The 144,179-nt window shown below is 38.5% G+C and overlaps 2 protein-coding genes and 1 pseudogene across 13 annotated transcripts; 1 reads left to right on the top strand and 2 right to left on the bottom strand.

The window, feature by feature from the left end:
* Positions 1–44,682: 44,682 nt before the first annotated feature.
* Positions 44,683–74,315, top strand: METAP2 (methionyl aminopeptidase 2). 3 transcript variants are annotated; one of them, XM_025881273.2, is made up of 11 exons: positions 44,683–44,916; positions 46,678–46,785; positions 54,340–54,405; positions 57,880–57,982; positions 66,866–67,027; positions 67,767–67,948; positions 68,769–68,863; positions 69,125–69,221; positions 72,079–72,182; positions 72,826–72,941; positions 73,621–74,315. In XM_025881273.2, the coding sequence occupies exons 1-11, from the start codon at positions 44,766–44,768 to the stop codon at positions 73,871–73,873; spliced, it is 1,437 nt and encodes a 478-aa protein (XP_025737058.1). In that variant the 5' UTR covers positions 44,683–44,765; the 3' UTR covers positions 73,874–74,315. The 3 variants fall into 3 exon arrangements, with proteins under 3 accessions (XP_025737058.1, XP_025737060.1, XP_025737059.1); XM_025881274.2 differs by having other exon boundaries at positions 44,684–44,916; positions 46,681–46,785; XM_025881275.2 differs by lacking the exon at positions 46,678–46,785.
* Positions 74,316–78,045: 3,730 nt separating this feature from the next.
* Positions 78,046–131,734, bottom strand: USP44 (ubiquitin specific peptidase 44). Of its 10 annotated transcripts, none has more exons than XM_073900490.1 (10): positions 131,629–131,734; positions 130,423–130,520; positions 122,912–123,119; positions 121,384–121,483; positions 119,277–119,445; positions 93,902–95,396; positions 90,418–90,613; positions 88,266–88,374; positions 79,197–79,402; positions 78,046–78,249 (listed from the first exon to the last, which is right to left on the bottom strand). In XM_073900490.1, the coding sequence occupies exons 6-10, from the start codon at positions 95,324–95,326 to the stop codon at positions 78,050–78,052; spliced, it is 2,136 nt and encodes a 711-aa protein (XP_073756591.1). In that variant the 5' UTR covers positions 95,327–95,396; positions 119,277–119,445; positions 121,384–121,483; positions 122,912–123,119; positions 130,423–130,520; positions 131,629–131,734; the 3' UTR covers positions 78,046–78,049. The 10 variants fall into 10 exon arrangements, with proteins under 10 accessions (XP_073756591.1, XP_073756597.1, XP_073756590.1 ...); XM_073900496.1 differs by lacking the exon at positions 122,912–123,119 and having other exon boundaries at positions 93,902–94,063; positions 95,114–95,396; XM_073900489.1 differs by lacking the exon at positions 122,912–123,119.
* Positions 131,735–132,708: 974 nt separating this feature from the next.
* On the bottom strand, positions 132,709–134,590 carry LOC112831066 (heterogeneous nuclear ribonucleoprotein A1-like; annotated as a pseudogene).
* Positions 134,591–144,179: the final 9,589 nt, after the last annotated feature.

Raw genomic sequence — 144,179 nt, 5'->3', positions numbered from 1 at the left:
TCAACTTTCTTTTTTTTTAAAGATTTTATTTATTTGACAGCGAGAGACATAGGGAGAGAGGGAACACAAGCAGGGGGAGTGGGAGAGGGAGGAGCAGGCCTCCCACGGAGCAGGGAGCCCGAAGCGGGGCTCGATCCCAGGACCCTGGGATCATGACCTGAGCCAAAGGCAGACGCTTAATGACTGAGCCACCCAGGAGCCCCTGTTTCAACTTTCTGCATTTATTTCCCTTTTTAGTTTTTTTTTTAAGGTTTTATTTATTTATTTGACAGAGAGAGACAGATAGCAAGAGAGAGCACAAGCAGAGAAGAGAAGGAGAAGCAGGTTCCCTGTGAGCAGGGAGCCCGATGTGGGGCTCGATCTTGGGACCCTGAGATCATGACCTGAGCCGAAGGCAGATGCTCAACCGACGGAGTCATCCAGGCACCCCTATTTCCCTTTCTAAATACTGCCTTTCAGTTTTCCTGTAACATCACCTGACAAACAGGAACTTTATATTACTCTCTATTCTGAGAGTCTGACGTGTGTTAGATGTTCAATAAATATTTAGTAAAGGAATGAAGGAAAGGAGAAATACATAAATGAATTAATGAGACATATGGTAACAATGGTGTGGCTTACAGCAGTGTGAGGCAGTAAAATAACCTCACCCCCTCTTCTTTGATCCCTCTTCCATCTCCTCACCCCTACTCCCAGGATGACTCATCCAGATTGTTAGCTAAGTGTTTGAAAATGCAAATGTTAGCTGGTTGGGCATATAGCTATAAAGAGCTTAACTTCTCTTTCATAAGAAAATGGAAAGATTTGAAGGGTGGGGAATGAAAAGGGGAAAGGGGCTCCTAAAATAGAAAGGAAAAGAAAAAAAGAGGACCTTGGAGAGGAAAATGAAAAATTGGACAACATGTAGGATGGATGAAGCACTTTTAAGAACACAGTCCTACAATTTTGCCTATGTTGTTTCATTAAATCTTCAAAATCCTTAGGGTGGGAATTAATATTCTCATTTTGTAGATAAGGAAACCAAAGTTTTAAGGGGTTGAATAGTATTTTTCAGGATCACAAAGCAAATGAAGAAAAGATTTAAATCCAGATATCTGGCTTTAAATTCTAGACCTTTCCTTGTTATTATACATGTTTGCTTTATCTTGTCACCCCTTTAGATGGAAACAATAAACATAACATTGTCTGGTTGGAAAAAAAAAAAAGAACACATTCCTACACAGGTGCCTGGGTGGCTCAGTCAGTTAAGCATCTGACTCTTGATTTCAGCTCAGGTCATGATTTCAAGGTCGTGAGATGGAGCCCCATATCAGGCTCCGCGCTCAGTTCAGTGCAGAGTCTACTTGTCCCTCTCTCTCTGCTCTCCCCTCACTCATGTGCTCTCTCTCTCAAATAAATAAATAAAATCCTTATTTTAAAAAAGAACATTCCTACATTTTACACTTCATTTGAGTTCATTGATGCACTATGCAATAAGCTTCCTATGACCCAAATCACCAACAAATTCAGCCATCCTCATAGAGGCCTCCAGTGAGTGGTTTTCATGTGAAGAAAAAAAAAGGAGCAATTTGTAATTGGTTCAAACAAAAGAGAGCCAAAATAAACCCACAGTTATAAGACAGAGTGGAGAACAAGATTCAGAAGAGGCAGAGTATCAAAGTCAGAGAAGAACACAAGATCATAACCCCTAAGAATTTGGCAGCTATCCTGAAGAGGATGTGAGGCTTTCTAAGGGTATGGGATGGCATGCTGCCAGTGTGATCTCGTTCTTCAGGGAGCAGGGAGGCCCAGCAGACACCGGGCTCACCTAAACAACAGTCTTCCTGTTTCACTTCCCAGCAATTTGTATTCTTTGAGCTTTTACTTCCTATAGGGCCATCTGCTCTTGAGAGCCACGGCCTCACCACGTGGATGGCACAACTGGATGCTGGGAGACCTATGGTCCTCTGGCCTGTTGCAACTAGCCAGTCTGTACCTGGAGCTGCCGTGACCACATGCATATGTTTCATTTTCCTTCCCTGCTTTCCCAGTTAGATTGACCATGTAAAAGACTACTTTCCTGTTCTTCCTTCTGTTGGGATTTAGCTCTTGCTCCACTCCTCAGCTTACCCACAAGTTCTATTGTCTGGCATCTCACATACCTATTAGGAAAAGAAATGCTACCACATCCAAAAGGTGTGAAGGTTCCAAGGATAACTTGATTTGGCAAGTCACTGAATATGTTGGTGTACATGCCACCCCCAGGGAGGGCAGAATAGCTTTGGCAGACAGCTAGACGGCCAGAAGGATAGATAAAATCCAGGTTAAGGAACGGATACTGATAAAAAAAAAAACGATGGTAATAATTATTCTTATAATTATTCTTATTTGGAATAATGTTAACTCACATCCAATTTAATTTTTTTGATTAGCTCTTTACAGATAAGCTAACAGAACTCCAGAGAGGGTGACTCACTTTCCCATAGTCACTGAGGATAATAATGGTAGTGCCAGGCCAGCAACTGGCTTACCTGACTCCCACTTGCATGTTCTTCCCATACATCCACATTATGTGCACCCTCATTTTATTTATTTATTTATTAGTTCAGGTGTAGAATTTAGTAATTCAACACTTATATACAACACCCAATGCTCATCACAAGTGCCCTCCTTAATCCCCATCACCTATTTAACCCCCTCACCCACCCAGTCACACCTACCTCCCCTCTGATAACCATCAGTTCTTGGCACCCTCATTTTAGCCCCAAATTCTTTGAAACCAATCTTATGAATCATAACAGGGAAGTCTGGTCCGACTGGTCCTATTAGTGGAAGAGTGACTGGAAACCAAAGTTGCCCATTGCTACCCAGTATGGCCCTACAGTATGCAGCAGGAGGATTGTGTCTCCCTGCCAACATCTACAGACAGATGAGGGCAAAGGAGGGCTGAGGCATAACTAAGGATATGTGAGCAAGTTCACAAAACCTAGCTGTACCAACCTCTTGAGGTCTTTTTCATTTTGGATTTGTAGGAAGCCTCTTTTCTCTCTAAGGTAGATCCTCTTGATGCTAAATCCCCATGTGGTTCTCTCTACTAATCAGGAAAATGAAGGAGAACTCATTTGCTCAGAACCATGTGAGCCCTTAGGTGCTTAACAGAAATATCAGCTATAACCAGAGGTTCCAAAATAGAAGTAAGGCTTGCAAACTGGAGAATTTGCCCCAACCTCTTTCTTGATTTGACTTCTCTTGTCCCCAGCATGAAGGAATGTGGACCCTGGGAGCAAAAGATTGAATAAACACAAGGCACCAGACTTCCTTTTCCAATGTGATTTTCTGCTGAAACAGAAACGTCCTACCTATCAGTCCCTTCCATCATGCCTGGCTTCCTCCATCCTCCTTTCCCCTTGGGATTTCAAAAGGATATTAGGTCAGAGAAAAACCATCTACCAGTGCATAATGGAACTTCTTCATCTCTGGGTCAATCTCTATGACCATTGGCATCTCAGTCTTCCTCTTCAGCAGCTCCAGCCAGAAACATTGAGAAACCTGGGGACTGCTGCTCACCTTCACCACGCATTTAGGATCATTATAGTGGAGCAACATAAGTTGTTTGTTGAATCCCTCTTTAAGCTTTGCTTCTTCTGCTTTTCTGTTCAAAAGAAAAAAATTAAATTGGTGCCTGTGTGGCTCAGTTGGCTGAGTGTCCGACTCTTGATTTCAGCTCAGGTCAGGATCTCAGGGTCCTGAGATCGAGCCCCGTGGCCGGCTCCATGCTCAGCAGGGAGTCTGCTTCTTTTTCTCTCTCCCCTCCACCTCTCCCCCAGCTCAAGCTCTCTCTCTCTAAAATAAATAAGTGAATCTTAAAAAAAAACAAGCAAAAGAAAAAATTGAAGAACTAGTTATTTCTTGATCTTATCAAGGGCTAGAGGGTGGGTAATGGCTGTTCCAGCTTCCGTGATTTTATCGCTAATCTAGTAGGTTTCCTTAGATCTGGACAGCTGGATTTGGAAATCCTTAGCCAAATGTTTATTGAGTGCCTACCATTTTTATTTATTTTTAAAGATTTTATTTATTTATTCATGAGAGACAGAGAGAGAGAGAGAGAGAAGCAGAGGGAGAAGCAGGCTCCCAAGGAGCAGGGAGCCTGATGTGGGACTCGACCCCAGGACCCTGGGATCATGACCTGAGCTGAAGGCAGACGCTTAACCATCTGAGCCATCCAGGTGCCCTGAGTGCCTACCATTTTAAACAGTTATTGAGCACCTGCTGTGTGTGAAGCATTGTACTAGAGGCTGCAGCAAATGCAGGACTAGTAAGTAGCACCTGTCCCCACAGGAGTGGCATGATGCAGAACAAGCCTGGGCAAGAATTGAGGGGAACACTGGTGCTACCTCTTGGGACTGTAAAAAGTACACAACATACTAAACTCCTCTGAGTCTTGTTTTTTTTTTTTCCATCTGTAAAATGGGGATAACAATACCTCACAGAAATGTAGGGAATCTCTGGTTAATTAATGCACACAGACCTCTAGGCACAGACCCCAGGATTTAGCGTGCCTTCTAAATATACTAGGTGTTTTTGTTACAATTTAGTGAGGAACATACACATACATGTTCATTAATAATAAGGTGGTAGAGGGAAAGCGAAGGTGAATATGAAACTACCTATGCTCCACATTTCAGATAGAGACCAGACCCTGAAATTAAGGTAGCCCCCTTGGAACATTCATTGAACCATTCATAAATATTCACTAGGTATCTTCCACAGGCAAAATTCATACATTCCTATGACATAGGTGCTATTTATCCCCATTCTAAAGAGTGTCTGACTTTTTTTTTTAAGATTTTATTTATTTATTTGAGAGAGAGAGAATGAGAGACAGAGAGCATGAGAGGGAAGAGGGTCAGAGGGAGAAGCAGACCCCCCGCTGAGCAGGAGCCCAATGTGGGACTCGATCCCGGGACTCCAAGATCATGACCTGAGCCGAAGGCAGTCGCTCAACCAATTGAGCCACCCAGGTACCCGAGTGTCTGACTTTTTTATGTACATGGTAAAGCCAGGATGCAATGCCATGCATATCAACTCCAAACTCTCTACTCTCTTCACTTCATGAGACTTCTCCCCATATTCCTAGTGTCAGGCGTTACAGGAGCTGTGGGCATAGGATAAAATGCAGACTCACCAGGGATCTGCAACTGAGGGTCAGCCAATGAAGCCGACCTTCCTACTTCTTGCCCAGCTTCCTGCCCCAACACACATGCACACACAGGTATGCAAACACATATATACTCACATGCTCATACAAACACACACATGGAGACACACATGTGCACATACACTCATGCACCCAAGCGTGCCAAGTAGGAGCTGTTGGCAACATGGCATTAGAACAGGGCTCCAGAATCAGGCTGGGAAAGCAGAGGTCATATACTAAAGACAATCTTGGCTGTCTTGGAGTCCAATACCACCTGTTTAACATCCACATGAACTGGCTGGCTTTGCCTCTATTCCATGGTCCCAGCTACTAAAGGTGGGCTGCAGGGCTTCTGGGTTCTTAAGACAGAATGTGGGGATGGAATTGGGCAGATCCATGACCAACACTTGATAATAATCAGAAATGTCAGGACTCAAACTAGGGGAACTGGGAGCTACCTTCTCAGAGAAGAGTTAGCACTATGGGCATTTCCAACATGGGTATAGAGTAGAACACAAAACACATAAACAAACAAACCTCAGAAACAGCATAAAAGAATATCTAAGGTTGCCCTCAGCAAGTCTCTTCAGATTCAGAGCATATTCAAACAGGAATCCTCAATGGTTTTCATTTTAAGGTTCACTTGAAAATTCCTAAAATTGAGCTGGCATATCTCAGTAAGGGTCTTGGAGTGTTTGGTGAAGAATTGGTCCTGTGTATGTGTGTGTGTGTACACATACATGTGCATTTATTGGTTGAGTGTGGGATTTGGGATATGAGAAGAGCTATGCTCAAAGGAAACTTTTTAAAGGATTAAAAATAAGTAATTGAATCGGGCACCTGGCTGGCTCAGTCAGTGGAGCATACAACTCTTGATCTCAGGGTCATGAATTCAAGTCCGATGATGGGCATAGAGTTTACTTAAAAAAGTAAGTAATTGGACAAAACTGGAGGCATCACAATTCCAGATTACAAGTTATATTACACAATACCTCGACCCTTTTCACAGAGCTGGAACAAATAATCCTAAAATCTGTATGGAACCAGAAAAGACCCTGAGTAGAAAGAGGAATGTTGAAAACGAAAACCAAAGCTGGTGGCATCACAATGCTGGACCTCAAGCTCTATTACAAAGCTGTAATCATCAAAACAGTATGGTACTAGCACAAAAACAGACACATAGATCAATGGAACAGAATAGAGAGCCCAGAAATGGACCCTCAACTCTATGATCAGTTTCCAAAGCAGGAAAGAATGTCCAATGGAAAAAGGCAGTCTCTTCAACAAATGGTGCTGGGAAAATGGGACAGCCACATGCAGAAGAAGGAAACTGGATCATTTTCTTACACCACACCCAAAAATAGACTCAAAATGGATGAAAGACCTAACTGTGAGACAGGAATCCATCAAAATCCTAGAGGAAAACATAGGCAGCAATCTCTTCGACCTCGGCTGTAGCAACTTCTTGCTAGACACGTCTCCAAAGGCAAGGGAAACAAAAGCAAAAATAAACTATTGGGACTTCATCAAGCCAAAAAGCTTCTGCACAGCAAAGGAAATTGTCAACAAAACTAAAAGGCAACCTACGGAATGGGAGAAGATGTTTGCAAATGACATATCAGATAAAGGGCTAGTATCCAAGATCTATAAAGAACTTATCAGACTCAACACCCAAAGAACAAATAATCCAGTCAAGAAATGGGCAGGAGACATGAACAGACCTTTCTCCAAAGAAGACATCCAGATGGCCAACAGACACATGAAAAGATGCTCAACATCACTTGGCATCAGGGAAATACAAATCAAAACCACAATGAGATACCACCTCACACCGGTCTGAATGGCTAAAATTAACAAGTCAGGAAACAACAAGTGTTGGCGAGGATGTGAAGAAAGGAAAACCCTCTTACACTGCTGGTGGGAATGCAAGTTGGTACAGCCACTCTGGAAAATAGTATGGAGGTTCCTCAAGAAGTTAAAAATAGAACTACCCTACAACCCAGCAATTGCACTACTGGGTATTTACCCCAAAGATACAAATATAATGATCCAAAGGGGCACCTGCACCCAAATGTTTATAGCAGCAATGTCCACAATAGCTAAACTATGGAAAGAGCTGAGATGTCCATTGGCAGATAAATGGATAAAGAAGATGTGATATATATATCACAAACTGGTGTAGTTACTGTGGAAAACAGTATGGAGGTTCCTCAAAAAATTAAAACTAGAGGGCACCTGGGTGGCTCAGTTGGTTGAGCGACTGCCTTTAGCTCAGGTCATGATCCTGGAGTCCCAGGATCAAGTCCCGCATTGGGCTCCCTGCTCGGCAGGGAGTCTGCTTCTCCCTCTGACCTTCCCCCCTCTCCTGCTCTCTCTCTCTCATTCTCTCTCTCTCAAATAAATAAAATAAAATCTTAAAAAAAATTAAAACTAGAATCACCCTATGATCCAGGAACCGAACTACTGGGTATTTACCCAAAAAATTAAAAAAAAAACACTAATTCAAAGAAATACATGCACCACTATGTTTATTGCAGCATTATCTACAATAGCCAAATTATGGAAGCAGCCCAAGTGTCCAATGATAGATGAATGAATAAAGAATATGTGGTATATACACAATGGAATATTATTCAGCCATAAAAAAGAATGAAATCTGTTTTGTAACAACATGGATAGAGCTAGAGAGAATAATGCTAAGCAAAATAAATCAGTCAGAGAGACAGATGCCATATGATTTCATTCATATGTGGAATTTAAGAAACAAAACAAATGATCAAAGGGAAAAAAGAGAGAGAGAGAGAGAGAGAAACCAAAAAACAGACTCTTAACTATAAAGAACAAACTGACGGTTACCAGAGGGGAGATGGGGGGGGGGGTTGGGTGAAATGGGGGATGGGAGGATTAAAGAGTACACTTATGATGATGAAAAAAAGTAACTGAAAAATAATATAGCTGATTAATGAAAGGAGGGAGAGGTATAATAGCCACAGTGCTGTTGGCATGAGAATGCTGGGGATGGGAGTCCCTAACAATCAACAAGGCTCACGGGCCCCTCTCAGAGAAGCAGGAGGGGGGCACTTCTCAGCAAGTCCTGTGGGAAAGGAACTAGAGTCAGGAGGGTGGGCAAGGCCCAGCTCTGCCACGCAAAAATGGAAATGCTTGATTAAAACAACTGGTTTCTTTTGCCATATGCTTCTTCTTTTGTTTTCCTCCTCCTTCCTTTCTTTGTCACATTCTCGTGAAAATGTATCCCACTGTCAAAAGTGGGCTGAATTTTTGAACAATGTGACAAAAGAAAGGAGCACTTAAAATTGCCACTCTTCCCCACACCAGAACACATATATGCCACTCCATTTATTAGCATCAAAGCCTAACAACACACATTTATAGACCAGTTGGAAACCTGAGTCTGATGACCATTCACCAGGCCCACATCTTGGCCCTTTCATTCAATGACTAGACATGATTCTATTTTTCTGTGACTCTCTACAAATGGACCTTCTGGATTATTCTGAAGAAAGGTAAGTATGCCTCTAAAGTATAATCACTGGGAGGGAAAAAAAAGGCATGCTCCCCCTCCTTACCTGCAGGGCCAAAAATCAAGATACAAAAGCTGTAGTGCAAAAAACCCCAATGCAAAATCTCCTACCTTATATGAATGCCACATTACTCAAATACTCAGAGTGGGCAACTATAATTCAGGGAAGTTCCTCATAACTCCTTTAAAAGTAGTGAGTGCTTCCTTTTCTAACCCCTTTAACAAATCCCGAGACAGAGCCTTGGTCATTGTGTAAAGACTAACCAGCCTCTCTGCCGACAAAAGGCTGCCCTTCTCTGCCTTCTCTCAAGAAACTGGCAGTGGCCGTGGTTTTGCTGTCTTCTTGCCTGAGGACCAGAAGTTGACCTCTGGATTCTCTGACAGGTGATAATTATCACCAAATTGGTTAGTTCAACAAAGGAGCCCTAATACTTGCATAAAAGGTTTCTTGGAAGTTTTGGGTGACTGGTCATTCCCAGGAAAAGTCATTGTTGGGGCTTACAAAAGAATCCTTCTCTAAGTCAGAAGTTACCCAATTATCCCAGCCCTCTGCCATCTGGACCACTTTCAGAGAGAGGCTGGAATAGAAAGGGAACTACATCTCAAATCATCTCAAATCAAAACTGCCGAAGAATCTAAGCTAAATTCAATGTAGTGGGGGCATTCACTAAATGTAAGAACTGAAGGATGCTTGGACAATATCCAATTCATTTTACAGATGAGGAAGCCAAAGTACAGAAAATGGAATTGATAAATGCTAAATAATAGTTACTGTTTATCAAGCATTCATTATATTCTACAGATTGTGCTGTTATTTAATGGTATGATTTCATTTAATGCTTTCACTAACCCTATGAGGTACATTCTAGTAGGACCTCCATTTTATATGAGGAAAGTAAGGCTTTGAGAAGAAGAATAAGTACCCCAAACTACACGGCTGGCAAATGGGAGCACGAGACTTGTGTGAACTCCAAAGCTTGAGCTCTGCACCTTTACAGACATTGCCTCTTATACCTCAGGTCACACAACTGAGAAATGGCAGGGACAGGGTTGGGATCAGCCTGGGATTCCCAGGCTAATGCTTTTGTACCACCATGTCCTAATAGTAAATATAAATAAAATCAGAAGACTAGACCTTCACCAGTTACAGCCCAGAGACCTGATTCAGGCACAGTCAACAGGTCTAGGTAAACCCAGTGTGGAGGATGTGCCCTGCTGTAAGGAGTGCCTTGGGATCGATCTGGTCTGGGATGGGAGGGCTCACTATGTTTGTCAGACTAGACTTCCTGTGATAAGAAAAGAGAGTCTATTCAGTGTGCACCTGCCAATGGAGTTAGAGAAACTCTAGATACTAAATTTACCAATATACTAACTTCTCTAATTTCCCTGGGTCTGACTTGATATTAAACTTCTATAATCTGTGTTGAGCAAATGTGATAGAAATTTGGTAGGGTACAAAAGCCAATAGTTCTGATTTGCCTAAAATTGCATTTCATCCAGCAAGCATTTTTTTCAATCTACATGCTATCTCTCACCCTGGGAACCAAGGGATGTTAAGGTTTGGCTGATTTGCTTGCAGAGATGCTTTGTAATGCACACATTGTAAAATTACATCTGTTCTTTTTAAAGCTTGGATTCTGTATATGATAAATCCCTTGTGAATGAATTCTACCAACTTTAGCAATTCTCACTGTTAAAAAACCACTCCCTTGACATAGTTTATTACTGTGGGTCATGTATAACAGCATCGTACTCATCCTTGGTGCTATGTGCCAGCTAAATTCACCTCCTCCAACTACTCTGCCACTTCATCTCTTCTTGGTTCTAACCCAGCTTGTTTCAGGAAACCACTTCTGACAGTACTGGGTTATTATTAAAAAATGCTTTTTGCTTGCTTAGTGCTTTAGTGTCTACAAAGTACGTTTATATATACTGAGTCACAAGAACCTGCTGTGGTAAGCAGAAGACATGTTATTATCCCTAAATGACTAAAGGAGCAGAGGTTTGGGGAGTTCAAGTGACTTACACAAGATCCCACGCCACTGCCTAATGAACCTAGATATTCTGACTCTAAGTTTTTTTCTTTCAATTTTTGCTTTATTTTTTAGAGCAGTTTTAGTTTCACAACAAATTTGAGTGGAAAGTACAGAGAGTTCTCATAGACTCCCTTCAAGGTTTTTGTTTTTGTTTTCCATTAAAATACACTGCCTGCTCCATATCACTTGAGGTCTTTTTAAACTTGAAAAACTAACTCTAAGTTTACCCAGAATAATAAATTTGTGAAATTGTTTAAGCTGTTTTTGATGTAGAAAGAGTAACCAGAGGAGGTTTGCTGTACCAGATATTATTAAGATGTGATAGCTAATATTTATTGAATGCCTAGTTGTGCTAGTAAGCTTTACAACTACCCTAAAAGGTAGCTACTATGATTACCCTCATTTTACAAATGAGGAAAATAAGGCAAAGGGAAATTAAGTGACTTTCCCAAGATCACATGCATGGATGGAGCTGGTGATTGTAGACCAGTCAGTTTGGTTGGCTTCAAGCCCTCTTTCTTAACACTCTACTCTTTTCTCTCATATTATATAATCTGAATTATTGAAATAGATGAAAACTCAACTAGGCAGACCAATGAAATAGAATAGATAGCTCAGAAGCAGACTTTAATGTATATAAGACTGAATATATGATTAACTTGAGAACTCAAATCAGTGGATAACATAGAATATGTTCAATACATGGCTCCAGAGTGATTATAGAGCATAGGCTTTGGTATCAGACAAATCTGTGAGTATATAGCACTAGCTTTCTGACCTTGGCATAAAAGCAGTGACTTATTCATGGAGGCATGTAAATTGCTTCATGTAGTACCTTGCACAAAACAAGCACTCAATAAACATTAGCTATTATAATTAGCACTCAACAAATACTAGCTATCATTATTACTGGCATGGGAGAAATAAAGCAAGAATCTTCATACCACACACAACAAAATTTCCGACTAAATGGAGAAAAAAGAAATTAAAAATAGAGTAGGTTTATCTAATTTTAGCATGAGGAAAGATTTTTCCAGTCATAAAAACAAGGGAGAGAGGGTGCCTGGGTGGCTCAGTTGGTTAAGCGACTGCCTTCGGCTCAGGTCATGATCCTGGAGTCCTGGGATCGAGTCCCACATCGGGCTTCCTGCTCAGCAGGGAGTCTGCTTCTCCCTCTGACCCTCTTCCCTCTCGTGCTCTCTCTCTCTCATTCTCTCTCTCTCAAATAAATAAATAAAATCTTTAAAAAAAAAACAAGGGAGAGAGATCTTAAAACAAAACATTGATAATTATGTAATAATAAAAGTTAATTTAAACACTATGTGTAGGGTTTTTTTGTTTGTTTGTTTGTTTCTGGTTTTTTTGGGTTTTTTTGTTTTTTTTTTTGAGGGAGAGAGAGAGAGCGAGAGAGCACCCAGGAGTGGGGAGAGGCAGAGGAAGAGAGAATTTTAAGCAGGCTCTACGCCCTGTACAGAGCTCGATGTGGGGCTTGATCTCATGACCCTGAGTTCATGACCTGAGCCAAAATCAAGAGTGGGATGCTCAACCGACGGAGCCATCCAGGTGCCCCTAAGCATTATAATATGATGTGAGTTTAGATACTAAATTTACCAATATACTAAATTTACTAAATTAAATTTAAAAATTCCTGGTGATTCATCCAGTAAAGAGTAATTTCTAGTGAAAGTAAGTATAAAATTTTACATACTAATTTCAATTTTTAAAAAATTTCACTAGAAATTATTCTTTGTTGATTAGATCACCAGGACTTCTCAGCACAAGATCTAACATCTTAACCAAGGCCTGGGCTCTGGGCTTGCTCTGCCTTTCCCAGTCCTTAAAGGCCTTACAGAGAGAGACACAATTAAAGAGACCGAGTCAGATGATTGAAGGCCCTTCTTTCCCAGTCCTTGCACAAGCTGCTCAATTCTCATGCAGAGCAGGAAAGGCCAGCATTTTAGAAAAAGCTAATAAAGAATTTCACATTACATTGTAAGATCTCTCTTAACAATTTAGATTTATCAACAGTATTAAAATGTATTTGCTTCTGATTTAAGCATTTCTCATTTTACAATTTACTTGTTTTGTGTGTATGTAATTTTGTTTTATTTTATGTATTTTTTAAAGTTTATTATTATTATTTTTAAAAAAAATCTGTACACCGAACATGGGGCTCGAACCCATGACCCCAAGTTCAAGAGTCACACCCTCTTCTGAATGAGCCAGCCAGGTGCCCCTGTGTGTATGCAGTTTTAAATAAGTTGTTTTTTTTTTTTAAGATTTTATCTATTTATGAGAGAGAGAGCAAGAGCACCAGAGGGGGAAGGGACAGAGGCAGAGGGAGAAGCAGGACCCCCACAGAGCAGGGAGCCTGACATAGGGCTCCATCCCAGGACCCTGGGATCATGACCTGAGCTGAAAGCAGACACAACCACTTAACCCACTGAGCCACGCAAGCGCCCCTTAAATAAGTATTTTAGATACTAAGTATCTATCACATTTGAAAGGCACTCCACAAAGCAATAAGTGGTTATTTTCACACCAAAGTCCAGGTGGAAAAGTGGAGTGAAAACAAAGCATGGTTGAAAGTGGGTGCTTCTGAGTTTCACCCCGGCTCTGCCTTTTTCTAGCTGTATGACTCAACAAATTGCCACACTTGATGGCACATTTATTTCCTTATCTGTAAATGGAGATGATAATTGCCTTTCTCTCAGAGTGTCGTTCTAAGTAGTATAGATAACAAATGTAAAGCACCAGCTGCACTGTCCGGCCACAAAGTAGATATTTCGTCAATGCTTGCTCTGGTTCTTATCACTTCCTAATTGTTTGATTTGTCCTCCTTGATTGCTGGTTAACTTGCCGAGATGGTTAGTTTCCCATTTTAGGTGGCAAGTGCCTGGAACACAGGGACTAGTCTCATATTTCCTTCGAACAGAGCCTTCCCTACTACTGGTGCTTCTTGCCCTGACTTCCTTTCTTCTCTCCCTCTTCTTCGCTGCTTCCACACAGGGTCCTGTACGGGTCACCTGACAAGGCTGACTGATAAAGTTGCGTACTGCAGGGTGACTTATTTCATGAGTTACTCGGAAAAGAAGGGTTTGTGTGTGCATGTGTGTATGTATTTTTTTCGTATTACAGAGATAAGACGAAGTGATAGAGTGACTTGCCCAGGGTCCCACAGGCTCTGCATCTCTTCTTGCCTATCTCCCCATCATAGGCCTCATAAAAATACATGATTCTAAAGATTGCAGGGGCGCCTGGGTGGCTCAGTTGGTTAAGCACCCAACTCTTGGTTTTGGCTCGGATTGTGAGATCTGGCCCTGAGTGGGCTCCAGACTCAGCACGGAGTCTGCTTGGGATTCTCTCCCTCTCCCTCTACCCTTCCCCCTGGGTGAGCATGTATGCTTTCTCTCTCTTATTCTATCTCTAAAATAAACAAATAAATCTTTAAAAAATAAAGATTGCAGAGGGCTCCCTACATTTGAATGATGGCTTCTTGTAGTCTCTTCACAGCAGTACTGAGGATTGTCTTCCATTTCAGAATTTCCAATTTTGAGTGAGGATGTTGAAAGATCCAACCTTGAAACAACAACACACATACTAACTCAAAAGGGATATTTAAAAATTTACCCCAAGTCAGTACTCACTATGTAAATCCTGCTCAGCCATCAGTCTACCCAGGACTACTTGAAAAAGGAACCAAAATCCAGGGGCGCCTGGGTGGCTCAGTTGGTTGAGCGACCGGCTCTTGGTTTCAGCTCAGGTCATGATCTCAGGGTCGTGGGGTCAAGCCCTAGGTCCAGCTCCATGCTCAGTGGGGAATCTGTTTGAGATTCTCTCTCTCCCTCTCCCTCTGCCCCCCATCCCCTGCCTCATGCTCTAGAGTGCAGGCACTCTCTCTCTCAAATAAATACAATAAAACCTTAAAAAAAAAAAAAGAAAAAAGAACCAAAATCCATTCATATTAAAGTATAAGTAATTACTTTAAGAATTACCTCTCCTCAGGAGATTTGCACTAAAATGGCATCAAAGCTTTAACCCCAAGGAATTAAATCCTTATGATGACTTCTGAAGTATTAGAATCCCTACACACCCTGTGGACCTACAGATCAGACTCTTCAGCAACCCCCAGTCTCGAGATCCCATCTCTCAAGAGAGAACATTTTACCGGTAATCAGTTGACTTGGGATCTGTTCCTGAGTCTCCTTCATGGACACTGGAGGAAAAGAAGAACTTTCTTTTTAGGCATGGGGCATATGAATCTAGGGCTGGCAGTGACTATATCCTTCACTGTGTAAAGCAAGCCTAACTGTAGAATTCAGCCAAGCAGAGATGGACAGAGAAGAGTCTCTGCAAGTGTTGAGTCCCACATCCTGCCTTGGACCTTTGCTTCTGCAGTTCTTCCTTTAATCTTATGAGCTCTCCTCAGTACACTAGCAAAGAATTCTCTTGTTGCTTAAGCTAGTGTGAGTTGTGCTCTTGTCACCTACAACTTAGATTCCTGATTAACATAGTCACATTCAGGTTCATCATCACTGGATCATGAGAACCATCCTAACTCTAGATTAGAAGGATTGAACAAACTCCATCCCAGTTTCCTTAAGGTTAGATAATATAATCCCAGCCTCTCACTTTGGGATTTCAATGCTGCCCCTTAATGACCAAGGCCTTGCTCCTTGCTCACAGACTATTTGCTTGCCATTCAATTGCCTGCCGAGAGATTTCCTGTCACTGACTCTACCCACCTATTTGGCTTCCTTTACATTTTCATGATGAACCCTCTGGATACCTTATGATTTACTTCATTCCTATTTGCTGTTTTGCCATACTTACTGGGCTTGTTCTTAGCATATGCATATTTCCTCAATATCTACCCCAGTCCAGTGAGACAGTTCCAGTCATAAATTTTGATTCCTTAATACATCAGATTCAGAAACATATGTAGGGCATGGGGAGGTGTGGGAGGGACACCTGACTCCTAAAAGCACATTCTCTAAAAGCAGAAACTTTCAAAGTTCTTAGGTTATGGTGAAAGTTCTTTAAGTTCTTAGGTTATGATGAAAAGATTATGAAAAGCAAATCCATGAGGCCCAGGGCAGCCAGCCCCAACTCCTACTCACTCCCTGTTTGTATTTTAAGGGATGACAAGGTTCCCTTTTCCCAGCAACCCATATCCTATCCCTTTTACAACCTCATTCAGGGATAGACTGTATGTATTCTTTCTAGATTTGTGTAACCATAATCTTCCTTGAGAAGTCTCCTTTATAATATTTAAACAATTTAAGAACAAATCTTTGTCTTTTAACACAGAACCTTTGGTTTCTAGTCCAGGTTGGTATGTTTTTGTGATGGAAGGCCCTGGGTGTTTTGGGGGGGGGGGGGGGGGACAGACAACTTAAGAACTAATTTTTGTCTTTTAACACAGAAGCTTTGGTTTCTAGTCCAGGTTGGTATGTTTTTGTGATGGAAGGCCCTAGGTGCTCTTCTGGGGGGACAGGTAAGTCATTGTTGCCAAAGCTGGTTTCTCAGAACCATGAAGAAAAAACTCCTAGGGCACAAGAGTAGAGAAATCAAGGAAGACTTGTTTAGAGGGGATGCATTTGAAAATTTTGACCTGGAATCCAGGAACTTAAAAGCCTGGCTTTGATTGAGGTTATACTAAGAGGATGACTAGGAGAAAGTTTCCAAATTCAGGGAATGCAAGTGATTCTCACTCTGGTTGCTCATCAGAGTTGAACGTAATTTGGGTGGGTAAAGGCATCTTACCATTTTCTAAACAGATCTGGGATAACAGTGAGAAGTGGATGACAACAGGTAAATTGCTATCCGGGGTTACGTGGGAATATTGGTTTTGGTTGACATGAGCTAGGAAAAAAGGAAGGAGAAGGAAGATGAGGGGGGAGAGGGGAAAGAGAAGAGAAAGTGAGTATTTTGCTAGATCATCATCAACACAAAAATTAGCTGTCAACATTTTAATATTCTTACCAGGGCATTAGCAAAATTTTCCATAAGACCCCATAATGACCCATGAAATATGTTCATTTGCTCTGGAAATGAAACAGCTTTTTAAATTGAAAATTCATTCCTCTGTATATCAAGATTGTATTAATGCTTTTGTTCTAAGAACAATAACCACAACTAATATTTATTGAGCACTTACTATATGCCAGCCACTATGCTATGCACATTACATGCATTATATAATTTATTTCTCTCAACAAAGTTATACCATTAATCATTCTCATTTTACAGGTGAGGAATTCAAATAGGTCTAGAATAAGACCTAGAAAATTTGCTAGGACTTGTTCTAACAAGTTCCCAGTGATGTTGATGCACTGGTTCAGGGACCACACTTTGAGAGCCACTGCTACAAGAGCCTTTCAGTCCCTTGATTAACAGCAGTCACTTGTTCTTAAAAAGTAAAAATTGTATTGCTAGAATTATCTTGTTAAAGCAAATGTATTGGGCTTCACGAACCATCAGGAGCCTATAATAATACCTATATACCGAAGGGTTACTCAGGATCACATGAGAGAATGGAGATAATAATAATAATAATAATAATAATAATAATAATAATAATATAACAAGCACATAACTAGTGTCTACCACTGGGTGATGAATGGAAGTGCTGAATCACTATATTGTATGCCTGAAACTAATAATGACAATGTACCTTACTTGGAATTTAAATAAAAACTTAAAAAAATAAGTAGTTTCTACTATACTTAGATACTTTTCCAAGTGCTTTAGTGTTAACTTATTTAGTATTCAGAACCACCCTGGAAGGAGGTACAATTTGCAGTACCATGTCACAGACAACGAAACTGTGGCAAAGAGGGGTTATAAAATGTGTTCAAAGTTACAAATAGTAAGTGCAATAGCCAGGATTTGGACCCAGGAATCCTAAGAGCAAAGGCTTAATCACTACAGTAGGTTACTTCTCTATCTCAGAGGGGTCTTGTAGAGATAGCTGCCACTACTATTTATTCTCACTGTCAAAATCATTATCACTATTACGATAGCAGAATGATATTGGGAGTTAAAAGACCAGGGCTGGGGTCATGGCTCTATCAGAAACTATATGACTTTGGGCAAGTTATTTGACCCTTTGGCATCTCAGTTTTCTCCTTAGCAAAACAGAAATCCTATTAATTACCCCACAGGGATATCTGGACAATTAAATTAGATAATGGCTAGAAAGATCCCTATGATCTGTAAAATATTATAAACTCATATGATTTTAATATTTAAAATATCAGTTCTTTTGCTATATTGAATCTTGCTTGTATATTTTCAACACAATAGGAGCCAAAGTGAGAAATCTTAAAGTTCTGAAAATAAAGCTACACTCTGGGGATAAAAGTGGGATCTACCAGTACTCTCCACAATGTAGCACTAAGCTCTGCTGAGGTTCCTAATCCTTTTTTAATTACATGTCTGTGCCAGTCACCCATATTTCCCTACCAAGTTTTCTGAAATTATTATCAGCAAAAAATTCAGACCCCTAAGGCTTTATTATTATTCTTAGCATTCTTGCGTTTGGTACTTGCAAATGTTCCCACTCACCACCTTTTTTTCTTTTTTTTTTTGTATTGTGGTAAAATATACATAACACAAAATTTACCACTTAACCATTAAAATATATTTTTTAAATATTTTATTTATTTATTTGAGAGAGAGAGAGACAGATAGTGACAGAGATAGTGAGAGAGAGCACAAGCGGGGAGGAGAGGGAGAAGCAGGCTTCCCTACTGAGCAGGCAGCCTGATGCGGGGTTCCATCCCAGGACCCTGGGATCATGACCTGAGCCGAAGGCAGAACGCTTAACGACTGAGCCACCCAGGTGCCCCTAAAATATATTTTTTTAAGATTTTATTTATTTGACAGAGAGAGAGACAGTGAGAGCAGGAACACAAGCAGGCGGAGTGGGAGAGGGAGAAGCAGGCTTCTCGCTGAGCAGGGAGCCCGATGTGGGGCTCGATCCCAGGACCCTGGGACCATGACCTGAGCCGAAGGCAGACGCTTAAAGACTGAGCCACCCAGGTGCCCTGCCCCTAAAATATTTTTATTGTGGTTAAATTTGCATAACATTTTATGTTATGCCAATATGTTTTATTGTGGTTAAATTTGCAAACATAAAAATTTACCATTTTAACCATTTTTAAGTGTATAGTTTTGTAGCATTAAGTTCATTCACATTGTTGTGCAACCATCACTACCATCCATCTTCAGAAATTTTTCTTCTTCCTCAACTGAAACTGTACCCATTTGGTAGTAACTCCCTATATCCTTCCCTCCCACCAGCCCCTTGCAACCACCATTCTACTTTCTGTCTCTATGAATTTGGTTACCTTAGGTACCTCATATAAGTTTCACTTAGCATAATGTCTTCCAGTTTCATCCACATTATAACCTGTATCAGAATGTCATTCCTTTTTAAGGCTGAATAATATTGCATTGTATGTACATACCATAATTTGTTTACCCATACACTTGTCCATTGACATTTAGGTTGTTTCCACCTTTTGGCTATTGTGAATAATGATGCTATGAGTATTGGTATACAAACATCTGTTTGAGTCCCTGCTTCCAATCACCTCCAGTTGAAGAAATTTCATCTAGCTCTCAAATTATTTTTAAAAACAGTTTTTCAAATACAGTGTCTGACACAAAATTAAAAATAATCATATTCACAGGGAGTCAAGAGAACACGGATGAGAACCAGCAGAAACAAAAGGAGAACCTAGAAATAAAGTCACATAAATATGCCCATCTGATTTTTGAGAAAGATGCAAAAGCAATTCAATGGCAGAAAGAGCACTTTTTGACAAGTGATGCTGAAGCAACTGGATATCCATAGGCCAAAAAAATGAACCTCAACCTAGGTCTCACATCTTACACAAAACGTACCCCAAATGGGTCGTGGACTTAAATATAAAATGTAAAACTATAAATATTCTAGAAAAAAAATAGGAGAAAACCTTCAGGATTTAGGTGTAGGTAGTGAATTCTTAGACTTGATACCAAAAGCACTATTCATTAAAAACTTTTAATAAATTGGACTTCATCAAAATGTAAAACTTTTTTTCTGCAAAAGACCCTATTAAAAGATGAAAAGACACTGGGAGAAAATATTTAAAAAGTACATATACAACAAAGGATGATTATTTAGAATATATAAAGAACTCTCAAAAGTCAACAATGCAAAAAGCAAATAATCCAATTAGAAAATGAGCAAAGACGTGAAACACATTTCACTGAAGAGGATATACAGATGTCAAATATTCAATATCATTAGCAATTACAGAAATGCAAATTAGGGGTGTCTAGCTGGCTCAATCAGTTGGAGCATGAGACTCTGGATGTCAGAGTTCAAGCCCCATGTTGGGTGTAGAGATTGCTTGAAAATAAAATCTTTTTTTTTTTTAAAGATTTTATTTATTTATTTGAGAGAGAGAGAGAGAATGAGAGATAGAGAGCTTGAGAGGGAAGAGGGTCAGAGGGAGAAGCAAGACTCCCTGCCGAGCAGGGAGTCCGATGTGGGACTCGATCCCGGGACTCCAGGATCATGACCTGAGCCGAAGGCAGTTGCGTAACCAACTGAGCCACCCAGGCGCCCGAAAATAAAATCTTAAAAGAAAAAAAAAAAGGAATGCAAATGAAAACTACAAGGAGATACCACTACATGCCTACAAGAATGACTAAAATAAAAAATGGTAATAATATCCAAATACTGGTGAGAATATGGAGAAATGATATCACTCACACATTGCTGGTGGGAATGTAAAACAGGATAGCCTCTTTGGAAAACAGTTTGAAAGTTTCATATAAAAGTAAACATGCAATTGCCACATAGCCCAGTAATTGTACTTTTGGGCATTTATCAAAGAAAAATCAAAATTTATATTTACACAATTCCTATACATGAGTGCTTTAGCAGCTTTCATAATAGCCAAAAACTGGAAAAAAAAAAAAAAACCCAAATACCCAGATGTCCTTCAAGGAGTGAATGATTAAACAAACTGGTACATTCATATCATGGAATACTACTGGGCAATAAAAAGGAACAAGCTACTAATATATACAACTTGGATGTATCTCCAGAGCATTAAGATGACTGAAAAAAGACAATCACCAAAAGTTACACATCATATGACTCCATTTATATAATATTCTTAAAATGACAAAAATATAGAAATGCAAAACACATTGGTGGTTGCCAGGGTTAAAGAGGGGGTGGAGAAAGAGGGAAGTGGGTATGGCTGCAGAAAGACAACATAAATGATCCTTACCTTGATAGAAATGTTTTGAATCTTGACTGTATCAATGTCAATATTCTGGTTGTAATATTGAACTACGGTTTTGCAAGATGTTGTCATATGGAGAAAATGGGTAAAGGGTATATGGGATCTGTATGTGGGTCTATAATGATCTTAAAATAAAAAGTTAATTTAATGGGGTGCCTGGGTGGCACAGTCGGTTAGGCATCCGACTTGGTTTTGGCTCAGGTCGTGATCTCAGGGTCGTGATTTCAGTGTTGTGAGATTGAGTCCTGCATTAGGCTCTGTGCTGAGCTCAGAGTCTTCTTGGGTTTCTGTCACCCTCTCCCTTTGCCCCTCCCCCACCTCTCTCTCTCAAAAAATCTTTAAAAATGTTAATTAGTTAATTTAAAAAGTATGTATGTGGCTAGCATCATATTTCTGTTGGACCCTGCCACAGTAGAAGAATTTGTAAGATCCCTTGAGGTAGAGAGTTCATATCACATGAAGTATAATCGATGCTTTCAATGAAAGCAATATAAATTTTTGTATCTTTCTCCTGACATTCATTAATACTTATTAAAATTATTAACACAAACCAAATATCACTAATATAATGTTTTGCCAATATCTCACTCACATGCTGTTTTTATTCTTTTTTTTTTAAGATTTTCTTTATTTATTCATGAGAGACAGAGAGAGAGAGAGAGAGGCAGAGGGAGAAGCAGGCTCCTAAGGAGCAGGGAGCCCGATGCCAGACTCGATCCCAGGACCCTGGGATCGTGAGCCGAAGGCAGACACTTAACCATCTGAGCCACCCCGGCGCCCTATTCTTTTTTTCTTAAACCTGGAGGATTATTTATAAAACTAACTAATAACTTCTACTTACCAGACGAAAAATGGGTTTTTTTTTACTTTCACAAGATGATCTTCCTTATGATATTCCTTTCTTGAAAAGCTGCTGATTTGGGTCATGGCATTGGGATCTTTTGGCAAGGTACTGTTTTTCTTCAACATTGAACTTTCGGTTGCACACTTACAAGCACCTTCAATAAGATCATGCCAACTGTAATTCACAAGATTTACAATTCCCTCAGGGTAAATAATGTTATACTCAGCATATTTCTGCAATATCTCCCCAAACTCATGCAGTATTTCAGAAGCAATGAGTTTATATTCTTCAAATAGATCCTTTTGCAGGTATATTTTGGAGAATGGAAGGTTAGGAGAAAACTTGACAACAGTAGGAGTTCGTGAGATGTCAAATGAAGAGAACTCATCTTGCTCCTCAGCTTCGGCTATTGTAGGTAATCTTGTTTCCTTTAGTTCTTTAGATATTATACTCTTTGTATGGCTGTAAAAAACATGTGAGCCATAAAGATATTTTATCTTCTTTACCCTGGTAATTGAACTTCTAGAAATCCATCTTAAAATATAATAAAAAAGATGTATAACATCTGTGAATAAAATTGCTAACTAACATTTTTTGATATTATAAAAAAATTGAAAGAAATCTAACAACTCCTAAGGATATAGCTAAATAAATAATGCCATACTCATACAATGGGTAGCATGAAAAATTGTTTGGAAAATTGCTCCTAATAATTTGGAAAAATGTTTATGTTATAATATATAAGGACTATACATAATTGTATATGTGGGGTGTCCTCAAATGTGTAATGTATATATCATATATCTGGTAGTAGAGAGACTACGCAAATATCCTCCAAAAAAGTAAATTGATTATCAGATTGTGGAAGTCATTTTTTAGTCTTTTTAAATACTTTTCTAACATTTCTTCCTTCCTTCCTTTCTTCCTTTCTTTTTCTTTCTTTCTTTCTTTCTTTTTCTTTCTTTCTTTCTTTCTCCTTCCTTCCTTCCTTCCTTCCTTCCTTCCTTCCTTCCTTCCTTCCTTCCTTCCTTCCTTCCTTCCTTCCTTCCTTCCTTCCTTTCTTTCTTTTTCTTTCTTTCTTTTTCTTTCTTTCTTTCTTTCTTAGTAGGCTCCACGCCTACCTGAACTCACAACCCTGAGAGACTCGCAGACAAGAGTTAGCATGTACTACTGACTAAGCCAGCCAGGCACCCCTCTAACTTTTCTACAATGAATATTTATTATGTTTATACACAGAAGATAAAAACATGCATGTGTGTTGCTTATTCATTACTTTAATTATAAGACAAGACAGAGGCCATTTCTTCCAGAAAGCCTTCCCTGAATTTCTCAGGTTAATCTACAAACATGTGCTATGTTCCCTTAGCCTATCCTACACACTCCATCAGATGTTACTATATTATACTGAAACTCCAAAGCAGCAACAGAAACAGATCCACAGAGGGACTAGGTGTCTCAGATAATGGAATTTTCAGCCACAGTTTATGAAACAACTATGCATAACATATTTAAAATTTACAAGTGGTCTTCCCCTTTTGTAATAGCATCTAGGTAATTCAAAGTAACCCTCTCTTGGAGACAACTACAAAAGCCGGATTAAAAAAAAAAATCTCACAGGCTACAGAGAGCTAACAAGAGAGTGATAACTTACTATCAGTATCTGGAAGAAGATGGAATCCAAATAGATAAACCCCATATTTTCCCCCCTTGTGGGAGGTCAGGGATGGGGAAGGAGAATTTACTAATTCTCTAAGAGGCATCTGAGAGACTGAAAGACTGGTCAGGGCTTTTGATAGCTTTGTAGCGGCTAAGGGTTCAAAATTTGGAGTCTAGGGCCTTTCACAGCAAGGTTATTGGTTGAGATGCAAAGGCTGTGTACTAGGAATAAGGGTTATCCAGAAGTACACCTAGACCAGCTCATTATAACACAACTTCAAATTATCTCATTTCCTGACCTTGAATTAAGGCGACCCCAAATTGTTGCTAACCCCAAGCCTCTGACAGAAACAAATGGAAATCTCCTCCAGTGGAAGCTAACTTCATCCTAGCCCTCAAATTATTTTTAAAAATAATTTTCAAATACAATATGTGATACAAAGTGTTTTAAAAAACAAGATTCACAAGGAGTGAAGAGAACATGAATGAGAGCCAGCAGAAACAGCAATTAATAAAATAGAACCATAGGGAGATACAGAGTTTAAAATAACCCTGCTTACTATGACCAAGGAAATTGAGAATTTCCGCAAAGAACTAAAAACTACATGCACACACACACAGACACACACACATGCATAAATAGAGCATATCTGAAAAAGAACCATATAGAAATTATAAAGCTGAAAAATATAATATATATAATAAATATAATATTAGACACAAAGCTGAAGAGAAAATTAGTTACATGAAAAATAAGTCAGAAGAAAATCTTCACAATGAAATATGGAAAGATAAAACTGGGCAGAAGTAAGATTATAAAATACCATCTATTTAGAGTCATCAAAATTTACTATTAATTTAAAAAATAAAAGGTGATAGGGATGCCTGGGTGGCTCAGTTGGTTGAGCGGCTGACTCTTGATTTCCGCCCAGGTCATGACCTCGGTGTAATGGAATTGAGCCCCATGTTGGGCTCTGCGCTCAGCAGGGAGTCTACTTGGGGTTCCCTCCCTCCCTCTCTCTCTGCTCCTCCTCCTGCTTATGCTCTCTCTCTCTCTCTCTCAAATGAATAAATACATATTAAAAAAAAACTCAAAAGGATAAAATGGAGGAGGATGTTTTTGGTGAATTAAAACATGTGCATTATTTTACCTACCCCCTGGATGTATTTATACACACACACACACACACACACACACACACACACACATACATATACACATATAGATGTTGTATATATATATGTATGTATATATATAATTTCATATACTGATTGGTTCTTAAAAAAGAAATCTTATTTTATTTTTTTAAAGATTTTTATTTATTTTTTTGACAGAGAGAGACACAGCAAGAGAGGGAACACAAGCAGGGGGAGTGGGAGAGGGGGAACAGGCTTCCCGTGGAGCGGGGAGCCCAATGCGGGGCTTGATCCCAGGACCCTGGGATCATGACCTGAGGTGAAGGCAGACTCTTAATGACTGAGCTACCCAGGCGACCCCAGAAATCTTATTTTAATGATCTTTGTTAACTATTATAATAATGACACTAAGTAGTTTCACATATACAACTTTATTCAACTCTTCAAAATAACTCTATTAGATAGGTATTACATTATCTCTACTTCATAGTATTCTATGTATATCAATGTAAAACTATCAACTATTTATTAAATAATAACTGTTATTGATTTAAAATTAATTACACGTGGTTGATATTGGACTAGGAATTTCAACAACCCTAGGGAGGTAAATCTTTTACCGCTCTAATATTACTGAAGAGGAAATGTTATATTTATTTCTAGGATAAGGACTTTTCAACGGAACTAAGTTTAAAAAAATATTTAATATCTTAGAGAGGAGCACTCATCTCGGCCTCTTCAATTTCTTTTGTATTTTCTGGAGTATTAAATATAAAAAATGGACTGGGGTTGTCAAATGAGTCCAGAAAAATGCCAGCCTAAGCAATATTTCTTGTGATAGTGAACAAGTTTCTGGGAAAATCCTAGGTAGCTAGGTAGCTCTAGGCCAGAATTCAGCAGCCAATAGCCATGGGGCAGGATTCAGAGATATATCTTATTTGGTTTGTCTAGTGAAGTGCACACGGCATTTTAAAATTGGATTAGTTGCCAGTATCTGAGGACCAGAAGTATTCTGTGAAAATCGACATTGCAAATTTCTCTTAAAAATGGAAAGAACAGTCCACTCTGGGGCTATATTCCTGATGTAGAGATGAACTGCAGCCGAGTTGCAGCTGCCCAGTAGCATTTAAGTTGGTTCCTCTGCTCATTGTTGTGCTAAGGCTGTGATTAGGCCAATCATATTAAGATTTCTAAAGACATAGAGCTATGCTGTATCTATACTAGCATTTCACACTAATATCTATATTAATGTGGAATTTCTATAACAGGAACAGACAGAGGACCCCATGGCCATTGTTATTCTGAGTGAGAATGTTCGGGCACTCTCTTGTGTTCACCTCTGATAAGACCCTTTGAATTTTTAATGTTTTAACTCTACCATAAAAGAGATTCCAGTTAAGATTTGGCCTGCCATGTGCCTAAACTACCCCAAGAGAGAATGTGCTCTTGATCAAGTGGATTTAAGTCTATCCTTTCCTAAGGGAATTTTTCAAAACAACTAGAAATTAATGAATGACTTGGCACCCCCAGACCCTTCCCAGTCCCACAGACTTTTTTTTTTTTAAGATTTTATTTATTTATTTGAGAGAGAGCCAGCGAGAACACTTGAGCAAGTGGAGGGAAGAGCAGAGGGCGAGGGAGAGGGACAAGCGCACTCAGTGCTAAGCTCAGAGCCCCGCACGGGGCTCGATCCCAGGACCCCAGATCATGACCTGAGCCAAAACCAAGAGTCAGATGCCCAACCGACTGAGCCACCCAGGTGCCCTGTCCCACAGACATTTTTGGTTGATGAGTTCATGTCCCAGGTGCTGATTACCCTTGTCTTTGACCATAGCCATCTCTGGGCCCTTAAAATGCACAGGGTTTGAATCTGGGATGTAGAGACTAAAGGAAAGTAAGGCTTCAGCTGACTCTCCCTTAAAAGGCATTATTAGCAGCCTCCTTTTATAAATTTCTTCAGTGTTTTTCTCCATAAACTTTTAAGAACTGATATACAGGTGAACATGCCCTGCCAACTACTACACCATTTATCTTCCCCTTTTATAGCAAAACCCCTTTTTTATGGTGATAAAATACACATAACATAAAAATTACCATTTTAACCAATTTTAAGTGTATAGTTCTATAGCATTAAGTATACCCACATTGTTGTGCACCCATTACTACCATTTATCTCCAGAACTTTTTCATCTTCCCCCACTGAAACTCTGTACTCATTAAACACTAACTCTCCATTCCCCCTGTGGAGGTTCAGAGCATGCCACCCCAAAATATGCCACTTTGGCATAGTGATTATTTTGAGTTAAAGGCACTTGAAAAACAGCAAACGCAAGAAGTGCATTCTGACCTTCCTTTTTCTTCCTGAAAGCAGCAGCTAAAACTTTCATGTGAAGCATGCCTTCCTTATACCAGGAAGAAGAAACATTCCTATCACCAGAGAGGAAGTTGAGGCCAGGAAAAATCTGTACAGATTTTGTTAAACTAACCCTTACCTTCCAAGTCAGAATTTCTCTAGGATTAACTGCTCTATCCCAACCCCTTTGTCTTGTCACATTTTCACAGTTTATTACTTTGTCCAACCTAGTATATAAGCATTTGGGTCTAATTGTCTGGGTCTTCATTCTTGGGAGGGCTCCTATACATGTATAAATATTGATAGATAAAATTTGTATGTTTATTTCTTACTGATCTGTCTTCTATCCATCTCAGCAGGACACCCTGAGAGGGCAGAGGAGGAATCATAGACCCCATACCTTTATACTCTATTCCCTCACCCCCCAGGCCCTGGTAACCACCATTCTACTTCCTGTCCCTATGATTTTGACTACTCTATGAACTTCACGTAGGAGGGAGCATACAATATTTGTTCATTTGTGACTGTCTTATTTCACTTAGCATAATGTCCTCAAGGTTCAACCATGTTGTAGCATGTGTCAGAATTTCCTTCCTTCTTAAGGCTGAGTAACATTTCATTGTGTGTGTACCATACTCTGTTTATCCACTTACTTGTCAATGGACTTAAGTTGTTTCCACCTTTTGCCTTTACGATAATGCTGCTATGAACATGGGTGTACATTGTGTTGAAGTCCCTGCTTTCACTTCTAGAATTGGAATTGCTGGATCATGGCAATTCTATGTTTAATTTTTTGAGGAAATGCCATATCATTTTCCACAGCAACTGCACCATTTCACAGTCCCATCAGTGTTGCACAGGGGTTCCAATTTCTCCACATCCTTGCCAACACTTGTTACCTTCTTTTTTTTTTAAGATTTATTTATTTATTTGAGAGAGAGAAAGAGAACAGGGGAGAAGCAGAGGGAGAGAGAGAATTTCAAGCAGAGTCCCCACCGAGCACAAAGCCCCACTAGGGGCTCGATCTCATGACCCTGACTGGATCATGACCTGAGCCAGAATCAAGAGTCAGATGCTTAACCAAATGAGCCACCCAGGTGCCCCTGTTTTTGTTCTTTTTTAATAGCCATCCCAGTGGGTGTGAAGTAGTATATAGTAAAAGTTGTTTTGCTTTGAAAAAGCAAAGCTTTGAAAGTTGTTTATATTTGTTCCCATTCTCTCTTCAAACCACTCTACGTATCCCCACTTCTCCACAGATAAGCCTCTTTTAAGGTCACCAAAATCCTTGATCATGCTGAATCCAATGGTCACTATTCAGTCTTCAACTCACACAACCTCCATGCAGCATTTGACATAACTGAACACTCTTGAAACATTTTCTTCATTTGGTTTTCTTTTTTTTTTTTTAAGATTTTATTTATTTATTTGAGAGAGAGAGAGAGAGAGAGCACAAGTTGGGGTGAGGGCAGAGGCAGAGGAAGCAGGCTCCCTGTTGAGCAGGGAGCCCAACATAGGACTCGATCCCAGAACTCTGGGATCATGACCTGAGCCGAAGGCAGATGCTTAACCAACTGAGCCACCCAGGCGTCCTTCATTTGGTTTTCTGAACACCACTGTCTCTTGCTTCTCCTCCCTCACTGGATATTCCTTCTCCAACTCTTTTGCTGGATTCTCATCAACTTCGCCCTCTCATACCTCTCTTCTCTCTACCTATATTCCCCATGTAATCTTACCTAACTGAAAGGCTTTAAAAATCATTTAGACCTAGACAACTCACAAATGTTTATATCCATTCTGACCTCCCACCTGACCTCCAGACTTGGGCACCTGACTTCCTACATAACATTATCTAATAGGCATTTCAAGCTCAACTTAGCCAACATGTTTAAAAATGAATTCCTGGTTTTTCCCACCAAACCTGTTCTTCCCTTAGTTTTTACTTACTTTGATAAATAGCAATTCCATTCTTCCAACTGCTCAGGCCAAAGGTTCTGGAGTTATCTTTGGATACCTTTATCCTCTCCTTCTCTCATTCCATAACAAACCCAGTCATCTCTATGTTAAACTATATCCAGATTGCAACCTCATTTCCCCTCTTTCACAGCTATCTGGATAGTCTCTAGATAGTTGATATAATAAAATCTAGGAGGATAATCAAGCACACATTGTCTGGACACTGTGTTACATAGAATACACAGAGAAGAAGACACAGTCCTGGGACTCCTGGGTGGCTCAGTCGTTGAGCGTCTGCCTTCAGCTCAGGTCATGATCCTGGGGTCCTGGGATTGAGCCCCACATCGGGCTCCCTGCTCAGCAGGAAGCCTGCTTCTCCCTCTCCCACTCCCCCTGCTTGTGTTCCCTCTCTCACTGTGTCTCTCTCTGTCAAATAAATAAATAAAATCTTTAAAAAAAAGAAGACACAGTCCTTCCCTTTTCAGGACCTTAAAATCTGTAATCTGGCTACCATCTTTATTCATTCATTCAACAAATATCTATTGCATAAGAAAACAAAACTGGCTTCACTACATTACCAGACGCATGAACAAAAGTTAACTTTAAATGAGCTGTCCTTTGAAATGTTCTCTAAACCAGTTGCTCAAAGATTTCTAAGACAGCTACCTGAGTTATTACAATTTCAAAGTGTTTTTTTTCCATCAAGTCAATGTGGTAAAACATGTCAACACTCAATGGAATTTCACCTGAATAAAGTTTTTTTTTTTAATGGTAAACAGCACTACAGAGCCACTTGCGTTTTTCTTCTAAATAATAATTCCATTCACATCATTTGAAAAATAACACTAGTTTCCCAACTAAGTATTTAATGTAAAGTAAGAGGGAATGTTTTTTAAGATAAAAAGATATTTTAATTGGCATAAGAATTCTAAATGTAGGGATGCCTGGGTGGCTCAGTAGGTTGAGTGTCTGTCTTTGGCTCAGGTCATGATCTCAGGGTCCTGGGATCGAGTCCCACATGGACTCCCTGCTCCGTGGGAAGCCTGCTTCTCCCTCCCCCACTCCCCCTGCTTGTGTTGTCGCTCTTGATGTGTCTCTCTCTGTCAAATAAATAAATAAAATCTTTAAAAAAAAGTGTGGGTTTTATTCCTGGTGCAGTGGCAGCAGTAGGATAGTCAATGGGGTGTTTCTAAGTAGAGTGAACAGAAGCAGTGCTTAAGACATGCACCAAATGAGAAAGCTGGGCAGCCAATAAGGCCCTAGAGCTCTATGAGAAACAGACCTACTTATTGCCCATATGACAACCTGAGCTCATTTACTGAGTGCCAATTATAAGCCAAGCACTGTGAATACAAAATAACCAAGTTATGTTGAATTGCAGAAAGAGTTGGAAATGAAGAAATGATAGACTTCTGAAGAGAGCACCAACTTGCAGTGGTCTTGAGAAAAGTTATAGCAGGCTCAAAACAAACAAACAAACAAACAAACAAACAAACTCTACCAAATTAGTGTATACCAGGGTTTCTCAACTCTGGTCTTACTGACATTTTGGACTAGATAATTCTCTGTTGTGGGGGCTGTCCTGTGCACTGTAGGATGTTTAGCGGCATCCCTGGTCTCTGCCCCCTAGACAACAACAGCACCACACCCCTAGACATGACAATGCAAAATGCCTTCAGATATGGCCAATATCCCTCACGGGGCAAAATCACTGCTGCTCGAGAACTAATTGGTATAACTGACAGCTTTAAACCCTATACAACCTTGAGATATATGTTCTAAGACAGGTTGGGGTATTTTAATTTCCAAGTGAAGAAACTGTAGTAAGTAGTGGGTAAAAACATTGTGAAATTGCTAGTTCCATTTACCTTTGAGGGCTGACACAATTCCATGGTTATTAAGTTAGAAATCTCTCTTAAGCCCATTCTGTGTGCCAAGCATTGCTTTGGGACTGGATATATAAGTGGTCAAGTAGATGAAAAAATCTTCCCTTGGGGAGCCTGAGTGGCTCAGTTGGTTAAGTGACTGACTCTTGGTTTCAGCTCAGATCATGATCTCAGGGTGGTGACACCAAGCTCCACAACAGCTCTGTGCTCAGCATGGAGTCTGCTTGGGATTCTCTCCCTTTCCCGCTCCCTCCCACTCTGCACCACCTCCCCACCCCATCTGCCCCACCCCGCCCCCGGGCTTGGGGAAGCTCTCTCTCTTCAATAAAAATAAATAAATAAAATCTTAAAAAAAATTTTTTTTTCCCTTATAGACCTGATACTCTCATGAGGAGAGGGAGGGTAAACAAAGAGATAGGAATGACATTTAGAATGTTGGAAAGTGCAAGAGGACAGTTAGGAAGAGGGATAGAGAATGCAAAGTTGGGGACAGGGTAGAAATTTGAAATAGGAAAATCAAGAAAATCTCATCAAAATGGTGATATTTAAGCAAAGACTTAAAAGGAACAGGAAGTAAACAACACAGAAAGCAACATCTAGGACATCTAGGACAAACTCCCTAAAGGGAACATCTAGGACAAACTCCCTAAAGCAAGAGTGGGGCTGGGTTTGTTGTGGAATAACCAAAAAAACAAACCAGGGTGACTGGTCAGATAGGATCAATTATGATGCTTCCATTAACCACTCATCTGGCTAAAATAAAGTTCTCTGATTGGCTTCATGGTCGGCTTTGAAATGGAAAATTCCTTGATATAGTTTGTTGTGGATTGGGGAACAGGGTAGGGAAGCACTGGTCCTTAGCACCTTATAACTCTTTGAAAATGTAAAGTAACCCCAGCAATTGAAGAGTAATCCCAAATATTTTACCTATAATTAGCTCCCAAGGTGTGTCTCAAATAGAGGAAATGGTCTTCACACTCTCTCTTTTCCCATTTTTTTCTTTTTGGTTTCATCTAAAATGAAAGAAAATTTTCTCATTAAAAAACAGAAAAATACTGGTCCAAAGTGAATTATTTTTAGAAAAGTATACTATAGGGGCACCTGGGTGGCTCAGTTGGTTAAGCGGCTGCCTTCAGCTCAGGTCATGATCTCTGGGTCCTGGGATCAAGCCCCACTTTGGGCTTCCTGCTCAGCAGGGAGTCTGCTTCTCTCTCTCTCCCTCTCTCTCTCTCCTGCCCCTCCCCACTGCTCATTCTCTCTCTCTCTCTGAAATAAATAAATACAATCTTTAAAAAGAGAGAGAGAGAAGTAAACTATAATTTGATGAGACTGAGCTATATTATTACCTGATCAAAGAAAGAAGTGGGCCCAATGTCCAACGATTTAGCTTCAGTCAAGTCTCCCATTCTGCCATGAGACCTAAGAAAGAGAAATTAGAACTCTGAAGACAAGTTATCATGTTTGTAGGTGATATTTCAAAGCACTTCATAGTTTTAAAGTTTAAATATTCTATTTTCAATGAAATACAAAAAATTTTGGGGTGGAGGAATGCAACTCTTCCTTTATCTGTAGCTTTACTTCATGGGCTATCAACTTGGCATAGATGCAGTCAGAAGGATCACATGCTGTGGGCAAACAAAGCAATAGCATGTCACTGCCAAGTTTCTCAACCTTGGCATCACTGACATTTTGAACCAGATAATTCTTTGTGGTAAGAAGCTACCTTGTGCGTTGTAGGATGTTTAGCAGCATCTCTGGCCTCTACTTACCAGATACCAGTAGCATACCCTCTTACCCAGTGCTGACAACAAAACATGTCTTCTGACATTGCCAAATACCTCTTGGGGATCAAACCTGCCCCCAGTTGAGAATGACTATGCCAGTGCAATGGCCAAGAACAAAGGTTTGATGTGGAAGGAACTAGTGAAGATAAGTAACACTGTTGATGACAGGGCCATTTACAGCAATGCCACTCAAAATGTGGCCCCCTGGACGAGGGGCCTCAGCATCTCCTGGGACCTTGTTAGAAATGCAAATCCACACTCAGACCCCTACTTTACTGTGTAACAACAAAATCAATTCAAAATGGATCACAGAATGGGAAAAAATATTTGCAAATCATCTATGTAATAAGAGTCTAGTATCCAGAATATATAAAGAACTCTAAAATTCAACAATAAAAAGATAAAAGTTTACTGACTCAATTTAAAAATAGACAAAAGATTTGGATAGACATTTCTCCAAAGAATATATGCAAATGGCCAATAACACATGAAAAGATGCTCAACATCATTAGTAATTAGCTAACTATCAATCAAAACCAAAATGAGATACCACTTTATACCTATTAGGATGGCTATAATTAAAAAAAGACAATAATAAGTGATGGTAAGGATATGGAGAAATTAGAAACCTCATACACTGCAGGTAGGACTGTACAATGGGGCAGTTGCCTTTGAAAACAGTCTGGTAGTTCACTGAAATGTTAAACATAGAATTGTCCCATAAGTCTCAGCAATTGTATTCCTAGATATATATCCAAGAGAAATGAAAACATTTATGTCCACATCAAAACTTGTACAGTTATGTCATAGTAGCATTATTCACAGTAGCCAAAAAATAGAAACAACCCAAATGTTTATCAATTGATACATGAAAAATATTCTACAATTAGATAGTGGTAGAGATTATACAGGTGAAATATACTAAAAACCTCAGAATTGTACCCTTAAAATGGTGAATTTTATGACATGTAAATTACCATTTCTTTAAAAAGGAGTACCCAAGAGCCCCAGCCAGTTCCAGCTTCCACCCATAACAACCTAGAGATGTCAAATTCCAAAGATCAGGTCCTCAAAAATATCCGAGTGCCTTAAAAAGTACCAACCTTTTGTCCAACCAGCTTCTGCAATTTTCAGACCCAAAGAATATTAGAGATCTGCTGGTTCTGACTCCAAAATAACCTTACATGAGAGTTCCATTCAGAACTTCAGGACCAGCTGATTCCATTCATGTCTTTTATCTCATTCATCCTCAGTCACTTGAAATGTAAGCTTGAAATTTCTGGATTAAGACAGCCAACTGAACACCAAGTCCTCTACATTCTGGAATTTATGTAAGTCAGGATTTCTTTATTTTTAATTACCAGAAATTTAACAACACAGAAATATAATATCTTACATATTTGGAGGTAGAGTAACTAGTCTAGGGTTTTCCAATCCAGTAGCTGAATAACATCACCAAGGGCTCAGGATCATCCCATCTTTCTGTTCTGTGTTTTTCAGATTTCATCCTCAAGGATCATTTTCAGACTTGAAAACACCTAAAAGAAGAAAAGGGATTATATTTTCTCTTGTCTTTTTTTGTTTAAAACTTAGGAAACTTTTTCCAGAAGTTTTCAACTGCTTATCTTTTTTTAAATTTTTATTTATTTATTTACTATATAATTATATTAAAAAATTTTTTTGAGTATAGCTGGCACACAATGTTACATTAGTTCTAGGTGTACAGCATAGTGATTCAACATCTCTATATGTTATGCTATGCTTACCACAAGTATAGCTACCATCTGCCACCATGCAATGCTATTACAATATCATTGACTATATTCCCTATGCCGTACTTTTTATTTAAAAAAATGTTTTTTAAGATTTAAACATTAAATAATCTTTACACCCAATGTGGGGCTCGAACATACAACCCCAAAATCAAGATTCGCACGCTCCAGCAATTGAGCCTGCCAGGTGCCCCTGTACCTTTTATACCCATGACTTACTCATTCCATAACTGGAAGCCTGTATCTCCTACTCCTCTTCAACCACTTTGGCCATTCCTTCCACCCTCCTTCCCTCTGGCAACCTTCAGTTTGTTCTCTTTGCTTATTCATTTGTTTTGTTTTTTAGAGTCCACATATGAGTGAAATCATATGGTATTTCTTTTTCTCAGTCTGACTTATTTCACTTAGCATTATATCTTCTAGGTCCATCCATGTTATTGCATATAGTTAGATCTCACATTTTTTATAGTTGCATACCATTCTACTGTGTGCATGTGTGTGTGTGTGTGTATGTGTGTGTGTACATATACATATATGTCATTTAGATTGCTTCTGTATCTTGGCTATTTTAAATAATACTGTAATAAACATAAGGGTGAATATATCTTTTTGAATTAGTATTTTCATTTTCTCTGGGTAAATACCCACTAGTGGAATTATTGGATCATGTGGTATTTCTATTTGTAATTTTTTGAGGAACCTCCATACTGTTTTCCACAGTGGCTGTATCAATTTACATTCCCATTGGCAGTGTAGGAGAGTTCCTTTTTTCTCCACATCCTCATCAACACTTGTTATTTCTTGTGTTTTTTATTTTAGCCATTCTCGTAGGTATAAGGTGATATTTCACGGTGGTCTTGATTTGCATTTGCCTGACGATTAGTCATGTTAAGCATCTTTCTATGTGTCTGTTGGTCATCTGTATGTCTTCTTTGGAAAAATGTCTATGCAGGTCCTCTGCACATTTCTTAATTGGATTGATCTTTGGGAGTTGAATTGTATAAATTCTTTATATATTTTGCATATTAACCCCTTATTGAATATATCATTTGCAAATATCTTCTGCCACTCAATGATTTTTCTTCATGTCTCATTGACCAAAATTGCCAACAAATGTCTTTCCTAAACAAATCACTGGGAATGACTGGAATTGCTGTGTATTAGCCTAGCCCAATCAGGTTGTACCCTTGAGGATACATTCATCTGGTGAGGCACATGGTTAGGCAGAGAAGAGTGGACAACTGAACTAAGGCAGGATTATGTCAGCAAGGAAAAAACTAAAATGAATTCTAAGTAGGCTGCCAACAGCGTCCATTACAGGCATCTAATATCTACTGACTTTTCATCCATTCACATTAAAGCAATACTTCCCAGTGGACAAAGCCCTCCCTACCAACACAGACATCACAGTTCTTCCACTGCATCATTGTAAAATATTAACAGGCAAGCAACACCCATCAGACATTTAAGGAAAAAGTGCAACATGGAAGTGAAAGATCATAAGAATTCTACTTTCAATCATGATAGAGTGACTGATACCGGACACAAGATTTTCCACCATTAACAACTATCAAACTGAGCAAAATAAATAACTGTTTTTAGATATTCATCAGTAGGAAACATAGAACTGTTATCCCTAACCCAAGAGAAATAAATGAAGAAACTTCATGATTCAAATGGCTTTGTGCCCCCCAATGGCTTTTTGCCTGGGGGCACTTTCCACTGGGAAAGGCCAAATAAAGCATAGTGGTGCATCTGAACCATGGAGATAGAGATCAGGTATCAGTGAGAAGGAAGCTGCACAGAGAAAAATGCACAGGAAAAGACTCCACAAGACAAAGAACAACTGTTAGGAAGAGAACAACTACAGAGAAGCTATGGGCTGAACAATGATCACAGGTTGAACAGGGATGGGAGATGTTGGTGTTCCACCTAACCACAGTGGAAAGATTTAATTAACCACCCCAGAAATTTAGCAGATATCCCAGAAAGTCCAGGTTTTATGAACAGGGTTAATCTAGCAATACAGTAGCCCTATTCAAGAGAAAATAATGACACAAATGTTATTTAAAATTTTCTAATAACCTCTTGGGAAAAAAAGTAAAACTAACAGACAACATTAATATTTTTTAAAGATTTTATTTATTTATTTATTTGAGAGAGAGAATGAGGGAGAGAGAGAGCATGAGAGGGGGGAGGGTCAGAGGGAGAAGCAGACTCCCCGCTGAGCAGGGAGCCCGATGTGGAACTCGATCCTGGGACTCCAGGATCATGACCTAGCTGAAGGCGGTCACTTAACCAACTGAGCCGCCCAGGGGCCCGAGACAACATTAATATTAATAAAATATTTTATTTTACCCAAAATATCTAAAAAGTTATCATTTCAACATGTAACCAACATAGGAGATTATTTTTTTCCAACAAAGAAGATTTTTTAAAAGATTTTATTAAGTAATCTCTACACCCAACGTGGGGCTTGAACTCAGAACCCAAGATCAAGAGTCACACTCTCTACCAACTGAGCCAGCCAGGCACTCCAACAACTTGGAAGATTATTAATGAGATAGTTTACAGTCTCTTTTTAAACTAAGTCTTTGAAATTCAGTGTTCATTTTATACTTACAGCACACTTCAATTTGGACTAGTCACATTTCAATTATTAATAGCCATACATGGTTAGTGGATTTCATATTAAAGAGTGGTACTCTAGGGGCACCTGGGTGGCTCAGTTGGTTAAGCGGCTGCCTTCAGCTTGGGCCATGATCCCAGGGTCTTGGGATCGAGTCCCACATCAGGCTCCTTGCTTCCCCCGCTCCCTCTGCCTGCCACTCTTTCTGTCAAATAAATAAATAAATAAAATCTTTAAAAAAAAAAAGAGTGGTACCTTAGAGTAAGCTACTGTAGCTCTGTCTAAAAAAATTTAAAAACAAACCTTGAAAGTATCACATTGAGATGCAAGTAAATTTTTTTTAAAGATTTTATTTATTTGAGAGAGAGACATCTAGAGAGAGAGAAAGAGAATGAGGGGGGTTAGGGGCAGAGGGAGAAGCCTCCCTCCCTGAGCAGGGAGCCTGATGTGGGTCTTGATCCCAGGACCCTGGGATCATGACCTGAGCCCAAGGCAGACATTTAATCGACTGAGCCACCCAGGCACCCCGAGATGCAACTAAATTAACTATTTTAATAATATTCAAAACTCTATTATGAAAGAGAATAAAAGTCACTCAGAGTAGTGTCTGTGGTGGCCAGCATAAGATAACAAATTACTAGACATGAGAAGAATTGGAAAATGTGACTCTTAACCAGGAGAAAAAGTTGTAAACTCAGAAATTAGAGAGATGATGAAAATAGGCGATGAGAACCTTAAGCAGCTATTATGTGTTTAAATATTTAAAGGAATACATAAATGTAATAAGATAACAAATACAAAATCTTTTATTTTTTTTTTAAGATTTTATTTATTTGACAGAGAGAGACACAGCGAGAGAGGGAACACAAGCAGGGGGAGTGGGAGAGGGAGAAGCAGGCTTCCCGCTGAGCAGGGAGCCTGATCCCAGGACCCTGGGATCATGACCTGAGCCGAAGGCAGACGTTTAACGACTGAGCCACCCAGGAGCCCCAACAAATAGAAAATCTTAATAGAGAAATTGACACTATAAAAAAGGGCAAAATGGAAATTCTAGAACTGAAAAATATGGTATCTGAAATGAAAAATTAACTGGATAGTTTTGACAGGAATTAGACACTATAAAAGAAATGATAAGTGGCCTTGAACCATCCAAACTGAAGCAAAAGAGAAAAAATAAAAACAAAAAAACAAAACCAAAGTCAACCAAACCTCAGTAACTATAAGACAATATTAAGTTGTCTGATTCAATGTCTGGTGAGGTCCAGCTTCCTGGTTCATAGATGCCCGAATCGTCATATGTGGAAGGGGCAAGGGATCTCTTTGGAGCCTCTTTTGTAAGAATACTAATCCTAATCATAAGGGCTCTCTTCTCATGACCTAATCATCTCCCTTCAAATACCATCACATTGGGGTTAGTTTTCAACATATGAATTTCATCATATAAACAAAAAATCTGTGGGGTCTTCCATAATTTTTCAAGTGTGAAAGTTTCCTGGGGAGACCAAAAGTTTCAGAACCTGTCGAATCCTTCTCCATATTACAACCTCATTCACAATATATTATGAGTTCAACTCAGCATCTCATTCCCAATTTATTCCCAGTTCAACTCAACCTACTCAACGTTTAACACCAAAAATAACCCTCATCTTATTTTTTTTTAAAGTAGGCTCCATGCAGGGCTTGAACTCATGACCCTGAAATCAAGACCTGAGCTAAGATCAAGAGTCAGATGCTCAACCAACTAAGCCACCTAGGCACCCCAACCCTCATTCTTTAATAAGCAGTGGGGAAACACTATCAGGAGAGATGGGAAGAGGGAGCCTATGAATGGTACTGTCATTTGTCTCAAGTATTTCATGTTGTTCTTATCTTTCTTTTATGAACTCTTAATATTGATTCCTATGTATCCCTGACTAATAAACACTTGAAACTTCCATGTGAGTAATGATACTCCTGACATGTTGGCCATGGGAATATTGCTTGCAACCATATATGTCTTTCCCAAAGTCCAGCCTTAATACATGGATGCTACATAGAGAGTATGGGGAAAGTAAAGAAGTTCTATCATTAAGTATCTAACTATTCTCTAGTTACAAAAAGAAGTAATAATATATTGAAAAATTTAAGGTAACGTAGGATGTTGTTGGACAGAACTAAAGTAGGGAAAGGATTATAGAAAAGCAGTGGCAAAAGAGCCACATTTAGGGGTGCCTGGGTGGCTCAGTCTGTTAAGCATCTGACTCTTGATTTTGGCTCAGGTCATTCAGGATCGTGAGACTGAGACCCACACTGGGCTCTGCAATGGGCATGGAGCTTGCTTAAGATTCTCTCTCTCCCTCTCCTTCTGCCCGTACCCCTGCCTCTCTCTCTCCTCTCTCTCTCCCCCTTTCTTTAAAAAAAAGAAAAAGAGCCACACTTAATTTAAAGAAAGGCTCTCTCCAGGTGAGCAAAAGAGGGCAGCACTGCAAGAGTCATTGATAAAAAAGGTTTGGGATAGTGCATCCCAACCTCTTGTGAGGATCCCTTTTTGGTGCTTCTTTTTTTTTTTTTTTTAAAGAACTTATTTATTTATTCGACAGAGAGAGACGGAACACAAGCAGGGGGAGTGGGAGAGGGAGAAGCTCCCCGCCGAGCAGGGAGCCTGATGTGGGACTCAGTCCTAGGACCCCGGGGTTAATGACCTGAGCCAAAGGCAGACGCTTAACAACTGAGCCACCCAGGCACCCCTTGGTGCTTTCTAACAGAATTACTCTCAGGAAAGTTACCATTAGCCTCCTGACGGCTAAAATCAATGGCTTAGTTTGAGGCTTCATACTACCTGATCTTTCTTCAGCAGATGATAGAACTGACCAAACTTTTGTTCTGTAAAACTTTCTTCTCTCCTTACTTCCATGTGACTATTCTCTAAAGCATTTTCTCCTTCTTGTCCTATTATTCTTCTGTAGTTTTCTTAACAGAATTTCCCACTCTCATTGTAAGCAAACAAAATCCCCAAACGTTAGTGTCCTCCTGGGTTGTGTTGTTTGGGGCCCTTTTCTCTTCTCCCTGAACTACCATATTCACAAGTCACATGTCTATATCTTTGGATCCATATTTCTAACTGACTACTAGATATCTTGCCCGGATGCCCTGCAGGCATCTCAAACTTAAAATGCCCAAAGCTTATCTTCCCCTCAAACTCCTACAAAACCTACTCCTCCTCCTTTATTCCCTATCTCAGGGAGTGGTACCACTATGTACCCAGGAACCGAAGCCAGAAACCTGGGTGCCATCCTCAACTCCTACCTCTCCACATTTAATAGACCATTAAGTTCTCTTAATATGTTAAAAATGTTTCTGCACTCCAACCTCTCCTCTCTAGCCCCCCAACAGCCTTCATATAAGTTCTGATCATTACTGATATCAACAATAACATCTTAGCAAGTCTCCCCTACTATGAGGCTCTGTCATTTCCAATTCTTTCTTTAGAATAGAGGCCATCAGACTTAGGGATTTCAACTGTTCAGAAAAGTTTATAAAATGGTTTTGATATTTGACATAGTATGACTTTTTTTTTTTTAATTTTGGCAGGCCCCATAAACCAACATCATCTACTTTCACTATCATTTCATAATAATAATTTTAAAAGACTTTTTGACTTCAAAAGATAGAAAGTACTATACTCTCATAGAAAACAGTTCTTTAAATATATTTGACATTTTAAATGAAACAGTGTACTGGGGTGGGGGGATGGGTTAGCCTGATGATGGGTATTAAGGAGGGCACGTTCTGCATGGAGCACTGGGTGTTCTACGCAAACAATGAATCATGGAACACTACATCAAAAACTAATGATGTAATGCATGGTGATTAACGTAATAAAAAAAAAATCTTTACTTAAAAAAAACAAGAGAAACAGTGTACTGGATGGGAACCACTGCTCTAGAATTTAGACTGCCATCACAGTAATTTTCAGCTAGCTTGAAAATCTCTGTATTATATAAACATTTAAATTTATCCATATAATCTCCATGCATATCCTTTTACTGGCTTTAATGGCTACATAGTATTCATTATGTTGACATGTTATTGGCATGTCTATTATAGTCTTCTATTTTAGGCATTTTTAAAAATAATAAACTTTAAACATTCCTGTCACATATCACCTCCAGGCCTTATAATAAAACCATCCTCTTTAGGGTAACATAAAAAGCCCTTTATAATCTGGTCTCAATTTACTCCTCAGAAAGTACTTACTCTAAACACATCATATCTTTTCTCGCCTTTATGCCAGTTGTTCTCAACTGGGACTAATTCCTTGCCCCCTTCTACAGGGGACATTTGGCAATGTCTGTATTACTATCTGAATTTTGTTACTCCCAAAATTCACACGTTGAAGCCCTAACGCCTATGTGACTGTGTGTGGAGATTATATATATATATATATATATATATATATATATACATATATATATATATATACACACACACACATACATACATAATATGGCATATACACATCTATACATTTTAAAGAGTTATATAGCATTTTAAAAAAAGATTTTGTTTATCTGAGAGACGGAGAGCACACGGTGGGGAGGAGCAAAGGGAAAGGGACAAGAAGACTCCCTACTGAGCAGGGAGCCAGCCCAGTGCTCAATCCCAGGATCCCAGCATCATGACCTGAACCGAAGGCAGACACTTAACTGACTGGGCCACTCCGGCACCCCATATAGCATTTTTTAAACCATAACGATATGAAAAAAATATCCTTACCCTTAACATTAAGCAATCAAGCTTTCCCAACTTTTTTTCTTAATACATTTCTTGCTAACTCATTGCCAAAGGTCAATAATACATAAGTGTGCCTTAGGATATCTAGGCCATCAAATGATCCACACGAATGTAAAATTTTCAAGAGCATGACTTACTAACAGTAATGTTAGTTAACACAAATAAAGAAACAGAAATTGGGAGAAATTACGTGACTTGTCCAAAGTCATACCACTAGCAAGTACTTCAAAATAAAAAATAAGGCTGGGGCTAAAAATGTTGAGAATCAAGATTTTCTCAGCAAAAAATAAAATTCTGGACATTATAATAAATGTCTTATTATAACAGGGCACCTGATGGCTTAGTCAGTAGAGCATGTGACTCTTGATCTTGGGGTTGTGAGTTCAAGCCCCACATTGGGTATAGAGATTACTTAAAAATAAAATCTTAAAAAATGTTTTATTATAATTCATTGACTTCATATTTGGAAAAGTACTTCCCTAAGGAAAACAATGTCTTTGTCTGCTTATCTAGTTAACCATCTGAGACAAAATTACTTCATGTAGTTTGCTAGAAAAAATATTCTAGCCTACCCTTGTATTTACATTTTTTACTTACTTAGTTCTTTTAGATTCTTAGGTTTTCAACATTTTTCATTCCTTTGTCCTATTCAATTTCCTCTTGTAGAGAAAACCAAATGAAAAATGATGAAAATAAGGAGTGTCATGGGCTATTATTTTAAGTACTTACTTAGTTACCTCAAACTCTGGAGTGTCCTGGAAAATAATCACTCAAACATCCGTTACCATACTGTTAAGATATGTATTGTTTTTATACTACCTTAAAGGTTTTTTTTTTTATAAGATTTTATTTATTTAGTTGAGAGAGAGAGAGAGAGAGAGAGAGACAGTGAGAGAGGGAACGAACACAAGCAGGGGGAGTGGGAGGAGAAGCAGGCTTCCTGCAGAGCAGGGAGCCGGATGCAGGGCTCAGGACCCTGGCAGACTAACGACTGAGCCACCCAGGTGCCCCTAAAGTTTTATCTTCTTGCCTCTTTTCAAGAAAGAAATGGGAAGTAGAGTACAATCTCTTTGCAACAAAGAAACTATTTTTTTATCATTGCATTTTAGTATTTTTTTTACTGAACAAATTTTATTTTGACATTGATAATTCTGTAGATCGACCTGTATCTCCAGCACCCCTCTGTGAAAACTCATTTATCAACCCTACCGTTCTGTTTCTGTCCTCCAGGACCCTGTGTCTCCTGGAAAGGGTATGAAATAGTAGCCACAGTCCAAGTGTTCCCAAAATTCAGAGAGGAACTGGGAAGATTTACAACAAACTTTGAAGGCATTTTCGATGTGGCAGATCTTACTTTTAATATGTTCAAAAACTTCTGGCAGCAACTTTGCAACTTGAAAGTGTGAGAGCTTTGATTTGTTCTGAGTTTGAGAAGCCACATTTTTGCCCCTAGTCTGAAGATCTTTTAGACTCTTAAAATTTCTCAGCTTTGTGCAGACTAGCTTGGAATAGAAAATAATTAATATATGACTTAAGGAATGTATTAGCACCTTATTTTATTCATATTTATTTACAGGTCTATTTCATTGAATGCTAAAGTTTCTTGAGGGTACAGATTTGTGCCATTCATTTTTTTTTATCGTCCATCAAGAAAAATTACTTCGAGTCTACAATCAATAAATATGTACTGATATGAAATTTCAATTGGGAAGGCAGAATACAGAACTATTAAACTTTTGGTCCCTGATGACCTGGGTTTAGGTTCTGCTATTCACTTGCTGTATGATCTGATGCAAGTTCACAAAACTCTAATTTCCTCAGCTCAGAAGTGGGCAAAATGAGATAATAAAGGACTTGGGAGCTTTTGAAGTGCTATATATATAATGAGTATTTCCTGAGCTCAGACTATGCTCTACGGTGCTGGTAACAGAATACAAAATATGCAGGGTTCCTGTCCTTACAGAGCTCAAGGTAGTTGGGGAGATAGACATAAAATAATTTTTCAAATAGATTACATTACTACAAATTGCCATGAAAAAAGGTTAAGAATTCAACAAGAGGTTGTAAAAGCAGAGACGGATTTAGATTGCTGAGTAAGGAGTCTCGGCGGGAGTGGCATTAAGAGGAAATCTGAAGGATGAGGAGATTCTCTATTTCCTCACCTCCTTCTCATTCCTCAACTTTCTTGAGTCCGGCTTCCATCTCTCTACCTAAGTAACTCTTGATAAAGTCACCAAGTGCTTCCATGTTACTATATACAACTGACATTTTTCAGTCCTTTACTTGACCTCCTAGCAGCACTCTGCAGTTGATCACTCCCTCCGTCTTGAGACGCGGTCTTCCCTTGCCTTCTCTACTAAGCCCGTGCCGACTGCCTCTTCAGTCTCTTTTGCAGGTTCATCTCCTTAAGTGCCTGGGCAGCCTCGCCGTGAACTGTAATTGTGAAAAACAACGCAGTCCTTTCGAGTCATAAAAAAGGAGTGGGTACAAGCGAACACATTTTTGGGGCCCTCTCCTCGCTTCCGGTACGCTTCATATTACTGCGAATATAAAACTTTTCGGTTCCACCAGAGACGCCCCTCTCTGTGGCAGGCTGGGCCTGGCCACAGGGCAAGAACTGGCATTCAACTTGACCCAACGCCGGCATATTTGCCCGGAAAACGCCCAAGGCGCGGGACAAATAAGGAGTTCACTCCAGCCCCGGCCGCGCTTCAAACTCTACAGCCTTGCGCTCCTCCCGACCGCAGCCCAAGGCCCTTTCGCGCGCGACCCGCGCAGACGAGTCCTCCGACATCCCAGCATTCCTTGCGCCCGTACCATCGAGAGCAGCTTCCGGCGTCGCTGGTGTAGGTGGGTGAAGAAGGAGCGGGCCCTCGCCGCTCTGTCTTACTCTCGCGCGCGCTCTCTCGGGCAACATGGCGGGCGTGGAGGAGGCAGCGTCCTCCGGGAGCCACCTGAATGGCGACCTGGATCCAGACGACAGAGAAGAGGGAGCTGCCTCTACAGCTGAGGAAGCAGCCAAGAAAAAAAGACGGAAGAAGAAGAAGAGTAAAGGGGCTGCCACAGGTAAAGGAGTTTTATGTGTTCCCAGTCCCCGCCGGGGATGGTCGAACGGCTGGGCCCAGGCCCGGCGGGGGTGACAGAAACTGGGGACTCGAACACTGCACCGGACTGATTCCCAGGACAGTGTGTGTCAAAACCAGGCTACAGATTTCCAGTCTCGGGAAGAGGCGGCTTTTCTTTCTGTGGGACTAGGGAGCTGTTGGGGGTGGGGTGGGGTGGGGTGAAAAGGGTGCCTCAGCTTGTCGTGAGGTAGTTCTGGGGTTGCTGGGCCTGAGCCCTTAGACGAGCCAGAACTCAGCTCCCACACAGATCGTGCAGCGGACTCGAAGCCGTGCACAGGGCTCAACCCTGCCACCCTCCTCGCGGTTTGCCCTCCTCAAAAATCTGGTTCTGACCCACACTGTCACCGCTTTGCTGGAGGTACCTGGAACGTATTTTCAAGGATGGGGGTGGAGTGGGCAAGTCTCAGTGCCTTGACCGCACCTCCCCCCACCTTCCCGGTTTGCAGAGGGATTTTTGTTGCCGGCTGCACTTTTGAGGTGTGTGTGTATGTGTGTATGCCCACGCGGTCATGTCACCGAGTAGTAATTGCAGAATACGTGGTAGTGCTGCGAATTTTCACCTGCCTAAAGCCATAGCATCGTCGAGCCTCAGGGCTTTTACGCCTGAATTATGATGCCATTTGCAGGCAGTTCGGATAGAATATTCTGTGGGTTGGAACAGAACTTCTCTAAATCCACTGGTAAGGCTGAAAGTTTACACTTGGATTACATTATGAGTTAGGAACTTAAATTTTTGAGAAGTCAGTGTTTTTTGTTGTACGTGGTATTTTAGGAAAACAATGTTTGTACCTGTTTTTAAAATCAACCACACAAAGATTGAGAGACAAATGGAGAGGCCATAAGTGATGATGGTGAAGTTGAGAGAGGTTGGAAAGGGTTAATATCTTTCTGAAATTTTGATTAAATGGGAGTTGAAAAGGGAAAGTTGTGGGTACTGGGACACTTACAGAGAAAATTTAATCCCAGGACATAGGCTGGGGGCTGTTCCTAGCTTTCAGACTCTTCAGTTTGTCCATTCAGTTGCTGCTAATACATTTTTAACAGTTGTATCTCTCAATATGAATCCTCTACAGTAGCCAGAATATCACTTCAATATGTGCTAACTGGTAATACTATTTCTTTCTACACACACCTATTGCTACTACAGCTACATTGCATTCACTTGGGTGGAGGGGGAAGCTGGTATTTTGCTTAGCTGTTCAAGAATTTTGTTTTTTAGTAATGGAATTATCTTTTCCTATTTATTTTGATTTTACCCAGCCTAGCTTGATGACTTATTTCTCATGAAGACTTGAAGTTCCCAGTGTCCCATTGAAATCCTCCTCTTACTAAGACCTTCAGCATTTATTATCTATCTTAAGTACCTGTTTGTTTAATAAAGTGTTTGTTGTAGTAGTCTAATTGTTACATACTTTAAAAAGTGAGACAACTTATGGATACGGACCAACTCACATTTTTGTTTTTCCTTTAGTTGCTAGCACAGAGAAGGTGTAATGGGTATTTTGTTGAAAGAACAGTGCTACTTAGATGTGGGGGATTTTTGTCATTAAATAAATTCTGTTATGTTCATAATAATGTTTCTGTTTTTGTTTCGCAAATAGTTATCAGGCAGGAAAGGACTTGTGTGTTCTCCAGGATCCTTAGAACATATTCTAGTTGGAAAGTATCTTTATTAGATTTGATTTATGTTATATTTGATCAGCAGGGCAACAGGAACCTGATAAAGAAACAGGAGCCTCAGTTGATGAGGTAGCAAGACAATTGGAAAGACAAGCATTGGAAGAGAAAGAAAGAGATGATGATGATGAAGGTAAATAGTAAATTTGATTTTTGTGGTTGGAAAAGGAAGAAGATAAGACATTCTTTAAACAAAATCTACTTATTTGTCCATATAGTTTATGGTTCTCTGGTGTTTTAATTAACATTAAAGCCTCAGTGTCACAGATAAAAAGGAAAAGGTATTTACTAGCAATTCTTAAAAAGTTGGATAGGTTGAATGACTGCTCAAATTACACAGATCTCAACTTCTTAAAAATGTACTTGGTAAAATGCCAAGTAGGGGGTATTAAGATGAAATTGAAGGACTGCTGGGGCACCTGGGTGGCTCAGTTGGTTAAGCATCTGCCTTTGGCTAGGGTCATGATCCCAGGGTCCTGTGATCTAGCCCCACATTGCATCTGCTTCCTGCTCAGTGGAGAGCCTGCTTCCGCTCCCTCTGTCACTCCTCCTGCTTGTGCTCTCTCACTCTCACTCTCTCTCAAATAAATAAATAAAATCGTAAAAAGAAAAAAATTGAAGGACTATTTAACATTTATTGAACAACTAATATGTACAAGGCACTGTCCTAGGATTCTTTCACATGCGTTCTCATTTTACCTTTACAAAACCTAGCAAAATATGTGCTCTTCTCAGGAAATGATAGTTATTATGTCATTTGCCCAATGTGACACAACTAGTATGTGTAGAGTGGAGCCAAAGTTTCGAACCTAGAACCTGATTTCAAGTCTATTCCTTTTACTCTGTACAAAAGCTCCTTCTATTCTCAAGGAGTATATTGGAATCCTTTTATATAACAGAGTCCTACTCTATTCCCTGACCCTAGCTGCTTGTAGTATGTTGGTCCTATAAGATTTCTTAAAGATAGTAAATCTTGAAATTCTAGAAATTGATGCTATCAGTAAGACAGTGGAGGGAATATTTGCTATTCTATAGCCTCTTTTGGTAGAAGGGGTGATGGGGCTTTCCCATTCTCAATTATCTACTATTGCGACCTACTGCTCTTCCTTAACCACTGCCAACTTGGGCTTGTGTCTTCTAGTCCTTAGCAAAAAATACCTGCTGTACTTTGTCATGTTAGGATAATGCAGAGTAGTTGTTTCTCCTTTAGAAACATAAGCTCCCTGCCTTCAAGGAGTTTAGAGTCAAAATTTGGTGGAAAAAGTGCCAAGGTTCAAGAGAATAGTTAGCTTTTCCTTAAGCAAACCTCTTGTCCATTTTACCTTGGTTTGTGCTTCAAATTATGAACATATTTTGAGCTCTTAGCAAGAAAGGGGCTTGTAAACTCAAGCTTATATAATAGATTGCTGTGGACCTACTGTGTAGAGTATCACAATGTTAATCTTGAAGAGCGTTCTTTGTTCCATTGCTCTTCTATGAAGTTGTATGAATCTCTTGACATTGAAGGAGAAAATTTGTCAGGTTGGAAATCAGTGTTTTAAAGATGATTGTAGGACTATTGGTTTTCTCCAATTGAGTTATTTTCCTATTTGCTTCAAAAATCAGTATCAGTACTACTAATCTGTTATGAGAGTTCTTTGAGAAGATGGAAAGTTAGTATTTCAGAATCTTTGTTCTAAAGGAAAACTGGTGGTGGTGTAGAGGGACAAAACAAAGGGAGGAAAAGATATACCAGTACCAGGACGCCTGGGTGGCTCAGTTGTTAAGCATCTGCCTTCGGCTCAGGTCATGATCCCAGGGTCCTGGAATCGAGTCCCACATTGGGCTCCTTGCTCAGTGAGGAGCCTGCCTCTACCTCTCCCTCTGCTGCTCCCCCTGCTTGTGCTTGCTCTCTCTCTCTCTCACAAATAAAAATCTTAAAAAAAAAAAAAAAGATCTACCAGTACCTGCAATAAAGTTTATTGAAATTTGGAGGTGGAATTGCGGGCTGAGTGCTGAAGGAAGACTCTTTGGAAGGAATGGGACTGGAATAAAACCAAACAGAAGAGACCACTTTGGGGCAGGACAATGCTGAGAATGTATTCCAAGTGTAGTGAATAGTGCAGACTGGCCATATGAGATGATTTATTGAAGGAACCTTGGAGCATCTTTAAAAGAAAGTTGTAGGGGTGCCTGGCTAGCTCAGTTGGTAGAGCATATGACTCTTGATCTCGGGGTCAGGAATTCAGTCCCCACATTAGGCATAGAGTTTACTTAAAAAAGAAAATGTTAAAAAGAGAGAAGACTGTTATAAAATATAATTTAGTCCTCATATATATGCAGGGTTGTTAGAAAAGAGGAAACATCCAGGAAAAACTTGGAGATCATTTTGGAGGGCACTTAACAGCCCAAGTATGTGATAATGATTATTTGAATTGGTGAGGGGCACCTGGGTGGCTCGGTTGAGCTTCCAACTCTTGATTTCAGCTCAGGTCATGATCTCAGAGTCCTGAGATTGAGCCCCATGTCAGGCTTTGCTTCCCCTACCCCCCCCCCCATGCATGCCTGTGAGCTCTCTCTCTCAAATAAATTTCTTTAAATAGGTGGGCATAAATGAGAATGCAAGGGAAGGATCCAGTGGAATAGTGGTTGTGGAAGCAGTATTCAAAGGACTTAAAGGACTTTAAATCGGGAGAAGGAAGGAGAGGCATAGGTAGACTCTAGAGATTTGAACTTGGTGACAGAATATTGGTGCTGTTCACTGAAATTGTGAAGCAGAGAGGGAGAGTGGGTTAAGAGACTGGGGGAGGGGGGTGTAGCAAAGAAGAAGGTATTGAGTTAATTTTAGATGTGTTTAATTTGAAACTGGAGTATGAAAAGTTAATCCTGTGGGCATTTAGCATTGTGCTAGAAGTAACAAATTCGATAAAGTTTTAAGTCAAATTTATTAAGGTGTAGATGGCCCAGGACTATATTCACTATTTTCAAAAAATAGACTATGTTTTAGAACAGTTTTACTTAGGTTCACAGCAAAATTAAGCAGAAGGTATAGAGATTTCCCATATACTCCCTACCACCACACATGCATAGCCTCTCCCATAATCAGCATCCCCCACTGGAGTGGTGCATTTATGACAATGGATGAACCTACATTGACACATCATTATTGTGCCAAGTCCATCGTTTATATTAGGTTTACTCATGATATTGTACATTCTATATATTCACCCTTTATAAGTGTATAGTTTGGTGAGTTTTGACGAACGTATGCATTTGTGTAACCACAACCAGGATATAGACCATTTTCATTTAACATTTCCATCTCCACAAAAAAGTTCCCTTTTGTAGTCCATTCTCTTGCTCCATACCCTGATCCCACACAACCATTGATACATTTTCTGTTATGTAGCTTTTTCTACAATATCGTATAAATGGAATTATTATAGTGTGCAGCTTTTTTTGGCTTATTTGCCTTAGCGTGATACTTTTGAGAGTCATCCAGCTGCATATGTATCATTACATTTTATTGCTGAGTAGTATTCCAAATTTGTTTACCTACTTACTAGTTGATGGATATTCGGCTTGTTTCTAGTTTTTGTGTTATGAATAAAGACAACATTTGCATACAAGTCTTTGGGCATAAGTTTTCATTTCTCCTAGGTGAGTACCTAGGAGTAGCGTTGCTGGTCATATGGGAAGTGTATGTTTAATCTTAAAAGAAACTATCACTGTTTTTCAGAGTAGCTGTATCGTTTTGCTTTCCCGTCAGCACTGGTTGAGAGTTCCAGGTTCTTTGTATCTCTTAAGCACTTGGTATTGTTAATTTTTAAATTAGCTTTTCTAACAGGTGTGCAGTGGGATGTCATTGTTTTAATTTGCATTTCCCTAATGACTGATGATGTTGAACATCTTTTCATGTTTTTGCCTTTCATATTTCTTTGGTGAAATGTTTGTTCATATCTTTTGTCCATTTTTCAGTTGGGTTATTTGTTGTCATATTGAGTTGTAGTGGTTCTTTATTCTTGATATAAGTTCTTTATCTGATATATGTTTTACCAATATTTTCTTTCATGCTGGTATTGTTTGCAGCAGAAAAGATTTTAATTTTGATGAAGTTCCATTTATTTTATTTCTTCATGGGTCATGTTTTTTGCGTGTTATCCAAAAAGTTAAATAATTGCTGTCTGTAGGGCCATGAAGATTTTTTTCTTATATTCTCTTCAAGAAGTTTTATGTATCCATTTAGAGTTAATTTTTGTATACAGTGCAAGGTAAGAACAGATTCCTTTTTTTTTTCTTGCATATAGCTGTCCAGTTTTCATTCAGCAAATATTACTTGATTTGGGTATAGGGCTAATACAGAAATAGATACAAACAGCCTCTGCCTGTTAAGAATATTCTGGGATGCTGTGAAAAAAAGACTTATAAAAACATAAATTGTGGCACGGTATAATGCATGGGAGTATAAGCATATATAGTTTGTATTTGGATCCAGGCTTTACTACTATCTTGCACAAGAGTTCAATAAACAGCGGCTATTATCCTATACTGAATACAGACCTTGAACACTGGATGAAGTAACTAGCCTCAGAAGGATGATTGAGTATCAAAGGAAGAGCTTCATCTTCTCTCATTTAAAAGATGAAGAGACCATGGGAGAGAGAGGCTAAATAATTTGCCCAAGGTCACAGAGCTGGCAGGATTTTTAGTATGTATTTGAAACTGGTTAGGGGTGCCTGGATGGATCAGTTGGTTAAGCAACTGCCTTCAGCTCAGGTCATGACTAGGGTCCTGGAGTCAAGTCCGCATCGGGCTCCCTGCTCAATGGGGAGTCTGCTTCTGCTTCTGCCTGTTGCTCTCCCTGCTTGTGTTCTCTCTCTCTCTGACAAATAAATAAATAAAATCTTTAAAAAGTAAGTAAATAAAACTGGTTATACATTCCTTTTAAGATTTTATTTACTTATTTTAGAGAGAGCACTTGTGCTCTTGTGCACAAGGGCAGGGCAGGGGCACAGAGGGAGAGGGAGAAGCAGACTCCCTGCCAAGCAGGGAGACCTATGTGGGCTCAGTCCCAGGACCCTGGGATCATGACCTGAGCTGAAGGCAGACGCTTAACCAACTGAGCCACCCAGGCGCCCCTAAAACTGGTTATACATCCTGAAGCATTTGTTTTAGGTTGGATCTAGTGTATGTAGCAGTATGCTAGGCATTGAAGGTTCTTCCAGAGTAAAGACTATCTTGTTTGCTATTCTGCCCCTATAACCTGGCACTTAAGAACTCAGCAACATTTATTGAATGAATGAAGGTTACTATTAAAATTGTAGTGCAGAGTATGTGAATTAGATTATATGACACATGAGGAAATTGAAAGTTGTGTTTTGGGCTTTTGAATCTGGAAACCAATAATGAGTAAGTCAGTCATATTTGTGTGTTTCCACTGTGTTCCTGTTTCCTGTACCCAATTCATAAGACTGAACATAAATTGCAATTTTGTGGGCATCTGGCTGGCTCAGTTGATAGAGCGTACAACTCTTGATATCAGGGTTGTGAGTTCAAACCCCACATTGGGTGTAGAGATTACTTAAAAATGAAAATCTTAAAAAAAAAAAATGAGGGGTGCCTGGGTAGCACAGTGGGTTGAGTGTCCGACTCTTGATTTTTGGCTCAGGAAATGATCTCAGGGTTGTGAAATCAAGCCCCACGTTGGGCTCTGTGCTGAATGTGGAGCTTGTTTGGGATTCTCTCTCTCCCTCTTCTCTTCTTCCCTCCCTCCTTCCCTCCCTCTCTCCCTCTCTGTCTTTCTCCCTCCCTCTTGCTCTCAAAAAAACAAATTAACAATAATAATAAAAGAAATTGCAATTTCGTAAGTAAAAAATTGTCAAAAATTGGCAGTTTCCTGTCATTCAGTCCATTAAAGCCCTATATCATGTTACCTCCCTCTTTGCTAAACTGCTGTTTCCTGTTTCTTATTTAGGTGAAAAAAAGCAGGATAAAATAAACTAAAAGAACATTCATTTGTTGAATAGAGTGAATATTTATCACATGCTTAGTCCTGTCTCTTAATTTAGGAAATGCTATGTAATCTTTAAGGAGCTCACATACAAGTAGGGGTCATTGTAAGCCCCTAATCATTTTGTAAAAATTTAAGAAAAAAGGTTGCAATTTGGTGTGATAGTTAGAATATAATGGTGAGAAGATCTCTTTTTTGGCTCCTGCTTATCAATCTGGGAGTAAAAAGGGTGGAGGTCTTTGATTAGAAAATGTAAACAGTCATTTGAGATTGTTTTATGGGTATGGATTTCATGATCTAAAATTACTGATGGTAGCCATGAGTTACTGCCACTATGTGAAACATTTAAAAGACTGTATGGTGAACATACTATTAAACTGTCAACTTCTAATTGTCTGCCACAGCTTCGTATTCATTCCTATTTCATATCAGTGTGATTTGGGGGTAGGTTGGTGTACTTCATGATTGTTGAAATTTATTGAGCAGTGTTTTTAGAAATTCAGACCCTTCAGTCTATTTTTGATTCTTTATTTAAAATGTTTTAAGTCACTATTTATTTAGTCTTGGCCATAATAGCATTCTTTATCTTTTCTCCAAGTTCAAGAGTATGGTATGGACTTCATAAAAGATTGTTATAAAAACTGACAGGCAGGGGTGCCATGGTGGCTCAGTCAGGTAAGCATCTGACTTCGGCTCAGGTCATGGTCTCAGGGTCCTGGGATCGATCCGCATGTCTGGCTCCACGCTCAGCGGGGAGTCTACTTATCCTTCACCCTCTACCCCACTCATGCTCTCTCTGTCTCTCGCTCAAATAAATAAATAGAATCTTTAAAAAAAAAAAAAGTGACAGGCAGATACTGGCTATTTTGGGTACTCTTTTTGTCAACTTTGGCTTGAACTCGACCCTGAGATCAAGACCTGAGCTGAGATCAAGAGTTGGACACTTAACCGAATGAGTCAGCCAGGTGCCCCTTGCAAACTATTTTTTGAAACAATTCTTAATCCTCATTTTTGGGCATCGGTTCTTTTGAGCATCTGAGAACTGTGAACCTAGGAAGAGCATATATGCCCTCTGATTTTTGTATATAATTTGATCCAGAAGGAGAACTCTTTTTCTCTAATAATAACTATGCAGGAAAAAATATTTTAAAATATGATACCTCAAATACTCCTCCCTGATTAGTAATCAGGCGACATATTCTTGGTCTGGTTCTGCCATTTACTAGTTGGGATTTTCTTGGGCATGTCCCTTAAACATTGTTTTACCTCATAAAATTGCTTTGAGGATCACATGAGATCATGAAATACAACTGTTGAACCACAAAGCATACGTAAGCAAACTAGTTTATTTTAGGTAAAGTCACACAGTCATTATTATTGGTATTAAACTAACACTAGTTCTTTTTCCTAGCTTTTGAAAGAGTGGTAACACATTTTTTATTCTTAAGAATATCTTATTCAACAATTCTTTTATTAGAGTAAGTCAAAGTAAAGTTTCCTTAGTGCTTTTGATTACACAAGTCAAATTCTGATACATTAGCAATATTCAGAATTCTTTTCTAAGAATATTGGGTCAGTTTTATATCCTATTTAAGATTCTTTGTGTGTGTGTGTGTGTGTACTTGTCTGCTTGTGCTTGCTTTGTTCCTCTGCTTATGAGGTTTAAATAAATATGTACTTGAAATGCCCTTTTCCTAGATGGAGATGGGGATGGAGATGGAGCAACTGGAAAGAAGAAGAAAAAGAAGAAGAAGAAGAGAGGACGTTAGTGTCTTAAGTTGATCTTACTTGACAAAAAGTGTTTATTAAGCAGCAGGTTTGAAGAGTAGGTTTGAAGTTGCGTAAGATCCCATTGTATGTCAAGGAGATAAATTTAGGCTTACTAGAGGTGGAATTTAATGAAACCTACAACTTTTTTCATTTAACAATCTGTTGGTATTTTCTTTACCTATTATTGAGCTAAGGGATGTTAATAATAAGTTGGTTGCATTTTACTGCAATTTTAGGAAAGAATTTATAATTTAAAACTTGAATAATACAAGTAACAGTTCTGTCAGGGATGAGTAAAGTGGTACCACTGTGCGTAATAGGATAAACATAGTTTGCAGTTCACCTGCAAGCTTTGAAATTACGAGATTCTTGGTAAATATTTAATGAGGAGTACGATTATTTAAAATCTGTGCATATGGTTAAATTTTATTAATAACATTGTACTATTTCATATTTACTTAAAATATCCTGCTTGTGTTTTGTTTTTATAAATGGCAAACCAAACCTCTTCAGGGACCTGAAATTCTATTAGGGAGACCAGGGGGAGATTGTATAATAGTGGGGAATAAAGGTTGGGTTGAGAATCAAAGCAAGTTCTGATCTTGGATGCCCTTTGGGCTATAGGGACCACTGAGTATCTGGTTATACCTTCCTTTAAATCTTTCAGGCTAAAATTTTATGAATCGGAATAGTGGAGGCTTCGTTCATTTTTATCTCTATGTTAAGAGAAGTATTCTTAAATATTTTTTAAGAAAGGTTTTGGCTCTATCAGCAATTTTCCTGATGTGTCTTCAGATGAGGATGGGATAGCCTTTTTTTCTATTCAGGCATCTATTTTTAGATCCTTCTAGTCATAGGATGTCAGTTCTATCCCTAGCATAGTCTGTATTTAATGAGCACAGGTTACCTGTGTTCTAGGAATCTTCCAGGGATTGTGATGTCATATTCCTTCCATTCAAAAATTGTTAGAAGTGTCCTCGTGAGACATGGTGTTACCTGAGAACGGCTTGAGAGAGAACTATTTCTCCCAATACTCTTAAATTACTCCCTAATGAAGGTAGGTAAGCAGGGAGGAATGTTAAGGGACTATTTTGTATTTGCCCTTGGTAAAATTCTTCCACTGACAGATGTTTTAGTGTGATGCCATCATCTTTTATTGTGCTTTCTCTGAGGATGTTGTTGAACTTACTGTTCATTATATTTCTTTATGAGTACTCTGAAGAGACAGTCTTTTGTCTGGTCTTGGTATCAAGAATAATTGTGCTTTTCCTGAGTACTTTATGTGCTTATCTCATAAACGTGACCCATGCAAGTAATCTAGCCCCTTTTTTTTTTTTTTTTTAATATTGGCTACTAGAGGGCTTAGAGCCAAAACTGTGGTTTTGTATTGGCAGTATTTCAGGTTCCATTTTATGTTCTTTCCATGTTTTGATTTTTGTTCTCTAATTTACTGTCTCTTATTTGTGTATTTTAGATATCCTTGTAGACTATCATAAATCACTTCTGGAATAAGCCAAATAATGTAATTATGGACTGTTCACTGCCCTCATTTTCCTCATCTATAAAGTGAGAGAATTATAAGTAATAGTTAATGGTAACTGCAGTACAGATTGTTATAATTATGCATAGTTTTAGATAACAACTTGGACATAGTGTATTATAATTTTCAAAGGTTATCCAAGATTTCATCTGGTTCTTCATTTTGTAGATGAGGAAACTGAGGCTTGGCACATCTAGCCATTTGTCCAAGTCACAGTTAATAAGTGGTTAAGGCTAGACTTCAGTTCTCATATTTTAATTACAAAACTTTTCTCTAATGATCTTTTTGAGTCTTTTATTTTGTCTTAAGAATTTATGGACAATATAAAAGGCATCTTTATCAGAATTGTAGATGAGATAAAGCTGAGGGTGACACCATAATACTTTGGTTGATAAAAGTCAAGATTTCAAAAGATCAGGAAAACTGAGAAATAGGCTAGTATTAAGCTGAAATTTAGTAGACATATATAATGTTAATACAGGGTGATAGGATCTAAGGATTTTAAGTGCTAGTATAATGTAAGCCAAAAAGCAAGGAGTCGTAACTATTTAATAGCTTAGGATTTTTAGAATCAGTAGTATAGTCTTAAGCTAATTATACCTTATTTGGACTATTATTACAAGTCAATATACCACCTTAAAAGGAACATTGACAAATTCAAGGTTGGCAAATAGGGGTGAAAATGTTAAGAACTATATCCCTTAAAGTGGTTCCTCATCATAGTGAGGAAGGAATCAGTAGAAATGAAAAGTAAAATATGTGTAAAGCAAAATTAGATGACTTCTTAAGATCTTTTTTGATTTTAAATTCTAATGTTCCCTCTTAGGAAGAACCTAAAGCAGTGTTTCCCAAGTTGATTTGCCCATAGAACACTTTTAAACATTAGGTAAAGACAGAAAAATGTTTGATGCTCATGAGATACTGAGTGTTTGAATTAAAAGAAGGAACCAAAACGTGGTTCCATAGATAAATGATTTGGCTCAATAAACGGTTATACTTTTATTTATATAGGTCTTTTTTTTCCCCCATTGCAAAATAAAGAGAGAAAAATAGGTGTTAAAATTTAAGACACACAAAATCCATAAGACCAGTTATAATCAAAAGGAAACCACATATTTCACCTCAGTAGTTGAAATGCTGCAGATATGCTTTTAATGTCCTATATTGCTGCATAAGTTAATACACTCCACTTCTGGCATTTTTTGGAAACAGTGTTCATTACTAAAGGGCAGTTCTTCATATAATAAGAACTCTATAACCAGTTCTTATATACTTAAAAAAAATTTTAGAAGACAAATCTCCAGATATTTTTAAAAATCATCTTGGAACACTGGTGTCTTTTAGAATATAGTTTGGGAAATAATGTCCTTAAAACGTATGCTAAGGACTATAACTTTTTTTAAGTATCTGGAAATTTGTTATATGGCTACCTAAATTCTTTTAGCACTGGGTGTGTATAACTCTTAACTTTTATACCTAATATACCCTTGAAATAAGTTTTTCACTTATTTTATTAATACATAATAGCTTTATATTTTTACCTCATTGCTATAGGGTTTTTTCCATACTTTCTTGTTGCCTCTTTGATTTTTATTTGTGAAAACCAGCCTCTCTATGCTGTTCCATTTCCGGTATAGTATATAAAGACAAAAATATTAGAAATGTGCTTTCTGCCGAGGCATATACTGTTTAAATACATAATAGAATTCTAAGTAGTTGAGTATTCTATTCCCAAGCAACAGTAAATTGGAGAGGAGGTGGCCAGCATGGTGAAATATCTTCTGTTTTTAACTACAAGGCTGTGATAGCAAGGAGGTTCCTTAAAATTAGGACATATAACAACCATTAGGAACTGAGAAAAACTGTAATGATAACTGCTTAATTTTATTTTTAACTACAGAAGTTAATGCTTTATTTGTATCTCACAGCAAAAGTTCAAACAGACCCTCCCTCAGTTCCAATATGTGACCTGTATCCTAACGGTGTATTTCCCAAAGGACAAGAATGCGAGTACCCACCCACACAAGATGGGTAAGAATCATAAAATAACTTCCAGTTTGACTTTGAAAGTTGTAGCTTAGCAATAAAGATTTGATTTTTCTCAGAACTTTGCTCCACTAACTTAATAAAAGCTTGTGAATTTGTTACAGAAAATACAGTAGAAGCCCTCTTATCCAAAATGATTGGGACCAGTAATAGTTCAGTTAATCAGAAAAGTATGTTAAAGTGGGGATCACAAAACATAAAAATCTTTATTGATAAAAGTTAACTTAAATTTTGTTTTTCATCAGTCTCAGTATTTGAACGTAGATTTGTATTGTACTCCACTTTTTTCTTCCCATAATCTATATCCATAACGCATTGTCTATAAATGTAATCCATTTTGAGCTTCCGTGAAGAATAAAAGCTAAGTAATCTGAGGGCTGATACCTGGATGTTTACATTTTTTTCCTGAAACCATTTGCAGTTCTTATCTACACTTAATTTGACAGAAGTATTTTTTGATGACTTGCCTTTATTGAGACTTTTCTGAGTAGTCAGTTTAGTTTCATTGGAAAATTTTTTTTTATGTACTATATAACTAAATTACATAATTATACTAACAAGTACAGATGACTTACAGTGGTTTGCAGACAAATCACCTGATTGTTGGGAGACAAATCACCTGATTCAGAAAGGATACATTTTAGCTGGTCAACAGACACTCATAGTGGCATTATGCTGACTGGTTAAGAACATGGAAGCTGGGATTCACTTGAATCCCAGCTCTAACACTTATTAGCTTTGTGACTTGGGCAAGTAATTTATCATGTCTTTGCTTTCATTTCTTCATCTATAAAATGAGCACTTTATAGGGTTGTGAGGAATAATAATATATGTAAAGCACTTAGGAGAGTAACAGACACATAGTAAGCATTAAGTGTTAGCTGCTGCTGTTATTATTATTCAGAACAGGAACCTGTCAGCCTGTCATATTCAGCATACAATGGGCATAGGTTAGTATATTTTACAGAGAGAATCAAGAGCATCATTTAATCCAGTGGTTGCAATAGTTGGTTAAGAAAGCTTCTACTGTAGCCGTGTTTCATTGATCTGTAAAGACATCATTGTTTTTCTTTAAACTTTAGGAAAGAACATGATGTTGTTATATTTTAATCCCCCTCCTTCATTCCCAGTACTTTTAGGGAATAAGTATAAAGTTCTGAAATTGTATGTCATGAACATCTTTTCTTTGAATTTGAATTCATCAGTCACTATCCCTCTCTTAAAGTGTCTATTTTTGAAATGTCACAGACATGTAATTTCACATTAATTAACTTACAGTTTCATAGTACATATAATCACATTTATTTTTAAATACAATCTTTATTTATTTGTTTTGCTTGTTCCCTCTTCCTTCCCTTCCTTCCAGACCCATGTAACGACCTAGCAGGTAGCCTTCCATATTTTTATACACTCATATATGTGTACATCTATGTCTGTTTATGTGAAGGGACTCTTTTGGTCTTGTTTTCCAAAATGGAATCCTAGGCACACTTTCCTCATCTTTTCTCTTTCAGGACTATCTCTTGGAAGGCCCTCCAAGTCAGTCAGAATAGCAGTTATTCTTTTGAATGGCTTCATAATATTCCATAGTGTGAATATGCCATACTTTATTCCACCATTTTCTAATTGATGAGCCTTCATTTTGTCTCTGTTTTGTCATATTACAAACCATTCTGTAATGAACATTTCTAAGACTATACATATACATATACATTATTACATATATACACACACACACACGTGTGTGTGTATTATCTCTTTATGTTATGGCAGTTTTATTATGGGATAGTTTTCCAGGAGTTGAGTTGCTGAATCAAAGAATATATTAATACTTTAGCTTATGATTCCCAGACTGCTAATGATTTTGAGCACTTTTTGATTGTTGGCTTTATTCTTTTGCTCTTCCAAAAGTTTTAAAATTTTGTATACAGTGCATGTTTATGTTTTATATTTCTGGGTTCCTAGCAGTCTCTTAGATTTTTTTTCAAACTCTTACTCTGTGTTTTATTACATCTTTAGTTAGTCTGGAATTTTTTTTGTGTAGGACTGGGAGTGCTAATTTTATTTTCTTTCAAATGGATAGCCAGTTGTGCTAGAATTGTTTATTAAATAATTCGTTCTACTGAATTGAATGACCACGTTTGCCATATACTATATTTTCATATAATGGAACTATATTTTCATAATGAACCAATGCCTATTATTCTACTGATCTATTTGTGTATTCCTATGCTAGTACTATTTGGATCTGATTATCAGCAACTTTATAATATATATTGATAGTTTGATAAGGCAAGTCTTTCTCTGCCACACACACCAAGCACAGTTCTTTTTTATATTTAGCTATTCTCATATAGTCTTAACACATATACCCACAGAAAAATGCTTTCTTTAGAATTCTGATCAGAGTTGCATTTATGTATTTGTTTCAGAAAATTGACAGTTGTATCACATTGTCTTACCTATTGTCATAGTATGTTTTCCCACTTAATCTGATTTATTTTCAGGTAGATCCTGTTCCTTTTTTGTTAAATTTATTCTTAAGTATTTTATGGTTTTGTTACTGATGTAAACAAGATGTTTTTATACCTGTTTCCATTTCTATATGTTTATTGCTAAAGTGGAAGAAAGGCATTGATTTCCTATACTTATTAATAGATTGTTAATATTTTTAACCATGTGAATGTGGTGGAACACTTGAAGTAATGTTTAATACAAGAAAAATTGAGATTTTAGAAATGTTAAAGACTACCTTTCCCTCCTTACTGTCATTTTCTATTGCAAATTAAACATTACGGAGGTAGAATAACTTTTGCTTTTGAAACAATAGAGGAAGATATTAATTATATAATATTTTTGGAGTAATACTTAAATATTGAAAAGCAGTGTTGGGGGCACCTGAGTGGCTCAGTCGTTAAGCGTCTGCCTTCAGCTCAGGTCATGATCCTAGGTCCTGGGATTGAGCCCCACATCGAGCTCCCTGCTCCAAGGGAAGCCTGCTTCTCCCTTTCCTACTCCCCCTGCTTGTGTTCCCTCTCTCGCTGTGTCTCTCTCTGTCAAATAAATAAAATCTTTAAAAAAAAAAGAAAAGCAATGTTGTATGCCATGGAGAGAGAAAAAAAAATTATTGTGATTATGTTTGCTCTTTAGTAAGTTTTGATATTTTTGACATTCATATAATCAGTTTTGATTATTTGCAAATACATCAGAATCAGTATTCTTAATACTTGGTAAAATGTTAAATATAGTTTTGTATCTGCCTTCATTTTTTTTTTTTTTGTTTTCATTTAAATTCCAGTTAGTTAACATACAGTTTCAGGTGTACAACATAGTGCAAGTGCACTCCTTAATCCCCATCACCTGTTTCACCCATCCCCCACACCTCCTCCCGTCTGGTAACCATCAATTTGTTCTCTATAATTAAGAGTCTGTTTCTTGGTTTGCCTCTCTCTCTCTTTTTCCCCTTCCTTTTTTTTTTTTAATAAACTTACTGAACATTACATGAATTATCACAGCTTGCCTCTGTAACAACCACTCAGGTTGAGTACAATATTTTATTTTATTTAACTTTTTATTTTTGAAATAATTCCATATTAAGAGAATAGTACAAAGAGTTCCTACATACCTTTCATTCAGGTTCTCTTTAACATTTGCCTCATTTATCGTTCTCTCTCCCAATGGACTATGACAATTATACATATACTGTATAATAGTAAGATTACATTTTCTCCTTGCAAGATAGAAGGTAAATGTGGAAAATAATATATTGGTGAATCTGTATACATACTACTTTTTCTGAATTATTTGAGAGAAGTTTGTATATTTTTTAAAAGATTTTATTTATTTGAGAGAGCGAGCATGAGCAGGGGCAGGGGCAAAGAGAGAGGGGAAGGGAGAAGCAGACTCCCCACTGAGCACAGGGCCAGCCTGCCTAGATCACAACCTGAGCCAAAATCAGAAGCTTTTAACAACTGAACCACCCAGACACCCCAGTAGTTTGTGTTTTTTGGATGGAATACTAGACAAGTAGATAATTCAAGGTTGTCACATCTGGAGGCACATGATGTCAGATTTTATCACTAAGATAAGTATTATCCAGTTTCTCTAGTTTGTCATTACTGTTTTTCCCTCTTGTAATTAGTAATTTTCCCTTTTAAAAAAATTGACATTCTGTGTGCATTTCCTGTGTCATTAAAAATTTTTTAAACCAATTTTGAATGATTATGCTATTCTGCTTTATACTTAGCATAATTTTATTAGTGATTTCCCTGTTTTTGAATATTTCCCTAGTTTTTTCATATTTTTACCATTAGAAAAAATTCTGTGATGAACATCTTAGTATTAATCAGGTCTGATTTTTCTCTTATTCTGGATCTCTAGAAGTAGAATGAAGAATTACTTTGAAATTCCTGATACCTATTTCTAAATGTACTAGGCAGTTGTTTGGGACAGTTTTTCTATAAGCAGTACATATCCATTATAGAAGAGGTAGGAAATACAGATAAGCAAAAAGAAAAAAAGAAAAATCTTCTAAATTCTGCCAATGAATTTTAAAACCACTATTGACATGCTATTTCTTCCTCTGTTGCCTCTGTATACAGATGTGTATTATAAATACCTGGGAATGTTTTTCAAGATAGAACTATACTAAAAACAGCTTTGTAACCCATTTCTAAATTTGTTTTCATGTTAGTAAAGAAATCAACAGTATTTTTATATGTCTCTGTATATGTATGTGTTTTCTTTTTTTTTTTTGCTAGACCATTTAAAAATGTCTTTTTTTTTAAGTTAAATCTCCAATCCCCACATGGGGCTTGAACTCATGACCCCAAGATCAAGAGTTGCATGTTCTACCAACAGAGCCACCCAGGTGCCCCAAGTCTCTTTTGAGTCCTCACTTCTAAAAACTTCAAGCATCTGGGTTGCCTGGGTAGCTCAGTTGTTAGGTGTCCGACTCTTGATCTCAGCTCAGGTCTTTTTTTTTTTTTTTTTTTAATTAAGATTTATTTAATTATTTCAGAAGGAAGGGTAGGGACATAGGGAGAGGGAGAAGGAAAGAAGCAGACTCCCCTCTGGGAGCTGAGCCTTTCAAGGATGGATCTCACAACCCTGAGATCATGACCTGAGCCAAAATCAAGAGTTGGAAGCTTAACCGACTGAGTTGCCCACGTGCTCCTCAGCTCAAGTCTTGATCTCAGGGTCGTGAGTTTGAGCCCCAAGGTGGGCTCCATGCTGGGCGTGGAGCCTACTTAAGAAAACAAACTTTAAGTATCTCCCAAGAATTAGATATTCTCCAAATTATCACATTTACATAAATTAACAGTAATTTTCCAGTATCATGTAAATACCTACATATTTAGAATTTTATTGTTTTCCTTGTGGTGTCATTTATCTTTTCTCTATTCCTTTATTTTCTATAAACTGGAATTAGTTGTAAAGGAGTACATTAGATTAAGCACTTTGGCAGGAACATATAAGTGATACTATGTTCATATTGTGTCATAGTCTGTTGCATCAGATGTAGTGTCAGGTTTTTCTATTACTAGTTTTACTGTATTTGATCACTTGGTTAATGTGGTAACAGCCAACTGTTTCTTTTTTAAAGGTTCTTTTTTCTTTTTTGCAGTTTCCAAGTAATCTGTGGGGGTAGTTTGGTACCACTGGAATATCCTTTTCTTCAACAACTTTTTACTTAATTATTTTAATATCTATCCATGCATTATCAGTTATTTCATTGGGGACTGCAAAATGGTGAATTTCTAATTCTGTTGTTCCTTCTACATTTATTAGCTGACCTATAAGAAGAATTTTCCTTTATCAGCTGGGTATCAATTAACTTTATCAGTTAACTATAGTTTCTTATAGGCAGAGTTAAAACATGCTTTATTTTTCCCTTTTAAGTACCAGTTTTCAGAGGAAGGAATTGGTGTCATGTCTGTGTGCGTTCTTAATTATTTCTGGGTTAAAGACATGCCTTTTTATTTTTTTATTTTTATTTTTTAAAGACGTGCATTTTTATTTTATTTTTTATTTTTTTATTTTTTTAAAGATTTTATTTATTGACAGAGAGAGACAGAGAAAGAACACAAGCAGGGGGAGTGGGAGAGGGAGAAGCAGGCTTCCCGCCAAGCAGCGAGCCCGATGCGGGGCTCAATCCCAGGACCCTGGGATCATGACCTGAGCCAAAGGTAGACGCTTAACAACTGAGCCACCCAGGCGCCCCTAAAGACATGCATTTTTAAATGTTTTTTTTTTTTATAAATGTGGCATATAGTGCTTTAAAAATATAAATATAACTAGCTTTTAAGTTATCTATGCGATGAGTTCAGAAATGTTTATGACTTTGAAATTAATAATTGGATTCCTTTGTATCTTTTGGTTTTACTTTTATGATTTTAATCTAGTAAAAAAGATGAAAAACTGAAAAGACTCAAATATGAAAGAGGTGTGAATTTACATACTCTGTAAACACTTCTATAAAGATTCTCTTTCAAGCAGTTACTCTGTTTTGTTGCACAGACATAATAAAATTTAAAAGCATTTCTAATCCACCTCTGTCAGTTGGATGAATTAATTGCCCTTTCAGATAATTATTACGAGCTCAGAATGTTTTTTTCATCTTACTAATTTCTCTCTTCTTGCTAAACAGACTGAACATCAAAATATTAAATTTAGGAAGGAGGAGAGGCTCCTTCATAATATTTTTTGTAAATAGTACAAGCTTGGAATTATGATTTTAGATGCTTGAATATTACTCTAATGACTTTCAATTTGAACTTAAGACTTAGACAAATAATTTCTTTAATCCATTTTCTGATTGGTAACTCTACCAATAATGAACATTCAAACCTTTCAAAGAATTCACTGCTTCTAAGAATCAGCTGTGCAGCTTCAGAAGTGTAAGATCATGTGAGGCTTGTTGATTTCAGTATTGGGGATCTTCATTGTACTATATTCTGATTCTAAAATGTAGTCAAATAGCATTTGGAACTTAATTATGCTTAACATTTTAACCTATAAGAAGTGGATTTGAAGAATTGAGAAGAAATGGGAATTGATAATGACCAATTTCATTTTCATGGCTGATATCCATCAGTTATAGTCTGTCATCTTACCATTCTAGAGAAAATGTTTGAGGATATTTTTGCTTTTCACGAAAATGTTTGGCTTTTGAGGCAGGGGTATGCATATAGGTATGGCTGTAGTATATGTGCCAGAGTTATGGCCCATGTAAGAGATGGAGAATTGTGATATGTTTAAAAATTGATCTGAGACCTTACCCAGTACTCTTATGTCTGAAAATGATTTGTCCTTAGAATATTCGGATTCTTGGTTCCCAGGGAAGATTTTTGGATTCATGGGAGAGAAAGGACTGGGGTTACATCTGGAGGTCAGGAGATTGTGGCTTGTCTGTCCCATCATGGAGTAAGCAACTATAAGTGTATTGCAGCTGAAAACAAGGTTGAGCCACATGTTGAGAATATACTTTTAAAGGATCTTATCCTGTTACCTTCTAGTCTGAGGATGTTCATTTGAATACTTTTATTAGAAATTGCCTCTTGAGTCTTCACTGTTCTGATAAAAGTAGTTCGTACACATTTAAATGTTTGTGGAGTTTAAAACTGATAACATCAGTATACAGATCCAAAATACATTTCCAAACAAAATAAGTCAAAGAAGCCTCTGTGATGCTTAAGTATCCCTAAATTGACATAGGGCAGCCCCTTTGCATCTTTGTAGTGAATTAGAGGTGTTAGTTGTTGGCACACAGGTAACTGCTGCAGTAGGAAGTGATCATAATGAACTTGACAGTGACACAGAAAAACTCACAGCATTTGGGGGCATTAACTTAGGGGCATAGTGTAGAGCAGTTGTATAAACTCTTTCTTTAAAGAGCCATATAGTAAATATCTCAGGCCTTGGGTGTTACTCAGATCTGCCTTTGTAGCATGCAAGTAGCTATAGACAGTGTGTAAACAAATGGACATAACTATATTGGGGTAGAATTTTATTTACAAAACAGGTGCTAGGCTGGATTTGCCTTCACTTTGCCTCCCTTTCCTTGAAGGCATCACTTTTATAACTGAATATAATTTATATGTCGGTGATCAGAGTTTGTGAGCTATATATTCAATATTGCTTAGTGTGTGAAAGTTCAACAATGTTTTTGAAAGATTTTCATTTGAAAACAGTTAATTGCTTTTGAAATACGCTGCTTAAAGGGAGTCAGTTGATCTCCTCCTTCCCAGATACTGAATAAAAATGTTTGTTACTCCTGGAAGTTTTAAAATATGAGCCATATTCTTCAAGGAAGATCACTTCATAGATAGATAGATTAGATTAGATAGATATGTAGATATATTTACATACACATACATACAGTTAGAAAAATCCTACAAAAACACATTTATGTTTTGAGGGAGGTGTATGTAGATTTCCAGGTCAAGTTTTTGCATTAGTACTTACCCTGTGTATGAAGTTAAATGCTAATTTTTGGTGTGGTCTTTTGAAGTCTCTTAGACTGTAACCTTGAGTGGAAGGATGACTTTTTTCTCCCACTTCTTGGTTTCTAGGACTCTCTTCTGACTTCTTATTTTTTCTTTTTGTGTTTTTTTTTGTGTGTGGCAGAGTTTTAATCTCTCTAGGAATAAAATCTCGAGGATTATTTTTTGAGTCTTAAGGTTTAACTTGATTTGGCTTGATTGTGTGACTACTTGTATTTCAGAAACTTTGCTGACATTTAATAAAAGAAATTGAATGTGTAACATTTTTATCTAAAATGTCTTATATTAGTATATTTGTATCTCAGCTTTTATGTTTATCTTCTGTTTCTTAAATGACTAATACCATGCTGTACATACTATAAAGGCGAACAGCTGCTTGGAGAACTACGAGTGAAGAAAAGAAAGCGTTAGATCAAGCTAGTGAAGAGATTTGGAATGATTTTCGAGAAGCTGCGGAAGCACATCGACAAGTTAGAAAATATGTTATGAGCTGGATCAAGCCTGGGATGACAATGATAGAAATCTGGTAAAAGGAATATGTTTTTGTAAGAACATGATAAAATTTTTTTTTAGTACTGACTCCAGTTGTAATGTTTGTCTTTCATTACTGCTTTGCTAAAACCTGAAGTGAAGCTTCTAGAATTATCTCTTGAGTTCTTGTACTGTAGAATGTACTGAGGAAATTGTAAGAGGACATTTGTACCTCAACCACCCTATTTTGTGCTCATGTACACTTATATGTGCAAATGGACACATTGCTATGATTCTTACATTCTGTTTGAAAATCTGTTATTTTGCTATCTAACAATTCATATTAAATTAGAATTATTGGTCACGAAACATAGTTACAATGCAGTGAAGAAACCAATAAAAGTAATTTCTCTAGTTTTCCCTTTGAGAAGTAATTAGCTGTAAAAGGCAACAGTTCTCTAATTCAGACAATTTTTAAAATGTGCAACATTGAGCAAATAAAACATAATCAACATTTAAATTGAAGTCAAGAATCTCATTTCCTAGAAAACTAAGTTAAAAGTGGATCATGTGGTTCTGTTTCTTCAGATTTCTAGCAGAATTAAATTCTTTTATCTTTTATAGAGGAGCTACTATTTTCATAGCATCAGAGAACTGTTACTTATTCACATCCAGGAAGTGCTCAGATCACTCCCAGAAAGTAATTTAAGAGTTTTTAGTAAACTCTCTGGACCTGATGACAAGGTATATAATGATAAAAATGTAAAAGTAAACAATTTTTTTTTTTTTAATAGTGAAAAGTTGGAAGACTGTTCACGAAAGCTAATTAAAGAGAATGGATTAAATGCAGGCCTGGCATTTCCTACCGGATGTTCTCTGAATAACTGTGCTGCCCATTATACTCCAAATGCTGGTGACACAACAGTATTACAGTATGATGACATCTGTAAGATAGACTTTGGAACACATATAAGTGGTGAGTTCTTGGAAATAAGCCTTCTCCCACCCCCACAAAAAAACAGTCTTCTCTCTGTTCAATAGGGCTGCAGGTACTTGAATTCCCCAATTTTCTTCTTTATGCCTCACTTTTCAGTAGAGCTGTGTTGAGGCAGATTTTGAGATTTACTTTTAAGCATCCTGCTAAATGGAGTATAATGCAAACTGTGGTAGTTGAGGTTTATTATTATTTGTATCAAAGTGTGAAGAATTTAATCATACATTTCTTCATGTTGTTTCAGACATTTATCTGTTTAACAACAACACACATTTACTTAGATCCTTTAAGTTTATCAACTTTTATATACTTGCTGGCTTTTTTAAATTCTCCCCCAAACCTTCTTAGGTTAGTGCCTTTTTTATCTCACTTCAGGTGAGAAAATAAAGCTCAGATTAAGCACTTACCTGAGGTTTTGCTAAATTGGAGAAGCTGGACTGACGATTAGTGTCTGTGGACCTGTACATTTTCTCTGCCCACGTTGTGCTGCTTTAGTCCCCCCGGGGTTTTTCTCTTTGATTTATTTGTTTATAATTTTGCTTATCCACGTGAGTTAGTACTGAATTGGTACTGCCTTGAAGTAATATATACTAACACTGGAAATAGTCTTTTTATTCTGAAACCTTTATGTAACATATTTTTTTCCACTTTTGATTGTGAATGCTATCTGGGTACTTGGACTGTTGCCTTCATTTGACCCATCATTTTATTTTCCTTTTAACTAGCAAGGTTAATAGAGTAGATGCTGTGAAGTAGACAAATTGACTAGCTGATAAGTCAACTTAAGAATTTTCTCTTTCAGGTAGGATTATTGACTGTGCTTTTACTGTTACTTTTAATCCCAAATATGATACATTATTAAAAGCTGTAAAAGATGCCACTAACACTGGAATAAAGGTAAGTGAACGAGAAGCACAATTTCATTCAACATATTTTGAACATTTTATAGCCTGTTTAAGGTCTTTGGATTATGTAAGACCAGTCTTCTGCCCTTAGGGTTTTAAGTGGGTAATTCCAGTACAATGTACCAAAGACTTTTATAGAGGAAGTTATAATGTGCTAAGCAGTTTACTTAATTGTCCTTTATTTTAAAATACTAATAAATTGCTATAAAATTCTGCACTTTGAGTAACAAAGTATACATCATTTTGTTTTTAGTGTGCTGGAATTGATGTCCGTCTGTGTGATGTTGGTGAGGCCATCCAAGAAGTTATGGAATCCTATGAGGTTGAAATAGATGGGAAGACATATCAAGGTATGTTTTTAAAAAAAATGTATCTTATTTTGAAATGCATGTGACCTCTTGCAGAATTAATTTTGCAAAATAGTGTTGAGTGCTTTCTTTGAGTCAGCTGCTTTATCTTTATCTCCTGGGAATATAAAGAGGGGAAAAAATATAAAGGGGGGGAGGGGACAATGAATGACCTCCTCATATTAGGAAAACTGTGGTCACTAGGTGGGAACTATTGCGAAGCTACTGTGGTACCTGATGGGACACCCAGGGATTTATCCCAGATTGACCAAAATGCAGACTTGGTTTTCTGTGACGATTCAGATTGAGGCTCAGAGATAAACCAGAGGCTTTTCCATTGATGACCAGCCCCCCCCCCACGCCCCGCTTTTTTTGAGTTGAATTCAGAATTTAGAGTCCAGTTAATTTCTGTGTGTCTTTCCTTTAATCTTTATTTTCTTTGCCTCTTAGTCTTTCCTAGCTACCTCCTTAGGTACATAGTTCCAGAGTCACCTGTGCTTTCTGCTGCTTTCCTATCATTCCAGCCTTTCCCAGCTCTCAGGGTCTGACCACTATCTCCCTTCCTAATCTCACTGTTTTCTGTAACTGCTATTTTAATAACTTTCTCACGGAGTATTTCTTATATTTCCTTTAATCAAATCCTGTCTCTTCTTTATATTCCTCTTTGCAGAGACACTCTTCCTTGCCCTCAGTAAATTCACATCATTTAGCATTCTTTGCATAACTTGCTGATAGTGATAGAGTATTATGTTTCTACCAACTACAAAAGGGGTTCTTCCTCTGTGACCTGATGGCGGCTGTCCTTGTTGCTCTCTCTCTCCTGTGAACACCAGCACAAATCACAATACTCTTAAGGCTGCTCACACTTGGATGGGAGGTATTATGGGATAATGAAGAAAATATACTATAGGGTCAGATGGGTCTATCGATAAACCCTGTAAACAGAACCCAAGTTTCTTTGACTATAGTAGGATTAATGATACCATGTTTTTTTTTGTTTTTTGTTTTTTAAGAAAAGTAAATTTTATGACAATGCCTGGAATTTATTAGTATTCAACAAATTTGTCATTTCCTGCCCCCAGAGTTGGGATTGGTGCCACAACAAACAAAGGTTATTCAAGTCCCTCTCAAATCAGCTTTCCCTCCTATCTTTTCCTAATTCTACAGCTTTGGTTGGCTTCTGCTCTGCCTTTCAAGGTATATTAAGTGACAGTTTGACTTAATGTTTAGTCACCACATAACAATGCCAACCTGAAATACTGGAATCAGTATCTGCCTTCTTACTCTTTCCATTAAACCAGTGCAACGTTATAGGTTCTGTTGTTTCAGCACCCATTTTTTGATACCAGTTATTGTGTTGATCAAGGTTCTTAGTGGAGGGTGGCATAATTAATTAATTTTTACTACTTTGAGCAGAAAGGGTATAGACAAATCATGATGTTGGGAAGATGAAAAAAATGACGAAAAGCTGTACTTCCAGCAGCACTTTACACAATCACATAACAGAACTGAGCCATCAAGGGAGTGATTTTATTTACCTTGATCAGGAAGCTGCAGAATGTAAAGTTACCTTTATAGTTACTGGTCCCAGAATTAGCCTGCTGGTGTCACAACCTGTATAATATACAAACAGATACTCCTGTGCCCTGCTTCTTGTATGTAACTTGGTTGTATGTTAGGTTAGTATAGCTAAGCAATCTTTTTATGTAAATATGTTTTTGATTGGCCTGTGGGGTAAGTTTGCCAGGTCTTGGAGAAATAATGATGCTTGCTGAATTTTAAAGTAAATTTAGCTTATCATTTGTATAAGAAGGAGAATTTTTTTGAAGAGCTAATTGAGAGTTTTATTTTCCTGTGCCACCCCCTAAATATAATTGTCATTGTTTCATTGTTGTAGAGTTGAAAAAAAACCTTGCTGCCTAATTCTGCCCTGAGAGAAAGGTAGCTTGTACTGAGACTTCTAGCACTGTAAAGCTAGATTTTTTTTTAAATCTTTTTTTATTGTGGAATTATGTTGTGTGTGAAGAGACACAACATAAAAATTTAATTAAGTGGAATAGAATATTGCCAGCACTCCAAAAGCCCTTCAGTTCTGTATACCCTTTTGAATTACAGCAGTCTTCCTCTAGCAAACCCTGTTTGGAGTGCTAAAGTATTTTCATTTGCTTTTCTTAATGTCTTTACCACCTAATTATGCATCCCTAAATAATAGTATAATTGTGCTTAATTTTGATATGTATAATAAAACAATATGTATATAATTGTGCCTTCATCTGTTCTTTTTTTCTTCAGGTTTTATTTCAGTTGTTCACTGTACTCCCAACTTTTTGTTTTTGTTGTTGTGTGATGTTCTATTGTGTGAATATACCACAATTGGTTCTGTCATTGGTCTGAGGACCTTGGAATTGTTTAGATTTTCCTTATTAACACTTGAGCTGTGCTATAATTATAAAATTTAGTTTTATAATCCTGTCATTTGGACACAGAATCCTCTCATTTTCACATTACTTTTTGGACCATAACTATATTTTTTGTTTGTAATCACAATGTACATGGCATTTTATAACTTTTATTAACAATACCTCCTTAGATGCATCCCCATTATATCCTCATAACATAGTTTGTTCTTTTCCCATCATCTCACCTTCCTCCCTTCTAGTTTTTAATCAGTAACACTGTAGTAAACATCTTTTCATATTCCACTAGTTTTCCAGTTTGTATGTAACTGTGTCAACATGAGGTTATTTAGTAGAGCCATGTCTTATTTTCAAGTCAATGTTTGAACTCTGTGCCAGAAAGCTAAGAGAGATGTTTGTGCTCCTGAAGACCTTGAATAAACTATCTTTTCCTATTATGCCAGTGAAACCAATCCGTAACCTAAATGGACATTCAATCGGGCCATATAGAATACATGCTGGGAAAACAGTGCCCATTGTGAAAGGAGGAGAGGCAACAAGAATGGAGGTATGTGTGCCATTAACAGTGCTTTTTTATGAAGCACTTTTTTTTCCCAAACTAAAGTTGGCGATAGTTGAGTATGTAGTATGTTGAGCAAAATTAACTTGCCGTCTGTACTCTGATAGGAATTGGTCTGTGTGAATGTGCAGATCATGTCTGGTTAGACCATGGCTCAGTTAGCTGTGGAGGTTGGGTATGCCAAGGGATTGTTTTTTCACCACTTATTAAGCATCTCTTAGGTGCCAGTCTCTTTAGTAGTCCCTGAGGATGCATTAGTGAACAAAATAAAATTCCCTGCCCATGTAAAGGCTACATTTTTTTTTAAGTAGGCTCCATGCCCAATGTGGAGCCCAACGCGGAGCTTGAACTCAGCAACCCTGAGATCAAGACCTGAGCAGATATCAAGAGTCGGACACTAAACCAACTGAGCCACCTAGGCACCCCATAAAGGCTACATTCTGATAGGACACAGAAAGACCAAAAAGTGCTAAGGAGATAAAGCAGGGAAGGGTGAATAATGACTGCCAGAGGTTATTTCATGTTGTTTCTTACATGAAGTAAATAATACCTCAGGCTGAAGTTAACAGATGGCAATTTTAATTAGTTCTGGATTTTTCTTCTTTCCCCCTGGCCCTTACATATTCTTTAGGAAGGAGAAGTATATGCCATTGAAACCTTTGGAAGCACAGGAAAAGGCGTTGTTCATGATGATATGGAATGTTCACACTATATGAAAAATTTTGATGTTGGACATGTGCCCATCAGGTGAGAGACCATTGTTTTTATGTTTCTTTTCCCAGTTAGCGTTTTAAAAAAATTTGACAAACATCCACAGTGGTACATTCATAAATGTACAGTTCTATAGCCTACCAGTAAGTTTTGTGGATTTTTATAATACAGCAAAGAAATTGGCCTGTTAAAAATCTTAACTGAGATAAAAATGATATAGGCAAGTATTCTCTTAAGATCCAGTTTCCAGTAATAATTTGAGAGGTGATTATTTTGCTGGCATTTCTAGGTGGTGGTTCTTAATATTTTCCTATTGGTAAACTTCCTATTTTTACCCTTTTTTTCCACCTTAAACTTTTTGGAAAAGATGGTTGAAAGATGGATTTATACCTCCTTTGTGTGCAGGTCTTTCAGCTTGATGCACAAAAAAGGAAAATTCCCACCATAGTACTCTTGATGAGTCTCTACTGGGAATTTAACACACACGTGCATAAACACATAAATATGATAAGATAGCCTTCAGCTGTTCTCCCATTCAGCTGCCATGTATAATTAGGTATGGGCTGTTATACATTCTGACTTTTGAATGTTGAGGCAACAAAAAGGTTTTTGAATTACTGAGTGAAGCCACGTCTACTGTATAAGTTTTCCTTAACGGGGAAAATGAGTGGGTAACTTTTTAGATACCTGTTAATTTTGGATTTTTTCCTCTTAGGCTTCCAAGAACAAAACACTTGTTGAATGTCATCAATGAAAACTTTGGCACCCTTGCCTTCTGCCGCCGATGGCTGGATCGCTTGGGAGAAAGTAAATACTTGATGGCTTTGAAGAATCTGTGTGACTTGGGCATTGTAGATCCATATCCACCGTTATGTGACATTAAAGGATCATATACAGCGCAGTTTGAACATACCATACTGTTGCGTCCAACGTGTAAAGAAGTTGTCAGCAGAGGAGATGACTATTAATCTTAGTCCAAAGCCGCCTCAACATCTTTTATTTTCTAAGCTTTGTTGGAATACATTATACCAGAAGTAATTTGCAACATGTTGTCTGTTTAACAGTGGACCTATGTAATGCTTTTATCCATGTTTAAAAAGGAAGGAATTTGATCAAAGGCAAACCATCTAATGTAATTAGCCAAGGAAAAAGCTTTCAGGACTTTCGAATGTTAACTGTTTTTCCCATCTAGGAAATGCTATAAAGCTCAAATTAGTTAGGAATGACTTACACATTTTTTGTTTTGAACACCTAAGAAATGCTTTTCAGATATTTATATTGCCATATTCTTAATTGAATGCTTTGAATGACTACATCCAATTCTGCACCTATACCCTCTGGTATTGCTTTTTAACCTTCCTGGAATCCATTTTCTAAAAAATAAAGACATTTTCAGATCTGAGAGCTATATTTCAATGTCTGTGGTTATAATTCTGCACAGGAATTAGCTAAACATAAATAGCTAAACATGTAGGGAAATGTAGAGCCTTTTATCTTGATTGTAGACCTCTACACTGAAACTTTTCTTCTGACATAGTGGCTAAAACAAGATCTATACATGCATTAAGTGGGAGAATCTTCATAAATTAATATAGAGCTTTAGGAATAGTTTGCCTTTATTTTCTTTTTAGAACCATATTAATCTTTCATTTTTTCCCCTGACATTAGAAAGATCTATTAATTGAAACATGACCTAGTAGGAATATGTACCAGCTTAAAACCTTGATTTAGTAAAATCTCAACATTTAGATCCTTTGTCCAGTGGTAGCACTTATCAGGAAATGTATTCAGCTTACTCAGTAAACCAAAAGGGCATTTAAAACTACAAATACTACAACAGGGAAACTTCTGTACTTGGACCGTGCTCTAGTTAGAAAAGTTTAATTGACTTACTAGGCTTTTTCATTAGTGAGCCAAATTATTTTAACACCCTGCCCCTTGACTGGCTTGATTTCAAAACTATGGTGGCATTTCAGGGAGTGAGGTTACAGTAACGCTCATTATGGCAGCTAAGGGCATAAGTTAAATGTGAGATGCGGAATACTTGTTTGAACTGAGTCCCACTGACAGATTCTTGAACAGATTGCTTGAATTCTTTGTAACTGATTTGTTGGGAATGTTCCAACATAATTTTAAAATTGTTTATGTACCAAGGTAAAGCCTTAATTTGTATATGCTTTAGCACAATAGGATTCACTGCCTCTGGGATGCTGTTTAGTTTGTATTTTAACATTTTTCTCATAGGAAGAAAAACCAGACTTCTGTACTTAGATCACTTACTATACATTAAAAAGCTGCTCTTTCAGCATTAGAGCTATAAATGAATGTTATCTTGTGGGATAAACAATCTAGTTTTTAGCTATGAGCCATGTTTATTATGGTGCTAATGTTCAAGAGCTACTTTTGGATTATTTTCTCCATTTTCTGTGATGTGCTTAGTGGCAGAGCTCACCAGTTCATGCTTGGACATGCTATAGGTCTTGGGCCCTCCAGCTAGTTCTTTCGGGGTTCTGAGTCCATACCTTTTTGATGTGTTTTGGTGGGAGATAGAAAGTATCTTGATTTCTAAGCTCAAGAGTTCTACAATTGACCTTATGAGTGAAGAATTTTGGACCTTTGTAAGACCGCTTTAGCAGTAGTGATTTCAAACCAGTTATGAGTTCCAAGCTCCCCCGCTCAGATAACTGTTGTGAGCGTAGCATCACTGCATGCCCCTGGAATAGCTGGAAGGAATATGATCTTGTAAATAGGAAAGCTGTCACTTAAAAAAATTGTATTGTTTACCTACTAGCCATGTATCTCTTGAAATCATTTTGTCATGTTTACAATGATGTACCTTATTGGTAACAAATTATTAGTTTGATGTTTAACAAATAGTGCCTTTAGTAAATTATTTTACAACCAAAACATGTTGTTTTTTGTTAGATCAACTTAGCTGAATATAGACGTCTACACTGAGATACACAATAAGAAATCTAAGTTTCTGTTCATTGGCTAGGTTTTAGTTTTGTTGTAAATTTAATAGACTTTAATTTTTTTATATCAGTTTTAGGTTTGCAGCAAAATTGAGCATAAAGTAGAGTTCCCATATACCCCCTTGACCTCATACACACAGCCTTCCCCATACGTTTGGTTTTGAGGGATTAAAGTAAAAGGCTAAATCACTTTCTTTCATATATTTTTATATTGAAGTTAAGTACTGAAACAAGCAATTATACCATTACAAACAGCAAAGCTTCCAGAGTGGTTTTTTGTTTTTTTGGGGTTTTTTAGATTTTATTTATTTGATAGATATACAGCGAGAGAGGGAGAAGCAGGCTTCCTGCTGAGCAGGGAGCCTGATGCGGGGCTCAATCCCAGGACCCTGGGATCATGACCTGAACTGAAGGCAGACGCTTAATGACAGCCATCCAGATGCCCCCAGGGTGGTTTTTAAAATATCTCCCTAAAATTAGGTGCAAAAGTGTATAGCAGTTAACCCAAGTATAAAGTAATCCTTGAAATTAAAAGAGGCCAGACTCTAGTATCTTGACCACTTAAATCTTTAATGAGGTATAATTACGTTAACAGTTGAGGTAACAACTTGCATAGGTATTTAAATGAACGATTTTAAACTTTAGCCATTTAATACTCAAGCTGTATTTTTGGCCTAAATGATTTGTCTGTTCAGAGAAATTCTCATTGCACTTCCTGATCAGCTGTCCCAGTGACTTGCTCTCTGAAATTTAAGTAAAATTTGCTAATAGGGGTCCTTTTCAAGCTTATGCTTAATAGATGACCACTAGCAGAGAACAGCATTCTACAGGATATTATCTTTCATGAAGATTTCAACCTGCAAGAAAACCCACTTAAAGGAAAAAATGATCTTCCAGTGGTTAACACTGAGCTAAGATGTTAAACAGCTGATCTATAGAGGTTAGTGAGTAATTAGCAGCAGTAGGATTTTGAAGAGATCTAGTAAGATTATTAAGGAAGAGCAAAGAGTATTTCACACTATATTTTTTAATAAAAGGTAAGTTTAGATAATTTTTAATTAAAAAAATAAGGGCCCAGTGTTTGAATATCTGAGGTTCCTAGTCCTCACATAATTGGAGCAAAAGTAATCCAACCCTTTAGTTATTTAGAAATAGGAGATGCTGAACATGTTGCCCAGTTGCCAATTTTGAACAATTATCTTCTCTGTCCTATGCAATTTTTTTCTCTTCAAGAAGACATTTTTTTCCTTTAAAAATCTCAAGATACGATATGGTACAAAGCTTTTAAGAGATCTAATGTTAAGCATATAAAATGAACTTATTCAAGTTAAACTGTACTTGTATATCATAATACACTGCTGAATTCAGACTTTTGATAAGACTGCTTACTAGAATCTGGACAAACCTGTTTGCTGCCAAACAAACCATCATAAGTCCCAGCCATCATTGTTTTCATGTCCACAGTACTGAAGTAATTTAAATATACTATTTATAAAGCTGTCATTTTCATTTGTATAAAGCTGGACTATGCCAAATAAAGAACAATTATTAAAACTTAAAATATTTTGGAAAAATGGAAGTTCCATTAACCAAAATAATGTCTATTCTGAGCCCTGTAACAAAGCCTCAGGAATATCAATTAGTGTGATTGATGAGTATTTAGGTGATACCTTGATATTTCATAATGAATGTAGTAGTTTAACTCCAAGGGGCAAAGGTAACTTCAGTATACAAATGGCCTGAAATAATTTTTTTTTTTGGTATGACTATTAGTGAAGAAACTAATTTTCCATCTAAAAAGAATTTGTATAGAAAATGCCTACAAAAGATAAATAAATGTATAAAGTGATGCCACCTGAACTTCAGTAAAAGATTGCACAAATTCATGATCTGAGCCAATTAAGACATCAAAATAAAAAAGAGGTAATGCCAGTCTGAAGTAAACACAAAGTTTAAAACTCCCAAGTACTTGAAAAAAGTTTAGTTACCTGCTGTCATTGATACACATATTCATGCTAATCTTGTCTCTGTGAAAGGAGTTTTGTTGTAGATACAAAATGTATAAACAGTGCACTGATTCCTAAGTAAAAAATTAAAACCATGAAGCTCCAAATTGAAGCCCTTTTAAAAAGTATATAAAACCGCAAGAAGAAAGCCCCACTGTCTGGATCAGCTAAGGATTTCATTAGAAGAGGTATCAGCTTCTTCACTGGGATGTTGGCTACCAGACAGGAGTTCTGGAGGCAAGAGTTTAGAATGTCCATTCTCAGTAACTCGCTGGGTATAAAACAAGATATAAGCTTGGGCCTTGCATACTTCGTCCATAGTGCACATGCTTAGCTTGGAGTCATTGCAGTGTACCCAGAACCCTAGAGTGAAGCACAGAAATACTTTACCTAAAGGTTTATAAAAGAACTTTAGAAGTTTCTAATATAAATTAATATGGATTTAAAGGCATTAGTTTCAGTGAGAGTTACATTTCTTTGAAGGGAAAATAACTAGCCAATTCATTTCTATTGATGAGAAATACAGCTTGGGCAGTATGTTATTCTGGAATCATCTACCTTTATTCTAGAAGTAATCTGAAGTTAAAAAATCTGAGTAGTTCACTTGACACTATCTTTAATTCTAGGTATAATCTGACCAGTTAATGCTTTTGCTGCTAATCATATGTAGAGCAAACAGTGTACAACTCACTCTTGGTAGTTTATTGTTAAATTAATTGCCCTCATGGATTATGTGGGCTTTCTCTCCATACCTCTTTTCTGGGTGAGGTGGAATGGTATGCATGGGGAGGCTCAGTCTTCATTCAGTAGTAGTTAAAGGAAGGGGAAATAAAAAGTGAAACCTAAATCAATTTTGCTACCTATGAAGATTGTCCTTGAGGGTCCATGGAGGCAGTAAGTGAAAGTGAGTTTTATTAAAACCTGAACTCAGAGTTTGTTCTAAATATCTGTGATCCCCAGTTCATTAAATGCTCTGTTCTGTAACAAAATTAACTAGATGAAACCACTAAAGAGAGGACCTGCCCTTAGAAATGTGCTTGTAAGGTAGCAATCTGACTTTTAATTAATGTGACCATCCTTATTATCCTATACCTACAGCCTTTGAAAGTCAAAACTACTACAATCCTGCAGAAAATATCCCATTTTCTGCACAAACCTGTTTTTTATGAACTGTAGAAGTATTCTTAAAAAAAAAAAAAAAGGTCAAGTGGCTTCCCTTAAGATGATTTAGTGGCCAATTTAGAAATTGTAAAGCCTAAATACCAGGTTCCAAGTCTGACCCAAGATAAAATACTTTTCCCCATCTATACCTCCTTCAGAATTATAGCAGTAGGCAGTGTAGTGTCCTGAGCCAAATCCTTTCCCATGGTGCATTACTACAGCAGATAAATCATAGATAAAACATTCTGGTCTGAGGGATTTCAGGGATTCCCTGCAGCAATAAGGCTCCATGTTTAAGATTTCTTCAAAGCCAACATGAACACCAATTTTCTCTCGGTTATTACGTCCTGACCACCTGTGAACAAACCAGGGTAAAATGATCAAAAAAAGTCAAGGGAATATACCACGTACTAGGTTCAGACAGTCATAATAAAAGGCCTCAGTATAGAATACAAAGTATCATATGTAAAATAATGTAAATATAAAATCCTTTCAATGCTGAAGTTGGCTATAAATGGAAAAATTTAGGTTTATTAAACAGGTCTGGTCAGGTTTTAAAATATTTGTCTTCTATAGTTAGATGATTATATAGGAAGCAAATTAACTTTCAGCAAAGGAAATTATGGCCCTATAGTAGTTTCCCCCTTCTAATAGATTAATTCAAGGTACCAAAGGGTTTTTAATTCTCTATTGCCTTGTCACACCATGAGGAATCTAGAATCACACCCCAGAATCTAGAATTTGTTCTTGGGAGACATAATCTAGACCTTTCTTGGCCAGATGTACAGAAAAGTAGGACAAAACAAGGCACCTCTAATTCTTCAGAACACTTTAGAGCTCTTCTAAGAAAAAAATAGGAACTGTAACCCCTGTAAGTCACCACAACACTCATTAGGGACAGAACTCAAGGCCTCCATACTGTCATTTTCTCAGTCTGTCGGTCATGCTTCCTGGTACTGGACCAAAGCTTGGCAAGCAATGTTTTTATCATACACACAGTATGAGCTGATGATAACAGGGGAAAACAATGCCTTGTTCAAGAGAATGTAATGCAGCTTGGTTTATGGTGGTACAGAGACAAAAGACAGACACAGATGAAAAGAGGATAGCATTGACTTTAAATGATAAAATGGACCAAACGGACTTCACAGATATACTCAGAACATTCAATTCCAAAGCAACAGAATACACATTCTTCTCTAGTGCACATGGAACATTCTCCAGAATTGATCACATCCTAGGTCACAAATCAGGTCTCAACCAGTACCAAAAGATAGGGATCATTCCCTGCATATTTTCAGACCACAATGCTTTGAAACTAGAACTCAATCACAAGAGAAAAGTTGGAAAGAACTCAAATACATGGAGGCTAAAGAGCATCCTACTAAAGAATGAATGGGTCAACCAGGAAATTCAAGAAGAATTAAAGAAATTCATGGAAACCAATGAAAATGAAAACACAACTATTCAAAATCTTTGGGATGCAGCAAAGGCGGTCCTAAGAGGAAAGTATATAGCAATACAAGCCTTTCTCAAGAAACAATAAAGGTCACAAATATACAACCTAACCCTACACCTAAAGGAGCTGGAGAAAGAACAGCAAATAAAGCCTAAACCCAGCAGAAGAAGAGAAATAATAAAGATCAGACCAGAAATCAATGAAATAGATACCAAAAGAACAGTAGAACAATTCAACAAAACTAGGAGCTGGTTCCTTGAAAGAATTAATAAGATTGATAAACCCCTGGCCAGACTTATCAAAAATAAAAGAGAAATGACCCAAATAAATAAAATCACGAGTGAAAGTGGAGAGATCACAACCAAGACCAAAGAAAGAAAAACAATTATAAGAACATATTATGAGCAACTCTATGCCAGCAAATTAGATAATCTGGAAGAAATGGATACATTCCTAGAGATGTATAAACTACCAAAACTGAACCAGGAAGAAATAGAAAACTTGAACAGACCTATACCCACTAAGGAAATTGAAGCAGTCATCAAAAATCTCCCAACAAACAAGAGCCCAGGGCCAGATGGCTTCCCAGGGGAATTCTACCAAACATTTAAAGAAGAATTAATACCTATTCTTCTGAAACTGTTCCAAAAAACAGAAATGGAAGGAAAACGTCCAAACTTTGAGGCCAGCATTACCTTGATCCCAAAATCAGACAAAGACCCCACCAAAAAGGAGAATTACAGACCAATATCCCTGATGAACATGGATGCAAAAATTCTCATCAAAATACTAGCCGATCTGATCCAACAGTACATTAAAAGGATTATTCACCACAACCAAGTGGGATTTATTGCTGGGTTGCAAGGTTGGTTCAACATCCGCAAATCAATCAACGTGATACAATACATTAATAAAAGAAAGAACAAGAACCATATGATCCTCTCAATAGATGCAGAAAAAGCATTTGACAAAGTACGGCATCCTTTCTTGATTAAAACCAAGGGATAGAGGGAACATACCTCAATATCATAAAAGCCATCTATGAAAAATGCACAGCGAATATCATTCTCAATGGGGAAAATTGAGAGCTTCATCAGAAAACTGAGAGCTTTCCCCCTAAGGTCAGGAATGCAGCAGGGATGTCCACTATCACCACTGCTATTCAACATAGTACTAGAAGTCCTAGCCACAGCAATCAGACAACAAAAAGAAATAAAAGGCATCCAAATCGGCAAAGAAGTCAAACTCTCATTCTTTGCAGATGATATGATACTTTACGTGAAAAACCCAAAAGACTCCACCCCAAAACTGCTAGAACTCATACAGGAATTCAGTGAAGTGGCAGGATGTAAAATCAATGCACAGAAATCAGTTGCATTTCTATATACCAACAACAAGAAGAAAGAGAAATTAAGGAATCAATCCCATTTACAACTGCACCCAAAACCATAAGATACCTAGGAATAAATCTAACCAAAGAAACAAAGAATCTGTACTTAGAAAACTATAAAATACTCATGAAAGAAATTGAGGAAGACACAAAGACATAGAAAAACGTTCCATGCTCATGGATCGGAAGGACAAATATTGTGAAGATGTCAATGCTACCTAGAGCAATCTATACATTTAATGCAATCCTTATCAAAATACCATCAACTTTTTTCAAAGAAATAGAACAAATTATCCTAAAATTTGTATGGAACCAGAAAAGACCCTGAATAGCCAGAGGAATGTTGAAAAAGAAAAGCAAAGCTGGTAGCAACACAATTCCAGACTTCAAGCTCTATTACAAAGCTATAATCATCAAGACAGTATGGCAGTGGCACAAAAACAGACATACAGATCAATGGAACAGAATAGAGAGCCCAGAAATGGACCCTCAACTCTATGGTCAACTAATCTTCGACAAAGCAGTGGAAAAAACCAATGGAAAAAGACAGTCTCTTCAACAAATGGTGTTGGGAAAATTGGACAGCCACATGCAGAAGAATGAAACTGGGACCATTTCCTTACACCACACACAAAAATAGACTCAAAATGGTTGGAAGACCTAAATGTGAGACAGGAGTCCATCAAAATCCTAGAGGAGAACACAGGCAGCAACCTCTTCGACCTCAGCGGAGCAACTTCTTCCTACAAACATCGCCAAAGGCAAGGGAAGCAAGGACAAAAATGAACTATTGGGATTTCATCAAGATAAAAAGCTTTTTCACAGCAAAAGAAACAGTCAACAAAACCAAAAGACAACCGACAGAATGGGAGAAGATATTTGCAAATGACATCTCAGATAAAGGGCTAGTATCCAAAATCTATAAAGAACTTATCAAACTCAACACTCAAAGAACAAATAATCCAATCAAGAAATGGGCAGAAGACATGAACAGATATTTTTCCAAAGAAGACATCCAAATGGCCAACAGACACATGAAAAAGTGCTCAACATTGTGCAGCATCAGGGAAATCCAAATCAAAACCTCAATGAGATACCACCCTCACACCAGTCAGAATGGCTAAAATTAACAAGTCAGGAAACGACAGATGTTGGCAAGGATGCGGAGAAAGGGGAACCCTCCTACACTGTTGGTGGGAATGCAAGCTGGTGCAGCCACTCTGGAAAACAGTATGGAAGTTCCTCAAAAAGCTGAAAATAGAGCTCCATATGACCCAGCAATTCCACTACTGGGTATTTACCCCAAAGTTACAAATGTAGTGATCTGAAGGGGTATGTGCACTCCCAATGTTTACAGCAGCAATGTCCACAATAGCCAAACTGTGGAAAGAGTCAAGATGTCCATCGACAGATGAATGGATAAAGAAGATGCGGTGTATATATATACAATGGAATAGTATGCAGCCATCAAAAAATGAAATCTTGTCATTTGCCATGACATGGATAGAACTGGAGGGTATTATGCTAAGCAAAATAAGTCGATCAGAGAAAGACATGTATCATATGATCTCACTGATATGAGGAATTCTTAATCTCAGGAAACAAACTGAGGGTTGCTGGAGTGGTGGGGGGTGGGAGGGATGGGGTGGCTGGGTGATAGACACTGGGGAAGGTATGTGCTATGGTGAGTGCTGTAAATTGTATAAGACTGATGAATCACAGACCTGTACCTCTGAAACAAATAATACATTATATGTTAAAAAAAAAAAGAGAGAAGATAGTAGGAAGGGAAAAATGGAGGGGGGAATTGGAGGGGGAGATGAACAATGAGAGACTATGGACTCTGAGAAACAAACTTAGGGTTTTAGAGGGGAGGTGGGGGGGATGGGTTAGCCTGGTGATGGGTATTAAAGAGAGCACGTACTGAATGGAGCACTGGGTGCTATATGCAAACAATGAATCAAGGAACACTACATCAAAAACTAATGATGTAATGTATGGTGATTAACATAACATAAAAAAAATAAAAAATAAAGAGTGGGTGGCTTAACCCACTGGGCCATCCAGGCGCCCCTGACTTTTCCCATTTTTAACTGTTTATTCTCAGTCTTGTAGGTTTATCCTCATCTACCTAAACATTAAATATGTGTTCTTTGATCAGAACAGAGCTTTCATGATATTAGAAGATGATGTGGAGAGAGCAAGCAAGTGAAATCACTAAGTCACATGCATTTCCAGAGCCCTGAGAGTTCCTTCCATGGCCAACTTCTTGGCAGGCAACCTGTAAAGTCATTTAGGACTCCATGCTTGGTTTAATGCTCTGAGGTCAGTGTCTTGAAATTCTTAACAATGTCATCTTTGAATGTGGGTTTCGTCACAGTCAATGGGACAACGGAGCATGTGCAGGAGCAGAGGCGAGACTCCAGAGACAGTATGTGTGCGCTGTAGTGGTCCTGGCTCCCGGTGCTGCCACAGCGTGCACACAGCAGTGGACCCTGCGGGCAGGCAGCAGCCTGGGACAGTGCAGAGCCTTGGGGAGCAGGAAGCGGGGAGCGGGGCCAGGCTGGGGCCTGCGCAGAATGGAGGTTGTGACGGCAGCAGGCATGCATGGAAAAGTGAAGTGACTTTTCTAACTTCAGAGTCAGCCTCTTGACTCCCAACCTCTCACCTCCCTGCTGCTTTCCTGGTCTCCATGACCTCATCCTGGTGACCTGACTTGTTCAGTGATTTTATATGATTCGTGACATGGTGTATTCAGTGATCATATGTGAGAGCTTCTTATTAACCTACTTTAAAGTGTAAAAGAATGGGGCACCTGGGTGGCTCAGTCGGTTAAGCATCTACCTTCGGCTCAAGTCATGATCTCAGGGTCCTGGGAGCAAGCCCCATATTGGGCTCTGTGCTCAGCAGGGAGCCTGCTTCTCCCTCTCCCTCTGCCTGCCTGTCTGCCTACTTGGGATCTCTCTCTGTCAAATAAATAAATAAAATAAAAACCTTAAAAAAAAGAAAAGAGGATAGCATTAAATTACTAAAACATGAGGTTATGATAAATAATAGTAAGTAGAGAAGGACAAAGGAAGATAAGCAAAAATATGTGAAAATACTATTAGTACAATATAAAATTGTATGGAGCTAAAGGTGAGACTTGCAAATTAAATTATCTGTTGGAGCAGGAGTCATACCCCAAAACTTCTCCCATGAAATGTATAAGAGATCCTATACTCAATGCACCTGTAACTAGTCAACATGGAAGACCAAGCATTTAAAAAAAATAGGACTTGCTTAACAAAAGTTCCTATAATTCCTATCACTCAAAAGATACTTTTAGTTTACCATAAAATTCAAACCTTACATTATTTAATGCTAAATAAACACTTATAAGCCATCTAAAAGGACTCATTCCTGTTGATTAAATTGGGTACCAGTTTTTTTCTACTGATGTAAATACAGTAAAATGATAACAAGATAACACTATACCCTAAGTTCATAGTGGTTTGCTTCAAAGAGAAGGGAGAGCATTGGACTAGGAGGCACACAAGGCGAAGGTCTAAGGTACTAGAAATGTTCCATTTCTTATGCTTTTCAGAGGTTCCTGTATGCCCCTCCCCATCCCATTTTCCCCTTTATCTTTTATATATCCTATATATTTTATACATTGGCAAATATAATAGTGTTTTTTGAATAAAGAAAACGGAGAAAGACAAATGTGGTAAAGGCAGCATAAACAAAATCTCTGAATCAGAAATAAATATGTCCTGAAGGGTCAAAAATGTTTTGGGCAAAAGATGGAAAGGGATAGAGTCAAACAGGTTTAACTCAAAGGAGAGCTTCAAATACCAGATTAAAGCAGCAATTAGTTAGAAAAGGAAGGTCTTCAACAGTTTATAGTAACCGATTCAGTACAAATTTAAGGCCTTTCAGTTCTGTCTTTACAGAATCTCATTTATGCTCTTACTTCTCCATGCTCCCTGGCCCTTCTTACCTGGCCGTGGAATACAATATTAACCTCCTAACTAATCTTCTTGTTTCTATTACCCTTGATTTTATGCACAATGACAGGTCTTACCTGATTTCACTAAATCTTTTGTTATATACCCTTCCCCGTTCCTCCTGTATACCTTTGTTCATGTTGCTTCCTTAGGCTAAAGTGCTCCTCCTGCATATGCCCCATTCATTCAATTAATAAATATTTTTGGGCAACTACTATGCACAGAGCTCGGTTCTGGGCCTTGAGATACAGGAATGAAATAGACAAGGTCCCTGTCATTACTGAGCTTCTGTTCCACTGCCAGCAGGAAAGAAATAAGTAAATAAACTACTAATTGCAGATAGTGGGTTTTGCCATTTAAGCAAAAATAGGGTAATGTGATAAGGAGAGTTCCGTGGTGCTACTTTTAAATAGGATGGTCAGGGAAGTCTGCTCTAAAGAATGGACATATGAACTGAGACTTGAATGATATAAAGAGACTTTGGGAACATTTAGACATCAGCTAACTCCCTCTTCCAAATCTCTGATAAATCAATTTGTACATAACTTGTGATACTCAGTATTTTTTTCTTTCTTTTTTCTTTTTTTTAATTTTAACTAGGCTCCACACCCAGCATGAGGCTTGAACGCTCAACCCTGAGATTATGAGTCACATGCTTTACCGACTAAGCCAGCCAGGTGCCCCCTTAGTACTTCTCTTTCACCACTATTTCTGTGCATGCCTGACTATAATCTTGAGGAAAGGATCCTACCTTATATTTCCCGAAGAATTTAGGACATTTTGCATTTAACAGCACTCACATGTTATTTGTTGACTATACCTTTAACAGCTTCCGTAAGTAACTGAAATAACGGACTAAAATTAACAGTGAATATCTCTGGGAAGTGGGGCTGAGAGGAAAGAGGTGCTTTTACTTTGGACTTTTACTTTACCTTCTGTAAAGTTTGCATTAAAAAAGAAAACATGTATTACTTTAATTATTTAAAAAAAAACTTTAAGGAGCCCCCGGGTGGCTCAGTCAGTTAAGTGTCTGCCTTGGGCTCAGGTCATGACCCTAGGGTTCTGGGATCAAGCCCCACATCGGGCTCCCTGCTCAGTGGGGGAGCCTGCTTCATCCTCTCCCTCTGCCCCTGCTCATGTGTGCTCTCTCTCTCTCAAATAAATAAAATCTTAAACACACACACACAAAAAAAAACTTTAAACAAGCCAAAACCCATTATGTATGAAAAACACGGTTTTTCTCCATAGTTTTCAAATCATAGCACATAAGGTGACTTAAGAATAAGCTCTAAGGTTAACATGGTTATTGCAAGGTATGAAACCATAAGCTTTGCTTAACCAATAGTTGTGCAAACTAATTCGCCTGACTAAATATATTTCTGAACACTAGAGTTTTTTTTTTTGTTAACTGCTCTGAATTGAACTGCTATACCTTAGATATTTTCTAAGAATGAGGCAATGGGGTCAAATACTCTTAAGTTATAAATTTAAAACTTTTATTAAACTCTATAAGCAGAAGCTTACAAGAATAATATCACAGACCAAATGTGATGACCCTAGTCATCAGCAATGCATTCTACAAGGGGAGCTAATCAGAAGCTTAGTTACTGAAAATGGTGTCTATTGGTCAAGGCTAGAGATGACAGAATTTTTTTTGTCTTTAAAAAAAAAACACAGAAGGGTGCCTGGGTGGCTCAGTTGGTTAAGCGACTGCCTTTGGCTCAGGTCATGATCCTGGGGCCCCGGGATCGAGTCCCGCATCAGGCTCCCTGCTCAGCAGGGAGTCTGCTTCTCCCTCTGACCTTCCTCCATCTCATGCTCTCTCTCTACCATTCTCTCTCTCTCTCAATAAATAAAAATCTTTAAAAAAAAAAAAGATGTAAAAAAAACACAGAAGTAGATAGATGTTAAGTCATCTACTAGCCAAGTATATACTATTAAAATCTGATTCAGGGGCACCTGGGTGGCTCAGTCGCTTAAGCGTCTGCCTTTCAGCTCAGGTCATGATCCCAGGGTCCTGGGATCGAGCCCTGCATCGGGCTCCCTGCTCAGCAGAGAGCCTGCCTCTCCCTCTCCCTCTGCCTGCCTCTCTGCCTGCTTGTGCTGTCAAATAAATAAAATCTTAAAAAAGAATAAAATAAAATCTGATTCATCATGTGTGTTAAGTTTTGAAGCACGGTAAGCACAAGGAATGATTAACTTAGAAGTGTGTATTTGGAAGGGCGATTGGCTGGCTCAGTCAGTAGAGCGTGAGACTCTTGATCTTGGGGTTGTAAGTTCAAGCCCCACGCTGAGTATAGAGATTACTTAAAAATAAAAAATCTTTAAAACAAACAAGCAAACAAAGGGAGTGTGTAGTTGGAATACTACTACTACTAACCTGAATCGTTTGAGATGTAGTCTGAGAACCTGAGGTAGGTGGCAAATCATAAGCTGTTTTTGTGCTTCTGTGAGTACAACTGATTTTGAAGAAAACCTTCTATGCTTTGCTGTGATATAAAGACAGAATGAGAATCAAATTTAAAGATACAAGGAAATGCTGAGTAAACTTTAAATACTTTAGACATGTATTATTAAACATCTTCTCTGTTACAGGTATTGTACTGTGCTAGAGATAAAGACATGGCCTTGCTCTCAAAAAACTTATAAGCACACAATTAGCACACAATTTAAGAGCTAGTCAGGCAGACAGACATGTAAACAATTAAGTCCCTGATTTAATATACTCCTACAAATAAGGCAAAAGAATGATCTAGTAGGTGCGTGGGTGGCCCAGTCATTAAGCGTCTGCCTTCAGCTCAGGTCATGGTCCCAGGGTCCTGGGATCGAGCCCCGCATCGGGCTCCCTGCTCAGTGGGAAGCCTGTTTCTCCCTCTCCCACTCCCCCTGCTTGTGTTCCCTCTCTCGCTGTCTCTGTCAAATGAATAAATAAAATCTTTAAAAAATAAAAAATAAAAATGGATTTGACTATGCCAATTAATAGGAAAAGTTAAAACTTTCCCTAAGCATACTTTAATATACTCTTCCCAAATTCTTAATTTAAAAAAGTATCATAGTCAGTCCATTTACTGAGGCTAATTGGAATCCCAGGGGGGCGGGTCCTTAATAGCTCAGAACACCCTTCCCCACTTCCTGACAAAGCAGTCCTCTTCCAGCTCTGAGCCTGAGGCCTCCCCCTCAGTGTCTTGCTTTTGCTATTTTAGTACCAGATCTTAAACAAGTGGCACTTAGGATTCTTTTGTTGTCTCCTCTGCTTCTCTAGAGGTCCACCCATGAATTGTGCCCTGAAGCTTCTTCCTACCAGTTTGCTCTGGACACCCAGGAGCTGTCCTTCAACTTACACAGCAGCTCTCACTCCAGCCACGGCAGCAGCTGCTTCTCGTGGAGGAGGTGGAACCCCGCGAGGCTGTCCTTATAAGCTGTCTCCATTTGCCACAGGTAGCCTGTCCTCCGGGTCTCTGCCCCTGAGATGCAGGTATCCGGTGCTGCTGAATGTTTTGGACCTACTCTTGGATCATCTCCCTGAATATATGGCCAGTATAGCTAGATAAGTGATATCAACTACCTGACTTATAATTTTAAACATCTGCCTTTATGTATTAAATTACAGCAGCTGTTTTAGGACTTTATTTGGTAGACCCAGTAAACACACACAAACATGTTATAAAACCATATTCTGCATTCGTTCATGTTATCTTTCTATTCCCAGATTTGGTGGATGAAAGCATCTAGGACCATTCACATTTATTTCCAAGAAAAAATTTCACCATTCGAGTTTGATAAAGTTTATTTTTTTCAAATCTTATAAATCCTAGGCTACTTATCACAGAGTTCCTATTAGCACTCAGAAAATGTTAATATAAGTCATTCTAAAAAAACCATCAATTGGGGCGCCTGGGTGGCTCAGTCGTTAAACGTCTGCCTTTGACTCAGGTCATGATTCCAGGGCCCTGGGACAGAGCCCCACATCAGGCTCCCTGCTCGGCGGGAGACCTGCTTCTCCCTCTCCCATTCCCCCTGCTTGTGTGCCCTCTCTCGCTGTGTCTCTCTCTGTCAAATAAATAAATAAAATCTTAAAAAAACATCAATTGATGTAACATTTCTTCAATACCAAAACATCCAATATTTCTTTTATATTACCTTCGAAGTTTAAAACCCTAAGATCATTTTTTTCAAACATGGAAATTAGAGAGAATACCTGCAAATATATAGCATAAACACTAAGATACCACATGCACATTGATAGAGAAGATAAAGACTCGAAAAAGACACAGCAGATCTGTCATGATTTTATATACAATTTCCCTGGAGGAGGATGCTTCCCTTTAATTGAAATGAGTGTTTCATCCCCCAGTACACATAGCTCACAAATGCCAATTATAAAGTAGAAATACCTATCCCAGTTTCTTTTGGTGAACTAACGAAGTTTATTTCCATAACTGCTACTTTAGGAATTTCTTTCAGCTTCCTCTCATTTCTGTTTCTCCTTGCTAATCTTAGAAAAGCAAAGAGAATATACAGTTGCTACTTACAGTTACAGTGGTCACATACGTAGATTTTTCCTTCTAAAGCTTCAGTTTCTGTAAATTTGGCCAGCATTTCAGTAACCAGACATGGCTGGGAAGCAATATCTTTTCCATTGCATTGGTATCTTTCTGGAAATTCCAGTGATAAATCCCAGAAAGGTTCTATGGTATTTGATTTGTTGTCACATGCAAGACATGTAACCTGCAAATAAAAATATTTGTTTCTCAGATTACAATCCTGTCAAAACATTTACTCCCTTCACTATAGAGGTCACTGCCAGTAAATTAGATTTTCTTCTGAAAATGCACCGTCAGAATTCTGAGTAATCTGCTTTATATTATTTTCAGAGATTTTTTTTCATATAATTTTTCCTTTCAACGACTGTCAGTAAACCCACTATGTACTGGTGGGCTTTAACCAATAAGCATTCAAAAAACTCCAAGGGCATTAGTCAAATCTGAATGTAGGCAAACAAACAAACTGTGGACTCATTTAATTAGGTATACATTGTGTGTGTGTGTGAGAGAGAGAGAGAGAGATGGCGGGGGGGGGCGAAAGAGATTTATATGCATTTAATGTGTTTAGAATATTAGATTTGTTCTTTGCCCTTTTTCCTAACTTATCTTTCACTAATTTTCTCTCCCCAAATCCCTATAACTTCTTAACCACAATACAAATAAAATACTATTTGTATATTTTTAAATATAGATTTTGAAGCCCTAGCAACTGATAATTTCAAAAGGCAATACATTTAACGTAAATGATGTCATACTCTCACTTAAAGCAAATGTCACTACATTAAAATCCTCACCAAATACAGGAACCACAAAGAGTATAGGGCAGTTCTAACAAGTGAAGCACTCAGCACGACTTAATGCCAACAAACACTGCACAAAACTGAAGACAGACTCTATAGAGCTAATAATCCCTGCATGATAGATTACTAAACTCTCTTATAAAGAACACTCTTGGTGTTTGTTTGGAGACTCATTAGGGCAGGGTTTAACCTTTTGAGAACAGTTTCTTGAATAAAAAAAAAAGAAGCCATTCCAGGAACCAACCATCTGAATCCCCAGTTTTCTAAGAGTTTATTACGTGTCTGAAAGGAAGAGAGAAAAAAGCTGGCATAATAATTTTTATTAATTTCAAAAGTCATCTATAAAGGAAAAAATAAGCACATAGGCACCCTTGCACTATTCAAAATATAAAATAGTAACTTTCTGGAAAGAAATTTGTAGCCAAGGATCAAAAGTCCTACCCTTTGACAAAGTAATTTCTAGGACTCTGCCTTAGTGAAATCATTAGAAGAAAATGTACTGTGACATAATAACAGAAAAATTGGAAATAGTTTACAAGTCAACAATACAGGAATGGGTAAATAAATTATGGTATATACATATAATGGACATTGACATGCTATGAAAAAAATGATCAAGTATTTCAATGACTATGAAAAATCTTTATATTAATAATGAAAAAATGAAAAAAGCAGGTAAATTCATCATGACTGAACAAGTAGGAGAAAATAAATATGTGGAGAAGAGGGGAGCTTGGATGGCTCAGTCAGTTAAATGTCTGCCTTCGGCTCAGGTCATGATCCCAGTGTCCTGGGATGGAGCCCTCTGTTGGGCTCCCTGCTCTGTGGGGAGTCTGCTTCTCCCTCTCCCTCTGCTGCTCCCCCTGCTTACGCTCTCTTTCTCTCTCAAATACATAAATAAAATCTTTTTTTAAAATGTGCAGAAGGAAGGGGTGTGCAGGTGGCTTAGTCAGTTAAAGTGTCTGACTCTTGATCAGATCTTGATCAGGTCTTGATCTCAGGGTCAATGAGTTCAAGCCTTGTGTTGGGCTCCACATGGAGCTTACTTAAAAATAAAATTAAATAAATAAATAAATAAATAAAACCCAAAGCTTTAAATAAAAATAAAAATAAATTTTTTAATGTACAGAAGAAAAAAACTAGAAGAAAGTATACCAAAATGTTAATAGTTTTATGTGTGGGTTGTGGGGTTATGGGATAAGGGGATGATTTTTCTCTTACTGCATAGATTTACTGTATCATACAGGTTTTCTATGACTATATATTACTTCTATTTATAATAGTGCGTTTTAAAACTTTTTTTAAAGTAAGCTCTAGGCTCAACATAGGGCTTGAACTCACCACCCCAAGGATCAAGAGCTTCATGCTCTACTGACTGAGCCAGCCAGGCGCTCCTACTAATGGTGCATTTTAAACTTTTGCATAAAAGTGGTGGAAAAATAAAATTGCATGCAAACACAAGAAACAACTCTTACTTGCTAAATGGCACAGTGTAGAATCTTTACATTTCTGAAACATTAAGTGGAGTACACTTCAAAGAGAAACCCTAAGAAACATTTGAAATACTTAAACTACATGGGTGCCTGGCTAGAGCATGCAACTCTTGATTTCAGGGTTGTGAGTTTCAGCCCCACGTTGGGTACAGAGCTTTAAAAAAAATTCAAAAATATACATTTAAGCTACATTCCAGAAAAGTACCTATAAAGACAAAAGATGGTATCACTACTGTGAAAGTTGAACTGAGGAACAGAGGCAGGCCTACAAGGGGAAAGATATGACCTAACAGCCCAAATGCCTAAAGCAAAAAAAAATTTTTTTTTTTAAGATTTTATTTATTTATTTGTGAGAGAGAATGAGAGACAGAGAGCATGAGAGGGAAGAGGGTCAGAGGGAGAAGCAGAACCCCTGCTGAGCAGGGAGCCCGATGTGGGACTCGATCCCAGGACTCCAGGATCATGACCTGAGCCGAAGGCAGTCACTTAACCAACTGAGCCACCCAGGCGCCCCTAAAGCAAAAAAATTTTAAAGCTCTGTGCGATGGAAAAGTAGAGAGCCTTATGTCTAGTAGTAGTTTACCAATAAGTCCATTCATTACAGAGAGCTATTAATTAGATGGGAGATTCTGGTTTCGTGATTCCTTTTCACAACAAGGGAAACTTTTATAGCTATAATTAAAATAAAGGAAACCATTCAGGATCATTCTCAATGACATCACATTTATTTACTTTAAAATTTCCCTACCTACTTGCCCCCTTTGGTTTTACAGAAAGTCCTCCAGGGCTACTTCTTGGTTCCTGAAATTATTCAGATCCGTTCTCAGGGCAGCAGCATCTTCAAATGTATTCCCTGTGGGGTTAAACCCTCTCTTCTCAACCCCTCGGAGCATGAATTTAATATTATCAACCTAAGAAGTTGTTTCCTGATTCCCTCTCCCCACAAAAAAATCATTGCTACCATAGATGAAAAACTGCTTCCAGTGATTCATGAAGGAAACATGTAAATCAGTGAAACATTGTAAATCAGTGAGCTGACTTCTGCAAAAGCAATCTATTTTGACGCAAAAACAGTACTAGCTCTAGCTCTAACACACTAGAAATACAGAGAAAATGCATTTTTTAGGCTTCATTTTATGAATTCCCCAAGATGAAAATAAGATTTTAAAAAATCCATACCTGACTAAGAAGTTGTCCATGAAAAATATTATTCACAACATTCAGAACCTGTTTGATAAGTTTCCTTTGAGAAGTGGGGATGAGAGCTGGTAACCTAGTACCAGTTGTCTCTAGTTCATGTTGTATTTTATCCAAAAGTTCACAAAGAAATTCCTGAGCATCCTGTTGGGCATAACCACGAAAAGCTGGAATTAGTCTCCACACGGAGTGTAGCATAGCAAATGGTGAGACCAAGGCCCACTTTCCAGACCACATGACTTGGAACAAAGTATGCAATTCATGACAGAGAGAAATGTATTGTGAACTCGGCTCCCTTCGCTGAATAAGTTCCATCTTTCTACTCTTTGATGCTCCACCACTTAGTCCTAATGATAAACTTGGATGTCTGGAGGAAGCACTGCCTGTATCTTTTTCTTGGCATTCATTCATTTGATACACTGTATCTGTGATTGGTGGATGCTTATATGGTGATCTTGCCTTATCACTAGCTGTCACAGCCAGCCATCGGTTCAGATCAAGTTTTAAAAAACATTGCCGAAAAATAAGTAAATGACTCAACACTTGAAGAACAGAATTCATATAGCAAGTATTTCCCAAATTTCTCAATCCTGTTACACCAGGGGTTACTATTGGCCTTCGTTTACCTGAGGAGTCACTGGCTTTTTTTAATCTTACATCTTCTGAGGTAGATACTACTTTATCTTTTGCTGGTGATGCTGGGGTTTGTAGTGGAATTTGAACAGGAACTATTTCTACTGTGGTAGATTGAGCTAGACCTTGCAAACGTAAACTCTTTCTGGGATGAATAGTTTCCAGCTCTGCTTTAACTTGATACTCTAATTCTTGTCGTCTTTTCTTTACTTCTCCTTTTGCTATTTTTTCCTGAAATTGTTCCTCTTGCCTTTTTCTTCCAATGGGTGATTGTTCAAACCAAGTTCGAAAGATTTTACTCATTAATATCCTTCTCCTGTGCCAAAGAGCAGTATACATTTGATCTTCATTTTGAAGCAGAGATTGGGTGCCATCATACAAGTAGTAAGTCTCATCACTTGTACCCATAGACCGCAAAACCCTTCCACTACGAGTGGTGCACTGATAATTTTGACTTTTGATTGCACTTAACATACTTCGTAGTAACTTCAGGTCTCCAGTTGCATTATCATTAAGAACATAATCATCACAAAGGTAACAAAAAACATACATCTCATTCACCTCCAATGCGACAGGATGACTGCTTTCTTGAAAGTGCTTGAGTGCATGTTCTTCAATATATCTTCCACAGGCAACATGAGAACAGCTAAGGCAAGCCCAAATCGACTCAGTTGTATTGCAGTCCACACAATGCCACTTCTGAGGGTTGAGGATGGAATGGTCTTGAGCAAGCCGCAACTGCCCAATGTGTTTACATTTATCCATTGTTAACATTTATTTAGTCTAGCTGAGAAACACATAATCCAAACAAGTCTCTGTTCACGGTACCTGAAGCATCTGAAAACTAAGCAGAACAATACTATTTTTTAATAAAAGAGCCAATATTTTTATAAGGTATTTTACCAAGAATTATTTTATTTACTTATTTTTAAAGATTTGATTTGTTCATTATTCAGTTGAGAGAGAGAAGGGGGTGCCTGGGTGGTTCAGTCCAGTAAGCGTTTGCCTTTGGCTCAGGTCATGATCCTGGGGTCCTGGAATCAAGTCCCTTCTAGGGCTCCTGCTTGGCAGGGAATCTGCTTCTCCCTTTGCCCCTCCCCCCACTTGTGCGTGTGCAAAAATAAACAAACAAAATCTTTTTAAAAAAGAGACACAGAGAGAGAGAGAGAGCACAAGTGGAGGGGAGAGGCAGAGGGAGAAGCAGACTCCCCACTGAGCAAGGGGACCTGATCCCAGGACCTGGAGATCATGACCAGAGCCAAAGGCAGAGGCTTAACCATCTGAGCCACTCAGGTGCCCTTCAAGAATAATTTTATAAATTTGCTTCCTTTCCTCCCAATTTCTGGGCCGCCTGTCATAATACCATACGCAGTTCTCACTTTTCCCTTGCTCTGGAGGTCTCTAATCTCTCGTCTGCCTTGCTCTGAAAGAACTCACACTTCCCTTTACTTTCTTTAAAAAAATTTTTTTTTAATTTTCTGCCACCATCTACTGATAAAGGATGGGTAATGACCCCTTTTCAATGAACGAGAATAAGATCCATCCTTTTACCCAACAGTCGAGGGCAGTTGACAAAACTACATTCCGTTTCTTAAAAATTGGGGCTGGCAAGACTCAAATATATCTCACAAATATCTACATTCTGAGAGCCCTATCCACATAGTTATTAAAGCATAACCATAGTTAAAAGCATGAGGTCTGAAACAAAAACTTAGAGGTAAGAATTCTACCTCTGCTACATACTGTTTATATGTCTGATTTGAGCAAATATTTTAACTTCTCTAAAATTCTTCTGTAAAACAGGAAAAAAAATCATACCAACTTCAATGAAGGAGTGAGATAATATATTTGTTTAACACATAGTAAACACCCAATAAATGGTACTATAGTCTATTCTATTTATTATTATTTATTATTATTATTCTATTCTATTAATAGTCTACTCTATTTATTTAAATAAATCACAGTATTCTACTTAATTACCATTTTAAATTTAGCTTTCCACTACTAAATCAATAATGACCTTCAATTCTTGGCTCTATAACATACTTCGAATTTGATAGACTTGACAGTTTACCTATGGGAAGGAGAAGGACACAAGAGGAGAATACTTTTGTGTTTGAATAGCCTCTCAGGAATGTGCAAGGATATAAGCAATGAGAAAAAAGGAAAAATATGAACTGGATGGCGATATAAGGAACTTTTATGTTCTGGTGGGTCTACACACTATCTGAAATTATAAGCTTATTCTAAAAACAAAAACAAAACCCCACTCCAACAAAACAATCAACAATACCTGTATGGTTTTGACCCAGAAACATGTTCCTTTATCATAATAGAGTCAAGAATACTTCTGCTACAACTATCTAAAAATAGGGGCACCTGGCTGACTCACTGGGTGGAGCATGCAACTCTGATCCCTGGGGTGTGAATTTGAGGCCCATGCTGGGTTAAGAGACTACTTAAAAATAAAATCTTCAAAAATAGATAAATAAAAATAAAAATAGTAATCTAGTTAAAAAGTAGGGATCACAAAACACTTTATTGGGGTGCCTGGGTACCTTAATTGATTAAGCGTCTGCCTTCAGCTCAGGCCGTGATCCCTGAGTCCTGAGATTGAGCCCCATGTCAGGCTCCCTGCTCAGCAGGGAGTCTGCTTCTTCTTCTCCCTCTGCCCCTTCCCCCACTAATGCTCCTGCGTGCGCTCTCTCTCGTGCGCTCTCTCTCACTCTCTCAAATAAATAAAACCTTTTTTTAAAAAAAAGTTTTCTTCATTGATTTAACACAAATCGAACACATATTTCAGGTCACAGGTGGGGGAACCTAGTTACAAAACACTCAGAACATTTTATGTAGCATGATCGATGCTTTAAATTTTTTAGGGCAACAAGACAATATGAATTTCAATGGTACTTGCAGTGCCATCCCCAGGGCCCTAAGTAAACTGCAAAGGTGAAGCTGATTTTTGGTTCCTTCCCACCTCTTTTTTTTGTAGTCTCCTAGCAATCAGAGAGCCCCTCTTGCTCCACTTCTTAACTTTTTCAGATGTAGGCTGTATCCTGAATATGGCTGACCAGTCCTAACCCTCACATGTGCACATATTTCAAGCACACGTTTTAAATTTACTTCTCTTTCTCCAAAATTTCCTGAGGTCCAAAATCTGTTCAAATACAGTATTTTATTAGAACTGCTAGCATTCAACAATAGTTGCTAATGGCAAAATTAAGACATCAGTGATTAATAAATGCTCCATTATCCTAAATCCTTCCAGGTACTGAAGCTAAATATCTCAATTCTTGACTCCTCTTTCTCTTTCCCCACATCAATCCTTCAGGAGAAATGGTTGGCTTTATCTTCAAAATATATCTAGAAACTGACTACGTATTACCTCCACTGCTCTTACACTGGTCCAAGCCCAATCAAGTTTCACCAGAATTACTGTCATAAGGCTCCTTAAATAGTCTCCCTGCTTTGATTCTTGCTGCCACTGTCTTTAAACCCAGACCACCAGGGCCCAGACCTGACACTTCAGAGGGTCCCATTATGTGGAGTCAGCAGAGTCAAGGGGATGTGGTCACCTGGAGCCTGCACACATCCCCAACTCCCCTTTTGGACCCATTCACCGTTACCTGGGACCTCGACAATTCCCTACCCCAATCATCACCAAGCCTGCTTCCAGGGCCTACAGGCAATAAAAAGCCACTGACAAATTCTGTAGAGAAGAATGACATGATCAGATACATAGGTTACAGATGGATCTGAAATGGCAGATGTAGAGAAAAGATGAGTGATTATAAGATATTATTACTCCAGATATTATAAGGAAATTAAAGCTGTAGCAGTGTTAAAGCAAAGATGGGAGCAGAGGTAGATTAGTGTTAAAGCAAACATTGGCTGAAAGAACTGATTCAATATGGAGATTAAGAGAAAAATCTAGGGCTCTTTTCTATCTATTTTATTTATTTTTTATTTTTTTAAGATTTTTTTTTTTAATTTGAGAGTAAGAACAAGAGAACAGAGAGCACAACCTGGGGCTCAAGGGGGGGCAGGCTCGATCCCAGGACCCTGAGATCATGACCTGAGCAGAGGGCAGACACTTAACCGACTGAGCCACCCAAGTGCCCTACTTTTATTTTAAAAAAATCATAAAAAATAAAATAAAAGGATCATATAAAGAATACAGAGATAATTTAGTTAAACATTCATTTCTGGCAAGTCAGATAATAATTATTAGTTCAGCTTCTTGAGATGAAGAGGGAAATGCCACTTATTTGCACTCAAGGGAAATTATTTCATTCTAAAAATTTTTTTTAAAGATTTATGTATTTGAGAGAAAGAGAGAGAAGGCACATGCAAAAGCAGGGGAAGGGGCAAAGGGAGAGGGAGAAGCAGAGTCCCCACTGAGCAGGGATTCCCAATGCTGAGCTTGATCCCAGGACCCCAAGATCATGACCTGAGCTGAAGGCAGGCGCTTAACCGACTAAGCCACCCAGGAGCCCCTCATTCTAAAATTTTAGAGGTGGTATGAGTTAACACCTTGCACAACATTCAGAAAAGACTCAAAAGAAAAAAAAACCTAGAAAGAATACACATAGTTTATTCTGGGGTTATCCATATTTTCAAATATCTAAAAATTATGAGATGTTATTTGTATAAGTTTTAAGTAGGAATATATACATACTAGTGTATAACTTAGCTATGTATGTGCTAAATATAGCCTCTTTACTCCCTTTTCTATATTCTACAAATACATTCCCAGTTATTACTAAAAAATCTATTTAGATGATTGTTAGGTCCTCACAGCCCTTCAACTGGAAGTGGCCTATAATTAAACAGCATGATTCCATTCAACAAAAAATCATGAAAAGGGTGAAATGTTGATCAGATGCCATCTCTCAGGGAGGCAATATTGCAGCAGAAAGGTATCAAAACAAAATGGTTAGAAAGCACACTCTGGAATCCAAAAGCCTGATTTTCACAGTTGGCTGTATTTACTATGTGACCTAGACAAATTATTTAGGCTCCACTCACCTCAGTTTTCTTATCTTTAAAAAAACAACGGTAAGAAAACTAATAGGGTTGTTGAAGGAATTAAAGAAATTTGTATTTATTAAGCACCTAGAATAAACCCTGACAATTATGTGGCTCTCAGTACATGTTAGCTGATAATACTATTACTACTATTACTACTACTACTACTACTATTACTACTGCCACTACTTCTACCACTACCACTACTACTACTACCACCACTACTTCTACCACCACCACCACTACTACTACCACTACTTCTACCACTATCACTACTATTACTACTACTACCACCACTACCACTACTACTACTACTACCACCACTACCACTACTACTACTACTACCACTACTTCTACCACTACCACTACTTCTACCATTACCACTACCACCACTACTACTATTACTACTACTACCACTACCACCACCACTACTACTATTACTACTACCACTACCACCATTACTACTACTATTACTACTACTACCACTACCACCACCACCACTACTACTATTACTACTACCACTACCACCACTACTACTAYTACTACTACTACCACTACTACTACTACCACCACCACTACTACTACTATTACTACTACCACTACCACCACTACTACTATTACTACTACCACTACCACCACTACTACTACTATTACTACTACTACCACTACTACTACCACTACCACCACTACTACTACTATTACTACTACCACTACCACCACTACTACTACTATTACTACTACCACTACTACTACCACTACCACCACCACTACCACTACTACTACTACTACTATTACTACTACTACTACTACTACTACTAATTTCCTTCTTTCCTTCTAGTTTTATCACTTTTAGTCAGGGGTTCATTCTTCTCAGCCATCTGTGTACTAAGCCCAGCTAAGGTGCTAGCTGATAATTAAGCTGATAATTAAGAACTAAGGTCTGACCTCTCCCAGGGTATTTGCATTTTAAAAGGATTTTATCTCAAAGATAAAATCTTTAAAAAATCCTAAGGAGTGAAACCAGGGTTTCAGCCTGCCTAGCTCAGTTGGTAGAGCATGAGACTCTTGATCTCAGGGTTGTGAGTTTGAGTGGCATGTTGGATGTGGAGATTACTTAAAAATAAATTTTTAAAAACAAAACCAAACAAACAAAAACCCACAAAGAAGCGAAACCGCAGTGGTGGAATGACAGATCAGGAGATTAAGATTTTAGAGCAGGGGGCCCACTTACCCCGTCTACTTATGAAAGAAACTAGGAGAGGGAAGTAATCAGGAGCCAGCAAACCAGCCTGCTGCCACCTGAAGTTTCCAGTTTGGTCTGCTGCCTAGAGCCAAAGCTCAAAGACACTTAGCAAGGTATCCCCAAGGGGGCCTCATCACGCAAAGATCTAAAAGCTTGGAGGAAAAGAAAAGGGGGATGGGAGTATTTTCTTGACACTTCCTATTTTCCTCCACTGGGTTAAGAGCACTTCTTCTCATTTGCTAATCCACTGAGGAGAAATGTATTGACTGTTTAGCTTGCAGGTTGGTTATGTAATTTTTTTTTTTTGGTTATGTAATTTTTAGCAGTATATTCACTTTAAAGAGAGATAACAATATTTCTGCATCCTCCATATAGAATCTGATAAAATATTACCTGTGCCTATATATAATAGCAACACACAAATAGTCATGATGTTTTGAATGAAATCTATATATAAAGATTAAAATGATCTATACTATCATTTTCTCATACATTTAAAAAATGTTTCACACTTAAATTCCAATTAATATCTATGAAATGCTTTTTTAAAACCAAGGATGCTACCTTTATTTTAAAGACAGATGGATTTATAAATATTCTGAAAGCTTTGTCATTCTTCACTGCTTAAAGACAAAATTTTTAATTGGTTCAAAGAAAACCATTTAAACTATTTAAACTTTTCATGCCCTATAACTAGGCATTTTTATTTTTAAAATTCCCTGCAGCAATCCCTTCTCAGCCTTTTGGCTAAGATCAAGTGTAAAATTCCTTGCAGCAAATCTCTAGTTTAAGAAAATAATTGTATTTGACTTACTGAAAGCTGATTATTTTACATAGGGTTAACATATATTTAATTATTAAAGCAATTATGGAATAGAAAACTAAAATGACTAAAAGAGAAATAAAACATTTGATCTTATTAAATATAGTATTTTTAGTTAAAAATTTACATCACGCAAAAATCAAATCTCATGGGTAAAATATTTAACTTGTTACAGTTCAACAGCACAAAATTGTTTATACTTAACCACCCAGTGAAGACTATCTGAAATTAATTTTCATTTACTCAGATTATAGCCCTTTGCAACATACAATCCAGGCTTTAAGCATGGAGTAATACCTTTCTGACATCTATTTCAATAGCTCATCCTATTGGCAGAGTTTCAATGATCAGATCTAGATAGCTGACCACCAAACCTTTCTGAACCAGTCTCAGGCACACTACAAATTCAGCTTACATCTTGCCTTCACAGAGTTAGTTTCTTTTCCAGTATCCTCTTATTAAAGATAGTATAGTATTGTTCAAGTACCCAGGCTAGGTTTTGTTTTTGTTTTTTTTTTTAACTCCTCCCTTCCATCTTTTCCACTCAATCTGTCACCTATGTATATAAGATCATCACTCCCCAAGTCTTTTCATTTGCAGTTATCATACTTATTATAGACTTTATTATATCATTCCTGAGGTACAGCAGTAACCTCCAAACTGGTTTCCAATCATCCAGACTCTCACTCTCCTCTATGGTACTATGCTGGCAAATCAAACTTCAAGTTTCCTTTGAGATTTTAACTTAAAATCCTGTTTCCCACAGGCACCTGGGTGGCTCAGTTGGTTCAGTATCTGCTCTGGGCTCAGGTCATGATCCTAGAGTCCCAGGATCAAGCCCCACGTTGGGCTCCCTGCTCCCTTCGCATTGGGGAATCTGCTTCTCCCTCTCCCTCTGCCCCTCCCCACAGCTCGTATGTGCTCTCTCTCCAATAAATAAAATCTTTTAAAAAATCCTCTGTTCCCCATAGTCCAATAAAACAGTAGATTTCTGAGGTGCCTGGCTGGCTCACTCATAGAGCACGCGACTCTTCATCTCAGGCTCGTGAGTTTGAGCCCCATGTTGGGTATGGACATTACTTAATTTTTTTTTTAAGATTTTATTTATTTGACGGAGAGAGAGCACAAGCAGGAGGAGCAGCAGGAAGAGGGAGAGGGAGAAGCAGGCTCCCTGCTGAGCCAGGGATCCCAATGCGGGGCTCCATCCCAGGACCCTGGGATCATGACCTGAGCCAAAGGCAGACGCTTAACTGACTGAGCCACCCAGGCGCCCCTAGACATTACTTTAAATAAACAAATCTCTTCTCTAACTTCCTAAAGAACTTGGGCTGTACCAAATGTGAATTCTTGTGTTTGTATATTCATCCAGTTCATACCCACTGAACTGTTGGGTAGGTTCCCTATGGCCAGGGAGGGACAATATCTCCTATTCTTAACCACTTATTCAAATGTCATAAAGAGAACTGAAGCAAGACCTGCATTTAATACAAATTGATTGTGCCAAGAATTTGGTAGCCTGAAACAACATGACTATAAAACCTATATGATTGGGGTGCCTGAGTGGTTCAGTCGGTTAAACGTCTGCTTTCTGCTCAGGTCATGACCCCAAGGTCCTAGGATGGAGCCCCGCATCAGGCTCCCTGCCCAGTGGGGAATCTGCTTCTTCCTCTGCCTGTCCCCCTGTTTGTGCTCTCTCTCTCAAATAAATAAATAAAATCTTAAAAAAAAGAATAGGAAGTCTAGGGACATCCAGGTGGCTCAGTCTGCTTGGGTCACGATCCCGGGCTCCTGGGATGGAGTCCTGCATCAGGTTTCTTGCTCCGCAGGGAGGCTGCTTCTCCCTCTGCCTGCCACTCCCCGTGCTTGTGCCCATGCTCTCTCTCTGACAAATAAATGAATGAAATCTTAAAAAAAAAAAAAAAAAAAAAAAGGAATTATAGGGCTCCTGGGTGGCTTAGTCGTTGGGCATCTGCCTTCGGCTCAGGTCATGATCCCGGGGTCCTGGGATCGAGCCCCTCATCGGGCTTCTGCTCAGCGGGAGGCCTGTTTCTCCCTCTCCCACTCCCCCTGCTTGTGTTCCCTCTCTCGCTGTGTCTCTCTCTCTCAAATAAATAAAATCTTTAAAAAAAAAAAAAGAATTATACTTGAAAGAAAGAAAGAGAGAAAGAGAAAAAAATAGGAAGTCATGGATCACTAAAACTGCCCCCCATCCTCAACCAAGTGGCCATTTTTCCCTCAGGGTCAGTCAAGGCACAGTTTCCTGATATTTTGTAATATCATCATCCTACTTTCTCCATCCTTAACCACAGCCTACCACGTCTTGTCCCATTCTGTGTGCTTTCAGATACCCCAAAAAGATTTTATACAAAAGTAAACTGAGACATACTTCCCCACCCCTGATTCAAATTGTTTTAGGCACCTGACTGGCTCAGGTGGTACAGCAGGCAACTTTTTTTTTTTTAAGATTTTATTTATTTAGGGGCGCCTGAGTGGCTCAGTCATTAAGCGTCTGCCTTCAGCTCAGGTCATGATCCCAGGGTCCTGGGATCGAGCCCCACATCAGGCTCCCTGCTCCGCGGGAAGCCTGCTTCTCCCCCTCCCACTCCCCCTGCTTGTGTTCCCTCTCTGGCTGTGTCTCTCTCTGTCAAATAAATAAATAAAAATCTTAAAATATATTTATTTGTCAAAGAGAGCACAAATGGGGAGCTGCAGGCAGAGGGAGAAGTAGGCTCCCCACTGAGCAAAGACCCCAATGGGGGACTTGATCCCAGGACCTTGGGATCACGACCTGAGCTGAAGACAGACACTTAACCAACTGAGCCACCCAGGCGTCCCTAGCATGCAACTCTTAATAGAGCATTCAACTTTTTTGGGTGGGGGTGGGGGAGTGGGGACAGGGAGGAGCGGAGGGAGATGGGGAGAGAGAGAATCTTAAGCCGGCTCCACACGCAGCTGGGAGCCCAACACACAGGGCTCGATCTCACAACTCTGAGATCATTACTTGAGCTGAAATCAAGAGTCAGGAGGCTTAACCCACTGAACTGAGCCACCCTGGAGCCCCTAGAGATCAACTCTTGATCATGGTGTCGTGAATTTGAGCCCCATGTTGGGAGTAGAGATTACTTAGAAATAAAATCTTTAAAAAAATAAAAATAAAAAAATAAATAGGGGCACGTGGCTAGCTCAGTTGGTGGAGTGTACAGCTCTTGATCTTGGGTTGTGAGTTCAAGCCCCATGTTGGGTATAGAGATTACTTAAAAAAAGTAGTAGTAGGCTCCAAACCCAGTGTGAAGCCCAAAATGGGGCTTGAACTCACGACCCTGAGATCAAGACCTGAGCTGATATCAAGAGTCAGAGGTTTAACTGACTGAGCCACCCAGACACCCCCAAAATCAAATCTCTAATAATAAAATAATAAAATAAACGAATAAAAGAGTTAAAAAAGATTATTTTAAGTTTTAGTAGGGTATGTAGTGACCTTTTAAATAAATATTTGTGCTCCAAATACAAATATTACTAAGAGCTACAAAAATCACTGAAAACTTAGAAGGATAGCTAATTTTTTCTTCAAAAATTAACATTCTGGGGCACCTGGGTGGCTCAGTAGGTTGAGCATCTGCCTTCAGCTCAGGTCATGATCCTAGGTCCCTGAGACAGAGCCCCATGTCTGGCTCCCTGCTCAGTGGAGAGTCTGCTTCTTCCTCTCCCTCTGTCCCTCCTCCCTACCACTCCCTGCTTATGCTCTCTCTCTAATAAATAAATAAAATGTTTTAAAAAAATTAACATTCCACTATAAATTTGTTACCCTCAACAAAATGATCTTTTCAGGTGACCACTCCTTTCCACTTATTTCATCTTAAGACAGAAAGAAAACATGGAAAGGTCCAATATTGTTACAAGCTTTGGAAATTCCTATAGGAGGTCAGTTACTAAAGATCGGTCACATAAAAGTCATCTCAATCCTCTAGTCATTGCAATTAGTAGCACAAATTTTCAGATTCTTTGCTTTAAAAAATATGTTTTTATGAAAGACAGGCAGTTACCAGAAAAATAAACACACAAAAATAGCCAAACTAATTACTATTTAAAAAAGTAACACAGAACGTGGGATCCGGCTAATATATACTCCTAAAAATAGTCTTTTAAAATCTGAATAGAAGCTAAAATAATGTTATACTTTATTAAGAAGCTTCTCCCTTTCCATAGCTCATACTTAAATAATCATCACTGACATTTGCATTTTATATAGTTTCTAGTGTGTCTCATAGCACAGTTTTATACATTTTTTAAAAATTGTTTAATAGTCTTGAAAGACCACAAAATCAATCTAAACTCCTTAAAATGGCCTATAAGAGCCTTCAAATTGTGGCACAATATATACTTTCCTACTCCCATCTATGACCAACCACTTCCTACACATCTTTTGTTAAAATGTTTTTATACACAGATGACCACATTGAGAATGTTTAATTTTTTAAAAACTTTTCATAACCGGGATATTTACTACTGTTTCATAGGAAATGGGTGTGCACATTTTATATAAATACTTAAATACATTCTACTTACATTAAAGAAAAAAACATATGTACCACTGGGCATAAAGAATAAATATTTAGGGGTGTGTGGGTGGCGCAGCGAGTTGAGTGAGGGGCTCTTGGTTTCAGCTCAGGTCATCTCTGGATGGTGGGATCCAGCTCCACCTTGGGCTCTGTGCTCAGCATGGAGTCTGCTTAAGACTATCTCCCCCTCTGTCTCTCCCCCTCAGTGTGTGTGTGCTTTCTGTCTCTCTAAAATAAATCTTAAAAAAAAGAAGAAATTTTTAAATAAAATTATGTTACAATAATCATCTTTATCTCATTAGAGAACCTACTAGAAGGATGGATGTTAAAGAGTTGGCATATGTTGAATTTTAAAGATAATTTTTACAACAAAACTTAACTTTTTCTTTTTTAAAGATTTATTTATTTATTTATTTATTTGAGGCGGGGAAGGACAGAGGGAGAGGGAGAGAGAAATCCAAGCAGACTCCACACTGAGCTGGAGCCCCACGCAGGGCTGATTTCACCCAGAGATCATGAGTTGAGCCAAAATCAAGAGTCGGCTGCTTGTGACTGAGCCACCAAGGCGCCCCACAAAACTTAATTTTCTTTCAACAGTACCAAATAACCTAAACAGATCTTCTAAAAGCTATTAAAAGTAGGAATATTTGTTATTTTCCATAATAAAAGATAGGAGGAAATGGCAATTTCAATAGGAAGTAGGTCTTAAGAATGACTAGCCACCACAATCTTTGCATGTATTTGGATAAGAATAAAAATAACTTTTTCCATAGTAATTAGGGCAAACCCTAATTAGGGTTTGCCCTAATTACTATTACAGTCCTTATGAGCAGTTTCCAAATTTCCATTTATTTCATTAGTACCCTGTGCTCTTAAGAGATGTTTGCAAAATGCCAAGGATCAAGCATAGTGCCTGGTACAAAAGAGTTCAAAATTTTGAAGGAAGAAATTATTGAACGAACACAATGAACTCCCTTCTCCCTCTTAGGTATGTTATTATGCCTATTATGTGCTTTGGCATCTCTTCTTGTCAATCATAATGTATTTCCTTTCCTTTATCCCTAGAAAGATCCTGGTTATTCTTTCTTCCTCTAGAGATCTAGAATCTGTAATTACCCTGATTTCGCTTGAAACTCCTCATTAAACAAAAAAGATACCCTTTTACCCCGGACCTCTAACATTGCCTCCCCAGCAGCACAGAAATTGAATCTAGTTGATGATGTTCTAAGAAAAAGCTCCTAGAAAGCAAGTTCTGCCACCAGGTTATTTGAATTCCTCACCCATCACTACTTTTAAGTATTTCCGTCATGGCAATTTTGTTCCAAAATATTTATCATTAGTGTCGTGCCACCATACTTATACATCAGTCTACTGCTAACTTTATAACAATGGGGAAATGTTCACAAAAAGATTGAGCATTCTGATATGGGTCTAGAAAATGGTGTTCAAATACTTTGTGTAAAATGCCTAGACTATCATTCTAGCACATTCATGACTTGGCCTAACAAGTATAAATTAGCTATTCCTATGTTATGTAGAACTCCACTAAAAATTCTTTATAATAAAGTTTTATGGTATCTGACAGTGTTGTGAAAAACCAATGTACTTCAATAATCTTAATCATTGCCAGAAAGCCAGTATTATAAAATCCTCTTATATTTTAGTTATTTGTCACCTATTTACATTGGGCTTAATGGCAAAACTATCCCCCATTACTGAATCCAAATGACTGGGCCCACATTTCCCACCTTGATTGGACTCTTAAACCTGTGCCCTAGTCTCCCTCTAATCTCCCTCAACCAGACAACTCCAATAGAATCTGGCAACCATGTTTGTTCTGCCTAACATTACAGGAAGGAGAAAAACTTCAAAGAACATTTTTTGGCCACCAAGAAGCCAACATGTTGCCTTTCTCTGTATCTCTGTATCATTCAAAAACACAATTCAACAAACATTTCCTGGGGGTTTTCCTCCATGTTAAGCAGATAGTCAGGTACTAGGGATACAAACAAAATACAATCAGACTCTGCCCTCAAACGACCCAAGGAGCAGAAAATCCTCTTATGTACCACCAATGCTATAATACTCAATAAGTTTCAAGTACATGGAGGAAAAGGGTTATGGAGGAAAAGTACATGGAGCTAGAGGGTTTATGTGATAACTTATTTCTTTCTTTCTGTAGAAAACGAAAAATGAGAAAGAAGGGTAAAGACAATTAAGTAGAAACAATATATGTCAAATATTTAACCCAAATCTTCAACAGATTTACCATTTTAAGTATCCAAAAAAAGTGTATCATTGTGTAGTATACTCAATACAGATTCACTTACCACTTAAATGTTTTTAAGCTAAAAAATCTGGGACAATTAATATTTTGGAAGAAAAACAAGATAAATGTTCAATCAAAACAGCCAAAAATATTCAACTTTCTTACAATGTATGCATTGAACTCTTTGTTCAATATTAGAATTATCTCTAAATTTCAATATGGATAATCTACAATGAAAAATCCTAGATTGAAAAATCTGCCATCCATTGCAAAATTAATGGCTAGTACAAAAAGTTAGAGACATCAGAGCAGGGAGGAGAGAAGCTAAACAAACCAAAACGTTAAAAATCTCCTTAAATTCTGGGGGTGGGTTGGGGGAAATTAAATAAAAATAAAAATCTCTTTCAAATCCCAAGATGCTAAATTAAGGATAAAAAGATTAAGGTTCCAAAAATACCAAGTTTTCCTCTCTTTCAAGACAACTAAATATTGAATCTTACTGAGATTATGAAATATTCTATAAACACGTGCTTAACTCATGTTTGGCTTTCTGAATTTGATCACAGTGAATAGCCAATTCTCTTTCCTTGTTTACACTGAATACTGGTTTTAAGGACAACTCAAAATGGAATTCCAGGCCCAATGTTACCAACCCCCCTACTTTTTCCCTCACAGGCAGCTACTTCACAGATAATAAGGAATTCAAGTGCAGGGCCTGAAGTTCCTATTTCCATGCTAATTTCACAATCCCCGTTACTTGCAAGATATGACCATTAGAGTTGAAGAGTGGGGTAAACTGGGAGGGCTTAAGGACAAAGCGACTCTCCTAAGACTGGCGAAGCTGTTTACTTCCAAAATTAAAACTACAAGAAATTACCATTACCAGTAGCATTTACAACAGCTCAAACTTGCTTGAAACAATTACCACGTTTCACTTTCTTTTTAATCGGGGGTCGGGGCAGGAGGAGGGTGTCCTACCACCTCTTAAACTTGAGCATTTTTTTTCTTCGAATGCTGACACATTTCTTATGCCTCAAAACGATTTTAGCCTATTAGCATTCCTGCCCCCAAGGCCAGCGGGGATGGTTTAGGTAGCTGGTATTCAAAAATCCTAAGTGTTTCCAAGTGGCAGCAAGGTGCTGGCAACGCTGGGACCCAATCGATGGAGGGAAGGCAAGCCATTCCTCGCAAACGGAGGACTAGAAACTGCCTTTCCAAAGCCTCCCAGGGAGCTTGGAGCATCACTTGGCGGCAGTCAGAGCAGGGGTAGGATGCAGTTTTTATCTCGACAGTACCAGCTCTGCAGAGCGCCCCAGCGCGCATCAGATTCGCAATCACATCTCCTCAACACTCCCGAACGCCGGTCAGGGCACATCACCCCCTCCGCATCCCAGAAAGTCTTGCTGTTTCACCCCTTCTCCCAATTCGTCCCCCTCCTGCCCAGTGCGGGGTGGCTACGCGATGACCCTGGCCACAGGGACGCGGCTCCTTGCAGCATCTCTGGGCACTCATGAGGTGGCCGGCCACCAGGACGCCAGCCAGGGCATAGCACAACCCACCGAAACTTCCCAGAGGCGCCAATTCTAAATTCGCTGGACCCGCCGCCGCTGCCGCCGCTGCCACTGCTTCCTCCTCGCGCCCCTGGGCTCGCTCCCCTCCGTCTGTCCGCAGCCCCCCTCTGCCTCCCTCAGGGAACCCCCCCCCCCCCCCGCGTCTTGCGTGGCGGGAAAACGCCGCCAGGTTCCTCCCGGCCCGGGGGCTCCAGTTGGACCTCCGCTCCTGCAGAGACCCCCTTCGGCCAACAGCCACAGCCGCGCGCCCGTCACACACACTCACCAGCCAGAGCCGGAGCGGCCATCTTTTCGCTCACCCCCAGACCCCCGCCCCCGGGTTCGGTGGGGGCAGCGGCAGCGCCTGCTGCAGCGGCGGGGGCGGCGGGGGCGGCTGTCCGGTTGAGCGGCTACGTCACTGGTGACGCCTCCCCCCCCCCCCCCCCCCGCCACCGTGCCTTCGGAGTCCTGGGGGTGCAGCTCCGCTCGGCGACTGTCTCCTGGCTGCGGGAGCCCGCCTGGGGGCAAGCAGCTCCCGGGCTTCCCGTCGGGGTCAGGGGATGCTTTCCCTGGCCTGCATGTGGCTCTGCGTAGACAGTAGCAGCTTCCTCCGGAGGCAGGCTTCGCACCTGTCCTCACCTTCGCGGCCTGGGTGGGTATAGCCAGTGTTTACCACGATTCTGTGAGATGCCAAAGTAATGCACGGCGTCGGTCCTCCGCCACTGCATTTCTGCGACTCACACAGTGTCAAATTGTTTGGCAGAGACGCGCGCCAATTCCGTCATCTTCAAAATCAGAGCAAATTAACTGGTGTAGAAATTCTTCAAGAAAACGTTTTCTTTCCGAGGAGCAACCTAGGTGTGAGCTCTGGGGCATCCCCTTGAATTCGGTTTCCTCAGTCAGCAGTTGGGCAAGGAAGGTTCCAGAATGGGACACTTACTGAGAAATAAATTTAAGGGACATGAAGAGATACCACTGTTCAAAATGACTTAACCTGAAGTTGTCAATTTACCTGAAATTGCCAATTTAAGATAATGAAATAGATACTGAAAAGAAATGGAGAGAGAAGAAATGAGAGAAAAATCTGGAGAAGAGGAAAGCCAAACCTACAGGTACATGAGGATTAAGCCATTAATATTTATTGAGCTTTTACTCTGTGCTCACCTCTGCGCCATTTCTACCTCCATTACCCCGTGGGGAATATTGAAAATGAAAAGACGTTGTCTTTCTAAAGAGAGGTAGAAGCAGCAAGACAAATGTGCAAAGTTAGTAACACATCAGTGGAGTACATTATCTTGCAGTATATAAGGCAAGCTATAAAATTGTTCATATCTGTTAGTTAACAACTACTTTGGGGAATATCTTTCGATGGTATGACCTGGAGAATAAAAATGAGCACACCAAGGTATTCATAGTATATTATCTAAACAACAGTTTGAAGGGAAATGGCTAATTAACATCTGGCATATTAAACAAGGGAAATCTTAGGTAGATAACAAAATGGCAACGGCCTAATGAAGTCCTATTTGAAAAAATACCAAATAATGTACATGAAGATTCAACTGCATAAAATTTAATTATGCACATAAAGATTATACATAAGGAATGAGTTTTCATAGTTTAATATTCCTGTCATTTTTTCCTCATACTTAAGTGCGTAACAATTCTTTATAATTCAGTTCTGTCTCCTGTGCATTCCTCCCATTCAGAACACAACCACTGTCTTGTAATCTTTCTCACCACCTTAATTTCTAAAATGCATTAAATGCATTACATGAAGGTGTCTCTTAAGAGGAAGTATTTCATCTAAGTATTTCTGGCATACAATATAGTTTTTCCTGCATTTCCTAGAAAGCAAAATATAAGTTCAAAACCCTTGCTCTTCTTTTTTAATGTAATGAAACCCTTCTGGGAGGTCTTGGGCAAATATTAAGACTCTGCCACTGTCGATCTAGTAATTTTACTTTTAGGAATACAAAGAATTTTTGCCTGAGACTCAGGCAACTTAGAAGGCTGTTCATCTGTGTTTAGAATAGTGAAAACCAGAAACAACCTAACTGTTCAGCACTATGGGAAAGATTAAGTATATCTGATATATTCATAGGACAGAATATTATATAGTCATCAAAAATTTTATTTTCAGGGGCACCTGGTTGGCTCAGTCGTTAAGTGTCTGCCTTCGGCTCAGGTCATGATCCCAGGGTCTTGGGATCTAGCCCTGCATCAGGCTCCCTGCTCAGCAGGAAGTCTGCTTCCTCTCCCACTCCCCACTGCTTGTGTTCCCTCTCTCACTGTCTTTCTCTATCAAATAAATAAATGAAAAAATTTTTAAAAATTTTATTTTCTGGGGGGCCTGGCTGGCTAGTTGGTAGAGCATGTGACTCTTAATCTTGGAGTCGTGAGTTCGAGCCCCACGTTCAGCATAGAGATTACTTTAAAAAAATCTTATTTTCAAAAAATATTATGGGGCGCCTGGATGGCTCAGCCGTTAAACATCTGCCTTCAGATCAGGTCATGATCCCAGGGTCCTGGGATCGAGCCCCATATCGGGCTCCCTGCTCCTCGGGAAGACTGCTTCTTCCTCTCCCACTCCCCCTGCTTGTGTTCCCTCTCTCGCTGTGTCTCTCTCTGTCAAATAAATAAATAAAATCTTTTTAAAAAATCTTTAAAAAATAGCTAGCTAAATAAATAAAAGCTCTTCTCAAGCTGTACAAGGTGAAAGGGGTTGAGGTTAACTAAATAATGATTTAAAGGCACATTGAGAAGGCAAGCAGTGGACACCAGACAGCAAGACTCATAAGGGAGTAAAAGCCATAAATAGAGAATATATAGAGAGTAACAGCTGAGTTAAAAAGAAGCAGTAGCTGGGGTCTTAAGATTCTTAATAGAAGGAATTGGGTGCCAGGAGCCCATAAAAATAACTGTATAAAAGCAAAATTAAAAGCAGGATGCAAAAATGTATATACTGTATTTTAAAATATGTATGTATATACCATTCACATTGAACAACACTTGTAATATGTCAACATTTTAATAATGGTAGCAAGATTACAAGTGAATTTTTTAAAGATATTATTTTTAAGTAATCACTCCGCCCAGTGAGGGGTTTGAACTTAGAACTGCAAGATCAAGAGCTTCATGTTCCACCAACTGAGCCAGCCATATGCCCCTCAAGTGATTTTTATTTTCTAAATTTTCTGCAATGATCATAATTTTTTAAAAACTGTTTTTAAAGAGTTAAATAAAATAAAGATCATCATTAGTAAAAAATTGTAATCAGAAAATAAACTGCCTGAGGGCGCCTGGGTGGCTCAGATGTTAAGCGTCTGCCTTCGGCTCAGGTCATGATCCCAGGGTGTTGGGATTGAGCCCTGCATCGGGCTTCCTGCTCTGCGGGAGGCCTGCTTCTCCCTCTCCCACTCCCCCTGCTTGTGTTCCTGCTCTTGCTATCTCTCTCTGTGTGTCAAATAAATAAATAAAATCTTAAAAAAAAAAAAAAGAAAAGAAACTGCATGTGGCCAAAATGACAGCAGTAGTTCAAAGAACTCCCTGAGATCATAAATGACTTCAAGGAAAGATGGTACTTAGGCTGGGTCTTTTAAGGACTACGATGATTTGACTAAATGAAGAAAAGAAGGTGAAATGGGAAGATGACAAAACAAGGGCAGGTTGAGTAAGGCATAGGAGGAGGGTACTGAATGTTGGTGTTCTCAATAAAAGGTCTTGATGGGGGCGCCTGGGTGGCTCAGTTGTTAAGCATCTGCCTTCAGCTCAGGTCATGATCCCAGGGTCCTGCTTGGGCTCCCTGCTTGGCGGGAAGCCTGCTTCTCCCTCTCCCACTCCCTCTGCTTGTGTTCCCTCTCTTGCTATCTCTCTGTCAAATAAATAAAATCTTTAAAAAAATAAAAAATAAAAGGTCTTGAATACAAAGATGTAAGCTAGGCAGAAGTGCTGGATGGGAAGGATGAGCTGGAGATAAGAAATTATCTGGAAATTTTTGTCAGTTGTGTTAATAATTAAAGATAAGTAATGAGATAGATTGTAGCTTAGCCTTATATGTATTTATTGTATTCACTATTTATTCAACTTTGAAAATGTCCTCGGCTACCATTTTATTCTGGGTCTTAACAACCTAGGCCTAAATTATGGTGTGTCTAGCTTGTTTCCTGACCCCCCAGAACCTCTCTATTGCAATTGAGATGTTTTTCTCATGTAATTTTCTAATTTGTTTTACACCCATCTCATGAAATCTAAGCTTTTTACTATTAGAAAGATAAAAAGATGTCTTCTTCCCTTCACACATCATTAAAAGCCTTCCCCAAACTTACCTATTATAACCTCAAAATCAGTCTTTCCCCTTATCGGCCTTTGACGGCTAGGTCAGTCTCTTTACGGTCTCTCACACTTCAGGCACTTCCCACCCTTAAATCAGGGCAGATGTTTATCTCCTAAGTAGAAGGCCCGCCAACTTTCACTCCTGCAAATCATTACAATCAACCTCTTTCAGAGCTGGCCTAAGCTCTCACCTCCTGGAAATTGCTTTCCTAGTAACTAGGCTTTCAGATCCCCATCCCCCACTGCCCCAATACATTATTATGCAGTCACAGCTTTTGTTCTGAGTTCCATGCCTGGTTCTGTCTGCATTGTAACCTCTTTGGGGACAAGGAATGTGCACTAGCTCCGCTTGTGTGTCTCTCTACAGCTCTTAGTATAATGCTGGCCAAAAATACTCGTAAAATGCTTAATGAATTAACAAAACTAGACGCTCCCTCGCATAATATGGGATTGTGGAAATGATGTGTGGGGGCTTCCCTTGTTTCCACAGCCCCCACACTGGGACAAATGGGAATTTTCCTTTTTTCTAAGGTAAGTAAACAGTTTCCTAACAAGATAAAATTTTAATGATTCTGATACCTCAATTCTGAGGCCATCTCCAACTTCTGAAGTGGGTAGAACACAAACCTCTTGTTTCTTGGATCCTGAGAGTGTGAATGAGTTAAAGGAAGACAAAACACTGCAAATTTTGTTTAACCTTAGAGCTACTTTTTAATCTTTGTGCTGATTTTTAGAATTTTCTCTTCCAGTCTTTCATGAAAATGAGAAGTATCTTAGGAACTGTAATTGTCAATGAAAGAATTTAGGAGCTTTTTAACTTTGAGGAAACTGCAAGAATTTTCAGTTTGTTAGACTAAATGTTCCTATCAATAATTTTAAAGTTGTGAAAGGTTCATTTGACAAATATTTTTCGGACACCTATGTGCCTTGCACCATGCCAGACACTGAGATGTCCATGACCTTCATTCCAATGGTAGGAAGAGATAAAGGATTTAATGGAGAAAATAGGTAAAGAAAATATTACAGGACTCAGCCTTAAAGTTTGATTAAGGTGTAGCAATACCCTGCAGTTGATTTTTTTAAAATAGAGTGACCCACAGAACCTTAAATTTGAGGCAAATATATAAAAAAAGAATTGAGAGAGTAATATTGAAATAGAATGGCAGATGACAAGATATGGTCTTAGTAAGTGAATATAAATAGAAGAAAGTGAGCAGAAAGAAAGTACTTTAGAATTAGCCTTTTTAAATTCTTTCTCTCTTTTTTAAAGTAGGCTCCATGCCCAATGTGAGGCTTAAACTCACTACCTTGAGATGGAGAATCGCATGCTCTACTGATTGAGCCAATCAGACACCTTTTTTAATTCTAAGAAAGAATGAGGGTGCTGGCAGGTAGGGGAGGCAGATGCAAGTTAAGAAGTAGAAGATACCAAAGCTGATTTAATTTTAAAGGACTGTTAAGTGTTTATTTGGTGGCCTGTGAGTGTAACTTGTGTCTTGGAGGTGAATTTCCAACATAGGCCTGCTGGAAACTGAAACTGAGCCCAGGGTTTTGGCATTAGCAGTAGCAAAATTGTGAAGCTAGACATTTTGTGTATCCTTTTTTCCCTTAAAGATTTTATTTATCAGAGAGAAAGCACAAGCAGGGGGAGCGTCAGGCAGAGGGAGAAGCAGGCTCCCCACTGAACAGGGAGCCCCTTGCCAGACTCAATCCCATGACCCTGGGATCATGACCTGAGTCGAAGGCAGATGCTTAACTGACTGAGCCACCCGGGCACCCTGGGGCGTGTGACTCTTAATCTCAGAGTTGTGAGTTTGAGCCTCACATTGGGTGTAGAGATTACTTAAAAATCTTTTAATAAATAGATAACAAAATAAAAATAAAATGAGATTTTAAGCATTGTGGCAAATAAGTGGGATAGATACTTTCTTAAGCCTAGATACCTTTCTAAGGATAAGCTAAGGATGGGTGTGTGTATAATGATATAACATGTTTATCTAGTTATAATTACAATGTATGACAGTTTATCTACATATTTTTAGTTCTTTAAATGTGTTGCATGTTTTACTTCTATCTCCTCTATAAAGTTAGGAAAATAGTATCTGTCCTGTTTTCCTTAGAAGGATGTTTTAAAGATCAAATGAACTTTTGCATGTGTAAACCCTTCCTAAAGTGTAAAGAGAAAAGTAAATGTATTTATCGTTATTATTTCTCTCAGGATTATTACTATCCTGTAAAGTTCCTTGAGATAAGGAACTGAGTTTTGTTCATATTTATAATCCCTTAAATTGAGTTTTACTTCTGTACTAAAGTAATAGTTAACTGGAGAATAAACACCGTAGAGGTTAAAATTTGTTATAGTATTCTGAGAAACAGGTAGAACAAAGTTTTAGCCTCCCTTTCTCATAGCAAGCAAGGAAAGGATCTGGAAAAGTATAGAGAGAAAGGAAAGGGGTTAGAGTTGGAAATTTTAACTTATAAAGCTTTAGTAAGCCATGCCAAAAAGATACTAAAAGTACCTTTCATGAGGGAAAGTAATCTTTTTTTTTTTAAGTTAATTAAGTAATCTCTGTACCCAGTGTGGGGTTCAAATTCATGATTCTGAGATCAAGAGTTGCTTGTTCTTCCAACTGAGCCAGGCAGTGATCTTTCATGAGGAAAGATTATCGAGGTACCTAAATTTTATTTTATACTCTGTACATGTTTTTAAACCCATTTCTTAAAAAAAAAAAAAATAAGAAGGGTGCCTAGGTGGCTCAGTTGGCTCAGGTCATGATCCCAGGGTCCTGGGCTCCAGCCTTGAGCCTGGCATCAAGTTCCCTGCTCAGTGGGGAGTCTGCTTCTCCGTCTCTCTGCCTCCCCCCCAACTCAGCTCGCACTCTCTCTCTCAAAATATTTAAAAAAAAAAAAGAATAAGAAAACTATAGGTGGTTAACCATAATTGTTTGTATAATTATTTACATCTTCCCAAACCATTTGGAAATTGAAATCCTTTATTAGTGCTGCAAAAAGCCAGAAAGCTGAATATAAAGCAGCAATCAATGCAGTAAAGTACTACATCATATAAAGGAAACCTCATACTGTAGTTTCAGGATATATGCATGCAATATAAAAAGCTAACAGTTCTGGGGTGCCTGGCTGGCTTGGTAGGTAAAGCATGTGATTCTTGATTTTGGGATTGTAAATTTGAGCCCTATGTTGGGTGTAGGGATTACTTAAAAATAAAATCTTTAAAAAAAAAGCTAACAATTCTTCATGTGCAAGAGCTAGGATGATCACCCTGCTTTTCTCTGCCATCTTAAGGTGACTTCTTTTCAGGCCAGAGGGCCCTCTTGGTGACAGTCATTGGTTCAGCCATCTATTAGTGTATGTAAGCTTCTCCTTGCTCAGCTAACCGGAGATGAATGAAGTTCTAGAAAACCACAATCTCTGGAGGAGATTCTTAAAGGGAAAGGAGGCTGTATGTAAGGCAGATAGCCTTCATCTATTTCATTTTATCTTTGGTCCTAAAACCAGTGTTTATAGAATTAAGCAGAACACATGCTTGATAGAGGTTTCTTAATTTTTAAACTAGATATATGGCTCCTGATCTTTAGAAAAATAATGAAGGATGAATCAATCAGTAGAAAACAAAAGGTGACATAAAGGTCTTTTTAGCAAAAATGAAGTTTTCTTTCATCTATTTGCATGAAAACTCTAAAATGTCTCAGGATTAATTACAGAAGGAATCTTGTATAACTTTACTATTTAACACTTATGAAATTATTTCTTCTTTTCATGAAAATGAATGATAGTATTAAAGAATGACTTAAACATTTAACTTATATCCTTATGCTTTTAACATTTTACTGAATTAAGACAAAACTGGTTTAATATTATCATTAGGTAATCACAAAATTAAGCAGGGCAAAAAATTATAATTTTGACTAGTCTCATTATGAATAATTTTCTCCCTTTTTGTTTAATACTGATATACATGTAATGAAGATTAGGGTTATTCCTACAAAAAAGTCCTGTAAAGTATGCCTTTGATGTGTTGGTGTGATCGGATGCCAGGAAAAACCAAACTTCCTTGGCTCTGTTATGAGGGTCAGAAATACCCATATTATTAAAACAATTTAAGGCCCCAGGCTAAAATGCAAATCTGGGAGGAGATAATTTGTTGAGCTCCTATCAGTTTTTTTTTTTCCCAAACAAGATCCACATCAAACATGGGGCCTGAAACCACAACTCCAAGATCAAGAGTTGCATGCTCCCTGACTGAGCTAGACAGGCACCCCACACTCTGATCAGTTTTAATATCTTAATGCAAATCAATGAATTAGATACTCTGGGCTTAAGAAAAACAAAAAAAGAACCTTTTTTGCAAGTCATTTAACCTTCATGCGTCTCAATTTCTCTCTCTGAAAATGAGAATTACAAAACTGACTCAGCAGAATTCACATTGTTGTTTTGAGGATTATGTGAATGTTCTTGTCAACTGTGAAGTACTACATGAATTCAAAGTAAAACTTAAGTACAAAAGATGGAGGCGTGCATGGGTGGCTCAGTCTGTTAAGTAGCTGCCTTCATCTCTGGTCCTGATTCCAGGGTCTTGGGATTGAGCCCCATGTCGGGCTCCCTGCTCAGTGGGGAGTCTCCTTCTCCTTCTGTCCTTCCCCTGCTCATTCTCTCTCTCTCTCAAATAAGTAAATAAAATCTTTAAAATAACAAAAAGAATAAAGTATACCTTTTTTATAAAAAGGTAGATAGATGATCTTTCTACATAATTTACAAATTTTTTACTGACACCAGTAAAAATCAGAATTGCACTATTCCTATTAGCTGCTACTGTAACACAGATGTAACAAAATTTTTAAAAGATAATAGTTCCCAATTAATGTTAGCTATTATTATTATTGAATCATATCTTACTATGTAAGGTGCTTGGTTGCTAAGCTTTTCTGCTGCTTCTTCCATTTCTTTGTTCTCTTCCTTTTCACTGGCTCCTAAACCTCTGCTTTCAAACATGCAGTTTTCCACATCTTGAAAGAAATTGCCTGACTTATAGCTTCTTGTTTCAAACACTTTATTTCTCTTCTCCCTTATATCATCAAGAAGCTTGGATCAGTAGATCTCAGTGGCATAGAAATAGTTGCCATGAAACCATGTTTCATCACAATCACTAAAAATTCATTTTCCTTCAGTCGCCCATTTAGAGATATGGCTTGCCTCCCCCTGCCCACTTTACTTAACCATTTCTTAATTCATCATCAGTGTCCTCTGTACCATTATAACCTCAATGATTTTATATATTGTCAACCACTAATAGAACATTTTGTGAGTTAAAACCATGGCCACAAGACAGTCACAGTAATTATTTTTCTCAATCCTAAAACTTTCTGTAAATGAGAACTATAATAAAAAGCCTAGAAATAGAAGTCCTTCTCTGATTTAGAAAAATCATCGTGACTCTATGATAGTGATTGGTGGATACAAACTGTTGAAAACCCCTGGTTGATACCTGTCATCTCCGTTTCATTTCATTTATTTTTTCCTTAGTCACCCACAGTCACCTTACTGCTTGGAAAATGTTCTTTTAAAACAAGCTCTCCAACAATTCCTTTATTATCGAATTCAAAAGCCATTGATCTTCCTTCACCCTTTGCTAAAGTTGATCACCCTTTCCTTCGTAAAACACACTCTTAGTTTTTATTCTAAGACCTGTACATGATCCCTTATGCATCAGGACAGAATGAGAACAATGGGGGCGACTGGTTGGCTCAGTCGTTAAGCGTCTGCCTTCGGCTCGGGTCATGGTCACAGGGTCCTGGGATGGAGCCCTGCATCGGGCTCCCTGCTTGGCGGGAAGCCTGCTTCTCCCTCTCCCACTCCCCCTGCCTGTGTTCCTGCTCTCACTCTCTCTCTCTGTCAAATAAATAAAAAAAATTAAAAAAAAAAAAAAAAAGAACAGAATGAGAACAATGGCTGTTACCCCCAGCTACTACTCTTCCTGCTTTTACTTGGTACTTAGCTTGTATTCCCAGCTTACTGTAATTCTCCCAGTTGTCCTAAGGAGGTCAGTATTATGATCCTCATTTTACAGCTGAGGAGGAAACATGCTCCGGATTTAATCAACTTGCTCAAATTCAGACATCACAGCAGGATCTACTTGGGGAGGTGTTAGATTTAGCAAGGGAGAGGAAATCCTTTTCTTAACTGGATCACAGCATGCTCTGTGCCCTATATTTAGAGTAAGTAGAGCTTGTTTGTTCCATTTATCTATAATTTGAGGGAGTACTGTACTTCATTTGTGAAGATGGTGTTGTAAGTAGTTTTTTGCCCAGGCCATTCATCCACAGTTTTATCAAGTGCCCTTTGAACTCAGTGTTCACCAAGATCAGAGAAGTTGGATAGATAGCAAGTTGTGATAGGTTATTGATTTTTTTTTCTCCTTTTCAGGTTAACTGGCTCCTGTAGGAATGGAAATGCAACTTCGGATTCATTTAGTCTAGGCAATGTTCTAACCACATACATTAAATTGTACAGTTATCAGAATTTGATGGATGACAACATAGATTTTAAATTAAGCTATATAGTAAAATTTGTTCAAATTTTGACTGAGTGGATTTTATTGAAGCCTTTGTAGTGATATGCTACATTAGTTTAGATACATTAGTTACATACATATTTTAGATTTAGATACATTAGTTACATGCATATTTTGTTTTCTCAAGTAAATGCATAATAGTATAAACTAGCTACAAAAGAATTCCTTAATGTTTTTGTTGGCATGTCAGTGCTAACAATTGGGACTTGAGTGTTTTAGATTTCATCTGAAATTAGTGGTTCAAATACAACAATAAATGGTATTCATGGTTGTCATCTTTGATTAATGTAATATTAAACGTCTTGAGTATATTACACCACTACTTTTGTTTTTCAACTGACAGATTTGAAAAATAATAAAGACAGAGTATGTCTTACAAATACATTAAATGTATGTGTAGTCTTTGATTTTTTTCATTTAAGATACCCTTACCTTTTTCAGAGGCATTTGGCTTTCTTCTTTTTGCAGGTTTTGTCTCTAAATCTTTGTAACTAAATCTACCAAAATACTTTCAATAATTTGATTAATAAATCTGATGGAGGAAGGAGAGAATTATGAGTTATATCAAAGATACATTAAGGACTTCATTTCTATATAAGTAGACTGAGGAAAGGAGGAGTTATGCATTAGTTATAAAGTCTTTCATTGCAGAATAATTTATATCTCAAAGGATTTTCACATACATTCTCTTCATACTTCTCAATACATAGCTTAGGAAATTAAGGTATTAAGTGACTTGTTTGAAGCCACACAGCATTCATCAGACCTGGGATTAGAAAACAAGTCTTCTTATGACCAGCCATTGTTCTTTACAGTTTACTTGATAGATACCATGGAAGTGATTTCTTTTGAGAAATAGTTATTAAAACATACCCCACCCCTCAACTTGTCTACTGTGGAAAAAATGTACTTAAGCCTGACTGTCTAAATCAGACAGAATGTAGTGTGTTAGAATCTCCAAGGAGAATTTGTGTAGGTATAACGAGAAGAATTGGTTTAGAGAATTTTACCTACAGTTTATCTCTTGTTAGATTGCTGCCTTGCCAAGCTAATTTGCATATGTTTCAAGATGTACCAATTGATTGAAATGTTGTTCTATTATAAATTATAGAAGCTCTTCCACTATAATTTCTCCACTCATAGGTTAACTCATGACTTTGAAGAATGGACAGAAAAACAGGTAAGAAAAGACATTCTCAAAGAAGAAACAGAAATGTATGTACTTTCTAAACTACTCATTGTAAGAATGGGTGTGGGGATCAACTGGTTCATAATTAAGGTTTTACTCATCTCCCTGATCTGAGCTGTAACCTTATTTACTCTATCTGCATTTTATGTGAGATGCATTGATGGTCACAAATCTGTTTCTTCTGTCACACTCAGTGATAACAGGAGGTGTCCTAATAAGCACTAGCACTAAAATAATAAGCATAATAGCTTTGATCTGAATTTTGCAGTGGGACAGCTTGGGGGTGAAATGACTGGTCCAAAATCATACAGTGGGATACTTAGCTTCCTGGATCCCAAAGCAGAGCTGTTCCCTCCAAGACTGGGTGACTCAGTAACCTCATGTTATTAGAAAATTCTCCCTTAGGGCAAATAAAAATTTACTTGTAACATTTACCCTCTGGGCCTATTTCTGCCCTCCAGGGCTTCACTGAATGAACTGCTTTCTCCAACCTCCTGTATCCTCCCCACCCCACCTCAGTTTCTCTTATCTCTTGTGTAGCTTTGGTTCAGAAGCTGCTTTGTTTCCTGAGGAAATATCCCCAACCAAGAGTTTTCAATCTTTTAGATCCTTTTCTCTCTTTTCAGTGCCCACTCTTGCCTACTTGCAAAAGATTTAACACATCTTTAATACCTTTTGTCCTTCCATCACCCCCAGTCTCCAGTCGCTTCTATTTTACTTCTTATTTTAGATAATAAAATCATCATTTGGTCAACCATTTATTTTAGATACCTTAGATCATCTTTTACTCTCCACCCCAGCATTATCCATCACATGGAGTCAGGGGCCAAATCCTGCCAGTTCTATCATTAAAGTGTCTCTGAGACCCATTTCTCCTTCCACCGCCACTGCCCCAGCTCTCATTCTCATCATCCCATGTCAGAGCTATTATAATTAGCCTCTGTGCTGTTTTCCCTGCTTCTCTTCTCTCTGTGCCACCCTATTACATGGTCAAAAAGTTTACAATTTGATGAAAAAATGATATATGCACATAATAAAAAAATAGAGAATAGCGTAAGATAGAATTTATAATCCAATGCTAAAAGTTGTGTATGGGCCACTCAGTTTTATGTGAAGTCAGGTAAAGGTGGTTATAACTCTGAAAATTTCTGGAAAAGTCTGCCTGGAAATGGTTTAAAGGACAGGTGAGGTTTTGATATGCAGAGAGGAATTAAAAAAATGCCCCGCTTTTTAATGAATGAATTAGCTAATTTGCTAATTAATAATAACAACAATAAAATACCATTTAATTGAACACCTGTAGTATGCTAGTTTGCAGGATAGGCATTATTACCTGCTTTCCTGGCCTTTCTGATCTGGGCTGCCAATAAGGTAACTGAGCTCTGAGATTCTAAATAGTATGCCTAATATTACAGTAAATTTCAGAACTGGGATTTAAACTCAAGTGTGTTTGGTTTTTAAAGCTCAGGGTTATTTCACTGTTTCACTAAAACTCATTCAGATATCTCTGGCAGTGTGGAAATTAGGACAGACAAGTGGTGTTAAAGGGGATTGCAAGCCCATGTATTTGATTTTGAGGTTATTTCTATGGCACCACGGGCTATATTTATTACCTTTATCGTTTATAATCAAGGGATAGATTAGAGATAAGACATCCTTACTGCCTTCAAGAAGTTCGATGTGATGGGGAAGACTGGCAATACAATGTGATCAATGTTATAATAATGAGAAAAGATCAGGGACTTGGTTAAGGCTAAAAGCCCTGTTGCTTTATAGCCCTGCTTCTGACAATAGCTAGTTGTTTCTTCTCTCTCTTTTCTTTTTAAAGATTTTATCTATTTATTTGACAGAGCAAAGAGCGCAAGCGGGGGGAGGGGAGCGGGCAGAGGGAGAGGAAGAAGGAGGCTCCCTGCGGAGCAGGGAGAGCCCAATGCAGGGCTTGATGCGGGGCTCGGGGCTCGGTGCGGGGCTCAATGTGGGGCTTGATCCCATGACCCCAGGATCATGACCTGAGCCAAAGGCTGTCGCTTAACCCACTGAGCCACCTGGGCACCCCTAGTTGTTTCTTTTTTAAAGTAGGTTCTGGGGCTCCTGGGTGGCTCAGTGGGTTAAGCACCTGTCTTTGGCTCAGGTTATGATCCTGGGGTGCTGGGATCAAGCCCTGCATTGGGCTCCTTAAGGAGCTTGATGGGGAACCTCCTTCTCCCTTTCCCTCTGCCTGCTACTCCCCCTGCTTATTCTCTCTCTCTCAAATAAATAAATAAAATCTTTGGGGAAAAAAAAATAAAGTAGGTTCCATGCCCAACATGGGGCTCAAATTCAGGCCCAAGATCAAGAATCATGCTTTACCAACTGAGCCAGTCAGGTGCCCCTGATAGTAACTAATTTAGGCAAGTCATTAAACTAACACAAGTTTGTTTTTTTTCTTCTGTAAAATGAAGAGGTATGACTAAATAAGGGAATTTCTTATTGAAAACTAATTGCCTTTTTAAAAAGTATTCATTTATTTGTTTATTTAATGTGAGGTTCAAACTCATAACCCTGAGATCAAGAGTCTTATGCTCTTTGGACTGAGCCAGCCAGGCACCCCCCCCTTATTATTCTTTTTTTAAAGATTTTATTTATTTATTTGACACAGAGAGACAGCTAGAGAGGGAACATGAGCAGGGGGAGTGGGTGAGGGAGAAGCAGGGTTCCCGCAGAGCAGGGAGCCTGACATGAGGCTCGATCCCAGGACCCTGGGATCATGACCAGAGCCGAAGGCAGACGCTTAACGACTGAGTCACCCAGGTGTCCCCTTATTATTATTTTTATTCCTAACCCTTCTATTTTTCCTTTCCCTTTCATTCATTCACTGATTTATTCATTATTCCTTCATTCCACTGACATTTATTAAGTATTTTCTATGTTCCAGGCACTTTGCCGTACACTGGGAGCACAAACATAAGATAATGGTAACCCCTTCCCTCATAGACGTGGAGTACTGGTAAATTCAATGTAGTATCGCAATAGAGGCATTTAGGGGCATCTCGGTGGCTCAGTCGTTAAGCGTCTGCCTTTGGCTTGGGTCATGATCCCAGGGTCCTGGGATCGAGCCCTGCATCCAGCTCCCTGCTCTGCGGGAAGCCTGCTTCTCCCTCCCCCACTCCCCCTGCTTGTGTTCCCTCTCTCACTGTGTCTCTCTGTCAAATAAATAAATAAAAATCTTTAAAAAAAATAGAGGCATTTACAAAGTGCTGTGGCAGTACGGTGGACGGAGTGTGAAGTGGGATGGTGATGAAGATGGAGAGGGGAAGATTTGACAAGGAATTGACCTTAACAAAAGCTCCTGAAGACTGAGACTTGCTAAAACAAGTACACCTGAGGGTCTCCTGGGTGGTTCAGTCCGTTAGGAGTCCAACTATTGATTTCGACTCAGGTCATGCTCTGAGGGCTGTGAGATGAGCCCTGTGTCGAGCTCCTCACTCGCTGGGGAGTCTGCTTGAGATTCTCTCTCCCTTTCCCACCCATGTGCGTGTGCTCTCTCTCTCAAATAAATAAATCTTTAAAAAAGAGAAAATGTTCTAAATTTGCTATCTTTAATTCTTCTCTTACCATTATCTTTTTAAATTTTTTAATTTTTTAAAAGATTTATTTATTTTAGAGAGAGAGAGCATGCAAGTGGCAGGAGGGGCAGAGGGAGAGAGAGAACCCACAAGCAGAGTTCCTGCTGAGGGCAGAGCCCTACCCGAGCTTGATCCCAGGACTCTGAGATCATGGCCCGAGCCAAAACTGGTTGGCCTCTTAACTGACTGAGCCACCCAGGAACTCCGTATTCCCATAATCTTTAAAACTTAATCCAGTTAGGCTTTCATCTCTATCATTCCACAAAAGTAGCTCTTGTGGAGCTACCTAATAATACCAACTTCTAAGTTGCTATAAACAGAGGTCAATTCTTAGTTTTCATCATTAAGGGCATTAACGCAATTGGTCACTTTCTCTTCCTGGAAATATTTACTTTCTTTTGTGTCCCAAGAATACCACACTTCCCTGGTTTTCTTCCTCATTGGTTGTTCCTTCTCAAACTCCTTCACTGAATCTTTCTCTTTTCCCCACTTTTTATTATTTTATTTATTTATTTATTTTTAAGTAAAATCTGTCCCCAGTGTGGGGCTTGAACTCACTGCAATGAGCTACATATAGGAGCCATTATAGAGAGACAGGGAAAGAGATGAAAAGGCATCTTTTCCTGGAACATTTTGGAAATTTGAACTTTTCTTTCTAGCCCTCAGAAGAAAATACGCAGATTATACTGTTTTATCCCAGATTATGAGGTTTGGGCTAGAAAATGTTTCACCAAATGATGGGGATAGTTGTCATGTGTAAAACTGTAATCTAAGAACCTCTCTATAATTCTATCAGCCAAAGAGCAGTACTACTTGATGGCATCCTGGACTGTCTTGGATTTTCTCTGGTTTGGTTAGCTGAAGTATTTTATTACCAGCCTGTTTTTGTGAAGCTGTGATTAGCTGCCTCAGGGATTGATTTAGCCAATTTGGCTGGTTGGACAGGTGTCTTCTCCATGTCTTCCCACTTCCTATTTTCTTCTGCCAGAAACTATACTCTCTCAAAGAGGACTACCTTCCCAGACATGGTTATATTTTATAAGTCTTTTTCTCTCCAAAAGTCTAATATTCTAGCATGAATCTAAAAGACGATGTTAGCGTATTATGAAATGTTATTGTGTCAAAACTCTGGAACTAGGTGTGACCAGGAAAGATTTTCAGGGTATGAATTAGAATAAAATTTCAGTGATTTTTGGAATCAAAACAGACTTTGATTCAAATTCTTTTTTTTTTCAGCTGCATAATAGGTAATCTCACAGACTTGTTTTGAGGGTTGAATGAGCTAATTTATGTAAAAATAGACGTAGCCAACTACCTAGGCACATGAAAAATGGTAGGTGTTTGCTGATAGTGGTGATAGTACATTATTATGGTGACATTTTATTGCTGAACATAGCAATAGCTGTAGTAAGAATGAACTACACAGTTAAAAGTACTAGATTAGAGGGGTGGCTCAGTCGGTAAAGCATGCAACTCTTGATCTCAGGATTGTAAATTATCTCAGGGTTGTAAATTTGAGCCCCACATTGGGTATAGAGATTACTTAAAAATAAAATCTTAAAAAAAAGTACTAGATTAGATGGGAGCAGTTGATGAGTTCTAACTCTGACAACCACTGTGCTTTATTATAGAGTAGGGAACAATCAGTTTCTTGACTATCCAGTTTAAAGTTATGTTGGTCATCTTTATCTATTTATTCTTAATTTTTTAAAATTTATTAATTTTTTTATTAATCTCTATACCCAACATGGGGCTTGAACTCACAACCCTGAGATCAAGAGTTGCATGCTCTTCTGACTGATCCAGCCAGATGTTCCTGTTTGTCATACATCTAATAGGACAAATGGGTAATTATATCTACGAAGCTTTATATAATTTGTGTAGTTAAAAAATGTTGAAGGAAATGATGGTGAGAAGAAGCTCCAACTCTAAACATCTCTCTCCACTCCATTTTATTCTAATTCATACCCTGAAAATCTTTCCTGGTCACACCTAGTTCCAGAGCAATAACTTTTTTTTTTTTATGGAGGAGGAATTCTCCAGGGCCAGGCCAACATTGGAGAGAAAGGGAGAAGAGAAGTTTGGGTTACACAAGAAGAGGGTACCTCCTGGGGTGCTTAAGAAAGAGATATACATTCGAAAGTGAGAAAATTCACATTGAGAAGACAGGAAGGGGCCCCTGGCTGGCTCTGTTGGTAGAGCATGTGACTCTTGGTCTTGGAGTTGTTTAAGCCCCACTCTGGGTGTAGAGATTACTTAAAAATAAAATCTTAGGGATGCCTGGGTGGCTCAGTCAGTTAAGCATCTGCCTTTTGCCCAGGTCCTGATCTCAGGGTCCTGGAATTGAGCCCTGTATTGGGCTTCCTGCTCAACAGGGCTTCTGCTTCTCCCTCTGCTCCTACCCCACTTGTGCTCTCTCTCTCTCACTATTAAATAATTAAATAAAATCTTAAAAAAAATAAAATATTAGAAAAAAATAAAGAAGCCATGGGTCACAGGGCTATGTCCTTACTAGGTAGGTAGTAACTTTCTGGAAAAAAAGGATAATGAAGAAGAGAAAAATACAGTTTTTCAAGGTATCTGTGGGGGGGGGGGGCACCTGGGTGGCTCAGTCGGTTAAGTGTCTGCCTTTGGCTCAGATCACGATCCCAGCGTCCTGGCATTGAGCCTTGCTTTGGGTTCCTTGCTCAGTGGGGAGCCTGCTTCCTCCCCTCCCTCTGCAACTCCCCCTGCTTGTGCTCACACACACTCTCTCTCTGTCAAGTAAAATATTCTTTTAAAAAAAAGGTATCTCTGGGAGGAGCTCACCTATGACACTGAAAGATATACAGCTTTTAACCCTAGTTCTCAATCTACCAGACTGTGAAGATATGATCCCCAACTATGGAAAATATACAAGAAAAAATATTTGGAAGAAATGCATCAAATGTATTAGCCCTTTCCTTAATTGGTAGGATTACAAGGAATTAATGTTCTTTTAAAATTTTTTGTAGTCATTTCCATATTTAACAATAAGCATATATTATTTTTATAATAAAAATTTCATTTAAAAATATTTCAGCAAGTCTACATTTAAAACCTATCACCCATCCAGAGGGAGCTATTGTATTAATGGTGTCTATTACTTCATAAGCACTCACTCACATGCCTGGGGACTATGCAAACAACTTCATAAGTATTTTGTCATTGATCCACACACTAAGCCCATGAAGTATATACTGTTATTCCCTTTTGGCAGTGAAGACATTGGGGTACAGAGATCAAGTAACTTAGTTTAGGTCTTGTAGCTAACAGGTAGCAACACCAGGATTTAAAGCCAGAAAGTCTCACTCCAGAGATTCCTGTGTATATCTCCACTACGTACAGTGCTTTGGTCTCTATATATGTTTAGACAACTGGCAACTCCCTGCTTTGAGTTTGCTTTTAGGTACGCCACACACAACATCTATTTGGTGGCTTCTAGCTTATTTTAACTTCAAAAGTCTTCAGATATTCTGAGAATATATTTGTTTTTCTTAGAATTCTTATGAAAAAAGTGAGGAGTTTATTAGGAAGATAAACTGGAGAATTGAATTCAAATATATACATAGAAGTTTGTATTTGTTTTTGAGCAAACAATCTGAAACATGTTACAAAATGATTTTTCATGCCATCAATGTAGCTTTTGTTTTATTTTTTAAATTAAAAAAATTTAAAGTGTTACTTATTTTACAGAGAGAGAGCAAGAGAGAACAAGCAGGGGGAGGGGCAGAGGGAGAAGCAGGCTCCCTGCCGAGCAGGGAGCCTGATTTGGGACTTGATCCCAGGACCCTGGGATCATGACCTGAGCCGAAGGCAGATGCTTAACTGACTGAGCCACCGAGACGACCCTAAATTTTTAAAAATTTTAAAAAAGATTTATTTTATTTGAGAGAGAGAGAGAGCACATGGGAAGAGGGACAGAGAGAGAGGGAGAGAGAGAATCCCAAGCAGACTCCCCACAGATCACAGAACCTGATGGGGGCTCGATCCTCGGACCTCCAGATCATGACCTGAGCTGAAATCAAGAGCTGGACTCTCTACTAACTGAGCCACCCAGGTGCCCCATAGCTTTTGCTTTTTAAAATAAATTTTTAATTTAATTTTTTAAAGTTTATTTTTAGTAATCTCTACACCCAACCTGGGGCTTGAACCAGAGATCAAGGGTTGCATGCTCCACCTACTGAGTCAGCTAGGCACCCCTGTAGCTTTTACTTTTTAAGCTACTGTGTCCTAGAGCTAAGTTTCCAGCTCCTGTGACTGTTTTTAGGAATAATTGCAAAGAAGCAGGGAATGTGAATGACCATATTTCCTTCAGTTAGTGCAACCAATGTAGGAAAGTAGATCAAGAGTGTAGGGTTTTTTTGTTGTTGTTGTTTTGGTTTTTGTTTTTAAGTGAGCTCTACACCCAATGCGGGGCTTGAACACATTGCCCAGAGATTAAGAGTCACATGCTCTACCGACTGAACCAGCCAGGAGCCCCAGGAGGGTAGTTTTGATGTAGAATATCCTTCTGTAATTCTCTAGCAAAGTTTTTAAGTTTGGAAGAGACCTGATAAAGTCCAAGGCCAGTGGTTGATCTGGACATCCTTGAGTCCCTTCTTCATTTCCCTCCCATCTTCTACACCTGTCCTATGATCCTAGTAACAAGGAACTCACAGTTTCCAGAGTCAGCCCTTCTGTTTTAGGACTGCTGTTGGTAACTTTTCCTGATGTTGAGTAGAAACTAGTCTTCTTCTGGTAGCTTCTTATTTGTCCTACAAATGATTGAAATAGCAATTTCAATAGATCTGAAACAAGTTTTAGTCTATTTTTGTTGTGTATGATGGCAGAAGTGAACCCTCAATATGCTCTGTATCATTATGGATTTATTAAATTACTGTTCTTTATGCAATACTTTTGTTTTTCAAAGTTCTTTCTGTATAGTACTTTGTATTTTGTCTTACCCTGTCATCTGAGAGGAGACTGGGATAATTCACACACACCCACATCCCTAATCCCTACATGGTAGATATTATTTCCATTTTACAGATAAGGAAACTGAAGTTAAACAACTTCAAAATCATCCAACTAGAAAATGACTACATTGGCATTTAGATCTCAGAGGTTCCAAGGGAATAATGCCTGGACTTTGAATCCTTAGACTTTTCACTGTAACATGCTGACTGTCCAATCAAATGGAGTATCTTGTGGTAGCAAGAAGGTAAGAGACCTGAGAAGGTCACAGAACTTGTTTTGGAGCTGGAATCAGTCTTGTAGTCTCTTGGTTTTGTTTCTACTTGCTTGTGTAGTATACTGGATGTCATTGGCTTGAAAGTATAAATTTGGCTCTTTTTCTCCCCAATGTGCTTGTAGACAGAGGTGCCTGTTTGATCCTTTGATTTAAAAAGAAACTGTTACTATTTTTAGGACCAAATGGATGGCAGTCTGCTCCAAAATTGGACTATGCCTCTATTTTGAGATGATTCCACTCTAGGATTTCCAGTTTGATTGCTTTTAAGACGTAGTATAAAACCCAGTTCTTTCCATTAAGCCTGGCCAATTCTGATGGAACCCAGTGCTGAGACAAGAGAATATAGTCATTTCCCTGGAGGATTAGGGAAAGTGTGTAGGTACAAGGATACCTAGCACCATCTTCAAATGGGCAGGATTTTTGCTAGATATTTTAACAATAAAGTCAAATTTAATTGATGGATGGGATCAGGAATAATAGTCAAAACCAAAGACTTGTTTTATTTTCCAAAACACTCTAAACCCCAAACTCCCCAGAGATGGTTTAAATATACATCAAAGCCCAAATCTTCTATCCTTAACAGGACAGAAATCAATCACAGTTCTCCGAATTCTCTTTTCTCTCAGGCTCACCTGCCAACACTTCAGAACTTTCTGAATTCTCAGACTTTACACCGATGGCAGACTCCAGCTCCACTCATCCAAAGCTTTCCATTTTGGTCAGTTTAAATTCCTAAAGAGGCAACTGCCATCAGAAGACTAGGTATTATGAGCTCATGCAGGGCTGTGGGGGAGGGGTGAGCTGGCCTTGTGGGGACTCCTATAGGAGCTGGTCACTCCACTTCAAACAAATCTGCATCACACTGAGGGTTTCCACCCCTTTTTCTATGTCAGTGATCCCCATTTGTCCCTAGTGCCTGGGGTTTCAGGTCCTGGTGAGCCTTTCTCATGTTATCTTCCTTTTCTTTTTAGGTTGAATTCTGCCTTAACTACAATTATCATTTATTTTGTACCTTTTAGTTTGGTGGTGAATGCTGAGGTTTTGCTAGCCTTTCAGTTGCTGTCATTCAGGCCCTTTCTAAAGAACAGGGGATGAAACATCAATTCCTTGATCTGTCTCTGGCTGGCTGAGAAAAATCTTAGTGTTGGAAAGGGTTTCTGAGTCCAAATTTCTCACTGAATTTTCTTAGATGACAAGAAAGAGTGAAAAAAAAAAAGCAACTCTTCTGTGTTTCTGAGTCTCTCATCTCTTAATCCTCTTTTGAGGATCTTTCTGTCTTCAGAAAAACACAGTTTTTAGAGGTTCACAGACCTTCCGTTACCCATGAATGTGCCATCTCCAAATTAGGAACCCTACCTGCTCTAGTGTCCTTCTGGGGTCATTGGGGTTCTGGTGTAGTTTGAAGAAATGAGTGGTGAATGTGGCTTTTAGAAAGCAAGAGACTGATCTCTCAATTTTTCATAATTTCCATAAGCACTTTTAGCCTCCTGTGTTTGAAATTCTGGGAGCACTTTGCATTATGGAAAGACATATTAATTCCCAAGTTGCTATTGTATTTCCTTAGAACTTTTAACATCAACACTGTTATTTCATAACCTTTTTAGGGGAAATGAAGCTCTGAAATTCCCTACCCATTGCTTGTGGCAGTAAAGTGACCTCTAGTGGACTTTCCTGGTAGTTTCCAGGAAATTCTGGAATAAGATGCTGGTGGAGGGACAAGCCATTGAAATTAGATCAGCTCTTCAGCTGCCTAGTGCCCTGAAGTTCAGTTCAGTGTGTGGTAAGCTTCAATGCCTAGGCTGGGTCAGGTGAGGGAGGTACTGTGGAAGAAGCAAGATTTATCATTAGTAAAGTGGCTGCAAGAGTTCTCTGGAACTAACATTTCTCTAGAGAAGGACAGGATCAGATTATGAACAATGAATTAGGACAAACCCACTGGATTGATTTTAGAAAAAGAAAAGTTGTCTCTTTGAAATAATAAACAGTGAGAATGATACGAAGTCATTAATCTTTAGACAAAGTGAGGGAGGAAGTATTCCTCGGTCTGTTTGTTTTTTTGTTTTTTTGTTTTTTTTTATGATATTATTTACTCAACACCATGATCAGACTATTACATTTAGCAATTGGCAACAGGGGTGCAAAAAAAAAAAAAAACCCAAAAAACAAAAAATTACATTAAAACCGTTTCTTGGGGTGCTTTACATCTTCCACGGAACAGAAACTAAAATAACCTGTTATATAATTAATCACGAATAATCCTCAAGTTTTTTTGCCCATACACATGAGTATTGTCTAAAACATGTCTTCTTTTAGCAGGCTGGTCCTGCCACCACTGTGCTTGGCTGAGGTCACAAGTCTGTTGTAGCCTGTCGCTTCCCTGTCATTCCTCTCACTCTCCTTTCCTGCTAAGCCTTGTTTCCTGGCAGTAATTTAAACCTTCTACCATTGCCATAAGCCACTGTTGCTGCTGGAACCACTGTAGCCACCTTGGTTTTGTGGTTTGGCAAAGTATTGTCCTCCACCACCACAGGGGCCAGAGCTTCAGCCTCCAAAATATCCTTCTTGAAGGTTTTTGATTTTGAAGGTGATTATTGTAGTTGCTAAAATCATTAGAGCTTCTGCCACCTCCAAAGTTGCTTCCATCATTACCAAATCCGTTGTAGCCACCCCCACTCCCACCATATCCACCACCACCTCGAGTGCCACCAACGTCCCCTCACCCACTGAGGTTTCCTCCATGACCAAAGGTGTCATTCCCACCAAAACCACCTCCACGACCACCACCAAAATTTTCAGAACTACTTCGACCTCTTTGGCCAGATGAAGCACTCACCACCTCTTGCTTAGACAGGGCTCTCTTTACTTCACAGTTGTGGCCATTCACAGTGCGGTATTTTTGAACCACAATCTTATATATGGAGTCATGGTCATCAAATGTTATAAAAGCAAAGGCCTCTTTTGTTGTCACTGCCCCAGTCAGTCATGATGTCATTCACTTCAATTTTCCCATACTGTTCAAAATAATTGCTCAGATGATGTTCTTGTGTCTTCTTTAATGCCACTAACAAAAGTCTTTTTCACAGCCAAGTGGGCCCCATGTCTTTGAGAATCTTCTCTTGAGACAGCCCTCTTTGGTTCCACAACTCTTCATCCACCTTGTGTGGCCTTGCATTCGTGGCTAAATCCACTCCTCCACAGTGACATATGTGACAAACCCAAAACCTCTGGAGCGCTTGGTGTTTGGATCTTTCATGAACACACAGTCCATAAGCGTTCTGCATTTCAGAATGGCTCCTCAGCAGGCACCTGGGTGGCTCAGTCGTTAAGCATCTGCCTTAGGCTCAGGTCATGATCCCAGGGGTCCTGGGATCAAGCCCCACATCGGGCTCCTGCTCCGCGGGAAGCCTGCTTCTCCCTCTCCCACTCCCTCTGCTTGTGTTCCCTCTCTCGCTGTGTCTCTCTCTGCCAAATAAATAAATGAAAATATTTTTTAAAAAAAGGCTCCTCAGACTCTCATCAGTTGTTTCAAAGCTCAAACCTCTGATGAAGAGCTTCTACAGCTGTTTGGGGTCTGGGAGACTCTGACTTAGACATGACCATGGTGGGAGGGGAGACTTTAATGATGCTTACTCAGCAGTGTCCATGGGCAGAAAGCTTTATGTTCTGTTTTGAGTCCTGGGAGTTTTTGTTGGGAGGAAAAAAAGGAAGTGAACATTTTAAAAGTTCTAACTTAGGGCGAATCAGCCTCTCAGTCTCTCGGTCTCTGTCTCTCCCACTCTCACTCTGTACCTTTTATCTAGCCCTACTCAATAACCAAAAAAAGGGCAAGTTCCATGTACAGTCATTGCCCAGGGCCTAACCTGGCTCCTTTACTGGCCCTAGGTCATGCTAGGGCTGGACCACTGGAACTGCACTGATCTTGGTTACCTGGCTTGCTACTCGGAACTCTTCAAGAACATTTGCTTGAACTTACCTCTCAGCAAGTACCCACTCTTGGATGTTTTAGGGAGGATACGCTGCCCCAATTTTGTCCACAAAGACTCAAACCATGGCAGCAGCTGGACCACTCTTACACTAGGAAATAGCTGATTTGGACATTTGGTTTGGGCCTTTTGTCTAGTAATAATCCCTCCTGCCCATGCCCCTTCTAACCTGGTACTTAGTCTTGTACCTGTGAGCCTGTTTCTCAAGTCACTACCCCCTGGCTTTGGTACCATGTTTAATGCCTAGCTCTCATCTAACTCTGTAAGATTCAGGCTTCCTTAGTTAGGCGTGACCTTTTTGGGACACTTTTACAATGGGATTTATATCATGCCCTCAGGATAAAGTGATTGTAGATTAATAATGAGAATGTTTTCTCAAAGGAATAGGGAAACTCAATATCTAATATTCTTTTGATTAGCATTTAAAGATTCTGTTAAGCCAAATTCTACATTTCAATTTGAATGCCTTTTTCTAAAGTTTAAGTCAAGAATACAGAGGTGTATACTCAATACATATAGAAAATTTGAAAAATCTAAATAATGGTTAGAAAAAACAAGTTATGTATGAATTTTTTTTTCAAAGATTTTATTTATTTGACAGAGAGAGAGAGAGCACAAGCAGAGGGGAGTGGCAGGCAGAGGGAGAGGGAGAAGCAGACTCCTGGCTGAGCAGAGAGTTTGATGTGGGGCTCAATCCCAGGACCCTGGGATCATGAAGACAGAGGCCCAACTAACAGAGCCACCCAGGCACCCTGTGTGTGAATTTGTGGTTGTGCTAAATTATTATAAACATTTGCTTGCTTGCAGAATTACCATCTCATTTCGTATCTTCCTAGCTGCAGCAAAACCCAGAGAACCACGTTTACATCTGTGGCCATTCATGATCTTAACAATAGGACTTAATGCTTCTTTTTAGTAAATAACAGCTCATACAGCACTCATAACATGTATGGGCTATAAAGCTGCAATCTGAGAGGAATTTAGAGGTTAGTGGGTATGCATGGTTTAATGAAGGATGGCACTTGCCAAAATACTTCAAGTTCAGCTGGTGGTAGAAGAAAGCCATCTGAGAATTAAGTTCAACAGGAGTATAAAAACTGGGTTAGTTTAGGTTTGAAATGATTGGGTGAATCTAAAGTATAGGATTTCATGTTCTAGCATGAAAGAAATCATTTATTTTTTTCATAAAGATTTTTATTTATTTATTTGAGAGAGAGAAAAAGCATGAACAGGAGGAGGGGCAGGCTCCCCACCCAGCCGGGAACCTGATGTGGGGCTCAGTCCCAGGATCCTGGGATCATGACCTGAATGAAGGCAGAGGCTTAACTGACTGAACCACCCAGGTGCCCCGAAAGAAATTATTTTTAAAGTAGTAAATAAATCTACCTATAAAGTGAACTGGGACTGTTTTTTTTTTTTTTTTGAATGTCAAGATGATTTCTAATTTCCCATCAAAAATAAAGAAAAGAGGACCTTGCTTTTGGTGGAACATGTGACTTGATCTCAGGGTTGTGAGTTCAAGCCCCAGGATGGGCATAGAGATTACATTAAAAAAAAGTAAAAAGAAAAAAGAAAAATGAAGAAAAGATCTTAAGAGTGGAAAAGCAATATTTACCTCCTTATACTGAAGATTTGAAACACTTTTACTTTTTCCAGAGAAGCACTTACATTAGTGCATTTTGCCATCAGGGGGTGCTCTGGGATAATACTTTTCAGCAAAATAGCTATCTTTTCTGCTTTGCTACCTGGAAAATGCTAACATTTACATTTGTTAATTCTATTTTGTATCCAGATTTACTAACCCTCAAAAAGTGTCAGTTTAAATTAAAAAGATGAAAAGAATATTGAAAACTGTTTAAAATGTAAATAGCCAGTGTCTGACTCCTAAGGAAAAGACAAACACTGGAAGATATTTTTTTGTAGGCTTCTGTTTCCTTTTTGAAGGGATTAGAATCACAATAAACGAAAGCTGCACCTGAATTTTGCTGGGTTAGAAAATGAAAACCATATCTCAGGGATTAGCATTTGTTCTTTTACTTTAGTTCTTTTTTGTAACATTACTTTCACTAGGTCTTTGGCCAATGCTATAAGGATGGATTGTACTTGAAATTGCTTTCTTCCAGAGTTGTGTTGGTGTTTCTGTAATTAACTTATTCTTAAGGCAGGGGGTTAGGAACCAAGAATTCCATGATAGTTTTACTGCCACCCCTGCCACATTTATTGATCAGTTCTTAGGTTCTATTCTTGCTTCCCTGAAGTTGGTGAGGTGGGGGTTGAGGCAGGCAGTGGGGAGGAAACTCAATTCTGTTTTCATGGACAGGAAGGGAGAATCAGAGACAATCTTAGTAGCTATGCCAACCACAGAATGCTAACTAGTCAAGGTCACCAACAGGACATTTAGAGAGATGGCTACAACATCTGGGGCCAGAACAGAGGGTCCTCACTGTTTGGGTCTAAATAACTCATAGGGTTCTACTGCAAATGTCTGTTGATGTTGGCTCCTTCCTACCTGGGTGGCAAATGGCCTTGATATATAGCAGAAGGATAGAGAGAAATGTTATATTTTTGAAAATGAAAGATTATGTAGTCCCTAAACTCATCTCCTTAGGCAAAAATAGGTAAAGCTTCTTTAATCATCTTTATGATCATTTAACTCTCTCTATGCAAGAGGGAGGTTTAGTTGAGGATTTATATAACTTGGGAGATTTTGAGAATAACGTCTAGACATCAGTCTTTAGTGTACTCTTTATGCACTGCATTAATTTAAAAAACAAGATATATTCATATCAATATCTATATTTTAAAAATACATTTTCTTAAATATGTTTTAGGTTCTGCTTCCCAAATTGTTTACCTTTATGGATTTTCTTTCTAGAGGTGATACAGAGAAAAAAAGAGTTCTGGGTAAAAAAAAAAATGTATACGAACTTTCCCTCCCGCTTAATTTTGATATTTAAAATTATATTTTTCTTGTTCTTTCTATTCATAGAAAAAATAGCCCAAACCTTTCTTAGACTCTTGTTTATAATAGAACATCCTAAGGAAAAGATTTTCTTTAAGAGCCTAATATTAGAAACTATAAGAGATTATCAAGTGGCCAAGAACCAAAACAGAAAGAAAATGTTCTCTAAGATTTGTGTTTGTTTTTTGTTTTTCTCATGGCCTTCTCATCTATAAGTTTAAAAGTTTTAAAATTTAAAGTAAGCCAAAAACTTACTGATATGGCTGATGGTTGTCTCATATTTTTTGAACTGATCAAACATCTGAAGGGGGATGTGCAGTCACTAGACTGGCTTCTGACCTGCACACACATTTTTTTTTCATTAATCCTTTGCACAGAACAGATGCTCTGGGTGCAGTTTTAGGCCAGAAGAATGTCCAAAATATGTGGGTGTGAATTTGGCCAAAGGGTTAGTTGAATGTGGAGCACAGATAGCAGCCTGGAAGCAGGTCACATTTTAATGAAAAATGCACATTCAGCATGGCATTGTGCTTTTCAAAGAGGGGATTCCCAGCCATGGAGAACACAAGGGAGAAACAGGCATTCATGTGGAACTGCTTTAAAACAGAATTCTTGTGTATCGTGGCTGGTGGGGCAGGGCTCACTAGTACCCCTTGGGAAATGAGATAATGGAATTTTGCTAGGCATAATTGAGTTTTTGAGCATCAGTCGTAATTCTTCAAAAAGGAAAAGAAACTTCTACAATCAAATAAAGGAAAGACTTCATAATTATAACTGGCTCTGCTAGGAAAAAATCTTTCTGAGAGGGGAAAAGTGTTGTCCCATTCATATGCTGAGAATCTGACTAAGCAGAGAAACAGAATTTTCCTTGTTCACTAAAGAAAAGAAAAGAATAGTGAAGAAAACAAAATGACCAAAAAACCCTTTACCTTTATATGTTAAAGATTGAAATATAGAACTTACTTCGATACATGTTTTGCTAGGAGTGATTATATTTCCTCTCAAGAAATGTGTGTGTGTGTACACATGTATTTTAAACAATTTGAAATAATCTGTAAGTACATAAGCAACATAATTGAGATTATTTTTAAGAATGAGAGAAATATAGAAATATTAGACAATCACTTTTAAAATGGGAACAAAATGCTTTTTTGGTAGTGTTAACAAATAGACATTTAATTTTATGTCATTATTATGATTAGTTGTGGATGGCATACAAAAGCAGCAATGGAAAGTGGCTTCTAAAAAAGCAAATACATTAATGGAGGTATTATATTTGAAGTAAAGAAGGTGGTGGTTTATTCTACTTTCTGCTGGTCAATTAGGATGATGAGGGGATATGAAATTAGGACATCAAGGAAGAATGAAAGAATCTTTGTGTTTAGTCTGAAGAAGACAAGACTAGAAAAGTCAAGAGGAGGAAGAAGAAGAAGGTTGATTCTGTTTGGGTCCTCCAAGTTGAATTCTGTTCAGTGAATGGACAAAAGAGGGATCAGTCAAATTTTGGTGAGTACCACTACTCTTGGTACCAGTTCCCATGCTATTCCCTCCCGACTTGGGGGCCTTACCCTCCATGATGGCCTTTCTCCCCAAGGATGGGCCTTTAGGCTCCCTTCTGAATGGGAGGCTGTCCTAAAAAAATTTTAAAAATTGTCAAAAGACAATATAAAAAGAAAAGACAAGACACAGAATGGAAGATTTTTATAACCTATAACACCAATGAAGTACATACTAATATCCAGAATAAAGAACTTCTTAAAAAAAAAAAAAAAAAAGACTACCCTATATAAAAAAGGGCAAAACAAGTGAAGGGCATTTCACCATTTCATAATTAAGGGATATCTAAATCATTGATAAAATATATGAAAAAGTATTCAACTTCATTTCTAATCAGGGCTATGAAGATTAGTGGGATACCTTTTTATACTGACCACATTTTTGAAAATTAGAAAAATTTGGGGTTGGTCAGGATAAGAAGCAGTAGTAGCTCTCATACACTTCTAGTAGCAGTCTATGTTGGCACAACCACTTTGGAAATCAGTTTGCATTATCAAGGAAAGTTGAGACACTCATATCCAGTGACACAACAGTTCCACTCCTAGGAATATACTACGTGCTTATGTTTAAGTTCATGTTTAACAGGGCTTATAATAATAGCTCTGTTAATAGCCCCCAAATGGAAACATTATAAATATCCATTAACTGTGCAATGGATGAATAAATTGAAGTTTACTTGTAAAATGGAAAATTATGCAAGAATTAAAATGAACAAAATGCAGCTATAAGCAACAATATGGAGCAAAAGAGAGTCCATACGGTATAATTCCATTTCTATAAAGTTCAAAAATATGCAGAACTAAATTATTTTATTTAAGGATACATATAGGGGTGATAAAAGTAAAGGAAAGCAAAGACATGATCATGATAAAAGTTAAGATAATGATTAGCTTCAGAGGGATGAGAAAATAAAAAGAGGCCCATTCTCCAGAGCTAGCAAGTATTGATGATTTCTAGAAGGAACAGGTATAGAAAGTTCATGAGTTGAAAACAAAGTGTGTCTAAGAGAAGAGATACCTATAATAAGTAAGGCATTCTCTAGAGTCACCAGATTGATATTTTGAAATGTTTTAGAAGATAAATTAATATATAAGCCTAAGTCAATATGGGTTAATATTTCTGATTCATTTATTACCTAAAATATTATGAGAGTAGACTACTGGTAAAATTGTAAAATAGGCAAAAAAAAATTTTGACTCCCTGTGTGGCCCAAGCCTTCTCTTTTGATTTTATCTCTGCCAAAATCACATGTCTCATTTCTAAATTGTTTAATGAAGATGGTAGCTGCTCCTTGGTGTAAGGGATTAATTCTCCCAAGAATTTGTATTTTAAGATTTTTTTAAAAGACTGAAAAACTTTAAAGACTAAATAAAATCTCGGATGATGGAATTTAAGCTATTTTCACAAGGTGGTTCACTTGTAAGGTTTTGTGACAAGCAGCCTCTGTTTGTAGATGATCCACTGAAGAAGAGAGAGACCCCCTTTTAGCTTGAAAATTTCTTTTTTTTTTAAGATTTTATCTATTTATTTGACAGATAGCGAGAGAGCACAAGCAGGGGGAGCAGCAGACAGAGGGAGAGGGAGAAGCAGGCTCCCCGCTGAGCCAGGAGCCAGAAGGCAGATGCTTAACCGACTGAGCCACCCAGGAGCCCTGAAAATTTGTTTCTTTTGAAACTGACAAAGACTTAAAGTACTTTGCCTGAAGTTTTTACTATGTGATTCAGAGGTAAAATCTCTATTAAGTCAGTGGACTTTTAGCTGCCCAAGTATGAGAGGACTGTTCTTAGCTTAGACAAATGAAATATAACCAACCACTAAAGTATGGAACTTAGAAGTCCTTCATAAAAGAAACTGGAAAAAATTATACTCTTGGCTGGAATGGAATGAATTTCTTTGACTTGGGAAATATAAATTGTTAAGATCACTAGTTTATTTTTTTTTAAAGATTTTATTTATTCATTTGAGACACAGAGATACAGAGAGAGAGGGAGAGCATGAGCAGGGAGAGAGACAGAGGGAGAGGAAGAAGCAGGCTCCCCGCTGAGCCAGGAGCCAGATGTGGGGCTCCATCCCAGGACTTTGGGATTAGGACCGGAGCAGAAGGCAGACGCTTAACCATCTGAGCCACCCACGCGTCCCCAGATCACTAGTTTAGCAAAGTTAGAAAAGATATATTATTATGTGGAAATATAAGAGTAAGTTATTCATTGAATTTGAAGTGTGGTCCTAAAATAATTAACCCTAAGATTGGACCATCTCTTGGGATAGAAACAATCATCAGAAAATACTGAATAATTAACTGATATACTTGGTAATTTGTGGAACCATCCAACCAGTGGATGGTGCCGCTCCCATTCCTACCTACCAAGACTTTTAAATAACCTAGACTATATTTTGAGTGTTGAATACCCAAAATTCATTCAGTGCCAATAACTGCTAAGACAAAACTGTGGACAAAAATAATTGCTCCTATATTGGTCTAAATATTGGTGTAACAATATCAAGTGATAAAATATATACATATACATTCTCTTGAGAGTTTCATTAGTTACTTTTCTGAGTGGTCGGGGATATTTGTAACAGATTTCAAAATGGTTCTTTGAGCTTCTTGATGCATCTTTGTTCTGGTAGCCAATCTAGTTGTCACGGTTAATACCTTCTTTTCTGTTTCTATTATCTAATTTTTTTTAAAGAGCCACAACATTTTTTTTTAAAGATTTTATTTATTTATTTGACAGAGAGACACAGTGAAAGCGGGAACACAAGCAGGGGGAGTGGGAGAGGGAGAAGCAGGCTTCCCGGGGAGCAGGGAACCTGAGGCGGGGCTCGATCCCAGAATGCTGGGACCATGACCTGAGCCGAAGGCAGATGCTTAACAACTGAGCCACCCAGGTGCCCCTACTATTATCTAATTTTTATGGAAATATCATGAGTACCTAAGGATATACGTATTCATTTATTCTCTGGAACATTTTAAAAGAAAAAGAAATTGGAGGCAGGCTAAAAACCCATTACAATGGGATAGTTGTATTATGGTACAAGGATAAAATGGAATAATATCCAGCTGTTAAAATGAATGAGCTAGATTTATAGTACAGATACAAAAGTATCCTCACTCCTATTACATTACCTTCTCTTTCCCAGCCCATGCCTCTGGCCTCATGGGGAGTTTCCTACAATCATTTGGCAGTGGAAGAGAAATTGTAGGCCTGGTTTATAGGTAGTTCTGTGGGATATGTAGACACCACTTGAAAATGAACAGCTATAGTACTACAGTCACTTTCTGCGACATGAAGGACAACGATGAGGGGAAATCCTCTCAGTGGGCAAAATGTTAAGCATTGCACCTGGTTGTTCATTTTGCTTCGAAGTAAAAACAGCCAGATTAGTGAATATATACCAAATCCTGGGTTGTGGTTTGGCTGGCTGGTAAGAGACTTGGAAAGAACATGATTGGAAAATTGGTAACAAAGAGATTTAGGGAAGAAGTATGTGGATAGACCTTGCTGATTGGATGGAAAATGTGAAGATACTTGTGTCTCATGTCAATGTTCACCAAAGTATGTCCTCGGTGGAGGAGGACTTTAATAACCAAATGGATAAGATGATCTATTCTGTGGATTCCAGTCAGCCTCTTTCCCAAGCCACCCCTGTCATTGCCCAATGTGCTCATGAACAAAGTGGCCATGGTGGTAGGGATAGGGGTTATTCATGGGCTCAGTGACATGGACTTCTATTCACCATGGTTGACCTGGCTAGGGCCACTGCTGAGTGTTTAGATGCCTCCCAATGTGACATCATTCCCTGGGGTGATCAGCCACCTACCTGCTAGCAGGTTGATTATATTGGACCACTTCCATCATAGAAAGGGCAGCATTTTGTTCTTATTGGAATAGACACTCCGAATGTGGATTTGCCTTCCCTGAGTATAATCCTTTAGCCGAAAGTACCATCCATAGACTTACAGAATACCTTGTCTATTATCATGATATTTTACACAGCATTGCTTCTGATCAAGGAACTTGCTTCACAGCAAATGAAGTGTGACAGTGGGCCCATGCTCATGGAATTCACTGGTCTTACCATGTTCCTCACTATCCTGAGGCAGCTGGCCTCATAGAATGCTGGAATGATCTTTTGAAGACTCAGTTACAAAGCCAGCTACGTGGCAATATCTTACAGGGCTAGGACAAGATTCTCTGGGAAGTTCTATATGCTCTGTATGTTCTGCTGTTCTCTCATAGCCAGGATTCATGGGTCCAGCAATCAAGGGGTAGAAACGGGAGTAGCACCATTCACTGTTAGCCCTAGTAAAATTTTTCTTTCCTGTCCTTATGACCTCATGTACTCCTGGCCTCGAGCTCTTGGTTTCAAATGGAAGAATGCCTTTACCAGGAGACACAACAATTATTCCACTGAATTGGAAGTTAAGACTGCAGCCTGGCCACTTTGGGTTCCCCATGCCTCTAAACAGGCAAAGAAAGGAGTTACTGTGCTGGTTGGGGTGATTGATCCTGATTACCAAAGGGAAATTGGACTGCTACTTCACAATGGAAGGGAGGAAAGGTATGTTGGGGCTGTTTTTTTTTTTTTTTTAGTAATCACTAGACCCAACATGGGGCTTGATCTCACAACCCCGAGATTAAGAGTTGCATGGTCTACTGGCTGAACTGGCCCGGCG

The sequence above is a fragment of the Callorhinus ursinus genome, unplaced genomic scaffold, assembly GCF_003265705.2.
Source record: "Callorhinus ursinus isolate GAN/ISIS: 27379988/994484 unplaced genomic scaffold, GSC_fseal_2.0 scaffold14, whole genome shotgun sequence".
Lineage (NCBI taxonomy): Eukaryota > Metazoa > Chordata > Mammalia > Carnivora > Otariidae > Callorhinus > Callorhinus ursinus.
This window is presented reverse-complemented; position numbering and strand designations above follow the sequence as displayed.

Excerpts from the sequence above, each read along its gene's own strand:
- METAP2 (XM_025881273.2), top strand. The coding sequence starts at position 44,766 with ATGGCGGGCGTGGAGGAGGCAGCGTCCTCCGGGAGCCACCTGAATGGC. Across the intron at positions 44,917-46,677 it reads GAGTAAAGGGGCTGCCACAG|CAGGGCAACAGGAACCTGAT; the intron begins GTAAAGGAGTTT and ends ATATTTGATCAG. Across the intron at positions 57,983-66,865 it reads TACCCACCCACACAAGATGG|GCGAACAGCTGCTTGGAGAA; the intron begins GTAAGAATCATA and ends CATACTATAAAG.
- USP44 (XM_073900490.1), bottom strand. The coding sequence starts at position 95,326 with ATGTTAACAATGGATAAATGTAAACACATTGGGCAGTTGCGGCTTGCT. Across the intron at positions 90,614-93,901 it reads ATGGACAACTTCTTAGTCAG|GTTACATGTCTTGCATGTGA; the intron begins GTATGGATTTTT and ends TTTTATTTGCAG. Across the intron at positions 88,375-90,417 it reads CGTATGTGACCACTGTAACT|CAAAGCATAGAAGGTTTTCT; the intron begins GTAAGTAGCAAC and ends TTTATATCACAG.